This window comes from Hirundo rustica, chromosome 10, assembly GCF_015227805.2.
Source record: "Hirundo rustica isolate bHirRus1 chromosome 10, bHirRus1.pri.v3, whole genome shotgun sequence".
In the NCBI taxonomy this organism is placed as follows: Eukaryota; Metazoa; Chordata; class Aves; order Passeriformes; family Hirundinidae; genus Hirundo; species Hirundo rustica.
The window spans coordinates 25,071,249-25,213,629 of NC_053459.1; the positions used below are offsets into that span (position 1 = coordinate 25,071,249).

General features: G+C 48.0%; 3 protein-coding genes across 3 annotated transcripts; 2 read left to right on the top strand and 1 right to left on the bottom strand.

Moving 5' to 3' along the window:
- The first annotated feature begins 26,130 nt into the window (after window positions 1-26,130).
- On the top strand, window positions 26,131-34,420 carry GPR149 (G protein-coupled receptor 149). The gene is made up of 4 exons (XM_040074500.1): window positions 26,131-27,072; window positions 27,895-28,087; window positions 28,695-29,098; window positions 33,860-34,420. Exons 1-4 carry the CDS (start codon window positions 26,131-26,133, stop codon window positions 34,418-34,420), a joined length of 2,100 nt encoding a protein of 699 aa, XP_039930434.1.
- A 1,414-nt stretch (window positions 34,421-35,834) lies between these two features.
- On the top strand, window positions 35,835-51,906 carry DHX36 (DEAH-box helicase 36). The gene is made up of 25 exons (XM_040074315.2): window positions 35,835-36,038; window positions 36,245-36,366; window positions 37,268-37,469; window positions 38,138-38,176; window positions 39,301-39,471; window positions 40,001-40,080; window positions 40,971-41,045; window positions 41,176-41,342; window positions 41,892-41,973; window positions 42,409-42,549; window positions 43,216-43,318; window positions 43,611-43,698; window positions 44,547-44,602; window positions 44,717-44,781; window positions 45,280-45,423; window positions 45,917-46,034; window positions 46,672-46,770; window positions 47,347-47,520; window positions 47,812-47,898; window positions 48,558-48,641; window positions 48,742-48,841; window positions 48,930-49,020; window positions 49,404-49,524; window positions 50,104-50,256; window positions 50,858-51,906. The coding sequence occupies exons 1-25, from the start codon at window positions 35,835-35,837 to the stop codon at window positions 51,041-51,043; spliced, it is 2,952 nt and encodes a 983-aa protein (XP_039930249.1). The 3' UTR covers window positions 51,044-51,906.
- Window positions 51,907-55,069: 3,163 nt separating this feature from the next.
- Window positions 55,070-82,087, bottom strand: ARHGEF26 (Rho guanine nucleotide exchange factor 26). Its single transcript, XM_040074434.2, has 14 exons — window positions 80,918-82,087; window positions 79,511-79,547; window positions 77,490-77,635; window positions 74,064-74,120; window positions 71,970-72,130; window positions 66,347-66,499; window positions 65,810-65,939; window positions 64,600-64,674; window positions 63,955-64,044; window positions 60,939-61,093; window positions 58,927-59,136; window positions 57,636-57,703; window positions 57,344-57,448; window positions 55,070-56,529 (listed from the first exon to the last, which is right to left on the bottom strand). Exons 1-14 carry the CDS (start codon window positions 82,085-82,087, stop codon window positions 56,387-56,389), a joined length of 2,700 nt encoding a protein of 899 aa, XP_039930368.1. The 3' UTR covers window positions 55,070-56,386.
- Between the last annotated feature and the right edge of the window lie 60,294 nt (window positions 82,088-142,381).

Sequence of the window (142,381 nt, forward strand, 5' to 3'; positions counted from 1 at the left end):
CTGTAAAGTGAAGGTAGGATCAGCCTGCAGGTTCTGTGGGAAGGATGTGTGAACTCAGCTCCTGGGGAGAACCAAGAAAACTCTGAAGAGATGAAAAAAACCAGAAGAGAAATAGCTGAGTCACCCAGTTTTCCAAGATGCAGCTGGAACTGTACCCTCTGCTGTGTGTGTGTCCCGAGTCAAGCTCCGGTTAGTTCTCTGCAGTCAGACAGCGTCAGGGCAAGGTGGACATGCTTTCATTGAAGGTGACAGACTCACATTCTTTCCCACACAGCTGACTTTAGTCCAGCCACTCAAGTGGCTGTAGAATGGTTTATGAAGTTGGTAGCAGAGTCATAAATCCTGATTAAGAGCCCTGGGCTTGCTCATACAAATTTGGTTCGCGGCTCTGCCAGTGCCTTTGTAAGAGAATCCTTTTCGGGCTAATCTAACGCAGCTGCATTCCTTGTTGGAATTACTTCTGATTTCACGTCTGTGGGAGCAGAGTGATTGAGTGGAGCAGCTCTTGCCAGCTCTCAGTTGTATCTGTTTACGTGCTGTGGCGTCTTGCTGTGAGTCCCCCCGTGGCTGTGGCACACCGGGCAGGTACCACACATCCCTGTGCCACCGTGCCCCGGCCAGTGGCTGCTGCCCAGGGGCACCAGGGCTGTTGAAAGAGCTGCTCTTGCATCAGCTTTTCCCCCTGGCTCTGTGTGTTCCACGTTTGGCGTCGGTGCCGTGGCACAGCTTGTGTGGGATTTCCAGAGCTGAAGGACAGGGTGACCCGCAGCACAACTGCCATCCCACAGTTCTGCAGGAGAGAGGAGCTCAGGGTCCAGCCTCCCCCAGGAGCTCAGTCTCCATTGCCAATGGAGACAATGTTTTGGTGTGTAAGACCTTGAGAAGGCGCTGCAGAGTCTTTGGATGCAGATCTGGCATCGTAAGTGAGCTGGTAATTCCAGCTGGCTGCTCTGCGGGCACACAGCGCAGCTCTGCCCTCTGAGAAGTCTCCTGGTAGCTTCTCAGCCAGTAAGATAACTTCAGCCTAAACACAGCAAGTCAGATTAAGTTGTTTTTCTTAAAATGCACATATATATTATGTTATCTGTAATAATAATAATAAAATAGACCACTTCTATTAGAACCAAGGGGAAAATCTCACTATACAGATAAAAGGAAGTAAGTCAGAACTGACATTAGAAATACAAAAGAAAAAGCAGAACTGAATAAAGGGTCTGATTATCCCCCGGACATTCTGCAGTACATTTGCTAATGCACTTGCCCAACACTGAGCTCAAGAGGCTCCTGCTGTTATCACTTACTCACCCTTGGTGTCCAGGGTGTGAAGACACCAAAACGCGGTGTCGGGGCAGAGTTTCCAGGCAGCTTGCACTGGATGCCTCGTCGGGGTCGGTGTCTGACAGCAGAAACACAAGTCACAAACTATGATTCTTTTGCACTTGTGTCTGAATAAATGCAGGTGTTTGGCAGCAGGAGCACCACAAACCCCAACCGCAGCGTCCCAACAGAGCAGCTTTTGTTGAGCAATAAGGAAACCTTATTGCGTCCCTGTGCAGCACGGAGCAGCTGCAGCTGGTGCCGCAGCGCTGCTGCCCGGGGACGGCAGGGACACGGGGCCAAAGGCTCTGCCCTGCCCGCGGTGCCCAGGCCGTGCCCGGGCACTCTGCTCTGTGCCCACGCACAGCCGGAGCTCTCCGAGCCCTCAGTGCCCCCTGGGCCGGGGGAAGAGCTGGGCCCATCCAGCACTGCAGCTCTCCTTGGCTGCTCTCCTCAGGAGCTGGCATGGTGCTTCAGCACCCAGAGAATCCCTGCCGGAAGGTCTCCTGAGCACTTCTTCCCACTGCCAGCATTTTCATCGAATTGAACCAACAATCGGCTCACTGTGGTGTTTTTGTGCTTTTGTCTTTGTCAGTCCTCCTCCCTGTGAGGGGAGTGAGCTCCAAGGGAGCTGGGTTGGTTTCATCACCTGACAGTGAACACACGGGAGTGTCGCTGGTGGCCATCTGTGGACCACACAGCTGTTCTGTCCTGGGCTGAGCTGGGAGAGACTGGGAAACGTTTCCAGCTGGAAGGAAATCTGTGACTGGATGTCTTGTTCTGAGCTGTGGTGGCCAGCAAAGCCCCAGTGGGGCAGAACCTCTGAACACCTGTCCTGATGGGCCTGGGGTCGGTGCTGGTAGCAGAATTTCATCTTGGATGGAGGTGTTCACAACTCTGACATGCAAGTGTTCATTTCCTTGAACTGTCACCAAACACACACTTTACATCTTTCAAACAAAACATTGATAACTTTTTACTGTGTCCAGCTGACAGAAATATACTTCAATTAAATATTATAGCACAACTTATGGCTTTGAGTGTGTTAAATAACCCCTAGAATCTTGCTGCTAATCCAATTTTCCAATTTCACTCTGCTCTAATTTATGTTTACCAGTGTTCGATTTGAATCTCATCACTGTTTGTCAGGAGTTAATTCTGATGATCTTGGAATTCATCTGTTCTTAGTGGTTTTGTCTCAGTAAACACCATCATAGCAGGAAGAGGGTTTGATCCCTGCAGTTTCCTTACACAAGGACACACATCCGAGCCACAAGCCTCTCAGCAAATACATGATGTGGGTCACATTCTGTCATGCCACTGCCTGAACTGGTAAAACAGGTGTGTTCTTACACCTGATTATACATGGACTTGAAAAGAAAGTGGTCAGGTGGATGAGGTATAAAATAGAATCAGCACCAGTTATCCAGATGCAACATTTCTACAGAAGTGTGTGTTTTGATAAATCCTTCATAACTAAAGCGAGCAGTGGACTGAGAGGTTCCGTGCAGGAATCTTCCAGGGTTTATAGTCCTGGGTGTTCATAAGCTGCCAAGGCCAGTGATAAAACCCCTTTGGAGTCAGAAGAGGTGGGACAATGAACCGTGATCCAATGCTTCAAAAATCCTGTGGGTTGCAGGATTCTGTCTGTGTTAGTCCCCCACTCCTTCCATTTTGGAAGTTTTATTACTCCTTTTTGAAACAGCAATTGTTGGTCTGGTAGAACCAATATGCCCACAAAATACAGCCCTGAGGCACAACCGTGTGAAGTTACAGGGACTGACCCCTGAGGAAAGAGACTTTCCCAGATTCTCATTTTGAAATATCTTGTGTACTTCCATTAGAAAGTGTACTTCGTTCATTTTAAGAACCAACCTACTAACAGGCATTTTGGATTTAATTCAGCCCAGGAGTGAGATTTTCTCACTCAGTGTTTCATGCTCGGTTTGGTCTGGAAAGCAGAAGCCTGTCTGGATCATGAACTTTGCCTGGTGACTTGCTGATTAATGTGTTTGTCAACAAAAGAGACTCTGCCGTGGTCTTTTTCCTTTTTTTCTGCTGAAAAGAGAGTTATATTAATACAATGGATATGAACTGTTAGTTTGGGGTTTTTTAAATAGGCAATCCAGCTAGAATGGGACAATCATATTTATTCAGTTTGGGCCTTTTAGTTAATCGTGGGGGTTTATTTTTCAAAGGACAAATAGGGTTTAATATATTGGAGTGAATTTCCATAAAGTCAGAAGCCCAAGGCAGCACAGAAATATGCTGCATTTTCATGTGCTCACCACATTTCCATGCACAAATCAATTTAATTGTGTGCATGTTTTTTGCTTGGGGCCTCGTGCCTCTGTTTCAAAAGGAGGGAGTCTTTTTTTTATTTTATCTTAAAGCAGCCTTTCTTAGGAATTGGCTCTGCAGCTCGTGGTTGCTGTGGGGCAGTAGCGTAGACAGTGGGAAAAGTCAGGAATGAGACTGTATTTATGCTCTGGGACAGCAGCAAAGCCCAAAGGTGCAATAGAGACTTGGTCCCACAAATCCACAGTGCCTCAACAGCCAGGCTGAGCTCAGGCTGCCAGGAATCTCACCAGGTCAGCTTGCAGCCCTTGTAAGAGCAATCGGGAGAGAAGACGGGAGGTGTCGAGGCAGGGATGGAGCTCCTGGTGCCAGCTTCCCCGGGAAGGTGAGCAGGCATTCCCAAGGCACTGAGGCTCCCAGGGATCCCCACGCCGCTGCTGGAGGGCAGTCGGTCTCAGAACCAGCAGAGGTGTTTGTGGTTTCTTGGCTTGTCTTGAAACACCCAGAGTGGGTCCCAGCTGGCGTCTGGAGCACAGCCTGGGAAGCTGCTCCCAGCCCCCCGAGCACACGGAGCGAGGGGCTGTGAGCACGGACAGCCCGGTCTGCAGGGACTTGAGCACTGCGGGGAGCAGGGAAGGGAAGCACAGACCCGGGGGTGCGGAACTGCACTTGGAGTGGGGACACCTCAGCCAGCTGAGGGGGGTCCAGAAGAGCTCCCTGAGAAAGAGGGAACCTGACCTGCAGACATGAGTGCCCTACCTGGGGGAAAAGGCAGAGACACGGATCATCCTGGCCGGGCTCACGTTAACCCTGGGGGTCCTGCGCAGTAGTTCTGGGATCAAAGTCAGGCCGCTGCTCTGTGCTCTCAGCTCCGGTATTGCTGTTGCTGTTGCAGTTCCTGCCCCGGTGCTCGGTGCCACGCTCAGCAGCCTCACACTCCTTTCTGCTCACCCTGCAGCTGAGTCAAAGCTCAGACCCCAGGTCTCCACGCTTTGGCCTTTCCTGCTGCCCTTGACCAGCTTGGAAATGACTCTGGCGGGGCTTGGCTGTGGAATAGCAGGAGTCTGGAGAAGGAAGGGGTTAGTGCAGACCTGCATAGCCCGTTATTCCTGATGGCACACGCACAGAGAGGTGGGCTGTGGCCATACTCAGTCTCTGATGTCCCCAGCTGTTCCCAGTGTCTGTGGGTGCTGGCAGACCAGGGTGGCTCCTGTGTGGGCTGTGGATTCCCGATTGCTGCCAACGCTCCCTGCCGTGCCCTGGCTGAGCTCTGCCTCAGGGAAAGCAGGGCCACCCCCCGGGGCTGCTCCAGCCCCATCCCAAAAGCAGAACTTGGCAGGCACTTTTATGAACTGACAGAGGAAGGTAGAGGCCCATAAAGTGGTGCTGATGAGTGGAGTGTGTTTCAGCAGGAGGGAGACATTCTGTTCCCAAGCCTTTGAGACACTGTGGAGAAGGAAAACACACAACCTCCTTCTCATCTTCCAGGCACCAGTTATGGCAGTGCTGGGATACAAATGCCAGATCTGAAACAATCCTGGAATTGTACCTGCACAGGCTGATACAATCACTGTATTTGATCTGACAGGGAAGAACTTCATGCAGATGCTAAAACAAAACTGACTCTTTCAAAGCTCCAAGAAGCTGTCGCTTGGAAGAGTGAGAGCAGCTGGAGAGCCCAGCGTCCCAAGGCCTCCCAGGGTGGCTGTGGAATAGCTCCAGTCTCACTGCTGGGTCACAAAGAAGTGTTGCTGTTAGGAATGGGGTCCAGCTGAGAGCAGAGCTGCTCCCTCCCAGCCCTGGGGGCTGTGCTCTGGGGACAGGGGTAGGATAAAGCGCCTTGGCAGTGCACACCTAATGTCCATGTTAGCTGGAGGAAGGAAAACTCTTCCCAGTTTTCTTCAGCAGTTCATCATTTAGTTGCCATCTGGTTGCTGGTATCAGGAGAGAACATGTTTTCCATCAGGAATAACGGGGTTTTTTTTCCCCGTAATGAACCACAGTATCTTTGTTATATGGTTCTGATTAATTGCGTGAGAAGTAAGACCTTTATGATTCTTGATTCTTTTTCTTTCTTCTGGTACTCAGTATTTGTATAAGAATGGCCATTTGCCAGCTTAGTTGGTTGGATGAGAGTGAGGAACAGTTTGCATGCCGTGTGTGCACACGTTACGTTTGGGGTTGGTATTAATCCTGAATTTGCTGTTCATGGAAAGCTCATTGGTGTGGCTGCTAAAATCTGCAATGAACTGAGCAGTCACTTACACCCAGTACCCACCCTGGGCTGGCAGCATGCCTGCTTGGATCGAGTCAGAAATGGAGGAATTCCATCAGGATTCAGGGAGAGAAATATTTAAATCGTGGAGGAATTGATTTGGGAAGACTGCAAGGTAATTTCTAAATTTGTTCTCAGATTGCAAAATCTAAATTCTTCCCAGAGTCCCACAGGCGATGCCAGGTTATGCTGCTCTGTCTTCCCACTGCCAGTGGGATCTCCAGTGGCTCCAGGGGGGATTTTCATAACCAGGAGCTGCTGATCTCACCACGTATGGCTGAGGTGAATGTTCCCCTTCCCTCCCTCTCTCCGTCCCCCCCGTGCTGACTCCAAAGACTTTGTTAATTCTCCTGGGCTCCCCCATGTTCTCCTTCAGCCTCCTCCAGTGCTGCTTTTCCTCGTGCTTTGCTCTCCCTTTCTCTCCATTTCCATGCCCTGAGCAAGCTCCCGTCCCTGCTGCTGTTCCTGTTTACACAAGCTGCTTCACGTGAAGGAAATTAAGATGTTGTTTAGCCAAACTGTCTCACTGCACGTTTTAATTCTCTAGATTTATGATAGAGCAGCTGTGGCTGAATCCCATTTGAAAAGCTTTTGGGACTTTTTCCTAGAAGTGTGAAATGATATAAAACCTTGGAAGGGGTGAAAGATTTTATCTAAAGCAATAACAGTAAAATCAGTTTATGTTTGGGCTGTTTGTAATACACGACTGATGCATTCTTTCACCAGGGAACTTGCACCTATACATAATTTTAAGCCCAGTTGTCATATGGATTGGGATCTCCCTAAAAAATCCCCACAGTGCTTGTTCACCAGAAATGACACCTGAATGTTCTAGAATTGAGGGGAAAACGAGGCACCACATGCAGCTTAGCCAACACGCCAAGCAGGTCTGAGTGGGAGTGAACACAGATTGCTCACATGTACAAAAGCAATCACAGTCTGATCAAATCACTCAGCGCCAAATTCTGCCCTCAAAGGAAAAGAAAAGGAAGGAAATTCACCGTGGAAGGATTCCAGGAATGACCGTGCAGGGGGATTTGCTGTAGAGGAGAGTTTGGGTTTGTGTGCTCCTCCCTTGCCTAGGGAAGCATCCCGGTGGCACCCAAAGGAACTCGGGTTACTAACTCAGAGACCTGAGAGGCATTACTTTATTAACCTGCCTGTACCAGCTGCAAATTCCGTGTGATGTTGTCCTCTTAGGTGACAACAGACAGTTTCTCACTGAGGAGGATCTCAGTTTGAGCTTTTCTTCTAGGCTGTTCTCTGCTTGTCTCTGTGGGGACAGAAACCACGGGGATTGAAATGGTGTCACTGATCCTTATCCTCACCGTGCAGGGGCACTCTCTTCAAGCTGAGTACAAAAATGTACTTTTCCCTTTCTCTTTCTTTGCACCCTACAGTGGAATTAGGGAAAGAAAAGGAAAAGGACTGTGTACAAATTAAGCGTAAAGATAATGTGAAAATGAAACAAATTTCCATGGCTTCTTTGATGTGATTTTACAGAAAATGCAGGAATATTCTCCCAGTGGATTTGCATCTGATGTATTTCTTCTTTCTACATAATGAAATGTTAAAAAAAACCAGAAGCTTTAAATAATGCAAGAGGAAGGCTTTCCTACTGGGGCTGAGCAGAGCAGTCCCAATTTAACTAATGTAACAGTACGTTCACTCTGGACCTTTGTCAACACACATTAAAAATACCTCATCAGCTTAACCCATTTCCTTCTCTGGGAGAATCCTGGGAGATGACTGCTGCTGAGTGAATGAGGAGCCACAGCCAGGCTGGGAAAGGAAGCTCTGACTGTTTCATTTCCCTGTTGCATGATGCTCTGTGTGACTCGGGCTGTCTCAGCACACCTCTGACCAGCCACTGGCACCCTGGCAGTGAAATGGGCTCCTCTGCTATTGCCAAGAGCAAGATTAATCCTGATTTGCATCATACCTCCAACTTCCGCCATATACAGTTGTGGCTGATGAAGCTGATGCATTTGATGTACCCTTGAAAAAAGAAAAAAATAAAATTAGGTATAATTTTTTATCCTGCAGTAAGAGACTGTATTTACACTAGTTTCTATCAGTGCAATGGGATATTTTAGGAGAATAACTTGGTTTAATGGGTCTTAGTTATCTCATATATTCATGCTATGAGGAATGGATTTTGATGAAAGGTTGCCCCCTCAAAACAGGACTCCACAATGAAATAGTATTTTCCTTTTTATAAATCAGGAATTGTAGCAGTGGTCATGTAAAACTTTGCTGTCCCACCTGCTTTTCAATAATCAAATTTCTTAATTTAGACTTCTTTGCACTGGGTTAAAATGAAGTTCGATTCCTTCAGTGCCTTTATTTTACACGTGGCGGGGTCCAGGAATGTGAACGGATTTGTTTGATTCATGATTAATTTCGAATGCCAGATGTAAACAGGGGAAGGAAGAGATGCCAGGAGGGGTGAGGCTGGAGCAGCAGGAGAGGGGTGGGTTTGTGGGAGCCCCTAGAACACCAGGAGAGGGGTGGGTTTGTGGGATCTCCTAGAACACCAGGAGAGGGGTGAGTTTGTGGGAGCCCCCAGGGCACCAGGAGAGGGGTGGGTTTGTGGGAGCCCCCAGAACACCAGGAGAGGGGTGGGTTTGTGGGAGCCCCCAGAACACCAGGAGAGGGGTGAGTTTGTGGGAGCCCCCAGGGCACCAGGAGAGGGGTGGGTTTGTGGGAGCCCCCAGAACACCAGGAGAGGGGTGGGTTTGTGGGAGCCCCCAGAACACCAGGAGAGGGGTGAGTTTGTGGGAGCCCCCAGGGCAGCAGGAGAGGGGTGGGTTTGTGGGATCTCCTAGAACAGTAGGAGAGGGGTGGGTTTGTGGGATCTCCTAGAACACCAGGAGAGGGGTGGGTTTGTGGGATCTCCTAGAACACCAGGAGAGGGGTGGGTTTGTGGGATCTCCTAGAACACCAGGAGAGGGGTGGGTTTGTGGGATCTCCTAGAACACCAGGAGAGGGGTGGGTTTGTGGGATCTCCTAGAACACCAGGAGAGGGGTGGGTTTGTGGGATCTCCTAGAACACCAGGAGAGGGGTGGGTTTGTGGGATCTCCTAGAACACCAGGAGAGGGGTGGGTTTGTGGGAGCCCCCAGGGCACCAGGAGAGGGGTGGGTTTGTGGGAGCCCCCAGGCAGCAGCTGATGGAAAGGCTGTGATTAAACCGAGGCACTGCTATTGTGCCGTGAGTGACAGCCCCAGCCTGCACAAGGTACGTAGGAAGGATTTATTCACAGACTGTGCCCGAGATGCAGGAGAAGCCTCATCCTTGTGTCAGGGACTTCTGTGGGGCTCAGTGTGTCCCAGCAGGGCCGAGCTGCCAGGGGTGCCAGGGATGGAAACCCCAGGCCTCCACCTGGCAGAAGGAAAGACCTGGGCACGGCAGAGGGAATCACTCCTGGAATAGTTCTGTGTGGGGAGGTTCTGGTGCTCCCAGCTGCTCTGGAGCTCTTCCCAGGACTCAGCTCAGGTCTTCTCCCAGGATGTGTAAGCTGCCCCTCACTAAACTCATGGATCCTTGGGCTGGAGGCTCTTGATGAGGAGTGCTAAGGGAGAAGGTTTTTTTGTTTTCCTTGTCCTTTGACTCCATATTTGACCCAGGTACCTGTGCTGGACTTCAGGACTCGTGGGTGTCCCTGAGCTGCAGAGGTGCTGGTGACAGCAGGATTGGGCAGCAGCGGTGCACTCTGCACTCCTTGCCCGTTTTCTGGAGGGAGCTTGGGACGGAACCACTAAACCAACCCTGTACACAGCAGTGCACTTCCAAATCAGTGGTGTGTTCCCAGCACTGGGCAGGTGAAGCGTGTTCCTCTGAGCGCTCACCAGAGAGTTTCACTGCTGGAAGTGACACTGGTGGCTGCTCCTCACTGCCATTCCAGCCCGGCCAGGCCTGGTGGGCTCAGCAGGCAGCACAGGGGCTCAGGGTGCCAGAGGTGCCCTGCCAGCAGCCCAGCACTGGGATACCACTGCCTGCACCCTCCTGCAGCACAGACTTTGCTCCAGTCTCACGCTGGAAGGGTTCCCTGAGCCACTGGTGGGTTCTGTGCAGGCTCTTGCACTGTTTTCAGCTGCAACATTTGCTTAGGGAGGTGCTGAAACTTTTGATGATTATTTTCTCACGGAAAATAATTATCAAAATCTGGGGAGAGTTTTAATTTCAGGCCAGTTCTTTTAAAAAGAATTAGAAGCAGTGTGATTTCTGTGAATTTTAGGGAAAGTTAGGGTACATTTTGGGATTGACTCCTGAATTTGATGGACTGTCACACAAGGATCAAATCAAGCTGAAAGAAATCGAAGTTGTAGCTGTCATGTGGAGTATGACAGCTGTAACTGCAGGGAGGGATGATCCAAATGGCTTGCCTTCAAACCCCTTCATTTTCCTGCTCACTTGAATCTGTTTGGACAACCTCAGGTCATCTGCTCTGTTACCTGCCACAATTACCTGTCATAGAGAATCTAGAGTCAATTTTACAGGGGGAGCAGCATTCCCAAAATATCTCAGTGTTGTTCCAGTGTATGTGGAAGAATCCCCAGGGAAAAAAAATCTTTTGTTCTCTAGGCAGTTCTTTATGAAAAGTTTGAGCTTGCTCACTTAAAGGGTTTAAATGATGTCTGTTTATGCAGCATTTGTATCAGAAAGGATTTACACACAGAATGTCCCCAGGTGGGATGGACACAAAGGCCTTTTTGTGCTGGAGTTTATTGTTTGGTCCCTTTCCTTTGAATGCTTTATCCCAGCATCCCTAAAAATCCATGTCTGTAGGCCAGGTGCAGGCAGGCACCCGGGAACATGGGAAATGTCTCTGACATCCCTGGGGATCAGGATTGCAGGGGTGCAGCCCCTGTCACCGAGCACATGCTTGAAACAGTTCAGGACCTTGAGTACTGAGGGATCTTGGAACAATCTTGGAACAATCTTGGGACACTTTTGCTTTTTCCAGTATCATTCTGCTCTCATGAAGGGGGTGGCTGAAGGGGGCAGGAGGATGAAAGAGCAAGGAGAATTTGCAGGAACAATGTTCATACATTCAGTGGCAGACGAGATTGTCACAGGATGTTCAAAGGCACATTTCTGTCTGATTTTCCTGTTATTAGTGAAGCTAAAATAATTTCTAGTTTCATTTCTAATAACGGTTATAAGGAACGGACCAGATTCCTGTTGTTGGGGTATTTTTATATCTCCCCAAACAGAGCTCTAAGTGGGTGCAAATTACCTCTGTAATTCACAGCTGTAAGTATCTGCATTCCATTATCAGAAATATTTAAAAGAAGAGTTGGTGGGGAAGCACTTGCCTAAGCAGGGCTCACTGCAAATCAATTCTTCCCAAACTTCTACTTTTTTTTTTTTTTTTTTAACTCCTCCTCTCTCCTTCTAGAAAACATTGGAGAGAAGCTGATGCTAAAGAAAGGTTGATTTCCCAGCCCTGGAGACTCGAACTGTGCTTACACCTGAACAGCTTTGGTGAGTGTTTCCCTCGCAGTTCTGTCCCCATGCCTCAGCTGGAACTGTGAGTCTGGGTGGAATCTCTGCTTAGAGCCCTTAAATCCTTATTTGGCTTGTACTCAACACCTCCTCAAAGAGGTGAAGACCAAGATGGGCTGCAATTGCCTTGTTTAACGTGTGAGTGAAACCTGGAGCAGCCTGTGCTGTGACACAGGGGTTTGTGAGCACCCAGGGGTGCTGTGCCCGTGCCAGGTCTGCACTGGCAGCGTCGGTGGCAGCCCTGCCCAGGGACAGCTGTTCCTGGCACGCTGTCACCAGCCAGAGCTCAGGGTAAAGTCAGGTCATCCTGGCCTCACAGCTTGCACATTCTCCTGCTCCAGCTCCCACGTGTGCACACATTCTCGAGGGGATCCCTGTCTGAAGGGGACAGCGTGGGGCAGCTCCAACCTTGTCCACGGGAACAAGAGGGTTTCCTTTGCACAGGAGGGGAGCCAGAAGGGCACGGTGCAGGTTTGTGTGTATTTCTAGGTGGGGTGGGCTCGCTGTACTGGGCTGCATTCCCACCAGAAAGAGCTCAGATCTGTCTGTGGCGTGGGGTGGGGCTGGCTGAGGGCACTGAGCCTCGTGTCTGCCCCACTTGAAGCTGGTCAGAGTCTGAGAGAACAGAAAACAACACAAGATTGCCATCAGCAATCTTCCAGCCTTTGTCAATGGACAGCTCAAAATGAGGAAGGCTGAGTAGCACTGCTCTCCTTCCCAGTGGAGAATAAACTCAGGTAGCCAAGATGGTCACGGGGAGGGAAGAAAAGAGATCCCTCCCAATTCTTGTCTTCCCTATTACATGTACAGAAATGCACATCCAGCTGCTCCAAATGGCAATATTCCCACTTAGAAGTGTTAGCTGGCAACAGCAGTGGGGCAGTGCTAAAGAAATGATGGATCATTAAATTAAAATAAAAGGATTACATTCTTCCTGACAGCCAGGAATGAATTAAAGCCTGTAAGTTCTGGTAGCCAGGGATGATAAAGATACAGAACCACAGATCTTCAATAATGTTGCTGTACACAGAGGTTGCTATTTGAACCTGTAATACCCCAGCTGGCGTGTCTGTACAGTTACAGAGAAGGGGCAAACAGAATAAATTTGTTCTGGGAAAGATGATCAGAACCTGAGGACAGTTTTCCAGATGAGCTGTGTTACAGACAGGCTTGAAAGACAGAGTTCTAGAAATGAGGAAGGTGAGAAAACCTACTCCAAAGAGTCAGTCCAGTGAGCTTCCACTGAAAACTGATTTTTTTTTTTTTTTTTTTCATCCTGGAAATTAACTCTGGGATGCTACTTCTGCATCTGAAGTGTCCAGTGAACCAGGCCTGAGGTTTTGATTCAACCCTTGTTCATGTCTGATTCAGTCAGACTCCCATGGAATTCTGTGGGAAAAATGAGTGATAATCTGTCATCAAAACTCCTGCGGTGTGCATGCACCACAGAGAGAGATCTGTTCTGTGTGAGCCGAGTGCACGAGTCCCTGTAACTTCTGAGCCACTCCGGAACAGTGCAAAGGGATTTCAGGGAATATTCACCATGTGGCTTACATTACTTTTATTCTTCACACACCAGGGCTTGAAACTCAGATGGAAGACAGGTAGAATCTGGCTTTGGAGGGGTCAGAAAGAGAACTCTCTTACCCTCTGGCCAGTGCAGCAAATGTCTGTGGAAGAGAGGGATTACTTTTATGTCACCTGGCCTTTAGGGCCTCCTGCAGGTACCCAGAAGGGCTGTGGGAATGAATGCAGGGAACTGGATGACACTGTCCAGCCAGAGCATTTATGTCTGAATTGATTTCCACGTGGAAATTCGCCTGAATTGCTTTTTTGCAAGATTGTCCTTGTGGGAAAACTCACTCCAGTGTCTGATCATGCTGACCTAACCTTCTGCAGCCTCCATCCTGCAGCCCCTCCTGTTGTGACAGCAGTGGGAAAGGGCTTTGAGACATTGTTTTCTCCTTAAGTGGCACTTTCCTGCTCTTTATCATTTCCCCTTCCTGGGGGCAGTGTAATATTGAGTTGCCCTGGACCATGCCCTTAGCGAGAAGGAGTTAAGTAAGCTGATTCCTGCCTGGAATGAGGGGTGTGCAGCTCCTCTCCCCCACACTCTGCCTGTGCTCTTTATTTCTGCCTGCAGGATTTATGTTCAGCAGCTTTTCTGAGTCTCCTGTGCTGGTTTCAGCTCCAGCTGCTCCCATCTGCACAGGGGGATACAATCCTGTGCTGTGCTACTTCTCCTGAAACAGCAAATTTTAGTGTAAATAAATTCCCACGTGAGAAACACACGAGAGAGAAGGACTTGGAGCAGGCAAGTAGGGAGGTCTTCAGTGTTCCCAAAAATTCCTGAAAGCTCTCAGGGATTGCCTTTTTACAGCAAACACTGCTGAAAACTGGGAAAAACTTGACAAGAACAACTCCACAGACCTCCTGGAAGTGCCCATGAACCACTGATGCTCTACAAAGAATTCAGAGAACTTCACTGGGTGCTGGTTACTGCAAATGAGGAGGGATTATCTATTGCCTTAGAGTCTGGGTGAACTTCAATGACTTAGCACAGAATGCACAGTTTAAAAGAGAAGTTCTAGGAGATACTTTCAATCAATACATTGACCTTGATCCAATTAGAGCATTTCATATATTTGACATTTAAGTTAGACTTAATTTAATAACACAGCTTAGAATATCATTTGAGATCAAATATGCAGAGTCTTTGAATCTTTTATCATCCTTTTAAATCTCTCCAAGCCCTTGTCCGTGCTTTAGCATTCTTTCAGGACGAGGTTGAAGCACATACAGAAATTTCCAATGTTTTATTAGAAATGATTGCTTGTTTCCGTAATGAAATGTAGAAAAAGGTATCACGGTGGCCTAAAAGTAGGGGAGAGACTGTAATATTCCCTATTAAAAATAATAAACACACTGACTCATGAAGGGCTATGTGAGCTCATCATGTGGAGATTAGACAAGAAAAATGCTGACTGAATTCCAGTGGCAGGTACTCCAGCTCTGCAGAGGGCAGAGGTATTTTAAAAAGAGGGCCTTTGTCTGTGTTACTGCTTCTGCTGAGTCTTTTCCATGCAGTACAAAACTATGATGTGCTGTGGAACAAACAAAGAGTGCACAGGAAATGTGGATTTTAAAGAAGTCTCTTCTACACTCCAGGCTTATTTCAGTTCTTGATCATAGTTGATTTTGCCACAAAGCACCCTCTGTTCTGGGTTCCCAAGAGGAGGGAAGAGCTTCTGGCAGCTGTGCTTAGGAAGACACCAGAGAGCTCAGAGGCATCTCTGGCACCCCTGGACCGGGTGCACATCCATCCCTGGGCACTCGGGCCTGCCAGGAGAAGCTGCTTCCCCTGGTCAGAGCCCTTGGCCATGGGAGGGAAGAGAGATCCTTCAGGACATTGTTCTCCTGAAACAAAGGGGAGTGCATTTCAAACAAACACTCTTTTATATGGCCGAACTCCCCCAACTGCCTCCAGACCTTGCACAATACAGGCATCTCTGACTTGGCTGAGAGGATTTTTTAGGAATCGACTTCACAAATTGGTTTTGTTTTGTTCTTGCTGTGGGGGATCGGTGGGAGTGCCACAGCGGAACAAAAGGAAACACTCCTCCAGCCAAACTTCGCTCTCCCAGCCCTGCAAACCCACTCAGGCCAATTCACAAGCAGCAGCAGAACTGAGATAGAATGTTTTAACTCCAGAGATCCCTGAAGTATTGATCTGTGGGCAGGGCTAGGGAGACAGAAAGTGGTTCACTGAGATAGAATGCTTTAACTCCAGAGATCCCTGAAGTATTGATCTGTGGGCAGGGCTAGGGAGACAGAAAGTGGTTCACTGAGATAGAATGTTTTAACTCCAGAGATCCCTGAAGTGTTGATCTGTGGGCAGGGCTAGGGAGACAGAAAGTGGTTCACTGAGATAGAATGCTTTAACTCCAGAGATCCCTGAAGTATTGATCTGTGGGCAGGGCTAGGGAGACAGAAAGTGGTTCACTGAGATAGAATGCTTTAACTCCAGAGATCCCTGAAGTGTTGATCTGTGGGCAGGGCTAGGGAGACAGAAAGTGGTTCACTGATGAAAGCACAGGCCCGTGCTCCACCTCAGGAGCTGCAGTTCAGAGCACACCCGAGCGAGCAGGTTCCCAGCAGTGTCCCCCAGCCCACAGCCAGCCTGGCTCTGCTGCAGGAACAAGGCAAGGGAACACATCATGAGACCCTGCATTACTGAAACCTGCAATGCAAGTGAATGCATCACAATAGGTGTGCCATAGGGTCAGCCCAAATACACAGCGCAGAGAAAGTAACTCAACCCTTCCTCGATTCCCTGGGGTGAGCTGGAACCTCAGTAAATGATCTCCTTATCTGTGGATGCAGAAAGCAGGTTGAGTGTCCCATTTGTACTGAAAAAGTACCTGAAAGGGAAGTTATAGGCACTGTATCTTCCAGTTACTCATCCTTCCTATAAGAACATGAAAAAAAAGATTTGATTAGGCTCTTCAGCATCTCTGTGTAGTCTTTAATCTTCTGATTCCGTTCCTAGGGATTTTCCCTTTACATAACTTTGTATAATGAGGCTCTGAGGAATTAGATAATTTGTTCACCCTATACCAATCTTGTATAAGTTTGATCTTTGTTACTTTGAATATTCAGCTACAGAAGACTTGGGGTAAAGTTCGGGTACTGCCTGAATGTCATCAAGGTATCAGGGAAGACACCGAGTGTGCAGGACTGTGCAAACCCCACGTGGTGGTGGCAAAACACCTCGGGGTGACCCCGAGGAGAGCAGCTGCAGCCGGGTTCAGAAAGAGGCGCACAAGTTCTTTCCTTTGCCACTCAATCGCGTTTGGAGATCACAGAGGTATCTCACGGGGCAAAGGAAGTGCACCCTTGAAAGCAGTTTCGGTGCAGCAGCAGCAGTGCTGGATTAACTCCAGCTCTGTGTGTTGTGCTGCTGCCCGTGTGTGTGAGTGACCCTCTCCTGCCTGGTGTCACTGTCCCTGCCCGGCGGGGCCCAGCTGCGCCAGGCGGCTGCGAGAGGGAGGGCAGAAATCTGTCCCCAGAAGGTTCTGAGCTACAGAAAGCGAGCAGAATTAGGGAGGTGTCACTGTAGATGTTTGGCAGTGAGCGAGCGGCTGATGGATTTACGTTCCGCCGGAGTGGTGTCCGCTGGCACCGCCACCCCGAGGATACCCCCGGCTCACTGCCGGCCTGACCTGACCGGGAACCACACGAGGGAGGTAAAACCGCCGGCTTTCACCAGCCTAGAGCCTCTTCGGGCTCACGGACACAAGGCTGTCCTCGGCCCGACTCCGCGGGCCCCGGCAGCTGCCGGCCGTGCCGGGATGTGCCGGTGTCCCCGCCCGCTTGCCGGGGCTCGCAGGGTGTGACTGCGGCTCCGAACGCGGGGCTGCAGCTCCCTCTGCTGCGGGAAGCGCTCCCCGGCCGCAGCATCAGCGCCGGCACCGGGGGCTGCCGCGGGCACAGCGCCGGGCTCCGTGCGGGCAGCGCCCGGGGCAGCGCCCGCAGCTCCCCGCGCTGCTCCCGGCACGGCCCGCGGAGCTGCTCACCCGCGGAAACCACCTCCAAACACAGCAGGACAAAATGCTCTAACGCATTTTGTACCCTTTTCTGGCTGCTGTTGTGGACACTAATGGCATATCTGGAAATAACGGGTGCCTAAACCCCACAGGAGCTGGTCCGTCCTTAATGCAGTTTCTTTAGTTCAAAGCAGGTTTTTCACACTGTGTGTGTTTATTAGCAGTCCTTTAAAGCACCATTAGTCTCTGCTGTGATTGCTGCTCCCCTTCTGTGGCATTCCAACTGCTGATTCACTGCTAAAGAGCAGGAAAATGTGCAGGAAAATGATGATCAAACACCCGCTCCAGAAAATCCACAGAGGAAATACCTGAACTGAGCAGACACTGAGAGAGAAGGTACTCCACTTCACACTGTGTCAAAATGTCATTTTTACTTCATGATACAAAGTTGGACATGACAAGTGTGTGGTAAAATGACTGAAACCACTTGCCATTAGCCCTGCTGATAACGGCACTAATTCCAGAGGAAGCACTTAAGTAATTCCATGGCGTTTAATAGGCCGGTAATCAACAGTGATTGCAGCTCAGTCTGGAAAGGAGCGTCCCTGATTTGCTACTGTAATGAGATCTGTAGAGCAGCAAGGGGAAACGCGCCCGTGCCCTGTCAGGCTGGGCAGTGTGTGTAGTGAATTAGTTACTGACTGAGCTGGAGAGTGCAGCCTGGGGCTCTGCTGCCGCCGCTGCCACCCATCTCCATCGCCATCCTCTCCATCTCATCCCCATCACCTCCATCTCCATCCATCCGCTGCGCTGTTTCTCACTGCTGAGAGAGGAGGTTCTGTGCTTCCCCATCGACAGCTTCCACAGTGACAGCCACTGTCAGCCCCGTCCCAGGATTTGTGTGCGTGGGAAGAGCACTGGGGCAGCCAGCTGATCAGAGCAGCTCTCTTAGCTCAATTCCCACTTGTCATTTCTCAGTCACTCCTGCCCTGCAGGCCTTTGGAGTGAAGCTTCTTCATGGAACGTCCATATTTCACCACTTCATCATGGAAATGGATGTGAACTCCATCGTATCCAGTGGTGGTGTGTCCCAACCTTAGCTGTCATTTCTTCACCCTTTTGAAGGGGTTACTGAGGGCAGAACTTGGCTCTTTTAGTGCAGACAAGAGCTGTGAGTTTTGTGACTCACATATATTTATTTTTCTTTGCACATGCAGTTATCTTGCATATTTCTGGTGCCAGGCTTTCTGCTCAAAGCAGCTGAGCAAGAACAGAGACATAGAGAGTGGATAAGTTGTATCGCCAGTATAAATTTACAGGTAATTAAGGGAGATAAAAAAAAAACAAACCAGAAATGCAAGTTGGGAAATGGGTCCCCATTCTGTGCCAGGAGTCCTGGCAACGCTAAAGACAAGGACAGATGTTGCAATAACCTGATGCTCATCAGCCAGCAAACTGGGACAGGAATGCAAACAAAGGGGAATATGGTTTGTGGTGGTTCTTGTCACACCTGATCCACTTTCCTGAATGTCCATTCACCTGTGTCCCTTCTCCCTCTGCTGAAGAGAGAGCTCCACAGTGCCAGAGCCTGGAACACATCATGCACGAAGGGCAACTCCACAGGAGTGCAAGGCTGCAATTTCATAAGGGAAAATCCTTCTCTATTCCCAATTACAACTTGCTTTGTCCTTAAGTTTGGGGGTTTATTTATTATTTCCTAAATAAATTCAGTTAAGTAGTTAGGATTTCCCTAGTTTGGAAAATCTCACAGCCTCTTCGAAATTCTGTTATAATTAGTTCAAGACTATCTCCAACTGTTTTCCTGAGAGGAAATCTTTCCTTGGCTGCAGGAATGTTGGCTCCACTTCCCTGGAATCTTTTAGCAGTGTGATATCTCCTGACAGGATGCAGATTTCGGAGTGACTGCTCCAGGCTTTAGCAGAACAAGATACAGGTCTGGGATTTCTGGCATTGCTGCATGTCCTGGGAGCTTTGTCAGAGATTGGGCTCCTTGATTCCAGGGGCTGAACTTTGGCTCCAGAAGTTGTTTTGATGTTCTCACTCTGCTTTTAGGGACACTATCCTATGTTTGAGGAGGTAAAAATAGAACAAAAGCTGTTCAGGATTGTCAAAAAGGACTAAACTCAATACATCAGGACTGAACAAGGCAAAAGTGCAGCACAGTCCTGTCTCCCCAGCCCTCACCGAGCCCAGCTTTTGGCAGACGTCACTGTATGTGATGGAGATTAATGTTTCTCTAATTGTTCTGTTCTAACCTTTACTGCGAAATGCAGGGCTGTCCTGCACATGTGACCTCAGCCTTGCTTTCTGAACTCAAGGAAGTTTTACACGGGTGAAAACGAGGAGCCATGAACTGGGCATTCCTCAACAGTCAGAAAAGCAACAGATGAGGTGCATATGAGCAGAATGAAAGTTCAGGTTCTTCAGTGCTGTCATGTGAGACCCTGTAAAGCTTTGATTTTCTTCCTTTGATCATACCAGAACCTCCTCTCACACACTGCAAATTTTTCTGTAATTTTGTCTGAACAATCCCACTTGAAATCCCAACAAGCACAGATGTTCAGGCAGATTTCAGAGAGAGAATGAATAATGAAAGTTCATTATGTTCTACAATGTCCCATTTAGAGCAGTCAGCTTGCTCTGAGCACTAGTTTGAGCTGCAGTGGGCCCCAAGGCTTTCTGAAGGGGTTTTGGTATAGAAGACAACCACGGGTACTTCTTTCTTCTGCTGCTGGTGACTGGCACGGAAAGGTTTCCTGCTTGGGAAGGTGCTCGGAGGTCTCTGCACTCAGCAGGGAGGGTGTGACTGCCGGAGGTGACAGAAGGTCCTTTAAAACTTCTCCTCCTTCTGCCTGCGGTGGAAATGCCGATTTCTGATGGCAGTCTCCTGTTGCAGGGGATTCCATAGAGAAGCTGTGGCCTCAGGCAGCCCCTGTCGCTGCCGTCAGTGTCCGTCCCCTCGTGGCACTGCCCTCGTGTGCCCACGGCAGCTCTGCCACTGGCTGGCCTCACCCTGAGTGGATCTCATCTGGAAACAGATCAGAAAAAACGATCCATTATGGTAAAATGAGTGTGGAGGAGGCAAAAAGAAGTGAAAATCTCCCCCTCTGTTGTCCCTACCCTAATCCCAGCCCTCCTTGGGCTGTTGTGGTGATGTAGGGAGAGACTCCCTTGCCTGCTGCCATGCAGCATGTGAGCAGCGAGGAAAGAAGGAAATATCCATGGCTTCACTATTTCCTATCCAGGATGTAAGGACAGTCATTTTTTCTTGAGCTTGGAGAATGCAGTTTATAAAGGCACGGTGGGTTTTCTCCCGGGAACACAGTAAATGAGTGAAGGATCTTTCAGTTTTTCTTAGCTCATTGTGGAAAATTGAATTTTCCTGACGTGGGTTTTGCTGGGCAGGGAGGCGGCGGGGAGCAGACGGAGGGTGGTGGGGAGGAGGGCTGTGCTGCTGCAGCTCCCTCAGCGAGCGCAGATCCTTGGAGCGCAGCTCTCGGGGGAACGGCGAGTTTCCCCCCGCCGCCAGCCCACGCGCGTCACGCTGACGCATCTGCTGGCCATCACCCACACGGAGGGAGCACTGCTCTTCCAGCAGGCAAGGACTGCTCCCTTCGCCCTGAGCCTCCACACAAGGCTTTCTTCATTTGCACCGCAGATGTTCCTTCTGTTGTTTCACCTGCGACTCGTTTTGCAACTCGCACTTGTGTCGGGACAACTTGTGCCATTTTCTGTGCCTTTGGGAAGACACTGACTCCAGCTTTTCTGGACTGTGATATAATTTCCACTGGAATTTGGCTTAGTCATTTTGTTTCCTTTTTACTGCTTCAATGTCTTTTCTCTTAAATGCCTTCCTAACATTTACAGAGACCAATATTTATTGTCTGCTCGTGGTTGCAGCGCTGCGCTCGCATTAAGTGCCCAAGGTACCCCACGGGGAGCTGCTGCTCTGATCGTGATGTGCTGTTTGATTGAATTTTTTTCAATGGAACATAAGCAGGCATTTAGGATTCCTACTACATCTGTGAGTGGCCTTGGCAATGCTCAGTGCTAAATCCATCCTGTGCTTAAGCAGTTCACAGTTACCATTGTCATGGTGACCTTTGCTGTCGTCCTCCTTCAAATCTGGCAGGAGATAAAGGGTGGAACAGTTCTGAGAGGCAGAGGAGAATAAAAAAGCTCATTAATATTTCACTGAAGAGTGGTGAATGGAATCACAGTTACTCCCATGAATTCTCTTATCAGCAGGCAAAATGGAGTGGAGAGATCGTGGCACTGGCAGATGTTTTCTTTTAACACCTACTGTTTGATCAGATTTGGGGGTTTAGGAGACGTGTTCTCATTGAACAAGGAGCTGTGCCAAACTTGACCAGCTCCCAGTTTTCCCAGTGGCTGTAGCTGAAGGTTAGAGATACCCAGTGAGTGATACCAGAACATTGCCTTAAGATCTCTCTTCTGTTTTAATTGAAATTGAGGACTGAAGGGAGGCTGGGCATTGTCAAAGAAACATGAACTTTACTGTCTCAGAATAGGATAGCAGATAGGACACTGTCAGGGGCTCAAAGACCAGTGATATCTTCACTGTGAAAAGGCTTCTGGCAGGTCTTTCAGAGGCTGTGATATATGAGACATTAAAATAATAACAGAATCTGATTCAGGAGCCAGCTCAATTTCAGAACACTGTGCTGCTGGATGTTGTCAGGCCCTGGTGGAATGCTGGCACAGGAGTGAATAATACAAAATCTGTAATAAAAGCACTGGTAAAATGGCCAGGAAAACAAAATTACCACACCTTTTCCTATGAAATAAATCTCTTTTCTGTCCCCTAAGGCTTGTTTTCTGCCATTTGTGAGAAAGAAAGGCACATTTTGCCATCTAATGCAGCTTACTCCAAATGAGAACTAATTTTCTCTAGACTATGAAATATTTTGCAGATCCTAACAACTTCAGGAATTCCAGTAGTAAAGGCTTTTAATGGGATACTGAAAATGGAGTTACCTCCCTTAGGCTCAGTGTCTAACAATAGCCTGCTTTTCCAATGCATCTGGCAGCATCTGGGCATGTAATCCTGGGCAAAAACTGTTCCAGGTGATCAGAAATTATGCCAGCACCCCACCCCAAAAATAAAGCCATGATTTTGGGCTTGGACTTAACAGTTTATCTCTCAGGTTAATAACTGTAAGCTAAAGAAAGCTGCATATTTGCATTGATTTTTGCACACATAGCAGTGAAGTTAAATTTAGTTCGTAAAAAAAGGCCACAAAAAATTCTGTGTAAGCATACAAATCAGGCTGTTTTGTGAAGCTCAGTAAACATAAAGGAAGCAGCATTTTAATCAAAATGAGGAATTGCATCCTAATCACCTCTCAGCACATGCATATTTCATAAGTACATGTTCTGCAAAGCAAAGGCTGTGTAAGGAGCTGCTGATCTGTTCCCACTGCTCAGCTCTCCCAGCACAAACCCGGCTGTCTCTGCAGAAACCCAGGAGCCAGAGCTGTTAGTGCGGGAAATGCTGGGTAAAATAAAACACAGCAGCAGCCACGCTGTGGTGAGGAACACGGCGCGCTCTGCTCCCTGGAATCTGCAGGGCACAAGCACCCGGGTCCCTCTGGGCCCCCAGATAATGCTGCCATGAGGGGCCTGGGCTCCCTTGGGTGTGCCCAGGGCCGGGGCACTGGGGGTCCCCAGCGATGGCAGTTTTACCAACAGAGACACTGATGGAGCCTCCACCTCCCTGTGAACGGAGTCCAGCTTGTCATCAGGCCCAGGGAATAAGATAAACACGTGAATTGAAAATGAAATCAGTGTTTGAAAATACTCGGGCTTCTTCTCAAGCATCAGTTCTTTTATCTTTCTCTGAAACCTTCATCTCTGAGGCAGTGAGCCATGGTTTCCATCCAGGCTGAAGAAAGATGTTTCTGGCAAGGCTTTCCCTAGTCCCTGGTATCCTGCTGACACACTCTGTCCAGCTTGTGCTGGCACTAAGCCTGGCTTCTGCAGTCTCTGTCACAATCTGGGTCTCAGAAACCGCAGATCAGAGAGGCTGGAACTGTCCCTGCAGTTGAAAGGCTGTTTGCTAAGTGTGATTTTATCGTGTTTGGGAGGTTTCCCCTCACTATCTCATTAAAATATTCATGAGTTCTTTCTCTTGACTGGAATCATGAATAAGTGCTTGATGTCAGTGGCGTAGCTCTGCCCTTCCTTTCTGGATGGATCTTTCAATATTCCACGTTCCCAGTCTGAAACCCCCTAACCAGGGAGCAGCCCCAGGGCAGAGCTTTGTGCTGTCAGGCGTTCATCCCTGAGCATCCCCTCCTCGGACACACGTGGGGCTCTCCCCTGCGGAGGGGAGACACTGACCCTGCCGGGGCCCTTCCCAAGGGAGATTCCCAGGAATTACAGCTGCTGGCAGCCCTGGAGCCCCGGCCGGAGGGTTCCCCATCAAATGCAGGGTGCGGGTACGAGCAGGGCTAACCAGCACTGTTCTTACACAAGTTCCTGGTCCTCTAGAGGCAGAATTTGGTCCCAGAGCTTTCAGCCTGTCATTAAAGCTCGATTTGATCACAGCTCCTGGGGCTGAATTTCCCGATCTGCTCCCTCTGCCGTCCTTGGAGCTGAGTGGGAGAGGTGATGGGGAAGCAAGGATGGAGCAATGAAGGGCTGAGAAACCCACGGCAGAGCTCTTGGGAATACACAGCAGGCAGGGAAATGTGCAGTTTTACACATGCCTCTTGCAGCCATTCATTTTATTACTATTGGAGAAAGTTCCATATACACAGCTGATTTTCTGCTGCTTCCACATGGGGTCACAGCTGGGTCACTCCAAGCATCTGACATCTTCTTTTTTTTATTCCCTCCCTTCAGAAAGGGATAACAGTTTCTTCAGCAGTTTGGATTCTTCATTTAACCCTCCCTGTGCAGTCTCCCTCACTGACACACTGGGTTACAAGTGTCCTACAGCTGCTACAGCAACACAGCAAACCCAAAATCGCTCACCTGGTGCTGTTCCGTGAGTTCCATCCCCAGCCTCCTGGCTCTGTGTGAAGCAAGGCCAGAGGGGAGCTCCCATCTCAATGGATCTTCTCTTTGGGACCATTCCTGAGCGAGAATTCACAGCAGGATAAGGAACAAATCCATGGACAGGGAAGGACAGTTCTGGTGCTGGGACCTCCCAGCATGCAGGGGGCTGCTGGCACAGAAGGAGGGACAGGCACTAAGGAATGCCCAGCTTCCTGCCTGCCTGGCACAGTCCTGCCAAGGACACAACCACGGTGCCTCCTCCTGCCCCAGGCTTCTGCACCATCATCACCTGGCCTTTGGCACAGCTCTGTTACTCCATTCTAGCCCTGCTTCTTTAGAAAATTCGGGACACGGGGTCAGTGATACCTGCAGGAAATCTTCACCACACTGTAATTATGATAAAAGCTGCCACGGAGAGTGGCAAGGTGCAGCTCAGATCATGGATACACTGCGCGAGGAGACAAACCGAGTCACTGCCTTGAACGGGCAGGCAATAAGTGCGCCTTTCTTCCCCAAAACACTGATGGACATCTCCTTCCAAACACAACCAGGAGGCACAGGATGGGCTGGCTGCTCTGCCCGCAGTGTCAGAAAGCTACAGAGGAAGAAAGGGAGCAGGGGCAGGGGAACGTGTGAGGAGGAAGATCCTGAGGGAACTTGCAGGAAGTTCATGTTGCTCTTGCCGTCGGGGCAGGTGTGATGGCTTCAGGGCACAGCAAAGCAGTTTTGCAGCTCCTGATGAGGCTGGGCTTGGGGAGGTGCGAGGAATGAAAGCTTTCAGAGCCCAGGCTGAGCTGAGCGAGCGGAGGGCAGATGCCAGCGGGCTGCCTGCCACAGGTCCCTGCTGTGCCCGGGGTGGCCCTGAGCGTGTCCGGGCCATCCGGGTGCCCGCGGGGCGGCAGCGCTGCAGGGCAGACAGCCCGTCCTGCATCCCCGTCAGCCTGCAGGGAATGCGAGAGCTGCAGCCCGTGTGCCCCCCGGAGCGGCTCGGGACCCCGGGGAGTGACATCCTCGGACCCAGGGGAGTGACATCCTGGGGACCCCGGGGAGTGACATCCTCGGGACCCCGGGGAGTGACATCCTCGGGACCCCGGGGAGTGACATCCTCGGACCCAGGGGAGTGACATCCTGGGGACTCAGGGGAGTGACATCCTCGGGACCCCGGGGAGTGACATCCTCGGGACCCAGGGGAGTGACATCCTGGGGACCCCGGGGAGTGACATCCTCGGACTCAGGGGAGTGACATCCTCGGGACCCCGGGGAGTGACATCCTGGGGACCCCGGGGAGTGACATCCTCGGACTCAGGGGAGTGACATCCTCGGGGCTCAGAGGAGTGACATCTGGGGGTCTCAAGGGAGTGACATCCTCGGGACCCCGGGGAGTGACATCCTCGGGACCCAGGGGAGTGACATCCTCGGGACCCAGGGGAGTGACATCCTGGGGACCCCGGGGAGTGACATCCTCGGACTCAGGGGAGTGACATCCTCGGGACCCCGGGGAGTGACATCCTGGGGACCCCGGGGAGTGACATCCTCGGACTCAGGGGAGTGACATCCTCGGCTGACATCAGCTCGCCCTGTCTGCATTGGATTCCGGCTCGGAGGTGTGGCTTGGCGGGGACGCTGCTCCGGGCTCCGATCCAGGCGGGAGGGAGCCGGGGCTGGCAGCATCCTGTCTCCCGGTCTGCCATCCTGCCGGCACCGGCTCCTCCCTCTGCAGCTCCGGCGGCTCGGGGGAGCCCAGCAGCCTCTCCTGCGATGTGTGTGCCCGAGCCACGGCAGCCGGAGCGCAGCCCGTGCCCTGCCCGCGTCCAGCCGCGCTCCTGAGCGGGGCAGTGCCTGCCATCCTCGGCGGGTGGCACGGGGACACCTCAGCAGCCCCAGGTCACCATCTGCCAGCACGGGAACCGTTCGGAAGAATTCCATTTTTTTTTTTTTTTCAGCATCTTTGTTATTTCATTGTTGCCTGGCTTTTTGAGAGCGCGGGTTCTGGTCGTTAGGGGTGCTGCCACCTGAATGTTTCTTCATCAGATGCCACAAAAGAGAGTCTAGGAGAACAAAGAAACTTGTGATGTGGAGCTGACAGTTCTGGTTTCAGCTGGTGAAAACTTGCAGAATCAGTGAGAAGGCAAAGAAAAAAATGCCCAGGACAATGTCGGTAACTCCTGGTAATTTGTCACTCAATGGGACAGGCTTCTTCACTGAGAATCACAGCCTTATGGACAAACCCAGTGAGCAGAGAACTTGGAATGTCTTTCTGTTCTGCTTGACTTTTGCCACTGCACTCCCAGCCCTTCTGGGCAGCATTTATTCGCTAGTTTCCCTGCTGAAACTGCAGAACAAAACCACGGTTTCGATGATTGTGACCTCTTTGGCAGCAGATGATCTGATCAGCATCGTGCCAGTGATTATTTTCATGCTCACGCAGTGGTCAAGCGAAGTCCTCCCCCAGCCTCTGTGCACCACCTCAGCGTTTTTGTATTTATTCCAGGGCATTTCTAGCAACCTGAAAGGGTCTCTTATAGTTTCTTACAACTTCTACACGCTCAACAGGACCGGGACACTGAGCTGCAGCTCCTCCAAGCGCCGTGTGAGCGTGGCATGGGCCATCCTCACCATCTGGACCGTCAGTTTGCTGCTGTGCGTTCTGCCTCTCTGCGGCTGGGGCAGGTACATGCCCACGTCCTGGGGCTGCTTCGCCGACTGTGGCAGTTCCTACATCGTGTTTGTGCTGGTTGTGTACTCGCTGTGCCTCTCCCTCCTGGCAGTGCTGGCTGTTCCCCTCTCGCTGCGGCTGCTGTGCTCAGGTGAGCCACAGCTGCTGCACACCGAGCACCTGCAGGGCTCTGCAGCCTTCATCTCCCCCGGCACACCGTGGGGCTGCGGGGCTGCTGCCCCTCCGCTGGCACTGCTGGACCCTGGGGATAAAGCCCTGGAGCCTCTCCCAAACTCGGAGGCGGTTTTTGGGAAGGGCGTGGCTGAGAGCAGCACACAGAGCAGGAGCTTCACGGTGGGCTTTGCCCAGAAACGATTCTCGCTGATCCTGGCACTGACCAAAGTCCTCCTCTGGCTCCCAATGATGGTAAATTCTCAGATGGCTTCACTCTCCAACGCTCACTTACATTTCAGTGGGATGTCACCTGTGGGCCATGGATCGAAACAGACGAACAGAGTTCATGGCAGTTGTTCCTCGTAGTGTAGTTGTGCCAGCAGAGATCCTCTCCAGCAGGTCTGTGTCACTGCGTGAGTTTACTTGGTGCCCAGCGGCTTTGGCAGAGCCTGGTTCATCGCTCTGACACTCTCATCACATCATCCCTGTCCCGTGAATACCAGGGGCAGTAGGGTCCCCCTTTGGCACTGCCAGCTGTGGGACCGGGTTTGCTCAGCATTCGGGGGCTGGGAATTGACCTAAGGGCCCCTCTGTCCTGTTAAAAAATAGGAGTTTGGTAGGAAAATGCACTTTGGTTGTACCTTTGTAAACACTGTAGTGCTGGGGCGGGAGGGAGAGCTGTTGTGTGCATGTGTGTGTGTTTGGGAACAGGAACCTGGGAAAGGATCTGCTGGGAACAGGGAACACAGCTCTGGGGCCCTCACCCCTGCCCCTGGGTGTGTGAGGCTGGGGCTCCTCGGTACCACATGGGACTGGCACTGGGAGCTGTTCAATGGTGCTCAGCATCTATATTTAGCTTCAGTGAGGGCTTTTCTGAGAAATGTAGCGTGAGAGGAGAGCAGTCAGTGTGTTTCCTCTGCTGTCTGCTAGAGCCAGAACTGTTGTCCTCAGCAAACACTAGTGACAATCTGTGTCTTACTGTGCTGTCATATTCATAGTGAGACGTTCTCTTTGTTCCTGGAAGCATCTCATGTGCCCAAAGTGATTTAAATTTCAAAATGCTTTGCCTTTCAGATTCAGATGGCTGTCCAGTACATCACTGGGCTGCAGAGCCTTTCGTTTGAGACTCTGAGCTTCGTGCTAACCGTGCTGGCTGCCACAGTCACCCCGGTGTTTGTCCTGTCACAGCACTGGCTCCACCTGCCCTGCGGCTGCATCATCAATTGCAGGAGGAACTCCTACGCAGTGTCTTCACAAGATGCCAAGGGTAAGGGTGGAAGGGTTGCCTTGGTGCAACGGAGGCTGGAGACCCTCCCTGGAAACATTCTTGGCATCTTCTAGAGCCCTGTGTTTCCTTGGGCTTTATGTAAAAATAGCTGGAGTGGGTCAGGTGGAAGGGACTCACAGGGATCCTCTGTTTTCAACTGCAAATGTTAAAGGCTAAATATTTCTGAGGATGTGGGAGCTGTTTCCCAACTCTGGAGTGAAAACCCTCTACCACCAGTGGACGAATTCCTGCCAATCCCTGCTTGTTCAGGGAGAAAGAACTACTGAATCTCAGAGAAAAGCCATCCTCAGTGCCTGGCTTTCACTTGCTTTAAACACATTATCCAGGTGCAGAATGGCTCGTGCTGCCCCTGCTGCCCTTTTAGCCACTTTCCCAGAGAGAGTGGCTGCAGTTCATCTAGAAGGCACTTCCTTCTCAGAAGTCTTTCTTCTCAACAATCCATTTTTTTATGGAGGGAAAATTGCCTATTTCCAGCAGGAGCTGGACAATTTATTCCATGTTTTAGCACATCATTTGCATTGTGTTTGTAATCTCATCTTTCTTTTTGGTCTCAACTCCTAACACATTTTCTTTCCTTCCTGCTTAGCCAAGCGCAGCGGTTTTGAGTTCAGCCTGTCCTTCCAGCAAGGCTATGGAATGTACAGGATATCCCAGGAGAACCCTCCCCAGCCCAGCAGCGACGGTAAATCCACATCCTACCGCAGCCTGGTGAGCTCTGAGTGCGAGGAGCCCGGCAGGGGCGGTGGCAGCGGGGTGCCACCCGCGGCACCGGGACGCGGCTCCCGGGGCACCCCTGGGGGCACAGGGACAGGGCCCCCACACGCCCCTCCTGCTGGGCCAGGGGCCTGCCAGGGCCAGGAGGGCACACACTGTCACCCACGGGTGCTCCCTGAAGGACCAGAGTGGAGGCTGTCCCACGAGGAGAGCCACACGCCGGAGCTCTCGGACTGGGAGTGGTGCCGGAGCAAATCCGAGAGGAACCCTCGGCAGGTAAAGTAGGAATTTATTCTTTTCTGGTAAGAAGAGTTTTCTTATGAAACATGAATGATTTTCGCTGACATTGAGGCTTCTGTTAGTCCTAGTTTTTAGTAAAACTCACGCACAGCATTGTATAATGTTTAGTAACCACAGACCTGTTTGCAGGGGCTGATCCTGCAAGAATTTCTCACTTGTCTTCTTAATCATGAGGTTTTCCTGGTTTGTGTGCACCTGCATGATTGGTATATGGTAAGAAGTAAGTATCAGTCATGTTACTTTATCTTAATGAATAGGAAGTCTCTCTCCAAAAGATGATATTTTCCAGAGAATTCCACTGTGGAATTCAGTGGCCCTTGGGCATTACAGTAGGTGGGAGTGGGGTAAGAGCCCACATGAAGTCTGTGAAACAGGAAGGCTTCAGGCTGGAAGGGATCTCTGGATGTCACCTAATCCAACCCCCTGCTCCAAGCAGGGTGACTTTGGAGCCAGATCGGCTCGTGCTCAGCCGTTGCACACACACAGGAGATGGATAAGACGTATTTTGTATTAAAATATGGGAATCTCTCTCCAGCTGATAAACACAAGTTTATCATCTGAGTCACAGCAGGAATTTGGAATTTGGCTGGTATTTCAAATGTGACTGATCATCCCTTTCACAAAAGACCAATGCTCACTCTGTTGCAGTGTGCAGAGATGAATTCCTGCCTTTGGGGGCAAGAGGAAGTGATGACTCAGCCTGGTTTTAATCTACCAGTTCTTGCCAGGGCCTCACGTGCCATGCACAGCTTGGTTAATAAAATCACTGTATCAGGTTCATAACTGTGGCTCTCCTTGCAGGAGTTTCCACATGATGTTTAAAAAAAAATTAAAAAATTCCTTTCCCCATGTCCTCCTCTGGTGCCAGTTCAGCTGCAGCCCTGGGACTGCAGCAGGTATGAGCAGCTCTTTGTGAGCAGCTGGCAGTGACTGCCTGGGGCTGTTTTAGGTGCCCTGGGGCCTGGTATGGCACTTTTGGACATACTCTTCCCTTCTTGCATTACAAAGAATCACAACTCATCCACTTCTGACACCTCCCCAGGTATAACCCAGTGCCAGGCACTAAAGCTCCTACGGGGTAAATGTTCCAGGCTTTGGAGTCGCAGCTCTGCCTGGTTCTGACATTCAGCAGGAGCTGCCAGGGCTTCACAGCTGACATTTGCTTTGCAGCTGGGAAAGGGCAGAGTGTGAAACCCCTGCAAGCTTTGTAAAATTAACTTTAATGCATTGCTCAGGTTGATGTTGGATGAAAGATCAATTTGGGCCACACGTTTATAAGCTGAAAACCATCTCCTTTATTCATCCTGTCTGGAAGACCCAAAGTCTAAGAAAAGTCACTCTGTTCTCGTCACTCTGCATTTCCCACGTGTGTTAAAGAAGGAGGCTTCCCCTGGCCACATCCTTCTGCAGGAAATACAGGGTTCTTCCGAGAGTCCATAAATACTGGGGTTCTTATTGGGGTGCTGCTGATTTTCTCTTCAGGAGGAGAAGCTGTAAGTGACAGCAGGAGGGGGAGCAGCCATCCCCATGGATGTGGGATCAGCGAGTTTGACTGAGCTGTTTGAAGGGCAGGGTGCCAGACAGGACTCAGGATGCCTTTGGTTTCCTCTGGAAGCTGTGGGCTTGGAGAGTGGCAGTCCCTTGGAAATCAGGAAATGACTGTGGAGCTGGTTGTCTCTTCATTGTCTGTTCTGTGAGTAGAGTCATTCCATCAAAGTGTTTTCTCTGGAATGAAAGTGGCATGAGAGAATGAGGCAGCAGGGTCTATTGAATACATGATAGGATGGCTGTAATGGAGAGGGAGAGAGAAAATTGTACTTGTCATTGCTAACTCCTGCTCGGCCACGTTTTTGAAAAATACCTTTAACATCTCATAAAATACCCGTGTATCTCCCTTCCTAAAGAGATTGAGTGTAAATATGTCATGTCTTATTTTGTCTATGCTTCAGTGCTCTCAGGCAACAGAAATCTCCCAGGCTGGCAGTTTGTCCCAGGCTTGCTGATTATTTTTCTGTGCCTCATCTACGGGTTGCCTCAAGGAAGCTCTTTGAAGGGACTCTGCACAGGACCTATTTATGTGCCCTGCAAGGAAAGAGAGGGGGAGGCTGTGCTAGTGACTTCACTGAGGCAGGAGTATTTTAACATGAGGAACACACAGCATCTCACTCGCTGCAGGAAAGTTGTGAATGTTCCCTTAAACACCAGGCACAGCACAGAAGCTGAGTTAGGAATGGCCTTGAAGGTTCTCATTGCTTCCCACTGGCTGTGGGAATCTGTATCACCTGCACCCTGCTGATGTGCTGAGCTCTTCCCATCGGGGCTCTTCCTGCTCAGGAGGTTGGAACTCGTTCCTGATTTCCAAAGAGGTTTCTGTGGCTGGAAAATCAATGTGACATTTCACCTTCAACTGCTCCCTTCGCTGCCACGGGCGTGTGCACTCTGTGTGACGCTTGCTGGCTCCCTGCTGCAGTTCTGCTGCCCTTGGCTCTCTGCAACTGCGGAGGAATAGCGGCAGTAGGGACATTTGCCCAGGGGGCGAGGCTGACAGAGCTCCTACAGGAGGTGTCCTCACCTTGGATGCTCCGTTCCACCTCCTGGTGCTGACAGACACCAATGCAGGTCTGTCTGCACCGGGCAGGCCAACGGCAAGTGCTGGGCTCAGGCCATCTCAGGTGAGCTCATCTCTTCCTGTCATACCCCCTTGGCTCTGCATTTACTGCAGTCAGCCTCAGAAAAGGCAAATCATTGCAGGAATTAATTTCACTGCAGTTAATCTGCATATTTAGGGAAGTAGAAGACTAAGCCTCCAATTTAAAACAAACAGAAAACTCACTCTCTCTGGAAAGAAAAAGCTGGGATCCTTACTGGAAACATTCTAAAAATAGCCCTTTCCATCTCAAGCTGTGTTTGACCAAAGTAATTAGGAATGCAAACCCCTCAGAGCCGTTTTAGATTGCTGCTTTTCTGTTTGAAGAGGCAGCATGGCCCAGTGGGAGCAACAGGGACATGGCACAACCTGTGTGTGCTGCCCCTGTGCAGAGACTGTCCCAGGGAGGAGGAGGAGGAGGAGGAGGAGCAGACTCCTGTCCATCTGTGCTTCCCTGGCACACTGCTGGCACACTGCCAGCCTGTTCCAGGGCCTGTGGAACCAGCAGTTGTGAGGGACAGTCTACAGAGTGCCCTGTGCTTGAATCTGTCACCAGACACTGTGGAAGCAGCTGGGATGGAGTCCCAGTGTCCCACTCAGCCCCAGCCACTGCTCTGACCATTTCCAGATGGAAATCTGTCTGTCAGAGCCTGTTCCAGCTGCTGTGGGACTCAGATACATCCAAGCTTTCCCCAAGGACAATATCCTCCCTGGTGAATCCAGCACAGACCTGCTCAGGCAGCAGGAGCAGGACAGGGAGCCCTGTCCTGACCCACAGGGATGGTGGGGAAGGCTTTGCCTCATGGCAACCACAGCTGCTTCCTGTCTTCTGTGAACTCTGGAAGGTGGATGCATAATTAAATAATGAGAGGATTTGCTTGATCAATTCTGCAGAGATTTCTCTGCTCAGAATGCAGCAGCATTCCGTACGGAACAAGGACATTTGTGATTTATTTCACTGGGATTTTTTTCTCTTTGCTGGTACGTGGAGCTCTCTGGTGAGATCCCTGTCCCAGATTCCAAGAGCCAGAACATTCTGTAGGCATTGCGGGCAGGGGCTGCATGGGGGGATGCCCTGAGGTGGGAAATGCTCTCCACAAACAGTGGAACTTGGTGAGGGAAGGGCCGGGAGCTGAAGGCAAAAAACTGAACTGCAGGGAACAGTGGGAGTGGGAGGCAAAATACTTCACAGGATGTACCAGTAGAGTCTGGTTTGCTAGTGGATTCCTATTTATTGTCGTGGATGTGTCATGAGAAGCAAAAATGGGTATTTAATAATGGTATCAAGGACAAGATAAAGGTCACTTTCTGTTCTCATTAATAACAGTTTATACTGAAAGTAATTCCAGTAATAATCAGTGTGACCTGGCTGTTCCTAAACCCAGGATAAATGCATTTACCCCTCCCTTGGGCGCAATAACCATGGATTTAGTCCCAGCATTTGTATGCACAGTGCTCCCCAGAGCACAGCATTGTGGTTTGCAGGGACAAATGGATTCTGTACTTTAGAAACAGGTAAAAGTGTCTGGAACTGAACATTTCCACTGGAGCTGCTCCAGCGGGAAATGACAGCATTCAGTCTCCCTGCTTAGTGACTGGGCAGTGGCATAGGAGACTTGATGGATCTTTTTCACTTTAACAGTAAATACTGATTTCTCAAGAGAAAACTTGAGGAGATTTTCAGAAAGAGGCACTAAGTGGTTGGGAAATGTCTCATTCTCCAGAGCCGGAGTGTTCATTCCAGCAAGTGGAGATTGCTCATTCTCCCTCCAGGTGCCTCATGTTCAGTCTGACAAATCAAAGAGTTTGATTAAACCGGACATAACCTCGCTCTGAAGGAATCAGCTTTTATTTGAACTCTGTTTTTCATATTCTGTAGGTTTCATAGTGAGTCACAGTCACTTGGGACTTCATACACTAAGGTGTATAACACAAAAAACTTCTCGCTACTCTTCCAAGTCACACCTAGCAGGTGTGTAAAATTCTGCAAGGACGGGCAGTGAGAGGGGTTGCCCGGAGCGTGCTGGGCGGGCTGGCGATGGATTTTCGGGCAGTGCCCAGCACTAACACTGTGTGCTCGCTCCCCGCAGCGCGCGGCCCTGGCCGTGCCCCTGTGCGCCTTCCAGGGCACCGTGTCTCTGCAGGCGCCCACCGGCAAAACGCTCTCCTTGTCCACCTACGAGGTGAGCTCCGAGGGGCACAAAATAACCCCCACGGCCAAGAAAATCGAGGTGTACCGCTCCAAAAGCGTCGGGCACAGCCCGGGGGAGCCTCGGGACGCGTTTGCTGACACGAGCGTCAAGATTCACTTGGAGGTGCTGGAGATCTGTGACAACGAAGAGGCCCTGGACACCGTGTCCATCATCAGCAACATCAGCCAGTCCTCCACGCAGGCACGGTCGCCCTCCCTGCGCTACTCCCGCAAGGAGAACAGGTTTGTGTGCTGTGAGCTGGGGGAAAGCGCCTCCTACTCCCTGCTCATCCCCTCGCACAGCCCCGGCAGCGACTTCAGCATCTCCATCCCAGACACCGTGGAGGCTCATCGGCAGAACAGCCAGAAGCAGCACTCGGCCAGGGCTGGGTACCAGGAGGAGATCCAGCTGCTGAACAAAGCCTACAGAGAGCGGGAGGAGCTGGGGAGCAGCAGCTGAGTGTTCAATCTACACACCTCAACTGCTCTGACAGGCAGTGCTCCCCAGCAAATACAGTATCAGCCGGTTTTTTTCCTATCATACGAATTTTATTTGGGTGCACTGTTGAATCCATTCAAACTGTTAATGCCGTATCAAGGGGATAACAAATACTCAAGTGCTTTACAGCTTTCCATAGTGGATTTTAAGTTATTTATTTATATACCTATTTATTTGAGAAATGCGTGTGTCTAAAGGGAATCAAATAAAGTCTTAAACCCCAGCTTTGGTGTTTGTTGGCACTCTGTGGTGTGCCTGCAGGAACCTGTGGAAATAAGGGAGCAGCTCCATGGGTTGGAAGTTACAGAAGTTTTGATTCAATTTTGATTTTGCAGTCCTTGTCAACATCTCAATCGACATAATATGAGAAATACTTTTCTAACACCTGGACACCACTTCAAGCTCATTGGCTGCTCTTTGTTTCACGGATTAAATCTCTCTTCTTGGTGATTAGGTCTGAAAGTATACACAGATCGAACATTAAGAAAACGATACAATTTCCCCATTCTGCAACACACCGGCGGGTTGGGGACTCGAACCCGGACCCTCGGGCCGGGTCAGTGTGAGGGCTCGAACCCCCGGGCCGGGTCAGTGTGAGGGCTCGAACCCCCGGGTGTAGTTCAGTGTGAGGGCTCGAACCCCCGGGTGTAGTTCAGTGTGAGGGCTCGAACCCCCGGGTCCGGGTCAGTGTGAGGGCTCGAACCCCCGGGCCGGGTCAGTGTGAGGGCTCGAACCCCCGGGTGTAGTTCAGTGTGAGGGCTCGCACCCCCGGGCCGGGTCAGTGTGAGGGCTCGAACCCCCGGGTCCGGGTCAGTGTGAGGGCTCGAACCCCCGGGCCGGGTCAGTGTGAGGGCTCGAACCCCCGGGTGTAGTTCAGTGTGAGGGCTCGAACCCCCGGGCCGGGTCAGTGTGAGGGCTCGAACCCCCGGGCCGGGTCAGTGTGAGGGCTCGAACCAGGATCCTCTGGGCCGGGTCAGTGTGAGGGCTCGAACCCCCGGGCCGGGTCAGTGTGAGGGCTCGAACCCCCGGGTGTAGTTCAGTGTGAGGACTCGAACCCCCGGGCCGGGTCAGTGTGAGGGCTCGAGCCCCCGGGCCGGGTCAGTGTGAGGACTCGATCCCGGATCCTCTGGGCCGGGTCAGTGTGAGGACTCGAACCCGTGGTCTCCGGGCCGGGTCAGTGTCAGGGCTCGAACCGGGCCCCCCAGCAGGGTTTAGTGGAGCCGGGACTCGAACCCGGGCGCGCTCGCTGCGGGCGGGCGGAAGTGCGGCGGCGGATGAGGCGGGCGCTGCCGGCGGATGAGGCGGGGCCGTGCCGGGCCGATTGAGCCGCGCCGGGCCGGGCTCTGCCGGCGGCTTCCAGCCGGCACCCGCGGCCATGAGCTACGAGCAGCGCCGCGACTGGGGCCGCGGCCGCGGCCGTGGCCGGGGCGGCGATGGCGGCTCCGCCTCCGCCGCCTCCTCCTCGGCCGGCGGGCCCGGCGGGCGGGGACGGCACCCCAGCCACCTGAAGGGCCGCGAGATCGGGATGTGGTACGCCCGCAAGCAGGGCCAGAAGAACCGCGACGCCGACCGGCAGCAGGTGAGGGACGCGGGGACGTGCTCGGGGGACAGGGGTCTGTGCCTCGGCACCCTGGAACCGCGCAAGTGGGTTTTTGGTGGGCAAACCCGCAGATTTCTGCTGATGCCCAAGAGCCTGGGTAGGCGGAGAAGGCCGGGGGCTGTTGCTATCGTAGCCGTGTGTGGGTACGGGGTCCGCGCTGATGGGGACTGTGCTTTCTGCCCTAGAGAGCTGTTGTGCGCATGGACGAGCGCAGGGAAGAGCAAATCGTGCAGCTGCTGAATTCTGTCCAGACTAAAAACGACAAAGAGCAAGAAGCCATGTCCTGGTGGTCCGGGGATGAAGAAGGGTAAAGAGATAATTACAAGTTATTTTATTTGTTTAGGATTGCACAAACTTTCCGTAAGCTGGTAGGAAGATGTGTCAGAGGTTATTTACCTTAATTGAGTGTATTGGCTCAACAAGTATCCTCCAGTTTCCCCACATTATTGTCACACTGAAATGGTTGTAGCCATTGCTGTAAAACTCTTTAATTATTGCTCAGTTTGGAGTGTTAAATTTCAGCTTAAACTCATAACACTGATAACTCATCTCAAGGCCTACTACAGTAGACATACGGGATTTTTCAACTCCCTTGGCCTCTGCAATTACTCTTCCAGCGGTGGCTTTTGGCTTCTGTTTTCAATTATTGTGCAGTCATGGAACATTTGCACAATAGCCAAAGCAGGGTCTGTTCTGGACTCGTTAAGGATTTTTAGGAATAGCTGGAATAGACCAGTGTGCTGAAATGAGGGGACTGGGGCTCTGTTTTGCTGAGGGATCCAGTTATGGGGCAGCAGATCAAGCAGTCATTCTCTGACAGTGTTTTGCTGCTTTGTAGCTTTGTTTGGTACAAAAGAACATGTTATTTTTTAGATCCTGCTGTCAGGATTTTGGTGGTTGGTAGTTAGAGGCTCTATGTGGTTAATGACTTTCACTGCAGTGACAGACCCAGAGCAGCTGTGGCTGCCCCTGGATCCCTGGCAGTGCCCAGGCTGGACACTGGGGCTTGGAGCAGCCTGGGACAGTGGGAGGTGTCCCTGCCGTGGCAGGGGTGGCACTGGAGGGGATTTAATGTCCTTCCAACCCAAACCATTCCATGCTTCTCTGTTCCCATGGACTGTTGGTTCATTAACTGCTGGATGTAATTACCTGCACTCTGCATGTAGCCAGGCACAGGAGAATCAGAAGTTCTTGTTCTGTGATTCCAGCCCTGCTCCAGAACAGCCTGCCAAAGTGAAACCAGATGCTGAAAAAGCTCCTGTAAGACAGAGACCAACCTGGGAAAAAACATCCCTGGATTTGGATGTGGAGTATCTCTGTGAAAAAACCGAGCAGGATGCTAATTTAGATGAGCAACTTAAAGAAGAATTAATGAAGAAGAGATCTGATCCCAGATACATTGAAATGCAGGTACTTTTCCTGTGTTAAGTTGAAAACTTTTCATTGGATTTTTTTTTTAATTAAGCTAACCTGAAAATGTAATAATAGTAAATGTAATTTACTAGAAAATTGTCATGATGTTACTTTTGCTAAAAATTATCTTTAGAATTCATAAAATTCATACCTGTTGACAGAATAGTGATTGAAAATGGAAATTAAAATTTTCAAAAACAGAATCTGAAATTTGAAGCTGACGTGTTGTTTCATTGGGTGGGTTACCCTTTCTTTTTTATGGATTGTGTCCCTGCAGTAATGTCTGAAACTGAAAGCACAACTGAAGCACATTCCTTCTGGGCTCTGAAGGGATGGCCTCTTGTAAACAGAGGGTTTGTTTTGAACAGCCACACAGAGAAAAATTGTCTTACCCTGAGCATGAGTTCTCTCTTCCATACCAGGCCCTGCTCTTGGTACCTTACCATGTACTCAGTTGTTGGGCTGACATCATTTTTCTAAATTGAATGAAACTGAAACCACACATGGAACTAAAGTTATTTCACAAGGGCCTGTGTTTGTAAAAGTGTTGCTGAGCTGTTTGTCATTATTTTGCACTCTAGCCCTGATTAGAGGTGAAATCTGTTCTATTACTTCAGTGCTGAAAAGGTGTTTAAAGAGAAACATTTTTTTCTTTTTTTCCCCAGAGATTCCGAGAGAAGCTGCCCTCATACGGGATGAGAGAGGTGAGTGTGTATTTAAAGGGAGAGACTGGGGTGCTGTGCTCCAAAACAGGGGAAAGCAGTTGTGCCCTCAGGAAGGGGAGAAGCCCCCCAGGTTTGACCCTGGGTGTGATTTCTTTCCAGACATTGCCAGGGGCTCACTGATTGCGATACAGGGCTCAGTACAGTGTTCTCATGGGACTATCACTGGGAATATCATGGCAGCACATGGCTGCTGCATACATCTAATAATAGGGCTTCTTTTTCTGCCAGTTAAACTTCTAGAAGGTTCCTGGTTACTCAGATTGTTATGCTTCCTTCTGTGTATAAAACTGTGCCCTTTGTTTAACAATTAGCCAGTTTAGAATTGAATATAATGCCAATTAAGCCTTTTTAGCTTTAACCACAGACTTAATGGCTGCACTGCTGGTGCTCAGTGCCATTGGTTTCCCAGTCACAGGATAAGGTCAGTGACAGTAGGGGCTGTTACTAATTGGTGTTAATTCTTAGGCTGATATCCCCTGTATGCAGTAGAAATGGAGTATTCTGATTTGTTTGCTTTTGCAGGCTCAGTGGCTGATTAGTGAGCTCCATCCTACAGTTCCTCTACTTGCCATCATCTCCTTTCTGTTAGCATTTGTTTTTAAAATAGCCATACTCCCCTTAACAGTCCTTGGGATGGGGAGGAGGAGGCTGGGAAACCGTTCCTGTTGGTACAAGGAAAGTTAAAATATTGTGCTGAAAACCTTTCGTTTGTGCAGGCTTGTAGTCCAACAGGGCAAACTTTTGCGTTCAGTCTCCAAAGATCTACAGCAGCCAAGCAGGAAGCAGAAAGGTTAAAAATGTATTTCAGGCTTTCATTTTAGTTCTTTTATGTTGTTTTCATACAGGATCTAAAATATTTAAAGCTAGTGTTGAAGTTGGGTATGCTTTAAACCCTACACATGGGAAGTGCCAGTGTGCAGAAATGACTTCCGAGAGGTTTAGACTAAACTTCTTTTGTAGCATTACAAGAAGCAGCGGAGCATTTCTTCAGCTGCTGATACTCTGCTCAGAGCTCATCCCGCAGGAGCACAGAATTCTCCAAATCCTCTACAATGTGCTTGCATCAGTAGCACAGTGAATTGTTTTGTGTTTGTGTGGGCCAGGAGCTCGTGAAGCTGATCAACACCAACCGCGTGACGGTGATCAGCGGCGAGACGGGCTGCGGGAAAACCACGCAGGTGACGCAGTTCATCCTGGACGATCACATCGAGCGCGGCCTGGGCTCCACGTGCCGCATCGTGTGCACCCAGCCCCGCAGGATCAGCGCCATCTCCGTGAGTGCCCCTCCCTCCCCTCCCTCCCCTCCCTCCCCACACCGCGGCTTTGCCCTGGGTCTGCCAACAACACTTCTGTTAATGTGCACTGATCACATACTCAAGGGTTTGGCCGTCCGTGGAGTACTGGCACTGCAGCCTCCTTCTTCCCTGACTTTAGTCGTGGGTTATAGCTGTGATTTTAATGGATTTGGGCAGTGCAAATGCCAATTAAGAGAAAAACTAATGTTGTGTCGGGCCCTCTAGAGGTGTGTTAATGAGCAGGAAAGAATCTGCTGCTCAGTAGTTACTCTCCTTGATAGTTCACAGTCAGATGGGCAAAGCTCACCCTGCTGAAAGGGGAACGTGCTGCTATTTCCCCAGTGCGTGTGCTCCTCTGAAGTCTTGTCCCTGGGTTGCTTCTCTCCGGGGAGCAGAAAAGGTGCTTTTCAGGGCATTTCTTTGTTATTTCCAAACCAGCTCAGTTCCACGTGTTCCTACTGGTGAGCAGCTCGGTCACAGATCAGCCCTATTTTCTTTCTCCCCTCAGGTGGCTGAGAGAGTGGCTGCTGAGAGGGCAGAGGGCTGTGGCAACGGCAGGAGCACGGGCTACCAGATCCGCCTGCAGAGGTGAGCGGCGCTGTGGAAGGGCCTGTTGTTAGCCCAAGGACACAATGTGAAAAGTAGTTCTGAAAAGAAATAACTGCTTTCCTGCTGATACTTTCCCCTGAAGGAATTCCTGCGAGGAAGGAATGAGGTTTTTGAATTTTAGGAAGAGGTTTGAGTACAGTTACTGTGTTTCATGCCCTGTGTGACAGTGACTAGCCTGAGTTAGGCTTTGTCTAATAAGTCCTGTCTTCAGCTCTTGTAAAAGGTGGGCAGAAATAAAACTGATGTCCCTAATCAATGAATTTCAAAGAAAAGTGAAAATACTAAAGGGGAGAATGCTCCAAACTGTATTTCTGTGGAAAGCTGTGAATTTGCTACACGTATTTACGGACTAATTCCCTGGGACCATGTAATAGATGCAGTGACAAGAGCTTGCAGAGCAAAAGCTTTTACATCTGTAGTCAGATATAATTTAAAAATCTGAAGTGGTACCAGCACATAATGGAACCCTATTGTTGAAGCAAAACTGGTGAGAGAGAAGAGCTCAGTCCTCCCAGCATTTTAATTGGAGTTCACAGAATGTCTCTGCGGTTTCTCTTTGCTCGCAGCACTGTGCATGCTTCGTGCTGAGCCTGCAGAGCCGCAGGACGTGGGGATCGGCACCTCCGTGTGCAGGAGGTGGCAAAGGGTGCCTGGGAAGTCAGGGCCTCTCCCTGCTCCATTCCCCACACACAAAAGTGCTGCAAGGGTGGCCTGATTCCTCGTTCCTGCCCTTGTGCTGTGAGCGAGGGAGGCAGAGTGAGGAACAGCTGCATCACGTCTGCAATGGCACCTGCAGTTGGGTTCAAGGTTTTAAAGTACTTTGTTAAATACAGAAGAGAACTGAGGAGTTCTTATTGTGTCTCTTTCAGTCGGTTGCCAAGGAAACAAGGTTCAATTTTGTACTGTACCACGGGAATTGTCCTGCAGTGGCTCCAGTCAGATAAGTACGAGCTCCTGTTCAGTGAGACACTGAATGCAATTATGAAATGAGTCCTGAGCTGTTCCAAACAGTCATGGCTCTGCTTTTTATTTTTACTAAAAACAAAAGTTTAACTTCTTCCCCTTCTGTTTTAGGCACTTGTCCAGCATCAGTCATGTAGTTCTTGATGAAATCCATGAAAGAAATCTTCAATCGGATGTTTTAATGAGCATTATTAAAGATCTTCTGAATGTTCGACTGGATCTGAAAGTCATACTGATGAGTGCTACTTTAAATGCAGAGAAGTTTTCTGAGTACTTTGGTAGGTGAAATGCTTCTTAGAAATGTTCCTCTCGAGTAATTTAGGCTTCAACAGTATAGTGCAATTCTGAAATGATAGAATTGATTTGTATCAGAAGAAGAAATTACTTCAGTTTTACAGATATCTGCCAGCTGCTGGAGATGGAGTTTCTCTCAGTTTTACCTCATTAAAACCCAGTATTGCTTCTGGTTTTGCTTTTCAGATATGTTACAGAAACAGAATCCACAGGGTGTTTTCCTAGTAAATATTTACCATGTTTTAGCATTCTTGTTGTGAGCTGGCAAGCAGATTGAACTTTGAGTTGTTCAGTCTCCCAGCTTCTTCCAGGAGCTGGAACCAGTTGAACATCCTGGTGTGCAAAATACTGTCTGTGCTTTTTTGATTCAGCAGCCTTTGGGGGTGAATTTGACATCTTTTCTGACAATTGGAAATGTCTTGTAGACATGGCAGCTATATTGCCAAAATAGTGAGGAATGTTTATTGCTTCTATTCTTTCAGTGCAGTATTTCATCAGTAGTTTTAAAACTTGAGTTCTGTCTCCTTCCACAGACCATTGCCCAATGATTCACATCCCTGGGTTCACGTTCCCAGTGGTAGAATATCTGCTGGAAGATGTCATTGAGAAGTTGAGGCAAGTGTTTTTCCTGAACATCATTTCAGAGAGTATTTGGGGGTGGGGTTAGCTTAGCGTATGTATACTCAAAGATTAACTTGGCATAAAAAAGGATTGCCTGTATTTTTCAACAGAAAACCTTCTAAGGGCACCTTGTACAGTAATTACAGATGGCACACAGCTACCTGGGAATGTTAGCTTGAGGGGGAGAACAATTTCTCTGATGCTATGGTGAATTTTCAGGTCTCTAAATCAATCTAGTCTTTCTTGCTGTTCACTTTTATCCCCCTATATGTTTACATGCTTTTGTAAGATTTCTGTCCGAAGAGAAACTGAAGATTCTTGCACGTGGTCTTGCTAAAGCATAGCATATTGTCCATGGTTTGGAAAACTGCAGCTGCTCTAATTTCCCTCAGTTTCAGACGGAATTGTGTTTGCTCCTCCTGTGTAAAGGTACAGCCCGGAGAAGACGGACCGTCGGCTGCACTGGAGGAAGGGCTTCATGCAGGGCCACGTGAGCCGGCCAGAGAAGGAGGAGAAGGAGGAGATCTACAGGCAGCAGTGGCCAGGCTACCTAAGGCAGCTGCAGGGCAGGTTGGGCCCAAGTTTCTCTTTTGCTTTCAGTTTTCAGGCAGCTCTGAAGTGAGAACCATAACTTCGAGCTGGATCGTGTTGCTGGGCTTTAGTAACAGCAGGGTAGTGGCTGCTGTGGAAAATGATGATGGACTTGCCTGTACAGTTGGCTGGCAACCAGTAAAGTGCTTTAGAGACAGCAGGATTGGCTCCCTTTGCCTCTGAATTGTTCAAGTTAAATTTCAGTTCATTACCTAAATTCAAACTGTCAGTCCCTGGCTCATCAATGAGAAGGAGAGAGGCCGTGTAAGTGCTTCAAAGACAGTTCAGGCATGACATGGTAATTCTTCAATCGTTCTGAACTGACAATAATCACACTGAACTAAATGCAGGGAGTACTTTGGAGGTGCAGGAATTGCTCAAAAAACTGAGCTGACTGGAGGTGGGTTCATGGCTGGGTGGCTCACACAGAGCCAAGCAGCAGGAGCAGCAGCCCTGGCTTTGCATGTCCAAGGGAGCAGTGTCTGTGCTTTCCTCACTCAGCCAAGGCAGCAGGAGCAGCAGCCCTGGCTTTGCATGTCCAAGGGAGCAGTGTCTGTGCTTTCCTCACTCAGAGCCAGGCAGCAGGAGCAGCAGCCCTGGCTTTGCATGCTCAGGGCAGCAGTGTCTGTGCTTTCCCTGCTGCAGGTACTCAGCAAGTACAATCGATGCCCTGGAAATGATGGATGATGACAAGGTGGACCTGGACCTTGTAGCAGCACTGATCAGACACATCGTGCTGGAGGAGGAGGTACAGTGGGACTGGGCTGGGGGCAGGGCCAGAGCTGGCAGTGATTTTGGCTGGTCACACAGAAAGAAGAGAAATTTTTGTTTGCTCTTCTAAGTAATTGAACAGCTTTGAATTACTTTTACATTCAGATAAATACGTGCTGGTAGCTCTTCTATAGAAAACAAACCCCTTGATAGACTGTTCCAGACTGGGTCAGTGAGGTTTCAGATCTCACACAGCCACCATGTATGAGTGTGCAAGGAGCTGGCTCTCTGTGCAGTGTGTGATGTGTTCTCACCTCTCTTCCCTGTAGGATGGTGCAATTCTGGTGTTTCTGCCAGGCTGGGATAACATCAGCACTTTGCATGAGATCTTGACGTCTCAAGTCATGTTTAAGTCAGGTAAAACCCAAACTCTCCGTGGGAGTTCTGGCAGTGGCACTGGGGGCAGGCTCCTTTTGCATGGCCTTGCTGCGATAGTGCTGGATTCATTTTTACCCTTGTCTCCTCCCCAAAGTGTTCAGCAGTTCTTGTGTGTCTGTGGTATCTTTCCTCTGCTAACAACTCATTTTTCTCGGTGTGGGAGTGACAATCAGAAAACAACCTGACCTGCATCTTTTTCCTCTGTCCTTTCCTGTAGCTGGGAGAGCTCCCAACCGGAGCTGAACTCTGCTCTGTGTGCACTTCCTCTGCGCTTCATCCTTGAGCAGCTTCCCCTGCTTTGCTGCTAGCTCCCTTAAATCCTGTTCATTTGAGAAGCTTTCTTACTGACTCTCAAGTACCCTGTGCCTGTCTGGCACACTTTAACTTGTCCTTTTACATCTCTCATATTTCCACCTCCTCTGTCTTAGCTGGGCTCTGGACTGTTCACATGGTGACTTGCAGTGTGGTTGTGTACATTCCATAGGTGCAGAATTCCAGCTTACTGAAAGACTGAGTGTCAGTTTGTGTATTAAACTTGACCAATTATTAAACAACTTCAGAATTTAAAAAGCAACTCTAAATTACTATACATAACTTCATATGTTTTCTTGAACTCATCATGTTATAGCATCATAAAAAAGGCCTTTATACCTTTGTACTTTAGAATTTGGTGTAATGATACAAATACCTGTAATCTCCGAGCAAGAAGCAGTAGCCTGACTTGCAGCCTATTTTCTCTGTTCTGCATAGTTGATTTAATAGATTTTCCTGTAAAATTGGAAGTTTCTGTGCTTACACCACATTTTTTACTGATTTTTAACTTTCAGATAGGTTTCTTATCATACCTTTGCATTCACTGATGCCTACTGTTAACCAGACTCAGGTACGCTTCTCTTTTATTGCAATATTTCACAACTACCAAAAAAAAAAAAAAAAAAAAGAATGAAGCACATGTTTGGTTTTGGCAAAGACATAAATGGGTCCTGGGTAATTACAGGTGTTCAAGAAGACCCCACCAGGAGTGAGGAAAATTGTGATTGCAACCAATATTGCAGAGACCAGGTAAGTGCCTGGCTGCCCAAGGCCAGGAGAGCTGTGAGTTCAACAAAAGAAATGGAAGTGGTAATTTAACGTATAAACCTGTTTGATGTTCCCGAAAATACGTTCCTGTGTTTGTGCCATTCACTTATAACGCTTTGCCTTTAGAAATATTTATAGACTAAATAGAGTTTTCCTATAATTGTTTTAAACAATTCAAACAACTACATTGTTTTGAACAGTTAAACTACAGGAATACTAAACAATTGCTAGAATGACTTGTACAGGATCATCTGAGCTGCCTGTCCTCTCTTCAGAGCCCAAGTGGGGACTTCTGCCAGACCAGGGAGAATAAATCAGCTCGCTCTTGAGCTGTTCAGTAACATAGTTCATAAAGAAATTCCAAAGACAGTTTTTTTAATTGCTGACTCTTGGGAGGGAATAAGGAGAGGCCAAACCAAATCCTAGGTTACACTTGCAAAGATGAAAATTTGCTTTTTTTCCCCTTTTTTTTCCCCACAGCATCACAATCGATGACGTCGTGTTTGTTATAGATGGGGGGAAGATAAAGGAGACTCACTTTGACACGCAGAACAACATCAGCACCATGGCAGCAGAGTGGGTCAGCAAAGCCAATGCCAAGCAGAGGAAGGGTCGAGCTGGGAGGTAGGAACAGTGGGGTGCTTAGGGAAGTCTGGGGATGTTGAGTTTCCAACTGTGCTGTAGGTTCTTTATTGTTTGCATGTGCTACGCTGCTGGCTCCTGTTCCTGGGCAAGGAATGATTTCCTTGTCTTCTGGAAGCTGAATTGACTTGTGCTGTGTTTAACTCGAGTTTCCCTCCTATAGAAGAATGCCCTGCATTTTATTTTAATTTTGTTTTTGTCACTGCCCTCACACCTAATTTATGAGACTGATACAATAAAGTGGAAGTGACAAAAAAATTAATTTCTGTTTTCTATGCCTCTTTCCTGATGATGGGCCTGTGTTTTTGGAAGACTGAAGTGGCTTTTACAGTTGAATACACTTCAGTTCTAATTCCTTGAGGAGTTTTGGGAAGCTCTTTGTAAGCAAACAGAACCATTATGTCACAGTTTCATAGGGGAAAAACGCACAACAAATGAACAAAGCCAAAAGAATTGTTTCTTTAAATCATTGCAGGGTTCAGCCAGGCCACTGTTACCATCTGTACAACGGACTGCGTGCCAGCCTTCTGGATGATTATCAGTTACCAGAGATCCTGAGGACACCCTTGGAGGAACTCTGCTTACAAATCAAGGTAAACGGAGGAATCTTCAAATACATTTATTACCTACTTTTCCATTGGGATAAGTGGTTGAGAGAATAAATTAATGCAACTGAGCCTAGGGTTGTTAAACCAAGATTCTGTTACATCAGAAATGCAGTGTGTTTAATCAATAATTGCAGCAACTTTTGTAAATGCTCACTTGTATCTGGGTGCATCAAACCCAGGGGAAACAGAATTGTCTGGCATCAATAAAAGGTGAAGTTCACTAACAAAAATTTGGGCTGTGCTGTCCCCCAGATATCACATATCATTTAATCAGAGATGCTTCATTGAGAATGCCAGTGAGTCAATTTATATGATTCTTAAAAGAATTTTACTACAAAGTAGTTTTAGAACTGGTGTGAATTTCTGGTTTTGGCAGTTGGCATTGAATTCCTTATGCAAGCAGAAGGAATGCCATGTGTATGTGAACTGAATGAAGAATAGATCCTTCTGCTCCAAATTTCTTCGCTAATACATTTTTTTGTCCTTAGTTCTTAACTAAAGAAGTTCTAACTCGAGCTGTGAATTACTCACACTATTTCAGAGTGTGATTACACTGCTAGCCAATTTAAGGCGACCGACTTTCTCCAGTTGCTGTAGGCTTTTGTTGTGACTTTCCTTTCAGATCCTGAAGCTTGGTGGAATTGCCTATTTTCTGAGCAAACTGATGGACCCCCCGTCTCGTGACGCTGTGATGCTGGCCATAAATCACCTCATGGAGCTGGTAAAGTGTTGCTCCACGTGCAGGATCGATGTGCTCAGAGCTGTGGCACCGTGTGTGCTTCCAGGCGGGTCTGACTGCACGGCTCTGGGCATTGCTGCACCTTTCCCTTTGTGCACAGCCTCGAGGGACCCTCGCTGCACAGGGGCGCCTCACATAACGCACGATGCTTGTGGGCTCTGCAGAGGGACTCAGGGACTTACATGACTCCAAACACGCACGGGAGCTGCATTTAAGTTCCCTGCAGGTGTTGATTTAGCTCCCTCCTCTGAACCCCCTGCTGCCTCCCGGCCTTGCTGTTCCTGGTGGGTCACTGAGGAGTCTGAGACAAATGAGGCGTGTGGGAGCAGCACCTCGTGTGTCATTGCTCCCTTGGGTGCAGGGAAGGAGAGATTCGTGGCTCCTCTGTTCTGCTGGCTCCTTGCTCTGGTGATATTTGTACAAATGAGTTGTAGCCGTAAACAGAAACTTCTCGTTTGGGTATTAATGGGAGATACCTGTGTACCGGTGGCTTTCTAAGGAAATCACCCCATTTCACGTGACGTGTTTGTTCTTTCCTTTCTGCCCCTGTCCTGGCAGAACGCTCTGGACAGGCAGGAGGAGCTGACTCCCCTGGGTGTCCACCTGGCACGGCTGCCCGTGGAGCCGCACATCGGGAAGATGATCCTGTTTGGAGCCTTGTTCTGCTGCCTGGACCCCGTGCTGACCATTGCAGCCAGCCTCAGCTTCAAGGACCCTTTTGTCATCCCTCTGGTAAAGCCTCACAGATGACAGTTCCATGTGGGAGTTTAAGAATCTCAGGAGGATGCTGGGACTTAGTGAGGTGCTATAGTTTAAAAGCACTTCCATTAATGTCATGGTGATTACATTTTTATTAGTGAGATTGCCTTTACATGCTATGAATGACCATTTTTTCCTGTGGGATATTGGAAAAAACTATAATTTTCATGTGTTATATACAAAGTACTGGTGTACAGATGTACTTGAATGTGGAAAAGAGAACTGTCATGTCAGTCTGGGTATTATATAGGTTCTGATTTTTAGGGCAAAGAGAAAATCGCAGATGCGAGAAGAAAGGAGCTCTCGAAGAACTCAAAAAGCGACCATCTGACTGTGGTGAATGCTTTCACTGTAAGCATGTTTTCATGTGGCCTTTTTCTTCTAGAATTTTAATTTCAGTAATACAGATGATCCTAAGGAAAAAGCTGATCACTTTATGCTCTGTAGGCTTTCTTGTTTGGCTCCTACAGAAACATAAAAACATAAAACCAAACTGATTTTCACCCTTCTAGTGTTGCATAATCTTGTCTCCAGGCTCAGTAACCTGATTTCTGGTGGACAAGTCTGAAAAAGACAAAGGAGATACCGTATTACAATTACCTTGCTGAAGTTGTTCATTCTTGTCCTCCTGGCCTCTACAAGAGGCTGAAGCCAGCTCCAGAAGTGTTGGACATTGTGCTGTATTGCGTTGGGGTGAGGAGAGGAGGGAATAAATGGCCTGGAGAACACAGTTACTGCCCAGAACTGTAACTTACAACACAGGGTGCTCTGGCAAACACAGCCAGGTATCTCTGCCTGCCAGGGAAAAAGGAAGGTTGTGACTCAGCATATTGTGAAGTTGTGTTTTTCTGCACTGTCATGTGTGCACATATACAGGGAGGTGAAAATACTTACTTTCTCCCTGGCAGGGAACATTGACTGTTGTTTGTTGACCTCTAGGTTTTGCTGTCCTGAGGTTGGTAGTGTGTGTTCACTTCCAGACGCCTTGGAACTCTGGTTTTCATTTCTAGGGCTGGGAAGAGGCTCGGAGCTGCGGTTTCAGGAATGAGAAGGACTATTGCTGGGAATATTTCCTGTCCTCAAATACCATGCAGGTAACAGCATCCTGCCAGGTTCCAGCAGGATCCTGTGTGTGAGGAAGAGGAGGAGCCTTTGGCACAGCATCATTCTGGGGCCATTTTCATTGTTTCCTAGATGCTGCATAACATGAAAGGGCAGTTTGCTGAGCATCTCCTTGCAGCTGGATTTGTGAACAGCAGAAACCCCAAGGATCCCAAATCTAACACCAACTCAGGTAATAACCGTGGAGGGAAAGGGAGAATTTATCCTAGCTGAAATCTCAGCTTGCAGAACTGCCTCACTCACTTTGCTGTCTCCTGCAGGTAATGAGAAGCTGCTCAAAGCAGTCATCTGTGCTGGCCTCTATCCCAAAGTGGCAAAGATCCGGCCCAGCTTCAGCAAAAAGAGAAAAATGTGAGGGTTTGATTTAATGGGGGTTTGTATTCAGGGTGTTTTCTTCATGGCATGATTTGGCAAGGTGAAGCAATGGCTTGAGTGCATGAATGAATCTCACTTTAGAGTTCGAGTCATGGTTGTGCGTTACTTCCTCTGAGAAGGGTGGGATTGTTGATTTTTTAACATCTGGATTCCTGCTAATATCTGAAATAATTTGTGTGACCTCATCATGCCATGGATAATGTTACAACATCTCAGTAGCTCTGCTCTAAAGGGGTTCTTTCTACAGCAGCAATTCAAACACTGTCACTTCTGGTTATTTGGGAAGGGAGACCCCAGGGAGCCTGGTCTGTCACTTCTTGTATTTTCAGACTCTTTTTGTTGTTGTTATTTCTTTGAAGGGTGAAAGTTTGCACCAAGACAGATGGATCAGTTAATATCCATCCCAAATCGGTGAACGTGGAGGAAACAGAGTTCCATTATAACTGGCTCGTGTACCATTTGAAGATGAGGACCAGCAGCGTGAGTCGGGGCTGTGCTTGAGGGGTTTATTTGTTTTATTATCCCTTTTGGAATGAGGCTGGATCAGGGTTCAGAGGGGACGTGAACAGCCTTTGTTCTGGGCCTTCCTGTCCTGGGCCATTCCTTGTACACACCATCAGATTATGTCCTTTGTGATACTGGGGATATTGTACCACAGATAATGAACTTATGTGGTTTAGTTCTTGGGGGTTTTTGGAGGATTTGGGATATTTTAAGGTCTGGCAATACAGGTGTAAATTCTTTCATTTTAGTTTGGGTTTTTTTCCATTTTGATCCAGTCTTAACACTTCTCAATATGCTGACATGTTTTTTGCTTTCGTTGTTGTGGAGCATCTGGTTTGGTTTCACCACTGTGTGAAAGACTGAAAGACTTGGGACCATTTTTGCCCTTGTTCAATCTGATTTCACGTAACTTTTTTTGAACTGAGTTGCTTCATGCATCTTCAGAATTTGTGAGTAACTGAGTAAGGATCTTCTGGAATTCTGTAGCAGTCTCATTAAGGATTACTGATGGCACCCGAGATATTTTGAGGGTGATCAGACAATTTTGTTGTGCAGATTTACCTGTACGATTGCACGGAGGTGTCTCCATACTGCCTCTTGTTCTTCGGAGGGGATATATCCATTCAGAAGGACAAGGACCAGGACACCATTGCTGTGGATGAGTGGATTGTTTTCCAGTCTCCAGAAAAAATAGCAAACTTGGTCAAGGTGACTGTTTCAAAATAATGTTTCTGGAGGGCTCAGTGTAACCCTGGTTCTGCTTAGGGATTTCTGGTTTTAATATTCCTGTGTGCCTACTGATTGATCACTCAGGGAGATGTTGTCTGAAATGCACTCCCAGGCAGCAGTTCAAGCACACAAAGTAAACAAAAGAGATGTCATTTTGCACAGAAGCTGTAGGTGACTTGGTGAGTCCAGGTAATATCCACCTGGATATGGAAACATGAGAATGGGGCTCCTCAGTGAACAGGAGTGGGTTCCATAGAACTGTTTAATATTAGATCCCAGAAATCATACCTGACTCTTCTTAAATTTTATTTCTATTTTAAACCAGTCTTTTTAATTCTGAAATAGTCAGCTAAGTGCTGGGTGGGCTGTTAGAGGCATCACATCCAGAGATGTCATCTCTCGTCAGAGACTGGGTTTTGAGAGACAGTGTTTGATCCTGCAAATAGCAACGTGGAAATGAACTGATGGGAGAAGAGCAGGTGTAAAGGTCAGGGGGCCAGAGGCACTGGAACCTCTCTGCTGATGCTATGTGTAGCTCTAACTGCTCATCTCTTTTTTCCTTTATTACAACCCTTTCCAGAAACTGAGACAAGAACTTGATGATCTTCTACAAGAAAAAATAGAAAACCCCCATCCCGTGGACTGGCACGATATTAAATGCAGGGACACAGCAGTGCTGACAGCAATTATAGACTTAATCACCACGCAGGAGAACGAGGCCGTCAGGAACTTCGCGCCGCGCTTCCAGGGCGAGCGCTACAGCTGACACACTTCACCCCAGCTGCCAGTCACCTTTTCTACAGCATTTCTTTAGCTAGAGGAACAACTTGTGTAGGGCAAGCGGGTGCCTGGCTCCTCCCGAGGAGCAGTTGCTCGGAGCTAGTTGGCAGTGTGTGTACGTGCATGTGTTCTGTGCTCGGTGTAGCTTTGTGAGGGACAGAAAGGCAGTTGTTGGATGGCGTGAGGTTCTTGTCCTGCTGTAGCTGTTTTCTTTGGGTTTTTTACCCATCAGGTAACAGATTATTTAAGAGACCTGCTAAAATACTGCTTAGTAAAACCTAAACTGTTTGGGGTTTTTTTAATGGGGTGTGGTGAGTAATTATACTTGCTGTGTTATTCCAGCTGTGCAGCAGTCTGCTCACCAGCACTTCCACAGAAGCTAATTACAGCTTAATTAAACTCAACTTGAAAACACATGTTGAATTTGTATGGTGAGAGGAAACAATCTTCAGAAATTCTTCTCCTTTTTTGCATTTTATCCCATTCAATTAATCTTCCTTTGCTTTCTGTCCCCATCCATCATCACTACTGACTGAAATTGAAGATTACAGAAAGCATGGTTAGATAAAAGTTATGCTGGGTTATGTGTTAAAGTTTCATCGCATTTGACTTTTTTTTGGATTTTTTTGGTTTTTTGGTTTTTTTTTTTTAAGAAGTTCATGTATGGGTTATATTATTCCATTAAGAGTCTTTTTTTTGAAAGTCTTACTTCAACTGTTCTCAATGTTTTGAATGTTCCATTTTGAATGATCTACAGCTATGGAAGGGTATTTGAATAACAAAGTTTGTTAAGGATTTTGAGGTTTATCCTTGAGAAAAAAAGCCTGGAAATATAACTTTTCTCCCTTCTTTGGTGTTTTGTTGGGTTTTTTCTTTGAAAAAATGACCTTAATCATCAAGTTCGGGAGGATTTATGTGCTTTATCCTGAAGAAAGCAGAGCAGCTCAGGTGAAACCTGTAAGTGGAAGTTCCTGTCTCGACGGTGCTTTTTGGGTTGAGAAGGGATGGAGGGTGCCAAGCTCGTCATCGCCACCGCCGCTGAGCCTCCCTCCCCGCCGCCACTTGACTGTTTCACCCTCAGGTGTTTTAAATGAGGAGGCGGAGGAGGACAATCACCCTGCCCCGGGGGTTGGGGATACCGCAGGGAGCCTGAGGAAGGGGAAAAGACACCCCGGCGGCTGCGGGGAGGGAAGAGCCAGGCGCGGAGCGTTCTCGGGGGCCAGCCGGGCCGTGGGGCTGCGCTCCGAGGCGGCAGCAGCCACAGCGTCGCTGGAGGTAAGCCCCGGGCTCAAAGGGGAGAGAAAAGGGTACTAAATTACTGATAACTGTGGAAATGGGAGCGAAATAATTAGCAGTGGGGAATTTCTGTGCTGGAAACGAAGGGCGTCGCAGGCGAAGGAGGGAACAACATGGCGCCCGGCCCTGAGGGGCGGCGCTGGGGCCGGGCGGGCCGCGCTGCTCCGCCTCACAAATCGGCACTTTTATTGAGGAAAAGTTGTCCGTAGTGCTGTTATTGTCGTAGGTGCGTTAAATGTAATGAACAAACACAGGCTGGCACATGGTACTTGCATAATTTTTCTTTTTCATGATTTTTGCAGTACTTAGAAAGAATGATGGCTAATTTTTTAATTAATAACACAAAAGGATGGCAGAAGGAAATGGTTATGATAGAGCCTGGGTAAGATGGCAGTTTTGGTTGAAAATGAGTTCCCTCAAACCCCACATTGTGGAGGCTCAGGGTCAGCAGTGGCACAAGGGCCACCCCCAGAAGAAACGCTCGGAGGGGTCACAGGTGTTAGGAAGTGACTGAAGTGCAAATAGTGATATTGCTGTACCTTTTTTACAGTACTTAAAGCACACAGCCTAACATACTCTTTTATGTCGAAAGGTACCGGAAACCTCTGTGTTCTTCAGAGTTTATAAATGAGCATAAATATTAGGGGTGCTGGTTTAGGGTTCATTTTCCGTGCTAGCAAGAGTGATGCTGTGTTTGGATTTGTGATGTAAATGGAGTTATTTCAAGTATGGCTGTGGTGGCCCTGGCCTCGGCAGCAGGGGCTGGGGCCGCAGCCCGGACAGCTGACCCCCACTGCCCCAGGCCACCGCGCTCAGGGTAAAGCAGGGAAGGGGAGGATGTTTGGAGCGAGGCCATTTGTTCTCTCAGGTCCCTTCTGTGCACGGAGCCCGTGTGTGCTGGGGCTGTCTGAACATCCACCTGCCTTCAGGAGGTGGGGAATTAATTCCTTGGCTTGCTTTGCTTGCACATGCAGCTCTTGTTTTACACTGTCTTTCTCCCAACCCCTGCCTTCTCTCACTTTGCCCCTTAGATCCTCTCCCATCCCACCGTGGGGATGAGCTGCAAACCAGGCTTAAACCACCACATCAGGTTATTAAGATGTTGAAGAGGTAATGCTGATGTAAGGTTTGTTACTTGGTTTTTAAAGGGCCAGCCAGAGACCAAGAGGGGTCAACATCATGTACTTAATGAAGTCTGCTTGTGTCTCGCTTTCTAGCACCTTCTAGAACTCTGGGTTATAGAGTGTAACAATTCAGTGATGTAGTAAATACTGCCTGACCTTCATGTTTTCTCCAGTCTGCCTAAATGATGAAGTTTTGATACAGCTGTTGAAAATCATTTACAGATCACAGCAGAAAAAACCTTGGAGTTCCTCAACCTTGGTGCCAAGATTTACTGTTTATTTCCAACCCTTGAGTTCTATCCACTTGTTTTGCCCCATGTGTGTTACTTTAGAAACAAAATATACCTGGGAAACACAAGAACTTTTGTGAGTATATTTTGTTGATCCAGGATCTAAGGTGTGTGCATGTGAGGGTGATGCTGAGCAGACTGCGCTTTCTGAGCAGGTGTAGGGTGAGTAAAGCTGTGCTTTTTTAGCTTTTTATTTTCAGCAAATTAGCTTTGCACAGTACAAATGTACTCTTTGCCGTGGAAGCCAAGAACAAGGCTGCGTTACAACATTTGTTGAAGTTTAGCAGGGCTGGTATACGGCAGAAAGGACAGTACCAAAAACTGCTCTTAGGTGTGCCACGAGTGCGGAGATGCTGGGCCAGGTTCAAGTCAGGTGAGCACTGGATTTCTGAGCAGGAGCCCTGTGGAGCCACCTCGCCTCACCTGGAGATCTCATTTGGGCAACTGAGAGCCTTCTGCAGGCACCTTCCCTCCTGACTAGGGAAGTTACGGAAGGAAGGGGACACACATTCCGTGCTCTGCAAAAACGAGAGCTGATTTTACAGTAACAACCCCCAGCTAACTTCTGTCACTGCTGGGCTTCTAGTTACAAAGGAGGTAGTGCTGTAAAGCCTCCAGTTAAAAAGGAGAATGTGTCTGTGTGTCCAAAGTGCACAGGGGCTGATGAAGGGGTTGAGGTTTTAGATGATGTCCTTTGCAATAGCAGTGCTAAGAGAGAAGGCCGTGTTCAAAATGACTTTATTTTTGCTAACGAAAATAGCGTGGAGTGGCTGAGCTCCTTTCCCTGGGCTCCAGGGACAGGAGGCCGGGGAATACCAGTTGAAGCTGAGCTGGGGACTGGGCACAAGGAAGCAGAGTGTCCTGGGGAAGGGACGGAGCTGGAACAGGCCCTGCAGAGGTGCTGATGCTCTGAGGGTGTTTGAGAGCACTCAGGAACAGCGTTTAGCACTGGGTCAGCCCTGGGGGGGCTGGACTCCCCTTCCAGCCAAACTGGGCCAAACTACAAGAACAGTGGGAACTGAAGACTTTTCCCATCTCCCCCTTGCTGGTGTCCCAGCAATGAGATGCTGTCCTCAGCCATTGCTCCAAGTCCAACAGGTAAATGGGATCTCTCACACAGGAGGTAGGACACAGGATGCTGCTATTCATCTTTACAGAACAGGAAAATTGAAAATGCCAATGGTTACTGAAGAGATTTAATTTCTCTGACAAAAATGACATGATCAACTGGCAGCTTTATGGTATTTAAAAAAAAATCAAAACTATTTTTAGTACAGATTTAAAAGCATTTTATTGATTGTTGTCCTATAAAATCATAGAAGTCTTTTCATTCCTGAAGAACTGTGTCCCACAATAGGAAAAATGAAAAATAACCTTTACAAAACATTACAGCATTTTTGGAAAAACTAGGTATGAAAAATATATACAGTGTATTAAAAAAATCTGAATAAAATTAATGTCTGGACTTATACATTCAGTAATGTGTTAAAACATCTGCAGGTACACAATAAAATTGTTAAAACAATTGCAGTATTTTTACTATGTTAAATAAGTCTTTGTTCAATTTACAGTTTCTCTTATTACTATTATTATAAATTAATTTGCAAGGCTGTATAACCACCGTCACACTGTCCAGGTAAGTATTTTTGTACAAAATTACTATCTTTCTAATCTAGTTTAAATTATTAGAGCGACACATCTTTACAAACACGCAATTCATTCACCACTCACATCAGCATCTTGCAGGATAAAAACCAGCATTCGTCCCCTTTGCAGAGGCTGGGGAAGGCAACAGGAAGAAAGCCTTGGACCTACAAGTTGTCCCCTCGTTTCTAGAGACGATTTCCACACTGCTGAGTCAGCAGCTGCTCCTCAGGAGGGAGGTTTTGTCACGCAGCCTCTCACGGCTCCCTGCTCACCCTGGAGTGCTCTGAAGCACTAAGTGCAGTGCAAGGCCGCAGCAGACACCCGAGGAAACCACCCCAGCAGCCCCTGCCCCCCTTGCAGCAGTTCCTCTGCAGTAGCACCCCCGTGCTGGGATGGGGCAGCAGCACCTGCTCTCGCTGTGGAACCGGTCTCTGGCTTTCAGAAATCCTTTGCCCACCGACCTTGGGGCCCTTGTGAGCAGCCTCAGGGAGGCACCGCTGCAGCTTCCTCGGGAGGTGGTGCCAGCTCTGCCTGTGCCAGGCCAGGGACAGCCTGCATTTGCTCTGGAGAGGTAGGACAGCCTTTACAAAGTGCAGAGCTGGGCACGGGAGTTCAGGTGCCACACAGGTGCTGACACGAGGGGAAGGGTCCCAAAGCCGTGTCTGGGGCTGCAGCACTGCAGCTCCTCAGAGCAGGACACCCCAGCACTGCTGCTCCCCACCAGCTCTGGGCTGGGGCTCCAGTGCCCTACAGAGTCCTGCTGCTGAAAATGAGTTCAGATGCTCAAACCCAGGCAGAGCGAGAGCGTAAGGAGGCAGGAGCTGCAGAGGAGTGCCGGACACTGCTGCAAGGTGCTGCTGCTGTGGCCGGGGCTCAGCTGGGAGCTGTGGGAGCCAGCGCAGAAGGGAGGGCGAGTCGCAGTGTGCTGGCCTGTGGCTCTGCTGGCGCTCAGGGGCTGGGGCGAGGACCAGGCTACACGTTGGTTTCCAGCCCCAGCAGGCGCCCCATGCGCTCCATGTTCTTGTCCAGGGTGGCCCTGCAGGTGATCTCCTTGGCACACTCCGAGGGGAACCAGCCCCTCTGGCCGTCGCGGAGCCGCTCCCCCTCGCACCAGCCTGCAGCAAGGGACAAGAGTGACACCTCTGCAGCTGCCCCCAGCCCTGCCTGCGGGCACTGAGGGCACCCGGCCCATGGCCATCACATACATTCTGCATTTGCCTCGACTGGCACTCACGTACCAGTTTAGGGTAGCTTTGGCCGATGTTTTTAACGCAGCCAGACTAGGAAAAAATGGTATGTGCGAAGTATTGCACAATTTCGCCAGCTTTTTTGCCATTCAACTATCGTTCGAAATAATGCTATAGTACCATTGTAATCTGAAGAGAGCAATGCAGCACAAGGGACAGGATCTCTGATTTCACAACTAATTGAGCAACAGCAAGTTAGAATTTAGTCCCTCAAGTACTGACAGTGTCCTGCATCCCTGAGCCAGCACTTGGTGCTATCAGTGCAGTTGTGGGCAGGTCTGGGCAAGAATCACTTTGATCTTGGGATATTTGATCCTGTGGAAAACCTCAGCAACGACTCTGTGCCAGAGCTGTAGCAGGAAAGCCCAGGCTCTGGCTCAACAGACTGGGGATGTTTCTCTTGGACAACCCTGGCACTCACTGGAATGTCTGAGCTCCGTGGTTTTGGACAAATTCAATTTCCTATTTGTGGACACCTCCCATGCCAAATCTGGCCAGCAGCCACGTTCTACAGCTGGTTGTATCTGCTGCTTCCTTTAGAAACCTGAACCCCAATGCTAACATTTTCCTTGGAAGCTGAACTTTTACTCACTGCAGCCCTGTGCTAACAGGAAACAAGTTTGTATAGTTGGATCCCCCTGCAGAGGTGACAAATGGTACTGACAGCAAAATCCTCACTCACCATCATTCACTTTTTGATAAACCAAAACGACATCAGCGACTTGGAGAGCGAGCTCATCGGCCTGCTTGGCTGTGTACGTCCTGATGATCTCCACCTGCGCCAGTGCTGGGGAAGGAGTGAACCAGGCTCAGTTAAACCAGTCCCAGGGCAGGGGCTTTTATTACACCACCGTTTATTTTAAAACTTTCCACTTTCCCCATCGCTTAGGGCAGCTGCAGCCCACCCCAGCCCCCGGCCCCGCTGGGAGCTGTTCCCCTCGGAGCACTCCCGCGTCCCAGCAGCTGTGACTTACTGGTCCTGTCCGTGTGGTGCCCGTCGCTGTCCTGGCGCAGCGCCGTGATCCAGCGGGCTCTGTCGCTCCTGCAAAGCAGAACCAAGCGTCCTGATAATGCCCTGGAGAGTGGTGGGCACTGAGACTGCCTGCCCTTCTTCCAGTGCCAGTATCTCTCTCCAGCACTGTGAGTAACCCCTGTGTACCACCACCTCTGTATTCTCTACCTTCTTCACAGGGCGATACCAAGTTCTCACCTAACACTGCTACTTTTGTCCTTGGGACCACACACCACAGGAGATGGCAAAACAGGATCAAACTGTGCTGGGAATATTTGTGTCAGAGAAAAGAGTTCAGTTCTACCTGCGCAAAACTATTCCAAAGGCATGCTCAACTCTCTGAGACTGTTTGGCCTTGGAAATTCCCTTCCCATCCTTCTCAAAGGATAAGACTATAAAAATAGGTAACTTAAAATACAGGAATTCTTTTCAGACTCTTGCTCTGAGTGACGATCGGCTGGACCGCTATTTATACTGCAAACAGCACAGAACAAATCAATAATAAGTCTACAGAACAAGATGTCTTTTCATAGAAAGCCCAGACAACTAAATATGTCCTGCATTTTCTCCCCAATAAAACTGCATTTCCAAACAAGTCTGAATCATCTCCTGCCTTCATAATGAGATCTTTAATAGAAAGCACTGATGATCTTCAGTTCCTTTCATGGTTATTCTAAACTTTGAAAGCCAACCTAAAACTATCGATTTTTCCAGGCAGGGACATGTCTGGAGTTCTCCCTTTCATGCGTCTGTCCCGCCTCCAGCTACCCCCAGAACAAACGAACTCTTTCAGTGCTGGGAGGTCGTGTGGCAGTTGATGGCACACGTACAGCCAGAGCGGCACTGGCCGCCGCTGGTTTTGGAGGCAGGACACTCCTCAGGGTGCCCGGGAGAGCGAGGAGCAGGGCTCCTCCTGCATTAACGCTGCACCGTGCAGCCATCACCACCATCAGAGCAGCCTGGGTGTGCCTGGGGACACCGCTGTGCCACGGCCTGGTGCACAGCCCCACGGTGACACCCACCCGGCAGCGCTGACCCTCGCGGCGAGGGGCCCGAGCACAGGGCTGGCCCCGCACAGGAACCTGCCCAATCTCTGCAGCCAGGCTACTCGAGGCCTTACCCACCAGCTTAAATTAATAAACCAGAGTAAGTACTAAAAATAAATAAATAAGTATTTACTACTTTGGGCAGGGCAGGAGGAGCAGCCCGTGGAGACAATCAGGTGAAGAAATCCCTGAAGTGACCGTACTCACTGAGTCTCTGCTCCCAGGAGCAGCTCCACCCTGTCCCCGGCGTGGTTGCTGAGGAGCACGAGCCTGAAGAGGTGGGATGCGGAATTCCGTCCGGAGTGGAGCATCCCGGCCGCGTTCTTCCCGGGAGAGGAGCAGGGCTCCTCCCCGTCACAGGGCAGCACCAGCAGCTGCTCCCGCAGCGAGTACTCGGTGACGTTGTAGCTCTCCTCACTGCAGGGCACGGCCAGAAGGAAGAAAACACCGGTTAAGGTTTAATCTCCCGTTCAGTTTGTCTGGAAGCAGCTGCGGTCACAGACACAGATCTAACACCACGCCAGACCCAGTTCTTCCTGCACCTTCAGCTCCACACAGGGGTAAACAACTTCTGCCAGTGGGTTTGGTGAAACACAGAGCTCTAGCTCAGCTCTCGGGGTACATTTTCAGCCATGTTCTGTGAAATAAACACTGAGATGGCTTTGGGTTCTTTCTGCAGAGCAGCTTTGTGCACCCCCAAACGATGGACACCAAACACGCTTCCAATGGAACCAATCCTGCTCAGATGCTCTGATGGGTTTTGGTTTCTTTGGGCAAGTTTGGGGATTTTGGGGGTGGGTTTTTTTTTTTGTTTTGTTTTGTTGTTGTTGTTGTTGTTGTTTGTGTTTTTTTAAAGAAGCCAGTTCAGTATTTTAGTCTGAGTAACTCCTTAGCCAAGGGAAGAACTGGAAATCCCAGCTGGGAGTGCTGCCACCACTACCTGGGAATCTTGTGTCTGAAAAAGAAATGTGTCTATGCATTTCTGCAATGAATAATAAATACATTTCTTATTAATTCATCAGCTAGTCTGCACATGTGCACAGCTAATCATAACAGCATTTCTTACTAATTAATCAACAGATAAACCTTTACAAATCCTTCCTACTCACTTCCATCCCACAAACCCGCTGGATCAGACTCCTGCTGAAGGGAATCCAAACGCATGCAAAAGCAGTGAGTGCATTTCCCACGAGTCCCCTGGAGTCAATACTGCTGTGATTTCCCCCACCCTTCACCCCGTGCCCCAGCCCAGCCCACAGCCAGGTGTGTGTGAGCAGGACGGGGCTGGCCCTTCCCAAGCAGCAGCCACATCTCGCTTGGCCTCTCCCCAGGATCCAGCATCCCCACACCTGCTGGCACTGACTGCTCCTCTCAAGACACTGCATCCGTGCTTGGCAACTTTTAATGATGGAAAAAAAAATCAGATTGTGTCTACACACAGCAGGGGCTACCAAGGACAACTGGCAGAAGAAACGTTCCCAATAAACGAAAAGCTGGGCAGTGGGGAAAAGCAGACTGTTATCCCTCTTCAAAGCCTTGCACACATCCCAGGTCCTGGGGAGCAGCCCCGTGAATGGAGAGCCCTTTGCTCCTCCTCTGCAGTAGGTCAGAGCCACAGGCACCCAGCATTTCCAGCACAGGAGCTGGGGCAGAGCCGGGCAGTGGCTGCTGGGCCAGGGCTGGGGATGAACTCTGGGTAAAGCCCCAAGGGCAGCCCCAGAAATGCCCATTTTTAGCACAAAGTGAGGAGAGATGTCTTAGTGTGATGTTAAGGATCTTCTGAGATTCAACTGCTCAAGGGAAACGGCAAACATTCAACCCCAAGCAGCAACAAACATTTCTGTCCACTGCTGTGGTGCCATGGAAACACCCTGGGTGGGAGCAGGGCTCACCCCGAGCTCCTGCCCAAGAGTGGCACTTGGGCAGAGGGAGCTTCGTGCTCCTGCAATTGTGGGAAGTATGGAGGGGACTTTATCCTTCCCAAACTTCTGTCTTTGCTAGGGCATTAAGAATCATCTCTTTAATTCATTTGACAATTTGGAATCTTAATTGTGCTTGCCAAAAGTAAATCCTGTTTAACTAGCAGTTACTTGTTATTTGTAACCCATGACAGAGGCTCAAATAACTCCTGAACTCATTCCACAGCCAGGATCATGTTAAAAGTCACTGTGATTCAAGGACTGAACACAAAAGCAGTTTTATACTGGTGAAGCTCTTACCTCTTCTTCTTGGTGATGATGAGGACATCGTTGAAGAGGAAGAAGTACACCTGCTGCTTAGAGGTTCTTTTGGAAAAAAGTCCAGTGTCTTCTACATACGCTGTTAATTCACCCCTTTTCACCAGCCACCGTGAAGAGGAAACCAATGGAAATGGCTGCAAGGCAAGAAAATCACATTGCAATCCTTCCAAATTAGAGAAGTCTTAAAAAACAGACAACAGAGTACGATCCATTTGGGGAAAATGCTTGAATAAACTCAAAGCTCAGAGATTACAAACACAAAGAGGTTACCCAAGTTTAAGGGACTCCATCATTGCTGCAACACACAGGTAGCAGCTGCACATACCTGGGAATCACTCAGGCACCTGTCATCGCTGCTCATGGAAAATGGAAATGAACAGACCTGACTGATCACACCGGGGATGGAACAGACTGAGGCCTCCTGAGGGCACAGAGCAAAGCCTGACTTCAGGAATGTGTCTGCAGGGTGAGACTGGCTCCTGAAGCACGTGGGGACACGGGAGTGTCCTTGGTACCTCACAGAGGTGACATTCCCTGAGCCCGTGTCACCTGGGAAAGGCGGGCAGGGCTGTACAAACCTTCCTCGCCTCCTTCCTCCCACACCTCTGCCCATGGCCCTGCTGTCCTCACTGGGGCTCCTCAAGTGTCTCCCTTACCTGTCAGGCTTTACTGCAAATGCCTAACTGGGGATCCTCCAGCGCACGGGGATGGAGCAGGAGCTCCCTTTCTCCCCAGGTCAGGGCCAACACCTGCAGCAGCTGCACCAAAGCCCCAGAGGATCCGAGCTGCCTGATGTGAAGACTTGCCTTTCTTAATCCAAACTACTCCCAGCTGCAGGAGACACAGAGCCCACAGGGGGCCTTTTGCTCCTCTGGGCCAGGAAGATGGAGGGAGATGTGGGACTGTCCTGCTCACGCAATCCCTCTGAGGCTGCCCTGAGACAGACACTCCAGGCAGACCAAGGTCCACACTAATGAACGCAACTCTCTGTTTCCCCCCCATTTAAGCACTCTTCACGTGCTTTTAAAAAACATTTCTTCATGCAGTTTGTCAGCTGCCTTCCCCATTCTGCATGAGTTGGCTTTTTGTACCCGTTAATCCCTTGGCCGAGCCAACTGCAGCCTGCCTGTACCTGCTGAGCCAAACCCAAACCCAGCGCTGGGACGGACCTCACTGCTGGAACAGCAAACACTGACTCCCTAAAACAAACCCCCCCTGCTTCTCTCCTGCAAAAGATGCAAAATTTAGGAACAAAAGCTGCTGAAACTTAATTAAAAATTTAATTCTGCAGTTAAACCATGTACACAAGTACATGAGATTTGAGTCACTTCCCTTGGGCTCCCATGAAGTTCTCCACAGTTACATCTAACAACATAATAAACAAATCTCCAAAACTCTGTGAGGCTGGGCAAGAAAAGAAATACTTTAACTAATTTATAATGGCTATAAAACAGAATTCCAGTCCCATGATGATTGGTTTACAAGCAAAAAATACTTTTTAAAAGTTCTATTTGAGGATGAACAAAAAGTTCCTCTAATCTGTACTCCAAATGAGTTCATCCCATTTTTCTAATTGACTCTCTTCCAGAGGCAGCTTGGTTTTAGTTTAATTTTTCCTTAATTGCCAAAGGAGCAAATCACGTGCACCATGTCCCTGCTGCAGAAGAGACGCTCTCAGAAGTGAAAAATGCATTTAACCAGAGCAGGGCTTCCCCACCCTGGGGCCTGAGGGGCTGCAGGGCTGGGGCTTGGATGCACCAAGGGAAATCTCACACAAAAGCACAGAAAGACAAAGCCCCCAGGCTGCTGCTGCTGCTGCCACAGCACTGGAGGGATGGACAGGGAGGGATGGGGACAGGGAGGGATGGGGACAGGGACAGGGAGGGATGGGGACAGGGACAGGGAGGGATGGGGACAGGGACAGGGAGGGATGGGGACGGGGACACGGAGGGATGGGGACAGGGACACGGAGGGATGGGGACAGGGACAGGGAGGGATGGGGACGGGGACACGGAGGGATGGGGACGGGGACACGGAGGGATGGGGACAGGGACACGGAGGGACAGCCAGCACATCCTGTCGGGGAAGGTGAGGGACTCCAGACCCCGAGGGACTGCTGGGGTCTGAGTGGAGCCACAGAGCAGCTCAGCCCTGACACTGGGCTGGACTTGCTGCAGACTCCAGTCTGTTACCACCCGGCAGGAAATGCTCTGGTGTCACTTGCCCAGAAGTGTTGTATTTGTTGCTGCTGTTGCTATAAGCAAATATTATTACTTTCAAGTTTGAGACAAAGTTTGAGAATGAAAATACTTTAGGCAAATTGAAAATGGCTTTTTGGAGGCAGCACTTGCCCCAAGCCTGACCCAGAGCTTTTAAAACCAAGAACCAACTTCCACTCACATCCCTGATAATGAAACAATCTTCTCCCAAAAGAATCCTCATTGCGCAATGGTATCACACATCGATTACAGAAACCGCATTGTAGCAAACATTGAATAGAAACAACAAATGTTCTTGAAGAAAGTCCAATAAACCTCCCCTACCTATGACTGGGTCTGCTGTTATTTCCCATGAAAGACTGATGGTATAGGAAGTTTTTAATAGAAACTGGTGATATCCCACCCTTAAGGGGAAGGACAGACACTCCCTCAGATCCTTCCCTGGCCTGGAAGTGTTTTCCCAGGCACACCTTTCCCATCAGGTACATAAGCAAATCTCAGCACTGAGCAGCAGCCTCTGCCCTCTCTCCTAATGCCAAAATCCTCGCAGCAGCTTTATCTTTACATCAAAGAATACTCTTCACTCAGTATTATTCAAAATCCCTTGTGCTGTAGAATCACCTTCTACTAAAATTAAAATACCTGACCACAAGTTTTAATTTCCGTTGTGCCACAAGAGATCACTTCTTTGCAAGAATCACTGCGGGACGCGACCGTGCTGGGAAAGCCGCACGGATCAGCGTCCCGAGAGGTCAGGAGAACGATCCTCATCCTACCTTGATTTTGAATTCCAGCTGGGAGTTAATCGTGTACATCATCTCTGTCCTCTCCATCTTGCGGGCGCCCTCATTGCACAGACGCACGAGCTGCAAAGGAGAGAGGGGCTGAGCGGGGCCGTGGCCTGGAGCCTCCAGCACGAACTGCTGCTGCCCTGGCAGGGCTCTGCCGCGGGCACAAAGGGCCAGCAGGGCCACGGCCACCTCACCCTGGCGTCTGCAGGGCCACAGTGACGGCGGCAGCGAGCGGCGCTGGCACCGCTCCACATCCCTCACCCCAGGGATCCCTCAGCACCCCGCAGCTTGTGAGTCTCCAGAGGGAACAAAGGGGCAGCCCAAGTTCTGGCTGAGCAGGGCCTCTGCTCTGATCCAAGCTGATGATCAGCTCCAAACACACCCTCCTCCCAGCTGGATTAACTTCCCACTGCTCCCACACACAAACCCAGAACCACCACGCTATCATCCAGTCTGGGATCTTTTCCCAAGTGGGAAGAGCAATTCTGTACAAACCAAATCCCCAGCACCCTTCCATAAATACCACAATGCAGACCTTTTACGCTTCAGTGCTCTGCCTGCCTGCATTATTTCTGCATGGAAATCATCCATTTTCCCCTGGAAGTACACAGGAATAACTTGAGAACGTACCTTGCTGACTTCTTTCAGAGCCTGCTTGCAGTTCTCGTATTTTGCTGAATCCTTGGGGGTTTTCTGGCAAATAGTCTGAAACAAAACATCAGATGCTTCAGAGGACCAAGCAGCAGCGATTGCAACCCACAGAGATTTCACATCGTAACTGAAATCCAGGAGCTGAATCACAGCTGTGGACTGAAATAAAGAGGGAGCACGGGTCACTTGGTCACACTAAGGAATGCCTCCCTGGAAAGGTCTGGGAACAAAGCGATGCTTTGCACCTCTCCAGACCAGGTTTACATAACCATCTCCAAACAAAAACCAAAACTGAAAGAGTGGGAAATAAAATGCTTGATATGATTGTTTAGATTGTTTCAGCCAAAGAAGGGAAGGAAGTGTAGGAAAGAAAAACCCAAGAAGGGGCAGGCACTCCCAATGACACACTGCAGGAATACTGGATTATTATTCCATTTTTTACCTAGCATTGTACTGCAGGGAAGAGAGAATCCAATGCCTGTGAATGAACTAACTGTCCAGGTGATCAAATTCATCAGTGCTCAATTTAAAAATATACACAACAAAATGATCAGTTCTGTTTCTAGCTCTCACCAGTGCTGGAACCTGAGCCTGATCACAATCTGCACTCCTGCTTTCAGTCCTGGCCCCCTGACTGAAATAGCCCAGCTCGTGGTGTGAATTCTGCCTGACAAACACTCCCTGGCACTCCCAGCACTCTCTGAGTCCCTGTCAGTGCACAGGGAGGGACAGCTCAGTGCCACTCACACACAGTGAGTGTTCCACACTCACACAGTGCCACAGCTCCCTCGGGAACGGAGTCCATCCCCCAGGTTCCCAAGGGCATTCCCTGCCAAAGGGCTCTCACCAACCTACACGACAGCAGGTCTTGTTTTCCAGCTGCAGGGTTCATTTCAATCCTAGCACCACATACAATTCCTCTGCTGGTTCCTTCTGAGTTTCAGAACCATTCTGACCCTTTACTGTACAATTTTCCTATTAGAACATCCAAGTATTTAACTTGTGAATGGGGGAGCAGGAGGGCCCAGTCCCAGTCACAAACAAATGCAGCAGGAATCCAGAATGCACAGCCCAGGACTGGTGTAAGGGAGAAGGCACGGGGAGACTGGAGAGGACCAGAACCGAATATGAGAAGATGTTATCAGTGCAAGAAGAAGCAGCAAGGAAAGAGGGGAGTAGGTGTTCTCACATCCATCAGCAAGGGGAGGCGAGTGACTCTCTGCATGGGGAGGATGAGGAAGGAGAACATGGGCAAATTCCGGCAATCCTTGTGGGACTCGATCCGGGACAACACCTCCTTAAACGCTGGGTTTGTGGCTCTGGGGAGAGAGAGGATGAAAGAATTCAATGGTGTGTTTTACCACACGATTATGCAAGTTGGTAATTTTAAATAAACCATTATTTTATAAAAAAGGAAGTGCGATTTGCAGGAGTCAGACCACCCCAGCCTGCAGCTTTATTCCCTCGGATCCAGCAGCCCCAGCACTGACATTAAACCCCAGGAGCTGCCACCCCTGACCGTGAGGGCAGACCCAGGTGTGCCACAGGGCCACTGCCACGCTGTGACACTGAAGTGAGGCATGTGAGCCAGGACCTCTGGCAGGACGGGGCTGTGCAGCTCCCGGAGAGGGAGGTGCCCACGAGGGACAGCCCAGCCTGGCTGGGAGGCACAGCTTCAGCCCGAGGGGCAGGCCCAGGCCTGGCAGGGAGGCTCTGCCGTGCTCACAGCAGTCTCTGCAGGGTGCGCTGCTGATACACCTCGTTGGTGCAGTACTTCACGTAGGGGTCGAAGGTGGAGCCCGCGTGCCTCGCCACGATGTCACTGATGTCATCGATGAAAATGTTGTTCTGGTGCCTTGCCTCGAGTTCTTCAAAGAACCTGCGGGTTAAAACAACTGCTCACTTTTACATGCAAATAGCATCTTTCTCTCCCAAGGCTGACCTGACACAAGGCACAGCACTGGGCCGGTCTGTGCCAGGGTGAGGCCATCCCTCCCTTGGGTGGGAGCGAGAGCAGGACACAGCCCAGGGCGCTGCTGGCCCCTGGCAGCTCGGCAGCAGCGCTGGCACGGGCACTTCCCACTCTCCCAGAGCCACAACCAAACCACATCACTGAGCTGGTCAGACCAGAATTTCCAGAACTGGCGTTGGAAAAGAAATTAAACGACTTCAAACACACATTAACACATTTCCTCTTGCAATTAAAGGCAGCGTAGCACCAGAAGTGCTCGATGGAGTACGGGCATGTGCGGCTGCTGAGCCGAGGACAAAAGCCATGTGGAGCAGGGCACGGTGCTCCATGTCCTGCAATCCTCCGCTGGAACCAAACACGGACTGGAAACGCCGAAAATGGACACAGAACCCAAAATCCTGAGCTGGCTCTTCCCCTAACCGTGCTCGTTCCAACAGCGTCCCTGCTGTCTGTGCTCTGTCCCATGGGTGAGTCTCTCTGGCCACTGGAAGCCTCCCACTGCTTTCTGCATTCCCCAAGTTCCCAAAGCACCTTGATTTCCGTGCTCCTCGCTGGCAATCCCCCGCTGTCTGGGGTGGAACAGCTCACAGATCAGCTCTGCAGGTCACCCCTCACACACGAAAAGCTGTCCTGGCTGCAGCCCTTGTACGCCAGCATTCACAGCCCTGAGTCAACAAGCTCATTAAAAAATTCTCATAGAGCACACAAAACATTAAGGAAATACTTCAAACACATGAGCTCACATTAAGCTCCAGTATTTTGAAATCTGCTTCATTTAATTTCAGCCCTTTATTCAATTTTCTCATCACTAACAGCGGCTCTTCAAATCTGCCACCATTTTTCAAGTGATGCTCTCCAGAGTTTGCTTTGCAAACACACCTCAAACATGTGAGAGGAGCAGAACAGGATGAACAGCAACAGGGCTTAACTAAATTCTCTCACTCTCCGGGAGTGCTTAGAAGCAGCTGCTGCACTGAGTGGCTGCCAGGCTCTCTCCGGGTCAGCCAGAGCCACGACAATCAGGTGGATTTTGGTCTGGTTTGGGTTTTGTTGTTGTGAAGTTCTGGCACAGTAAGTGCAGAGGGACTGGCTGGTACACAGGGCTCTGCCTGTCAGAATTTGTTATGGCCCTGCCACTGCTGAAGGCAGAGGCCTCAGCACCCTCCTGTCCCACACACAGCCTCTTCCAAGGCACTGTGAGCTGTCACTGACCCGTCCTGTGCTGTGGGCTTGGGGTTAGTGTCAGGAGCAGCCCCAGGGGGCACAAAAATAATGAAATGACATAAAGAAGAGCTGTAAGTGTGGAGTCTGCAGTGTCTCAGGAGCCACAGCAGAGCCCCATCCCACACTGGGATTTGTTTCTCTCTGCTCAGACATGTTTATGGCTGGGAGAACTTCCCGATGCTGCCAATTCACTTTGCTGAGGAAATGAGGAAATCCAACATTTCCTGCTGTGTTATGGCACACTGACAAGGTGTTGGACCCTGCTGGGCCACAACTTCCACCTTTAGAATTCATCTGGTGCTTCATCAGTGACATCATCAGGGACAGTCACTGTAAGAGCAGTAAAGATCTGGGAGGGCAGAAGACAAAGAAAAGAAAAAAGGGAAAAGAGGGACAAAGAGGAGCAGCATCTCACAGTCCCATAAGGAAATCAAAGTTTGAATCAAACGTTGTAGTTTTCCACATCTCATCTGCTAATTATTAGATACAATCAATGAACCAGACACATAATAGATCCTTTCACTTACAGTTTTAGGATAGATTGTGCCATAAAGCTCAGGACTGAGGGATGGAATGATTCCATTCAATTTAACCAACAAGGAATTTGCTGTGATGTGTGCAGCTTTTTTTGCTGAATGTCAGAAGGATTTACTTCAAATATCTCTTTGTTAAATCCAGGATCTTTCTGGTTAAAGTTAGATCCTGTTAACAGAAAGTCCAACAGCATCATAGGACAGAATTTGATTTCCCTGATCTTGCCCTTGCTTTGTTTAGAAGAACCATCCACTCTGCAACACTCCAGAGGGCCAAGGGCCAAATTCAGAAATGCAGGTTTAGCTCCAGGGACAGAAACCACTGGAGTGGCAGCAAGCAGAATTCAGCTTCTTCCCTCTGGAGACAGGAGCACCAGAGTAACAACTGCCAACTTGGGATAACTTCAGCTAGAAGTAAGAGATATTTCTGATTAACCTCTCCAAGCTGACCCTTCTCATCAGGAAGAGAATCTGAACATTGGCAACATTATTGTTATTTAGCGGAGGGGAGGGGGATTTAAAACAGTAAAAATGGGAAAATAGTCCTATTTCCACAGAATCTTTACACTGAAACAAAATTGGGTTTTACCACAAAAAATGTCTGGAGAGAGGGTGATTAAAGTGCAGAACTGAAATCAGTTTGTTTGGTGAGTTCCCACACTCTCAATAATGGAAACCAACACATAGCTACACACACAAATATAACACCTAACCCTGCAAACTCACAGCCCATAAAACACCTTTTCCTGGGCAATGTCCAGGAACAGCTGCAGAGCCCAGCAGGAGCAGCTGAGCCTGCAGCCTGTTTGTTCCCTCTGTGAGCAGCTCAGGGCCAGCCCTCGCCCCAGGGCTGTCCCACTGCCTTTCCAGCTCTTTCCAGTGCTCTGGCAGAAATCCAGGGCCAAGGAAAGGCCACAGCAGCCCTGCCCAGATCTCCTGGTCCAGAGAGATTCCCCAGACAGCAGGAAGGTGCCCACAGCACCTGGCCAGAGGTTGGACTGCAGGACAATAAACGTTCATTCAGGCAGAAACTGCACCCAGGGACACTGGGACAAGGAATGGGAACGTCCTGGATAAATCATGAACCTATCACAAGCACAGTGTTCACATTCTGTGATTAAGAGAGAGCAGGCACTTCCCTCATTTCCCTGTGACTCCTCCTGGGGAGCTGTGCCCCCACTTGCCTGTCTGACCCTGGCACTGATGTCTCAGACCATTCCTGACTCATTCCTGGCCCAGCTCCTGCCCAGGGCTGGAACAGGGGGAGTTTGGGCTCCGAGCTGCACATCACACCAGGGCCATGAACTCCAGCTCTGAAGCCACCTTGCAGGAGGTTTCCATAAACACACACAGCACGAGCTGCACAGATCACTCATCTCCACTCCCCTCTGTCAGAGACATTCCAGAGAGCTCCCAAAAGCAGAGACAGTCTCTGCTCTCTGCATTCTGCTTCCAACAAAGGCAGCTTTGTTCCCCCAGGAATGGCCCTGTCAGGCACCACTGGCCTATCCTGTGTTACTGGAGAGTTTCCATTAAACATCTTCCAAGTCGAAGTTCCTAGACAGAGGCTTTGAGCAGTTCTGACTAAAGGTTTTTCTAAGGTATTTTTATCAGCTCAGGTCCTTCAGCTCACCAAACTTTTATCCAAGCAACCAAAACCACTGGTGACTTCACTCAAACTCAGGTTTTGTAGTAAGCAAAGGCTGCTAAAAATACAGCAGAATGGGACAGATGCTCCATTTTATAACAAAAGGGATTTGCTACTTCGAAACACCTTGAAAATGGAAAGCAACAGTTTGGAGATATCGAGCTGGGATCTGGTTTAAAATTGCTTCCATTATTTAAACAAATTACTTTGCTCAAAGGCAGCACCAAGTTTTGTTTTAGTTTAACAGTATTGCAAAACTTGGGAAAGAAATTATGTTTTCATTCAAGTTTAAAAAGGAGTTATGACTTCTGATTTTACCCCAAGTCATAAAAAAACAAGTTCTTAAGCCATGAGACTCCACAGACAAGAAATAAGATTATAATTCTAGGCTAGTGTGGTATTTTTCCACTCTTTTTTTCTCCTCTCCCTCCCACTTCCTTTGAAGACTATTAATCACAAGGGATGTAAGGGTTCCCCTGAGAGTACTGCTCTCCCCACCCCCATTGTGCTTTCACACCTCACACTTCCTAAGGAATACCTGTAAAAGGAACTTTGCCTTGAAAATAAAGACTTGGGAAGCTGCCCTCCCCAACACCAGCGCTGTCACCCGGGGGTGGCTCTGGGGCCACACAACCCCCAGCCCCTGGCAGAAGACCTCAACTGCAAGAGACAAAGCCGGGGGGAGAAAGGAAGGGTTCCCAAATCTTCTCCTGCTCCATAGCTCCTAAACTGGGTTTGCACTGGGCACAGCACATCAGCCTCCAGAAAACAAGATCTAACGGTTGCTGCATGAACTTCAGAAGACAAAAGTCAAACTGCTGCACAACAGATGTCAAATTCCACAGACTTTGTGGTGTCTCAGAGAAAAAAGCCAAGAAATGACTTTACCATGACTGGGAACACAGAACTTCACAAGTTCCACCAAGGTAAATGAGGGTTTAATGCTAAAGAATTCACAACTTCGCAATTTCTACAACTGGGACAAAAGAAGGGGAACAAAATAGAAAACCATTTGGAATCCTTGCTCAGCCTCCAGCCCCCCTTGTGCAAGGAGGCCAATATTTCTGTCCCACAGGTAAAGAGATCCATGTGAAGCTGTGCAGAGCCACAGCTGAGACCACTCAGCACCTTCAGGGGCCACCAGCATCCTTCAGCCACTGTGCTCACTTCAGACTGGAAATCAGGGATAAGAAAAGCAACACAGACATTTCGGTGCTGTAGTTATGTGCATAATCCACCTGCTGCTGTGAATGCAGAACCAATTGCAAGGAAGCAAAGCCCATTCAGCAACTTTTTGAAAGAGTGTGAAGTACTCTGAGAGCACATACATATGCATGGATCAAATACCAGTGCAGTAATTACCAGCCATGAACAAGACTTCTCTGCATTTCTATCATGTCAGATCTGCCATTTCCTCCTCTCCAGGCACTGTCTGTGGTGTCTGTTTCCCTCGAAGCAGCTGCAGACTGAAGGAAGGTGCCCCAGAGCAGCAGCAGGGCACAGCAGCTCATGTGGCAGCAGAGGCAGGCCCTGGTGCTCGCTGTGACAGCCCCAGAGCACAGAGCCCCCAGGAGAGCCCCTCTGCACCACCGCACAGCCAGCCAGCCCCCCGGGGCAAGAATGAAACTCCAGCCCACATTTAGCAGCTCAGCACGGCACACCAAGCTTGAGCTGAGGCACTGCAAGGACCGGGTCTGAACGCCTGCTCAGCACTTAGCTCAGACCTGTTCCGATTTGAAGGATGCTGATTTCCACTCTGTGCTTTCCTTCCCTCCCTGTTTCCACAGACACAAATTCCAGGCCAGCCCTGCTCACACTCCTGTGCACACCTGCCACCTGTGCTTCCAATCTCCAAACCAGCAGGAGTTTTGGAAGAAATGGTCACCAATAAAATTAATCAGCTTCCAAAAAGAAACCTGCTGTCACGTTTAAGGATGTACAGTTCTGTTAAACACAGAAATGCCAGGCTTACTTTTTGCTTGCTTCATAAACATCCGTGATGTTGGAGAAGAGGTGGTGGCTCTCTGTTTTGGTCATTGTGAGGCTCAGTTCCCTGGAATTTTTAAACATCCGGATCAGAATCTCCAGGCTCAGCAAATAGGAGTGCTCAGAAGATATCACCTCAAATATTGCCTACAAAGTGAGGGGGAAAAGAAGAGACTTAATAGTGACAGTTTAAATCAGTGCGTGACACATTTTTTTAGCCAAAATATGCACAGAGATCCATCTCACTAACATACTCTGAAAGATGGGATGTGTATGAAGACAGGACTTGGACATTAATCAAGGCAGAAGACAAACAAATATATTTTTCTGCAGTGACAATGTGTATATTATAACTATAAAATAATCTAATAGGCTGTAAAAAGCAATTTAAAGAACAGATAAAGAATAAAGGATGAAAGGCAGTTTAAAAGAAATACAGCAAAACCATGAATTGGTAATGTAACTACAGCTTAAAAATATTTATTTAGGCTCCTACTGAAAGAATTGGCCTCTAAAATTCAAATAAAAACCCTCAGGCATGAAAACAGTTTTGGTAACATTAAAGACTTTACATTTAAAAGGCATCGAAAGAACTTGTTCTTTTTGAAAGGATGCAAGCGTGGCTCCAGGAAACACAGACTAAAGGCCCCTAAAGGACATGACTGAAATATATTATACGCCTTGTGTCAAAAGCCTCCCAGCAGGAGGAGGCTGAGCTATGTCCTGAAGGGCACGAAGATGCTGGGGCAGGTAATGCTGCAGGCTTCCCTGGGGAGGGACACACCTGGAGGAGCCGCAGGGACACAGCCCAGGCCAGGCTACAGCTCTCATTCCCCTGCACAAAGCCCCTGCAGTGAGGAAGGAGGGCACAGCACATGAAGAGGGCACAAGGAGCAAAGGGGGAAGGAGAGCAGATGAGGAGGGCACAAGGAGCAAAGGGAGAAGGGACAGTGGATGAGGGGAGCACAAGGAGCAAAGGGGGAAGGAGAGTGGATGAGGAGGGCACAAGGAGCAAAGGGAGAAGGGACAGTGGATGAGGGGAGCACAAGGAGCAAAGGGGGAAGGAGAGTGGATGAGGGGAGCACAAGGAGCAAAGGGGGAAGGAGAGTGGATGAGGGGAGCACAAGGAGCAAAGGGGGAAGGAGAGTGGATGAGAACACAAGGAGCAAAGGGGGAAGGAGAGTGGATGAGAACACAAGGAGCAAAGGGGGAAGGAGAGTGGATGAGGGGAGCACAAGGAGCAAAGGGGGAAGGAGAGTGGATGAGAACACAAGGAGCAGAGGGGGAAAGGAGAGTGGATGAATAGGGCACGAGGAGCAAAGGGGGAAGGAGAGTGGATGAGGGGAGCACAAGGAGCAAAGGGGTAAGGAGAGTGGATGAGGAGAGCACAAGGAGCAAAGGGGGAAGGAGAGTGGATGAGGGGAGCACAAGGAGCAAAGGGGGAAGGAGAGCAGATGAAGAGGGCACAAGGAGCAAAGGGGGAAGGGACAGTGGATGAAGAGGGCACAAGGAGCAGAGGGGGAAGGAGAGTGGATGAGGAGAGCACAAGGAGCAGAGGGGGAAGGGACAGTGGATGAAGAGGGCACAAGGAGCAGAGGGGGAAGGGACAGTGGATGAAGAGGGCACAAGGAGCAGAGGGGACGGAGAGAGGACAGACAAGCAGGCGGTGCTGCTGCCAGCAGGGAGGCACTGCCCTGCTGCAGGGACCAGCTGCCTTCCAGCAGGCACGCGGTGCCCAGCGCTGCTCACAGGGCAGGTACAGCCCAGGGGCTCTGTAAAAGCTGCTCTTTGCTCCTCACTGCTATCAGAACTCACACGCCACCTCCCCTCTCTGTGAGCTGCAGGTTAATGTCACCACCTCCCCAGGGCTGCCAGGCTGCAGCTGGGGCAGGGAGTACCCCAGGAGCCCCCGGCATGGACACAGGCACCTCAGCACACACTGGGCTCATTTTTTCTCCCTGAGGAGAGAGGACACCTCACTGGAGGGCAGCAAGCCAAGCAGTGAGCTCTTCTCAACAAGCAGAGCGCTGAGCCAGGTGTGCAGGGAGCCCTGAGCAGCCAGCCCCAAAGCACAGAGTACCTCCTGTCTCTTCCTTTCTTCCTGGCTGATCACCTCTGACAGTCCATTCTTCTTCACCTAAAAAACAAATCAATCGATAATTTTATTAGCTTTTGTGGGAAAATGTTATTAAAAAGAGATACAGGACTATCAAAACCTAGAAAGCAAAGCACCAAGGAGGGCCTGGCTGTGGGAGCTCTGAACACAGGACCCAGATCAGGAGGGACACCAGGGCAAGGGGGGAAGGGCCGCAGCAGCACTCATGGAAGGCTCTGTTCTCCCTGTGGAGCACAGGCACATCACAGACACGAGACCTCACACCCATTTGTGTCAGTCTTCTCCAAAAGCTCCTAACATGCTATCACCAACAGCTTTCTCTTCTTGTTCCACCTGCTCCCTGGAATCTTAAAGGATATATTGTTCCTCATTTTATTCCTGCACACCAGGCCCTGCAATGCAGAAATAAGGAGGTGCCACGCCAAAGTGCAGACTCGCAGGTAAATGCCTGTGAAAGTAACATCAACATTCCAGTGTGGGAGCCACTGTCCTCTGGAACACAAGTCCCAGACTCCCACAGCACCATAAGCAGACACTTGTGGATGCCGAGCAAGAACTAATTAGAAGTCTGTCTATCAAACAATTAAAGTACATTTTAATCAGCAGCCTGAAAGCTTCAGAGAATTCCCAAGGAAGTGCACGGGCACTGAAAGGTGCAATGTCAATTTTCTGGATGCAGTGGCAGAGTTTTCAAAAACACACCAACACAGGAAATACCTACGGACACATCCCCCAGATTTCAGTGCTCCTGTGAACACAGACACTGCCAGTGCCCAGGGAGCCCATGGCAATGCTGAGTTCATGCTCCAAAGTGCAGCTGGGCTTCGTGGTCACTGCTGTCACACGTGGGTGTGTCCCACAGAGTACACACCAATTCATGGTACATGAACTCACGCCAAGGGCCCAGCCTTACACAACAACAACGCTCCCAAAAGACAGAGGCTGCTTTGGCCATTTCTGCCAAAGAAAATTCAATACCTAATGACATGTCCAAAACATTTAAACTGAAATAACCTAAAAAATGCCACAGTTGTGATACTAAGCAAACAAAAACTTCATTTAAGCTAGGAACATGAGCAGAAGGAAGAGGTCCAACATCACTGCTGTCATCACACTGGACTGGCTTTTCCCCAGCAATGACTGATTCAGCCACGGAGGTGAGAAGCGAAGGATGAAAGGACAGGGGAGCTCTGGTTAGGGACAAAACTTCCTTCAAAACAAGGAGGTGCTGAAGGGGGGGAACTCACCAGAAATCTACTGCATGGCTGCACTGCACCCAAAGTGACAATAAACCATTTACCTTGGGGAGATAAAGGGGAGCCAGTGCAGACATCAGCCCTGACAGCCCCAGACAGTCACTCAGGGGTCTGGGCTGGTGCCACGGGGGGACGCAGCCCTGGAAAGTGACCCTGGGAGTGACCCTGGGAGGAGACAGCCCTGGAGAGTGACCCTGGACAGTGACCCTGGGAGGACACAGCCCTGGAGAGTGACCCTGGACAGTGACCCTGGGAGGACACAGCCCTGGGAGTGACCCTGGGAGTGGCTCCGGACAGTGACCCTGGACAGTGACCCCGGGAGTGGCTCTGGACAGTGGCTCCATAAAGCCATTGACAGCAGCTCATTTTTACATGAATGGGGAGCCAGTCACAACCCAGATCAACACATGTGAATACACTCCAGGAAGACAGAGCAGCCTTTTTTACTACTGTTATCATAAAGAATTTGACAGCTCCATACCTGAAGGGCACTACCCCTCAGCCACAGGTGGCTGGAGCTGCAGCAGCCCAGGGAAACCTCCTGCAGAGAGAGGGGATCCCTCTGCATCTGCCCTGGCTTTCCCAGCACAGGCACTGCTAATAAACACCAAAAATTATCCTCCTCCTTTCCTAGCATATGCTGAAACCCAGGACTGACATCTTCCAGCTGACTTCCTGTGACAACTCCAGACTCGCTTTTTAACTTTTTAATACACATCGACAGCATGTAATTTTCCAGAGTTATAAACACAGTCACTACGAGTCTCAGATTCCCAGATTTTGTTTTCTCCACACTCCACCTTTTCCCATATACTCCCCACTCCCCATCCTATAAATCAAATACAGACAGTGCACAAGTTTCTGTGTGAGCAGCAGTAAAGAACAAGTTGGTTTCTGTAAGTGAAGCACACACAGAACAGTTCTCCTCCTGAGATGGTCTTCATGCTATTTTTGTCCCAAAAAAATTAGTGTTTTGAAATTATCATTATTATTCCTAAATAGCATTCCTTCCAAAATACCTCAGCTGTTGAAAATTTAACTGCTAGTTTGCCCAGAGGCAGAAAAAACAAATTGACTTCATTATAAACACTTTTTTTTTTTTTTTTTCCAACATGAAGCAGATGAACTATATTTTAAGTATTTGATTGTTGGAAAAAGAAAATTAAAACACATCTTTTCAAAACCCCATTGTCTTGCCTTCTTTATAATTACTGAATCAGAGAGATTCATCTTTCAATACTTGGAATTGCAAAAGGTCATTAGCATCGGTAAGACAGCTCTGCTAATCAGATCATCTAATCAGCCTTTGGGGATCTCCCTGAGGCTTAATCCCTCATTTATTGGGATATACAGAGCTGATGGTCAAATACTGCAGGTGATCTTGTCATGGCATAATCTCTCTAATGCCAGAGATGAGCATCTACAACAATCTACAAGTTACAAACAACCCCAAACCCTGCATTTTAGGGATATCCCTCCAGAAACCACAGAAATGATCAATGAATGACCACACAAACACAGAATTTTTATGGTTCCTTCATTCCCAAATCACACATAGGAGAAAGAGCCGTGGCAGTATCAGCTGGTGTCAGTAATTGGTCAGGTTATTAGCAGGGAAGGCAGTGAGACTGCAGCCCCGATGAGAACAGCTGAATTTACTTTGTTTAACGCTGCTGCTGTGCCAAAGCCCTGCAGACACTTCCCAGCCTGTGCAAGGGACAGCGCAGCACCACCAGCTCCGCTTCTCAAAATGCTTTCCATTAAACATCTGCACTCGAGTCAGCTCAAGAGCTGGGGTGCAGTGATTTAGAACAATTCAGCAGCAACTTGTCTGTAACTAACTGAAGCCTTTCTTTAGTATAATTCACCCTTTTAGTGAACTCACACAACCCATTTTTTTAATGACTCAGTAAAGTTGTGCCTTTGCCAAACACAGGACTCTAAAATGAACTTGGTTTCATTGTTTTTTATGTGAAACAAAGACCAGTAACTGACTGGGACTTCCATGTCGTTCTTATGAGATGAAAAAGAGGGTCACAAATTTCAGCCAAGAACTCCAGCAGCAAGTAAGAGAAGACTTTGCTTCAGCCCACCCTGAGAACCTGTCCCTGGCCACACAAGGATCACAACTCACCACAGAGAGCTGACTCCACGTCGACCTCAGGGGCTTATAGTGAAAAACAACCTTGTCATCCAACTTCTGCTCTTGGGGCTCAGACTCCTCATCAGAATCTATGTCCAGAGCTTTTTCCTTATAGTTCTGATATAATACAGCATTTTCTGTCAAATAACAACAGCATGTCAGTCATTGCTACAAAGTTAGTTTAGCTGCTCTCATAAAAATTTAAAGTAACATTTAAACAACAAAAGAAACCGAAGTGTCACTGTGCTGTTCACACTCCATGAGACAAAGATAGCAACTGATTTGGGCTGGACAATGGTGCAGTACAGTGACAATGGATCACTGTACCCAAAGATCCTCCCAGACCGAATTAAAGAACAGATGTGGCCTTTGTCAAGAAAAAAAAAAAAAAGCAAACAATTTTTTCTTCCTTGGTTTGCTGTACCCAGTTCTGTAATTAACCAGCAATTAGAAAATGGGACTGTGTGTCAGTGGAGCAGTCAGTGCTCTGCAGGTCTCACTATTACCATGTCCAGGAAAAGCACCAACCCTTCTGTCAGCTCTAAATACTGTCTTCACATTTCACTGTTTCACAATTTCAGAGATCTGAGATTAGAACTATTCCAAATAGAAAGTTCAAAGCCTGTGTGAGTAAGCCTGAGACCTATGAACCTTAAGAGCAGATAGACCCATCGTGTATTTGAGCTGTGCCATCATTAATTCAGCACTATCAGTGGCAAAGGAACACAGGCGTGGAGCACTCCCGCTGCTTCCCAACCTCCCTGGCCACACATCCCTGGCAACAGCAACAGCAGCGGCCAAGGACACAAATTCAACAGCACACAAACCCACAGACAAATGAAGCCATTAGGCAGGCGGGCTCTGAAAGGTACTTTTAGATGGGCCAGCTTTGGATAACATCCAGTCTTCCCCGACAAGGGAAAGGGGAACTGAAGTGGAAGTTTGGCTGCTGCAGGCAGGGCCCCAAGCCCTGCAGTCCCACACCTCCTGGGGGGCTCTGTCCCACCTGCTCACACCTACAGCCCTGCCCAGTGCTAGGCCAGGTGTGGCCTCTGGGGCAGTTCTTCAGAAGGGTCTCTAGAGTTTATCCACCTTGAACAGAGGAAACTGTTACAGCAACTGAATTGAGGGAAGCATTACAGAGCAAGTTATTAGCTGGGATCATCCAAGACAGAAAGGAGCCATTGGAAGAGAATCTAAAAACACCATTGGGAGATAGTGTGAGAAGAGATAAAAATAAAGAGTAGGAAAGGGGATGATGTTAGAGAACACAGTGGGAAGCTTTGAAAACAAACAAGAGGAAGGTAACACAGCAGCTGAGATGACCTCAAAGAGGCACTGAGCAGAGAAAAGCCAAGAGAGTAGCAGTTATTGTAACAGAACGTCTGTGGACTCATCATAGATGTTTTCATGTTGGAATACTGGGAAAAGCAGCAAACTTGGCAAAACCCAGAATTAATGAGCAACACAAAAATACAGCTCCACAGACTGTTTTTCTTACACTTATGTTTGAAGCCTAGGGAGCAAGAAAAGAAACTGTTTACAGAGTCCAAGGGTTCAGCCCAGCACCCTGAGCTGATGAGAAGGCAGAAGCAGCTGTGTGAACCCCCAGCCCAGAGTAAGGACTCAGGTGTGTGCTGCAGGGATGGCCCCAAAGCCAGGAGGGATCAGATGCCCTGCCCTGGGCAGAGCCCCACATGGAGGAGCCACTATGGAACTGCATGGAGCAGTCAGGGCTGAGGCAAACAGCCAACAGCTCACTTTCTGGGAGGGACAGGAGCTGAAGGGGAAAAGAAGCCCCTGACACACCTTTTTAATTTGCCACTTCAGAGTCTTTAAAATATCCCTAAGGTAAGTCTAGTGCCAAAATGATAGTGCCACATCTCAGTCACATTACTGAAGAACAAGGTACTGACTGAGTCTTTGACTCCATACAAAGGAAGTCTGCAAAACGACCCTGAGGTTCATTTCCCTGGGGAGTTATCAGCAAGTCTGGACAGAACAGGGCTCACCTTCCCCATCGAACGTCCCTTGTCCTTTCAGCATCTTCTGCAGACAATTTTAACAGAAAAGGGAGAGATGTTAGAAGGAGGAGATGCAAAATAATCACAGTAACAAGAATGTCTGTTTTAGTCAAGGCTTGGGCACCAAATCAACAGGCTCTAATCTGGAAACTTTGGATGTTGGACAAGAGTTCAGTAAAAACAACTGTGTCACCAGAGAAAGTGAAAAGCTGCTCCAGTTTCATTTCTCTCATGCCTTGTTTAGATGTATTTCCCCTGTGTTTCAAAAGCACACTACACTGGCTTGAGAGGGTTCAGTGAACTTGCAGCTCATCCCTGTGTCCCAGGGCTTTCGGCAGAGGCGCAGCACTGAGGCTGCCCGTCCACTCTGTGCAAACAAAAGCACTCGGAGCACTTCGTAAAGGAGCCTGCGGCGAGCACAACAAACCTCTGAAATGAAACAGCTGCTGTGGTGCAAAAACCCCAGGGCCCAAGAGCCTATTTAATAAAACACTACCAGCAGAGAACTCGGTGAGGACAGTGTCATGTCCTCCTATCTTAAACATAACTCACTGTTTAAGTCTACTACCAAACCAAACCACCCCACACTCTGCAGCTGTTCACAATTTCACCAATTTCTATTTCACCGCTTGCACTGTTCTCACAGAAGCATCCACTAGCACAACTTCAAATTGGCTGAAAACTGCCATAAAGCTGATAATTATTTTAAAATTGGCCTGGTGTACTTTTTTACACAGAAATGTATTAACACATTTCATATAGTAACAAGTTACATTTAAAATAAGGAAATACAATGTTACACTATGATAAGTAGAAGAATTCTATCAGTATGTCTTTATAATTTAATACAGTATCATTCAATGCAAGTCTTCTACGGGATTACAACCAAGATTTAAAAACAGGCACGCTGCTTTTACTTTCAGGCATTAAAATTAAAATACCCAAAGTGATTTCTATCAGTTTAAAAACTACTCAGTGATTTTTAAAAATACTTTAAAAGTAATGTCTCAGATAGAAAAGTGAGGGAGGAAGTTCATTTTTCTGTCTCTATTCTAGCCTGCAGACTTTATTAAGACAATGTCCCTTTTTTTTCCTGTTTACTCCTTTCTGGGACACAGGTTTTAAGCCCGTGCTTCAGTTGTCAAAGCTGGAGAATCCGGCAGGAAAGGCGAACGGGAGGCAGCCAGAAAAGGCTCTGAACCTCCTGGATTTCAACAGAGCCTGCCATCTCCAACACCTCACTTTGAAAACAGCACTTTTAAAACTCACAGTAGCTACGAAAAGTTTTGTGTTAGCAAAAAACCAAACTGAGAACTCCCAGCATCTACAGAAACCGCAGAATCAGCAGGCCACGCTCCCGGGGAGCCAACACCTCCACCCACCAGCACACCTTACCTTTATCCTCCCCAGGCTCGAGAACTTCTCTTTATCTTCAGCCACCGCTTTCAGGATGGGCTGGGACATTCTGTTTTTCTTGTTGCAGCTGTTGGAGCCGTCCAGGTCCACGCCGCTGACCACGGCCCGGCGGTAGGACGTGGAGCGCAGTCCGCGCCGCAGCGCGCCCGGGCCGCCCTCGGGCTCGTCCTCGGGGTCGCTGCCCAGGGACAGCCGGGGGGTTTCCACCAGGCTGCGCACCCTGAGGCCCCGCTCGTGGCCCGCGGGCCGGCTCTCGGCCAGGCTGCGGGGGATCAGCTGCTGCGAGCCCACCCTGCGCGCCGCGGGGCTGTGCGTGCTCAGCAGTGCGGGGGGCTCCGCGCACCGTCCCGCCGGGGGCTCGGCAGCCCTGCCGCTCCTTGGGGATCCCCCCGGCACCTCCGGGGGCTCGGCAGCCCTGCCGCTCCTTGGGGATCCCCCCGGCACCTCCGGGGGCTCGGCAGCCCTGCCGCTCCTTGGGGATCCTCCGGGCACCTCCGGGGGCTCGGCAGCCCTGCCGCTCCTTGGGGATCCTCCCGGCACCTCCGGGGGCTCGGCAGCCCTGCCGCTCCTTGGGGATCCCCCCAGCACCTCCGGGGCCCCGGCAGCCCTGCCGCTCCTTGGGGATCCTCCCGGCACCTCCGGGGGCTCGGCAGCCCTGCCGCTCCTTGGGGATCCTCCCGGCACCTCCGGGGCCCCGGCAGCCCTGGGGCACGATGCGGGCTGAGCACTGGCTCCGAACACGATCCGCTCCTGCTGCGGGGTCAGCGCGAGCAGCCCCACGGTTCCGGGCGGCCGCGGCCGGCGGCCCTGCCCGCTGCCCGGCGAGGAGACGGTGCCGTTGGCGGTCGAACCGACGGGGCTGTCCGGAGCCAGGGCGAGCAGCCGGGAGCGCCGCTCCGGGTCCGGCGCGGGGGAGCCCGGCGGCCGCACGGTGCCGTTGGACACCGATCCCATGGCCGGGCCGCCGGTGCCGGGCCGAGGCACGGAGAAGGCGCACCTGTCCTCCACGGGGAAGTCGGTGACGAGCACTCCGCTGGGGCTCTGGTACGACTGCGGCCGCGGCTTGCTCCAGGCGAGGGGCTGCGGGCGAGGGGTCGCTCGCCGCCTCCAGCGCGGCGCGGCGGGGCCCTCCGGGGGCTGCCCGGCCATGGCCGCCCGCCCGGCGCCGCTCGCCAGGGAGGCGGGCGCGGAGCGCGGCTCGGCCGCCGCCACAGCCCCGCCGGGCGCGGGGCCAGCACGGGCTGGGCCGGGGGAGGGCCGGGCACCACCGCCCCGGGCACCACCGCCCCGCTCCCGGGGCCGCTCCCGCCCCACCTGCGGCTCGGCTGGGGGCGGGCGGAGCGGCGCTTCCGCCGCCGGCACGGCCCCTGGGCCCGGCTGGCCCCGTCCCTCCCTGCCCTGCTCAGGTAGCGGGGGCCGTGGGCTGTGGCTGAGCTCTCGGCAGAGCCGGGCTGTGGGTGAGCTCTCGGCAGAGCCGGGCTGTGTCCGGGCTGTGGGTGAGCTCTCGGCAGAGCCGGGCTGTGTCCGGGCTGTGGGTGAGCTCTCGGCCGGGCTGTGTCCGGGGCTGTGGGTGAGCTGTCAGCCGGGCTGTGTCCGGGGCTGTGGGTGAGCTCTCGGCAGGAGCCGGGCTGTGTGTCCGGGGCTGTGGCTGAGCTCTCGGCAGAGCCGGGCTGTGTCCGGGCTGTGGGTGAGCTCTCGGCCGGGCTGTGTCCGGGGCTGTGGGTGAGTGGGTGAGGAGAGCCGCGGGCAGGACGGGCAGTGGTTCCCCGCCCCGCGGTTCCCAGCAGGGACCCGCAGGTGTCCTGCCGCGGAAGGAGTTTGTTTCATTGCCCGCTTGGCACACGGCCGAGCCGGCAGTGCCATCCCCCCGTGCCCCCACACCTGCCCGTCCGTCGGAGGCACCCGGCCGGCTGCGCTGCCTCACTGCCTGCCTACGAGCCGGGAGAAAGCTGCGAAAGGAACAGCTTTGTGCTAAAAACATGGGACGTAGACAATGTATCTGCTGGGAATTCTGGCAAACTACATCACCCTGAAAAACCTGTGTCTGTAAAGATGGTGAAAGTTGGTTGTGACTTTGGGACAATGTACAGCTTAAACACGCATCAAAGGAGAACACAGTAGGTTTTAAGAAGCAAAATAAAATAAAATAAAATATATGCTCGTTTCTGTGCCAGGGCATGAGCTCTGCCTGCTCCAGCAGCCCAGCCGAGGGTCCCTGCACTCCCAGGAGGGGAGAGGTCCAGCACAGAGTCCTGAAATAAAGAGACACGGGTGTTTTCTGCTCTGTTACATTCAGCAGTAATTACAACATGCTCTTACTTTGCTCTCTGCTCCTCTACAGTTAAAATCTGCCTCTGCTTCCACTGGATAAAAGTAAGTATCCCTGTGTTTTAAAAGCCATCCTGTCACAGCACAGGGAGCATTTACATGAGAAATTAGCTCCATTATTAAATGCCACATTGGCTAGGAATGTAAAATACAATCTAGAATGCTTCCCTGGTACTGAACCGCGAAGCTGAAGGGTTTGTCTGGTTTCCCTCAAACGCACGAAAGGCAGAATCTAGGTGTGTAATTGGTGCCTCCCGTGGGGATTGGCAGAGCAGAAATAGCTGGAATGTTTGGAGATGCTGGAGGCCAGGGCTCTGCTGTGCACAGGGTGCTCAACAAAACCACTTGCTTATTTACAGATGGGCACCCACGTAGGCTCCTGCCTGAACTTGAAGGGAGAGGGGACAGAAAAAAGATTGTTAGATTTGTAATTGTCCTCTCCATACTTGCAAGACTTGAATTTGCCTGATTTCTTGTATCACTGAACCAGAAAAACCATACAGAGTGGATTGAAAGTGCTTTCTTATCTTTTTTAATATATGAAAAGTTTAATTTATATTGAGTCTATTTAGCAATCAGAAAAAAAAATATAGAGGAAAATGTAAGGACCAGACAACCCCGTGTACATGCACTTAAACTTCAGATGTGTTATTAATTCTTCTGCCAGGAGAACCCAGTAAAGCAAAAATTCCTGCTAAGAATCAAATTAAGCAATGCACAAGAAATTAAAATGAACAAATGTGTATGTCCACAAATGAGACAAGACTGCAAATTGGCACTCCAGCTTCAAATAGAGCTGAAGGGAGAAGCCACAAGCAGAACCTAAGATGCTGGTTTAGTTGTCACTTGGGATTTCCCAATGGATTATTTCTAAAATTATCTCTCAACTTTCCAAATGAAATTGCCAAGGAATTGGATATAGTGGAAGCATATTACTTAACTCATAAATCCTAATTATTAATGACCGAGGTAATTAGCTTTTAAAGATTATTCTCTTGCACATACTTATTCACTGAGCTACAATTACAGGAGTAATTTTGATTCCTGAACAACTACCTCACTGTTCCATTTCATGCACAGTAATAGAGAAATAAAACCTTACGATAAAATTGCCATCATAAGAAAAGTAAACTCAGCTCTGTAATTGAAGAGAAGAAAGAAGTGTAAACGTGGTTATTAAGCCTTGCTACGGAGGCAGTCACAGTGAAACCGCTGAGGCTGTTGTGTAGCAGTGCCCAAACCTGAGCTGCTCCGCGGCCAGGCAGGGCAGCGTGTCCTTCCCTGGGGCCACATCCCTGCCCAGCACTGAGTCTGGAGTGTTGCACCCTTGGGATGGGGGCAGGAACCCGCAGGGAAGCTTTCCACCCATCTCCACAGCACTCCAGTTAGCCCAGATACGGACCTGGAGTATTTATGAGGGAGAGTTTTAGGTGAACCTCCCATTTGCCAGCCACAAGACCAAAAGCTGGTGTCAGGAACTGGCTCCAGACCAGAAGCATTTTGGTACCTGCCTGCAGCTGAACACTGTGATACCAGAGCCCACGTTTATCACAACCAGCATGAGGCAGGTGGAGGTTTGAGGGTGTGCACAGATATGTTCAGTGGGGAACACGATTGTTGCCTGAAAATCTACCAAGGAAATGGAGGATTATTCATCTTCTCCCTACATCCACATCAAAAGCACACTTTGCCTCTGTGCAATGAAAGAGCAGAACCAGCAGTGAGACCTGTGCCTTTATTTAGGACCCAAATGCTTCATGTCTCAAGCACAGTGCTCAGTGCTTGTGTCCTGTAGGATGGTCCTGGCCATGCCCTGCAGCTTCAGAGCTGTGCAGGTGACCCTGGCTGCTGGTTCCTGCTGCCTCTGGCCTCCCCAGGGATATTCCCAGCACATGTGTCCCCTCTGTGCCTCCCAGAGGGGAGGGCTGGAGTGGCTCCTGAAGTGCCCAGCTGCTGGTTAATGCCCAAAGGAATGGACTGCATGTCCCATCTGTATTAGCTGCCAGCTCGGGAGGAGCAGTATAAATAACATTCTTCTGAAACTCTTCTGTTTCCCTGGCCCGTTCGCAGGCAGCTGAGGAAGAGCCAGCCTTGCTCTGCTCAGAGCAAGTCTCTGTCCCACAATTAGCATGCAGGGGGGACAAGGCTCCCTCTGTCCCACAAAAACCCTTCCCAAGCACAGGAGTGACAGGGGTCACCACAAGCAAAGAAAAGACGAGGTGTCAGTGTGACAGAGCCAGGCACTGGTGAGATCCTTGTGTCACTGCTTCTACTGCTTTTCCAGGGCCGTGAACCAAGGGAGGGGAGCCTCTTTCCAATGCAGGCAGCAGGATTTTCCCAAGGAGAACACGGTTACTCCAGCAACACAGGCAGTCCCACAGCACTGCCAGCCACAGCACTCGGGAAGGGTCGAGCCTTCCCACCCTCTGCCCTCTCTTTCTTTTCTCTACAACTGTATGTAGGCTGTGAGAGACTTTACTCTGAACACTGCTCAGCCAAATTTTAACTGTAAGTCAATCCAAGATGGCAGAAGACATTTAATTATTCCTATTTTCCTCTCAATTGTTTCTTGCTGTTGCTAAAATACTCAGCAATAATAGAAAGCTTTGCAGCATTAATTAAAAGCTTTTAGGGGAAAACCACATCTCATTGTACTGCAGGAATAGAGGACCTGGTAATGCCCATGGAGCATCAAAGTTGAAACAAGATGCTGTTTAGTGCTGAACTGGGATGAAAACAAAAAGAGTAAGAAAAAATGTATACCCAAGAAACACAACGGCGGACTGAGGTACTGCTGCCTCTGTCACTCTTGCCGTGGAGGTTACAATTCTTGTCTGTGATTGTGAAATCAACTTTGATTTGCTAATATTTAGACTGATACTACTTGTTTCCCAGCACTATTTCCTGGTCTTGTCTCTTCCTTTACTGCCTCAGAGGTGGGTGCAGAGATTTTCTCCTCTGTGAGAGAAGGAGGGTACCTGGCAGCTCCATCATTGATAGAGTAGATTGGGAATTTTCCAACAAGAAGTATTTGAGATTTCAATATGTTAACCATATTTTGTGTGTGTGTATTTCATATTTTGATGTGAAAAACGTTTCCTGCCTTGCTTGAACTATATGTCCTTCTTTGGTTTTGCTTTTAGTTTTCCAACACAGTTTATATCTCCTGATACTTTCACCAGCAAAACTCCCACAGGCTTCAAGGTAGATAATCAGGCCCAGTAGGATTAGGTGAGTCTAACATTAAAGTAGGTAATTTCTGTCAAAGGTTATCAAACTTACAAAAGTTACACCTATTTCTAATTTTTGTTCAGCGAATACAAAATGAATCTGAATATTAAAAGAGGATTGTGAAACTGGGAAGTGTGTCCCTTTACCTCCAGTTTAATTATATACATTTTTTCCAGTTTTACAATTCCATTTTAAAATTCTGACAGTGAATTTCCTCTCAGTACTTCAAAGACCATTCCTTCCGTAGGAGAACATTTAAGGGAAAGTCCTAGAAAATGTAGATAAAAGCTCTTTAATCTGATGACTGTAGTTCATAATACGTTGCTATTTAAAGAGTTTGCAGGATTTCAAACATCTCCTAACAAAAGGATGGAGGCACTGCTTGCCAGAGCTGAAGAGTTTTTGTGGTTGCCATTAGAAACTCAAGCAGGCTGGGAGCCTGCACGGACACTCTGCAGCTCAAGGCTGGCTCTGCTTTGTTCTCCCTTTGTCAGCTGTGCTCAGAAATGCCCGAGCAAGTGACAGGGGGACAGGGGCAGGTCTCCAAAGAGCTGCTGCTTATTCCCGAAGTTTGGTTGCTGCTGGCTTTTTTGGTGTGGTTTTAATTTTTTTTTTAAGGAATGAACATTCTGCCCATACAGAAATAACTAAAAAAAAAAAAAAAAAAAAAAAAAAAAAAGGAGAACCCCAGTGTTTTTGATTTATTCCTTGTTGATGGATAGTAATTTCTGGGTGTGATCCATCACTGCCACTCTGCAGTCCCCTGTTGTGAGCTGCTCTCAGGCTGTGACTCCCAGCCCTGGGCTTGGCCAGCTCTGCCCTTCCCAGGAGGTTCCAGGTTCCACTGCTGGCTGGGGACCCCCCAGGCCCCTCTGACTCTGCACATGGTCGTGCACAGCTGCTGTGAATGAGGCTGACACTTTTCCAAGCCGACTCTCAGGTGAGATACGTGAGCCTCAGGGAATGGCTTGATTGCACGGCTCACCTCAGTTCCAGCTGACGAGGCAGAGCTTGGTCAGAGGTTGGACTCTGTGATCTTAGAGGTCCTTTCCAACCTAACTGGTCTTGTGATTCTGTAATTGGGGTGATTCTGGAAATGCTGAACCTGATTTAGTTTGAAACAACTGATTAACCTGCAGTTATGTGCCAGATTTCCCCTTTGCTGCATTGAAATGCTGGAATTTTGTGAATGCCATAGCAACAGAATGAGAAAGTGAAGAAATCTGGAGTGCGAGAGAGGGAAGCTTGTGTCTGTTTTTCTCTAATGAGCTGAAGCTCTGAAGCGTGCCTTTCCCTCTTACATTCCAGTTTCCCATTTTGCTCCCCACAGCCAGGCTCCACGCCTGGCTTGGCTGCAGTCCTTCAGTGGAAACTATGCTCGGATGGATGCGTGCAGAGCCCGGGCCTGCCAAGGGCCAGGGACCTGCATTACTCACTTCAGCAAGCCCGGGCTTTGGGCTGCGCTGGGCCTAATTGGACCTTAATAACCACCAGTTTGACCAAACTCCCTGATCTGCTTAGCGAGAGGCCTCGCTCACATTTCCCCATCCCCCTGCGCCTTTCCTAAACGTTTTGAAAAATTGGCACTTCTCTTAATATCTTTCCAAGCTATTAAAAGTGTTCCTAATTCAACTCTGATCCTACTAATTAGCTCAAATACATTTTAATTAGTGGGATTTATTCTGCTGTTGGACGTGCCAAAATTCAACTCTGGTTTCTCTAAGCTCAGTTTCTTGAGTTGTCTACTTTCCAGTCAGATCCAAGCTCTAATTTTCTAGCAGTCACTTCAGTGTTCTTTTCATTTGGAAATAATTTCTATCATACCATCTAAGTTCTTTTTTCATCCTTCACCTTACTGTGACTTATTTCCTGACCTAGCGCACAGAACAGAGTTGAAATTCTAGATAGCTGCCGTCCTGAGGAGGACAAAAGGAGAGGGGGTGTGTAAACGAGGGTATTGCAGGAGAGAAAAGCCCTTCAGCTGGAACAGCAGCAGGTCAGGAGCAGTGAGAGTCTGAGAATTCATACAACACTTCTAACGAGACTGAAAAGAGAGAGATGAGGGGGTAGAGCCAAAACCAGATTCCCAAAAGAAAGGAACTCTGGTTTCAAAAGGAAGGGATAAAAGGAGTGCATAGAACAAGTCCTGCTTTGCCAAGGCCTCTGATGCAGCAGCATGGCCAGTGCACTCTGCCTGTGCAGCAAATCCAGCTGAGACCGTTCATCTTATCAGTGAGATGAGTCCCTGCAGACAAAACAATTTCATTGCTTTTTAGTTGGTTTCAAAATCAGTCAAGGGCTGATTTCATTCCTTAAATCAAACTGAAGGTGATCAAGACCTTGCAAAAGGCTTTCTTCCAGAGAGGCAGGGGTGGGCCCAAAATAAGCAGAAGCCTTGCCCAGCATCACTGCCATGGAGAATAAACCGGTTTATAAATGTTAATAAAGAGTTGAAATGCTTTTCAAGTTACTCTGACAAAACTTGGCACGAGAGCCACGCGAAATGATCCCTTCCAGCAGGTCAGCGTGGGCCCGCCACGGAGCAGAGGCTGGGCAGGGTCCTTCCACATACTTTACCTAGTTGGGAAGAGCTGGAGCAGGCAAGAGCGTGGCTCGGAGCGTGAGGACGGCACTGCTCCGAGCTCCCCCGGCTTTGCCAAGACCTTACAAGTACCTGGAACGCGAAGGGAAGGCGGCGTCCCCGCGGTGGCCGTGCAAAGCAAGGAGGAGCTGGGGACGGCAGCATCCCCCAGGCTGAGCGCACCCGCGGCACGGCTGGCGGTGTCCTCTGGGGACCTGGGACAGTCACCTGCAAGGACTGAGCTCCCACTGTGCCACTGCTCTGTGCCCTCTAAGCGACGAGAAGGAGCCTGTGCATCGTGACTCCTGGTTCAGCACTGCTCGCATTTGTACGTGGTCTAACTGTGCTTCGCGTTTCATTTTTACAGGCTGCCGTTGTATATTTTGTGAGGAGGGGTTTTTACTGTTGAATTATGCTCCTCTGGGGTATAGAAGACAAAAGGTAGGGGTGGATTAAGGTACCAGGCATACAGCAAGAACATTTCTTTCTTAGAAAATGTTGCCTGCCTTTTTCCTAGCAAGTTCTGTGCTGTTAAATACCTCTGGATTCATCTGTGGTGTCAAAGTGCGTTTGTTTCATTTACAGTTTTACTCAGTTTCTCAGGAGATTAAAGGGAAATAAAGTGACTGAAAATGTTTTCAAATGCAGTCTGAAAGCAAGAGAAACCTTTTGTTTCATTGCTTGGAAACACCAAAAGAGAACTGCAAGGAGCAGTTTGCCGTGAGACTCAGTGCTTCCTGTTCTTGTTTCTGCGTGTTTTCTTTCTTAAGAATTTAGACAAACAAGAAGAGGGACACTCAGCTGCTTGGCATGCTCTGCCCTGGGGTGCTGAATTCAGCTGGCACTGCCCAGCCCTGTTCAGCACCTCCCCATGCAGGGTCAGTGCAGCCAAGGAGAACATTCCCTGGGAATGCTGTGATGCACTTTATGATCCCATGATTTTCAGTGATAAAAGCCAGACACTAGAAGGAAATAGAGAATGTGTTTTTCCCTCTAGGACAGAAGAGAAGAACATGTGTAACCAGCCACTTTGCCCTGCTCAATACCTACTTGCTCTGTATCAATCAATTCTTCAAGTAGCAAGATAACCAAAGTACATGATTTAGTCATCTCACTGTCAGTTACATAGGCTCTTTGAACAGACCGATTTTTAAGCTCAAAGATGTTAAAAATCAGATAGAAGTGCTTTCATGAGGTGAACTATCATGTACTGAGGAGAGAGAATGTTCATTTTGATCAAACAAGATTTTTCCATCTATATTTGTATGGATTTCCCTGGGTGAAGTTTTGTGTGTACCTCGTGGACTCTGTGACGTGGCAACAACTGCACATTAAAGCTCCCAGGAAAGGAATTTGTTCTGACAGTGCAGTGTGAGCCCAGCACAACCCACACCTCTCCAGTTGTGTAATGAAGGATTCTTAATGTCCCAGCTCCTTTGGAAATGCTCCTAAAGGAGTTTGCTGATTGAGAATTAGTTTTTAAGCTGATGCCAAATACAAGTTTAAATCAGTATACAATAAAAATCAAGTTCCTTGTGTCCGGCTGGGATGTGAGGAGAGTCCTTCAGCAGCTTCAGCACTGACCTTGGGTCATCGAGAGAAACAGCAAAGTGCAAACTGTCACCCACTAGAGAAAGTGAAACAGCTTTTATGTTTTTATAGCTTCATTGTCTTAGTGGGATAAAAATAAATAATTTCTTAGAGGAACTAACAATCTGAAGAACAACACACTAATTAAATGGGGAGTTTTCAGACCATGAAACCATGCATATGCCTTAGTGAAACAGGCATACAACTGTTCAACTTGTACCCTGATCCTCTTTACTTTGCTGTTGATGTTTAACTTGATTTCTATCCACAGTAACATTCACTGCAGCACCTCAGGGCAGGAGCAAACTGAATTTGGAGCAGCCATTTTTTTGCACTGCTGAAAGCCCTCAGCCCCAAAATTTCACAAGAACTGGAAATGCTCAGGGAAGACAAGGCAGAAAAACTGACCAGTGACAACACCACCACCAGTCCCTGCTGTGCATTTTAACCACTGTCCAGTGTCCCCAGTGCTGCAGGGCCCAGCACAGCACCCAGCTGCTCCAAGGGCAGAATCCAGCCTTTGCAAGGGCAGAATCCAGCCTCTGCAAGGGCAGAATCCAGCCTCTGCAAGGGCAGAATCCAGCCTCTGCAAGGGCAGAATCCAGCCTTTGCAAGGGCAGAATCCAGCCTCTGCAAGGGCAGAATCCAGCCTCTGCAAGGGCAGAATCCAGCCTCTGCAAGGGCAGAATCCAAGAATCCAGCCTGTCCAAGGGCAGAATCCAGCTGCTCTGAAGAAGGCTTCTCAGTCATTTTAACAGGTTTTGCCTGGAGCACAGCATACAAGAGCCTGCTGGGTGTCCAGCTACAGGCAGCCAGGGATTGAGAGTTTAAAAAACCATTCCCAAAGCTCCTGAGAATTCCAAGGGAAATATTTAAGGCAGAAGCAAGATACATTCGAAAGGACAGCCAGCTGCAGATGCTCTTATCCTTGTGAGTGAAAAGCTAGGAATACTTGAAATACTCCAGATAGTTATAACTGGGCAGCAAACACCACAGCAAAGATCTCTTTGTTTTAAGTAAACCATTAACAGAGCAGCCCAATCACAATGATAAAAACCACACTGATATTCTTGGACTAAACTCCCTCACCATAACTGTCCATCCAAAACTAAAGCTGCAAAAACTGAGACGTTTCCAATAGGGAAAAAAACACATAAAGAACAAGCTCCTGGCACAAAAAGTTTGGAAAGCTGATCTTTGAAATGCAGGAGGCTTACTAGAAGTATGTTGTATTACAGCAAAGGAGGTCTTGCTCTAAAATTTCAGTCCAAAATAGTCCTACTCACAGAGTCCTACTCTGAATGAATACCTAATGTTATTATAATATAATAATAATAATTAGAAACCCTTCTTTGTCCTTTATACAATTAAATTCCAATTCTTAATTACCAAATTGATTTAATCCATGGTCATGTTTTCAGAAAGAAAAGTGTGTTTTAACAACAGTCCATACCTGGTTTCATAAATTCCTTGTATTATTGCACCTGGAGGGATTTAGGTGCCAATATATTTGGCTTTATTTACACTGCTTCTATTTTGAACCAAACAGGTTTGTGGAGGAAAAGCAAACTAATAAAAATAACTGTTTCTCACTTCTCCTGTCTTTTATATCACCACATATGCAGGTCAAACACAGCAAGGAAATAAATCTTCAGTTTCAATATCTGCAGTTTTTATGTGGAGTTCTATACCCACAGGAAACTGATATGGAAAGGGAGAAGGTAATGATAAGGAAACCCATTTTTCCAGTCTCACGCATCTCAGTCCTGCAGGACCTTATCTTTATAAACCCCCCACAAAAATTTTCTTCCCACCGTCTTTCAATTAATTGCCGAATTTTGAATAAATTAGATCATCAGCTGGCAGCCCCTCTGCTCCTGCACAGGTTGTGTCTCTTTAACAAGATCAGCTTGGACTGTCCCAAATCAGCTCATTCACCTTGTTTTCATAAAGCACAATTGGAGTTCTTTCCTTCCTTGGCAGAAAGCTCAATAGAAGTGTGGCCTTAATCCATTAAAAACATGAAATCACATTTGTAGATGGGGAGCCCTTGGCTGCATCCCTGCCGTGGGAATCTCTCTGATGTGCTAACACAGCCCTTGGTGGCTGCCCTCGTCCTGCTCAGGACAGGCCAATGTCCCCATCCTGACTCTGTCACAGAGCCAAGCACAGGAAAATTCCCCATCCTCACTGTGTCAGTGTGTGAGGGAAGTGTGGCCACAGTTCACACCAAGGGTGCTGCACCCTGGCATTCAGAAACTGGGAGGAGGGATGCATTGTTTGGGGATGAATAGGGGAACACTGCTTTTATTGCACATGCTTCAATTAAAGAATTACTTGGGCATTTTAGGCACATTATTAGGTAGCTCTGTTTGTATGTACAAATGGACATTTCGTTTTCCCTAGAGAAAAGGGAGCAAGAGAGAGGCACACAGAGGGGCCCAGGGACAAGGACAGTGCCACTGCTCTGGGAGATGCCCCCAAAGCTGGAAGGGCAGAACCAGGCTCATCCCATTGAGCAGGAACAGGGCTGCTGGAGAAGCTGTGAAGGATCTGTATGGAAGGATCCAAGAAATCCTTCAGGGCTGTAAGAGCACCAGAAAATCCCCTGAGGAATGAGGGAGTCCCAAAGGGAGGCAGGGCTGGAAGGGGAGCTCTGTGCCCACTCAGCTCCCCATTCCTTTACCTGGCACACAGCAGTGCCAGGCCTGGTGCTGAGCAAGGGAAACTTAATGCAGGTTCTTTTCTTCTTTTAGCACACGTATTTCATTAGTCTTATAGCAGTGTGTGCTCACACACTCATAAACCTTCATTAAGAAAGGAATCCCTCGTGTCAGGCTCCTTTTGCCAGCCCTGCCCTCTGCCCAGCTGAGCTCTCTGCCAGGGTTTCCCAGAGCAGCAGCTCATGGACAGCCCCTGGCTCTTGGAGAAACACCAGTATTCACAACCAGACAAAGTGTCACAACCTGACAAAGTCACTGACAAAGAGGCGGGGTCCCTTTACCTGGGGGACTGCTCTCCATGGTCCCGCTCCCTCCCAAAGGGGACAGATATTTCCCTCATTTATGCAAAGGGAGGACAGGCAAATAATGAATCCCAAAACGGGCTGTTCCTTCAGAAGCTCGCAGTAAGTAGAGGTGATGCCAGGCTGGTGTTCCCAAAATGCACCGAGCTTTGCACAGGGCTGAAGCACAGGACAGCAAATGGAAAGCAGCCACTGCTCACACATAAAAGCTCCTGTCAGGGCAAAAGAAAAGCTCAGCATGGTTTTAGTTCTGTATTTAAAAACACAGTAGGGAAAGCTCTTCACAAAGCTAAACAGAGGCAGCTCAGCTGGCAGCTACAGCAGCCCAACATTAACGAGCTCGGAACAGGCCCATTCCCAATCCATTAGGGGAAAGATTGCAAGATACTATTTTGAAAAGATCCATTTCTCTACCCGGCCATGCACCATCATTTCACTCACACATACTTCACATTTTGTCCATTCCCATTTTCTGTGGAGAAGTGAAAACACTTCTGAGAAACCAAAATGGAACAGAATAGATTTAAATGTGACTCTGTGATAAACACTGTTAAGGACTGTTCACTTAATAAAAATTAAATTATAAAAAGAGTCCTTTTTAAAAATAATGACATGTAAAACAGGGATAATTACTATGATTCTAAAACAACTTAGGAATTATTTCATACATTTCAATACCTATTAAGGGTAAGAGAGAGCGCAGAAGTGTCCTGCCTTGGAGATTCATTTATTTCACAAGGCACTGCTAAACAGACACTGTGTCTTACAGAGAAATGGATGAGATGGAACAAAACATAACTGGAGAGAGAATGTCCAAGACATGGAAAAACAAGTGGAGAACAGGCAGTTCCAACTTCTGTATTCACAGGCCAAGCCTCAGTCAGTGAAAATGAACAGATGACTTAATCTCTTTAGTAAATAAGGGCTCTGTTTGGATGTCCCCAGTTTGAGAGAAGTTCCTGTCAGGCTCCTTGCTTCACCCTCTGCCCTGGGTGCTGCAGTGCAGGGCTCCGCAGGGCAGTAGGACGAGCTCCAGCAGCAGCTGCAGGGCACCAGCACTGTCCATCCCCTCCCAGCACTGTCCATCCTTCCCCAGCACTGTCCATCCCCTCCCAGCACTGTCCATCCTTCCCCAGCACTGTCCATCCTTCCCCAGCACTGTCCATCCCCTCCCAGCACTGTCCATCCCCTCCCAGCACTGTCCATCCCCTCCCAGCACTGTCCATCCCCTCCCAGCACTGTCCATCCCCTCCCAGCACTGTCCATCCTTCCCAGCACTGTCCATCCCCTCCCAGCACTGTCCATCCTTCCCCAGCACTGTCCATCCCCTCCCAGCACTGTCCATCCCCTCCCAGCACTGTCCATCCCCTCCCAGCACTGTCCATCCTTCCCCAGTACTGTCCATCCTTCCCCAGCACTGTCCATCCTTCCCCAGCACTGTCCATCCCCTCCCAGCACTGTCCATCCCCTCCCAGCACTGTCCATCCTTCCCCAGCACTGTCCATCCCCTCCCAGCACTGTCCATCCTTCCCCAGCACTGTCCATCCCCTCCCAGCACTGTCCATCCTTCCCCAGCACTGTCCATCCTTCCCCAGCACTGTCCATCCTTCCCCAGCACTGTCCATCCTTCCCCAGTACTGTCCATCCTTCCCCAGCACTGTCCATCCCCTCCCAGCACTGTCCATCCTTCCCCAGCACTGTCCATCCTTCCCCAGCACTGTCCATCCTTCCCCAGCACTGTCCATCCTTCCCAGCACTGTCCATCCCCTCCCAGCACTGTCCATCCTTCCCCAGCACTGTCCATCCTTCCCAAGCACTGTCCATCCTTCCCCAGCACTGTCCATCCCCTCCCAGCACTGTCCATCCTTCCCCAGCACTGTCCATCCCCTCCCAGCACTGTCCATCCTTCCCCAGCACTGTCCATCCTTCCCAAGCACTGTCCATCCTTCCCCAGCACTGTCCATCCCCTCCCAGCACTGTCCATCCCCTCCAGCACTGTCCATCCCCTCCCAGCACTGTCCATCCCCTCCCAGCACTGTCCATCCTTCCCCAGCACTGTCCATCCTTCCCAAGCACTGTCCATCCTTCCCCAGCACTGTCCATCCCCTCCCAGCACTGTCCATCCCCTCCAGCACTGTCCATCCCCTCCCAGCACTGTCCATCCCCTCCAGCACTGTCCATCCCCTCCCAGCACTGTCCATCCCCTCCCAGCACTGTCCATCCCCTCCCAGCACTGTCCATCCTTCCCCAGCACTGTCCATCCCCTCCCAGCACTGTCCATCCCCTCCCAGCACTGTCCATCCTTCCCCAGCACTGTCCATCCTTCCCCAGCACTGTCCATCCTTCCCCAGCACTGTCCATCCCCTCCCAGCACTGTCCATCCTTCCCCAGCACTGTCCATCCCCTCCCAGCACTGTCCATCCCCTCCCAGCACTGTCCATCCTTCCCCAGCACTGTCCATCCCCTCCCAGCACTGTCCATCCTTCCCCAGCACTGTCCATCCCCTCCCAGCACTGTCCATCCTTCCCCAGCACTGTCCATCCTTCCCCAGCACTGTCCATCCTTCCCCAGCACTGTCCATCCTTCCCCAGCACTGTCCATCCCCTCCCAGCACTGTCCATCCTTCCCCAGCACTGTCCATCCCCTCCCAGCACTGTCCATCCTTCCCAGCACTGTCCATCCTTCCCCAGCACTGTCCATCCCCTCCTGAGCACTGTGGCATCTGGGATACCAGAATCCAAGGCCTGTTAATCGTTCTTTTCCTCTGCAGTCAAATTCTGTGGAAGATAAAGAGCTGAAGCTGTTCATGACTTACATTCCTAGGCTGATAAACTTGTTTCCAATCAACCTTCACAAGTCTCCAGATGAAGCTGTAGTGTGACTAAAACTTCGAACGTGGAAAAAGTGTGAAAGTGTTTGACCTTAGTCATTGCTTCCCCAGCTAGGGAAAGGGGAATCTTTTTTTCACCTTATTTTACAATATATTTCAAAAACAAGCCTTGCAGCAGGAGAAATGTGAAAAGCAAATGGAGAAAATGTAGATTGCCTTGTCCTTGAGGAGATAAAATTCAGCAAAGCCAAAGTGACCCTGAGTAAACCACTGGATAATAAATGGATAAGCCTTTCTCTCCAGCCTCCCTGGACACTTAAAACTCACTCCTAACAGCATTTTTCATCTGCTTTCAAAAACTACCCAAGCTGAATTCACTGAGGTTTTTCTGCATCTGACTGATCTCACCTGGAGACAGATCATAAATAAAAGTTTGTCAAAGAGTCCAAACCCCACATTCCTAAGCAGGCTAAATTACTGCTGACCCAATCCCATTTCAGTTCTGCCCACACGAAGTAGAGCTGCAGCAAAGACACCCCGTGCGATAATTGCTGTTGGACATTAATTATTAGCTGTTTTCATTTTGCAGTGTTTTGCACGGACGAGCATTCACCCAACAGGCAATTAAATCACTTGCACACCCCCAGTTGTAAGAGATAAACCGGTTTAAACAGATTCCCCACACAACACGTGTATGATTTGCAAAGACATCGACTGACCCCGAGCTGCAGACGCTGTTTGTCCCCAATTGCTTTTGATTCCTGAGACGCCTCGTGCTCACTGTCCTTATCTGCTCCAGCCTCCCACCCTGCATTCCTGCGCCCTGGTCCCGAGGCTGGTGTCTGCCACTGCACAGACAGGGAGGCACAGGGCTTTCCTGATTTCCCCTCTGCCTCCCCAGCAATCAGCCACCAAAGACAGGTCTGGTGCCCCCTTCCCCTCTGGAAAGCCATCCACAGGGCATTTCTGGAAAGCCATCCACAGGATGCTTCTGGAAAGCCATCCACAGGACACTTCTGGAAAGTTCCATCCACAGGGCATTTCTGGAAAGCCATCCACAGGACGCTTCTGGAAAGCCATCCACAGGACACTTCTGGAAAGTTCCATCCACAGGGCATTTCTGGAAAGCCATCCAGAGGACACTTCTGGAAAGCCATCCACAGGCACTTCTGGAAAGTTCCATCCACAGGACACTTCTGGAAAGTTCCATCCACAGGCACTTCTGGAAAGCCATCCACAGGACACTTCTGGAAAGTTCCATCCACAGGCACTTCTGGAAAGTTCCATCCACAGGCACTTCTGGAAAGCCATCCACAGGACACTTCTGGAAAGCCATCCACAGGGCATTTCTGGAAAGCCATCCACAGGGCATTTCTGGAAAGCCATCCAGAGGACACTTCTGGAAAGCCATCCACAGGACACTTCTGGAAAGCCATCCACAGGCAAACCCCTGCAGGATCTGCCTGTACCCTAGATTCCTGCCTCCAGCAAAACCCCGTGTCTGCTCTGGGACCTTCCTGCCCCCTCCCTTCTCCAAGTCTGCCGCGGGAGCCTTTGCAGAGGGCTTTCAGCACAAGTGCTGTTCAGTGATAGCTCAGTGACAGTTCTTACAGACCAGGCTGTCTTTGTAAAAGAACTTAAGGAGCAAACTGGTGAAAGGCAGTTTGGATGAATCACTGGAGAGCAGTACCGTGAGATTTACATTTCAGACTCCACTTAAGGCATAATTTCTCAGGTATTCACTGCAGTATTTCAGCTGTGATGAGCGCATGTGGCATTAATAAGAAACACAACAGACTGTAACGAGAGTCCCACTGCTGTCAATGCAGCTCAGGAGAGTAAACAGAAAACAGTTATTTGTAGAAACACTAAATCATAAGGAGAGTATTCAAGTGCCTGTGACAGAGAAAGCTGCACAGTTTATTACTGAACCCTCAGGCAAAGAGAAATCAGCCTCCTGGCTGGGAGCTGGGGTGTGGCTCCTCCTGCACGATCCCAGTGGATCCCAGTGTCCGGGAGGTTGGGAGAGCTGCTGGGGAAGCCCTGGGCTGATGCTGGGGCCAGCACAGACCTGAGCTCCTGGTCAGGCTCCTGCTCGTGAAGGACACCACACACAGATAACACATCACACATTCTTTGTTCTATCAAAAAGCACCAAAGCAGCTCTTTGATAGGAACTGCACCCACAAGAGCAGCAGCAGAATTTCAGAGCAGGTGTGAGACTGAAGGAAAGCTCAGAGATGTGTTTGTGAGGAGAACAGAGGAGCTGCCTTCCATGAGGAGGCATGGATGTACACATTGGAGCTGACATACTTGTTCCAAATTTGCAGTACTGATCAAAGGGTTGGCATGGAAAAACATCCCAGAATTTCCTCTCCCCTGTCAATTAGCAAGCTTCCCTCATTCAGTTGTACTTGATTGATTGTGGGAAATGCCCTTTATAGCAAATAGGAAGAACACTGAATAAAATTATCAGAATAACGCTGTCTGTCAACTCTTGCCTTTCCCAAGGCTGTCAAAAATAAAAGTGATTAGCATATATAGATCACTGGAGCATATTAAAATTGTGAATTTTAGCTTATCTACAGACTATCCCTTTAAAGAGGCAGCTGAGAGCCACTGCACTTTGAACAAAGCCTCCAGGAGCGTATTGAAACAAATCTCTACTCTACCCTTCGGAATTCAGTCTGTTCCAAGTCAGGTCGCAAAAGAACCTTCTTATTTTCCTTGTGCCTAGAGAGAGTTCAGCACAGGGCCAAAGGAGAAATGGTTAGAAATATTAAAAAGGGAGAGGAGATAAATTAAAAAAAAAATAAAGGGAAAAAATCTCAGGAGAGCAGATCCTAGAAATACTGAAGTTTAAAGGCTGAGAACTGGCAGACATCCAAGTAACATAGTGGAGAGACAGTGGGGATTGCAAGGATTTGGCAGGCAGACAGCAGGGGAGATGCCAAGTGAGAGCTCACAAAGAGTGAAATGAGTCAGAACCCAGAGAAGGAGATGTGAGAAAGAAAATTCAGCACAAGGGAGAAGGAGGGAAAGGAGACACGATCCAGGACTCGCAGCTTCAAAATGTTGGACAGAAATAACTGGAAAAGCCCAGTACTCCAGATTCAGTCTGGGTTGTGGCAGAGAAAGGCAGCAGCCTGGGGTGATGGGGCACATAGAGAAAAGCAGTTGCAGGGAACCGGGATAAAGCAGGAGTCCAGAGGAGGCAATGGAATCGAAGCTCGGAATCCTTCCTGGGCAGGGGAGGTTTCTGTGACCACTTGTCTCCTTATCTCCAGGCTTTGCTAAGCAAAGCGAGGCAGGGCTGCAGCAATGCTGCTAGAGGGAGGGAGGAGCAGATTTAACAGGAATGCATTCCTTCGGAAATTCTCTTGGCTTCATTGGAGATTTCAGAAAAATCTCAAGTTCAGACTCCATATGAAAGTTGTGCTGGACATGACTCTCAGCCAGTCACGGCTTTATTTCTGTCCCTACCTGTTTGCCATGGTTAAGGAACAGAACCTTGCCTGCTAAGAAAAGGCAGAGTCCTTGTTTCAAGAGAGATTTCAGTATAAAAGAATGTGCCACTTGCTTTGCAATCTCTGCAGCACCTGCTCTTCAGCTGTGTCCTGGGCACAGCGGTAGCACACGGGTGCTCTGTGCCGCGGCTCACATCTTGAGCAAGTTCCAGTGCGCTCACCTTCCCTCTTCAGGCTCTGACCTCGGTGCCCCGTAACCTGAAGTCACTAGACAAGGACACACGCCGAATCCTTACCCTGCAATAATTAGTGCAATGTCTCCATTATTCGTGCTCACTGATTTTGATCAGACGGGTAACACAGGCGGCTGTAGTCAGACCCAGCAGCGCTGCCCACGGAGGCACGCGCACACATCCAACACAAACCACTCATTTCCAATCCCAGCAGCTTCACTGCCTTCTCTCTTCACAGCCATTTTCCCTTCTGATGCGGAGGTGTTGTTTTTCCATCAACATCTCACACACTTGAATCACTCTCTAAGCAGCCACTGGGGGAGGTAAGAGCGAGCGTGTGGGTGGGTGTGGAGGAGGCAGGTGGGCTGCTCTGGGCTGCCCAAGCTCGGTGTGACGGAAGAAAAGCCAGAGCCAGTGGGTGCGTGACAGACTGCTCAGACCTTCAGAGAGAAGGCTTTAACACCCAGGAGCTGCTGAGGATGAGGAGCATCCGAGAAGTGAGCACAGGGAACACACGTGGGTTTCACTGGCAGATTCACCTGAACCTCGGGGCACTCAGTGCTGGCATCCCAAACCTCGGGGTGTCAGGACATCTGCACACACAGCAAGCGCTTGCTGCCCCCTTTCTCTCTGTGCCAGCCTGAGCACACCCAGGGGCGCACACTCAGAGCATCCATGGAGACTGGAAACCCAAAGCTGACACAGAACAGCCACCAGCTGCTATGTGTGGTGCTGTTCTCATTTCGTACATAACACAAGGAATTTGCTGTACCAAAAACATGAGAATAAAGGAATTTTTTTGAATAACATATTTTATGATTAATTCTGATATTTCACGGAAAAAAACCTCCCATCCTTTTTTAGACAATGATTTGTTTTTAGACAATTTGAAGTGATTTAGAATTTTTACAATGTTCTAGAACACTTCAGGCTGTAGCAAGCTGTCCACAGGGTTGTTGTAAGGAGTAACCAATATCATACATCTTACATTCACTGCACAAAACAAGCAGCCCAAAGGTAACTCACCACCTGGCCACATCCTGGGAGCTAAAACACAGAGAGGGGCATACTGATGTCCTCTTCGTAACTGGGGCTTTTCAACCCTCCACATCCAGGTCCTGAACCAGGACCTGTCCAGGCTGGTCAAGTGAGGGAGCCCAGCCCAGGTGCTGGCAGGCTCCAGAAGCATTTCCCCAGTTGCATGGGCTTGTTAAGAACTACACAGGGCAGTATCACAGAACTTGCCCAACCCCCAAACCAGAGTGACCATGCCATACAACAGGCTGGCGAGCTGAGATGGATTTGGGACATCAGCACCAAACTCCTCAGGGGCAGGGAAAAACAGGGCCCTCCAAATCACAGTCACAGCTTAGGAAAGGCAAAGCCTCTGGGATTTTTATTGCTTTTTGGTGAAAACTAAATAGAGACAGTAAAGCTCTTAAAGGAACAGAAAGCTCATGGCAGAGTGTGGCCTCACATGTTTATCCCATGTCTCCAGAAGTACTCGAAGCAGTTGCCATGTGGAAAAGCAAGCCGATCAGCTATTTTTAGACTCACTTGATTCAACACATGGACTGAATTCTGTTAGAAATAACGACCTTCTCATGTAGTTATTGCCAGTGCCACTAGACAGAGCTGTTCATCTGATTTCTAACCTCAGAAATATTCATGAGTGCAGCGATGTGCTAGAAATCCAAGAGGAGTTTGGATTACAGACTCCTTCAGAAAAGTGGCACACGCCTGTAACAACTGCCTGGCGTGTGCAGCCAGGGTGTAGCTTTGGCACACGCTATAAATAATCTCATTGGAGCTGAGAGCTGCATCTGCCCCTAATGAATTCTCTGCTCACTCACCAAGAGTGAGTGATAAAGAGATGACAGATCAAAAAAACCTTGTTTTTTCTTGGTTAAACTAGAGTGTAAGTGTTGAACTTGAATATGAAGAATACACCTGGAGATCTGAAAGTGCTGTGACAAGTCCCTGACTGTGGAGTAACTATCAAAGACATTTTACCAGAATTTAGGAAAGGCTCAAGAATAGTACCCTTGGAAAACAGAGAAGTTCTCATTCCAGGCAGGGAACGTGCATTCAGACAGTCCTTAAGGGAGTGCCAGTGGACTGGACTCAGTGATTAGAACATTGCAGGTTGCTGAAACCCAGTATTGCAGTTAAACACTACCTAATGCCTGACTGTGGCTGGTGCAGGATTACACAGTCCCTCCCACCAGGTAATGCAGCAATCACCCAGAAACTTAAATGCTTGGAGCTGTGCCGGTCGATAGAATCTAATTATCTGCTCTTTTCTGATAAATTTGGGGCAAACCGCTCCTTCTTTAAAGAAAAGCAAGCCGTCGTTTCAGGAGGAAGCAGAGGCAGATCAGCATTAGCACTGGTTCTCCCGGGTTCGCACCCTGATTTGCATCACAGGCATCCCGAAGCAGGAATTTCTGGAATTTCTACAACAGTAGCTGCAGCCTTCATTTCCCCTTGTGCTTGGAGTTAAAGAGCCGTGCAGCCCTGGCCAGCTCCAGGCCATCGGCACAGGGCAGGGCCGGCGGAGCCTTTCCGAGGTGTCAGTTCGTGTCCCTGCTGCTCCCGGCTGTGTGCCAGGCAGGGATCGCCGGGCACGTCAGGGCCCCTGCCGGGCACCGACCCCTAAGGATGCGCAAAGGCCACAGCAGGGCCGGGACTGCCCACAAATCACACCTCAGGCCCTCAGTTAATGTCTTGGTTGCTCAAGAACATGCCTGTGGCTCTTTTTTCTCACTTACTCAGCTAACTCGGACTTTGGCAGTCACCTTCTGCCAGCCCTTGCCCCGGTCCCACACTGGTGTTTCCCGCAGTGAGCTGCTCTCCCCCAGCCGCCCTCCTGTCACACTACATCATGCTCAGCAGTAACCAGAGGTGAGGCAGAAGCCCCAGGCTGTCTCGGGGTTCCGTAGCCTCCTGCACAATCATGCAGGCGATGGGTGCAGGGTTTGGTTTTGCTCTGTCAGCACCAGCCCTGCCCAAAGCCCGGCCGGGGCCAGCGCGGAGCTGCTGCACAGGCACGGCCGGTTCAGAGGGGGAGAGGGGCTGGAGCAGGGGCAGCTCCTGATCTCTGATCACTGGGACAGCACTGGCACAGCACTGAGCTCCTGATTTCTGATCACTGGGACAGCACTGAGCTCCTGATCTCTGATCACTGGCACAGCACTGAGCTCCTGATTTCTGATCACTGGGACAGCACTGAGCTCCTGATCTCTGATCACTGGCACAGCACTGAGCTCCTGATCTCTGATCACTGGGACAGCACTGAGCTCCTGATCTCTGATCACTGGGACAGCACTGAGCTCCTGATCTCTGATCACTGGGACAGCACTGAGCTCCTGATCTCTGATCACTGGCACAGCACTGAGCTCCTGATCTCTGATCACTGGGACAGCACTGAGCTCCTGATCTCTGATCACTGGCACAGCACTGAGCTCCTGATCTCTGATCACTGGGACAGCACTGAGCTCCTGATCTCTGATCACTGGGACAGCACTGAGCTCCTGATCTCTGATCACCGGCACAGCACTGAGCTCCTGATCTCTGATCACCGGCACAGCACTGAGCTCCTGCCCTGAGCAAAGTGCAGCCCAGTCACTAGCACATAAATCAGGGTAATTTAGTAGTTGCAATATCCAGTAGTAATTATTGCTGTAAAGCTTCTGAACTCAATGACATTTCTTGCACCTATGGCCTCCTCACTTCTCACTGAATTTTGAAGGAATTGAGGGGTTGGTCATATCCACGTGGAGACTAGAAAAGGGAAACTATCATCCCTTTGTCAGTTCCTGTGGTGATATCTGGACATTTGCAAAGGTCAGGTTTTGAAGATGTGGAAGGCAGAAAGAAGCATCAGCAGGTGTGTAGGAAACACTGCAAGGAAGAGTCAGACACGGATACACAGCCCAGAGGTTGAGTACCCCTGTTCCCCTTTGGAGGCTGGAGAGGTTGGAGCGTGGCACCGTGGCGAGGTCACTCCTGCTCTGGGGACACCCACGCGTTTTGGCCAAAGGGCCTGGGGGTCACTCACCCTCGGGTCACATCGTGACCCTTCTCTCTGCAGAGCCGACCCGAACTGAGCCGAGTTAAACCACAGCTCGGTGTCGCAGCTCCTCGTTTCCACAACCGTTCTTGGTGAAGATAAATTTCCCGTGGATCCGTTTCTCAATCCCACCACAAAGTGGCACTGCAGCAATTGCCATCCATTCCCGAGGAAGAGATGGTGACACTTCCTTGCACTTCCTGAGCCATTTCGACGGAAGTTTTCCCGCCTCATTTCCATGGCAGAAACCTTTTGCATTTTTTCTGCTTAGTGCTTCTACCAACTTCTTCCTAAACTGAACTAACAAAAAGCAAAATGATCTATTTGCTTTAGCAGAAACAGAAAGTATCAGACATGCCAGCTGAAGGGAAACAGCTCAGGGAGAAAACCATGAATGGGAATATAGAGAGTTGGAATATAGAGAGCCCTTCAAAATCCCGAGCACCTTCTTCCTCTGAAGACTGAACGGCTTGGGCCCACTGAAACTCTTGAAAAGATCTCCATTAATGTTAGTGTCAGATAAAGCTGTATATGATGATACATATTTTATATCTATCATGATACCTTTGTCCTCATTCCTCTCCAGTTTCAAGGCTGGCCAGCAGCGCCGGGTTTCTGGCAGTTTGGGGGCAGTGGGACATCCCTGGGGGATTTACCCCTTGCAGCTATCCTGACAGGGGCCAACTCCCCCGCCTGCACGCAGACACGCCGCGTTGCCACAGCAAGGATTATCTTTTTGGCTTGGCTCACACACTCCTCTGCTGCTTTCCTCACTATGCAGATAGAGCTGGCTGTGGCAGTGCTGCCCGGGCAGCTGGCAAACCTCCTTCCCTACCAGCCTGCAGTTATCATCTCCCTCTCCTGGCAGCACTGCTCTGGGATGATTCGTTGCCCCCGAAGTGCTGCTGCTCTCAGCAGCTGGCAGCCCTGTCTGGCGCCTGGAGCCAGCTCTCCTCTCGGGGTGGTGCTGTCAGGGCTTGGCTTGGGGACCTCAGCCAGGCCAAGTCGTGCTCCAGGACCTCATCCTGCTTGCAGAGCAAGATGGATTTCCAAACCTTTGAAGACAAAAATTAATAGTGCTATGGATGCTTAAACTCAATTTACTGTCCAGGCAGTTAATGAACATGCAGATCCACTCCTAAAGTTCAGGACCAGCTGTGTCTCCCTAATTTGGAGAGACAGGATAGGACTTACATCCCTAGAGGAGTGGGAAAGGGTTTTTGTCATCAGCAATTGAAGATAGTTGGGAGTTGCTTGAACTTTCTAACGACAAGAAGGTCTTTTCTCATGTCAAAACATGGCTGAGACTTTGCTGCTGCCAAAGCCAATGGGTTCCACATGAAGGGGCCTTCAGAGCTGGAGTGGTGAGGGCTGTCCTGTGCAGCAGGGAGCCAAGGGTAGGGCTGGCATCTGGGCTGAGCTGGGAGGGGCCAGCAAACTCATATTGGAATATCTGTCTGCATTCCTGCAGAACCACAAAACAAGGACAGCTGTGATGCAGGGACTCGGGCTGTGGACCACACATCACCTCTCTGGTTTAGCTTTTGCACTGGAACTCTTTTGGTACGGGGCGGTGCCAAACAGACTGGCTTAGTCCTCAGGCACCACTGAAACTCCAGGGACAGTGGAATATCCCATCCCCAGCTAAGTTCCCAGTCCAGCCTGCACAAAGGAGTGCTTGGGCATCCAGAAGGAGCAGGCAGCTCTGGCCCAGCATGTAGGATAAACTGGAGTCATTGGTTATGCCTTTGTGTGTTGTGCCAATGGTGAGTGATTTCTGTTCCAAGCACTATCCAGAGATGCTGCCTGAGATAGGGAGTTGGGATTAATCCTTAGCAGCCTCTCACCAGCTTTGGCCAGGGAGTTCTCTTCCCAAAAGCTTTCCTCCCCTAATGAAGCCATTGCTAACCCCGAGCAAATCGAACAGAGCAGGCAGGAGCGCCCAAGAGGCTGAGCAGGAGCTGCTGCCCAGTTTTAATTCAGGAGGGGATTACTGCCACACCAGGGCTGCCTAAATGGCTTAACAGGCCTGAGGCCACACAACCCTCCTGCTCCTTGGCACGCTCTGAGTCCTACACAGATGCACACTGTGGGACTGTCGGGGTCAGAGAGGGAGTAAAGGAAACAGCACGTGCTCTACAGTTGGCATATTTAAATGCTCTTTGTCTTCTTCTGAGACACACACAGGTGAACCTCAGCTGATGACACCTCTCTCATGCAAATACTGCTTCAGAAAACATGGAGCCATTATATTTACCCTGCCATGAGCCTAAATAAGAGAACGGTCTTAAAATCCCATGTGTGTATGCTTGTGATTGGGACTTAAACATGTTAACTTTAAATACAGAAACAAGGCACAGTTTGAACCTGCTGCCATAGGCTAATGACAGCCTTCCCAAAGAAGCCTCCCAGAGCCCTGAGGGGTGACACCTCAGAGAGCAGCTGGCCCAGGTCAGGCTGTCTGTAACCTGCTACTCATGAAGATACTCAGAAACGAGCTGGCTGCAAAGCCGAGTGCCACATACACGTTATTGCAACCACATAGCAGGCAATTAGAATAGCACAGACACACAAAGTTCACGTCCTCATGAGTAGCTGGAGGCTCCCCACAGGTTGGAGAAGAAACAAAATGGACCTTAGAGCCATTCAGCCCCATTTTTGGTGGAGCTGTGGTCTGGGTATGGTGGTTCCTGTGCACAGGGGAACAACTAGTGCTTTGAGAAACTGCTTTGTGTTCCTCGGGCTCACAGACTAATGTACCTAAATTTTAAATGGGCCTTTCTGATTGGGAAAGGGAAACAAAAAAATGTATTTGTCATCCAATTAATAATAATCTCCAAATCCAAATTGCCAGCAAAATATTTTGGAATGACTCTTCAGTGGCGATTGAATGTCCCAGGGGAATGAGGTATTCAGTTTGCTGAGTGACACGAGGCTTTATCATAACAATATCTGGAATAACAATTGCTGTCATGTTGTCATAAAGATACACTAAACACAGGAGGAAAAGCACAGAGAATTTCTAAACGACTTGACCATCTGACTTTTCATTTCTCCACCTATAACATCATGTCCCCAGGAAACCTGGATTTTGCAAGTAGCTCATTTTACCAGAGAAACAGCCTGCCACCATGAAATGCACTGTTTATTAAACGTCTTCACCAGTGCTCAGTGAAATCAAAGACAGAATTCCCACTGACTTCAGTGGACAGGATCATGCTCCACAGCCTGATCCAAAGACAACAAAAGCCAAGAGAAGGTACTTACTGATTTCAGCAGACTTCAGGTCAGGTCAGGATCTCAACCATTCATCACTGTACATAAGGGAGCTCTGCTATTAAAATGGAAATTAAATATCTTCCCCCATATTATCAGGGGAAAGTCATGGCATAATTGATGAAAAGACAAGTCAGAAAAATTATGTTGTCTTTCAGTGAGGAGGAATGTTGGAAACCAAAACTCCAACGTGAAACATCCATGAGCAAAGCATTGAAAAGAAACTCGATACTAATCATATGCTAAAGAGAAACGGCAATAAAGACCAACCCCCTCCTTGCTGACTCAGATAGGAAGCTGTGACGAGGATGCCACAGTATTATTTATTTCATGCTTAACTGCCACATAGAACTGTCACCTAAATAAGCATCTTCTAAGCAACTGACTATCTCTGCACTCAAGTGCTTTGTTGGAGGAATGGCTGAATAAGTAATTCCAGAACCAGAGGCACTACAGTGTGAAAGGAACTACAACAGGAAGAATGTAATGAGCAGGAATACGAGGCTACATCTCAGCACTTCACTTTTTCTTATATTGTATCTTCTATCATATTTTATAAAATATAATACAAATTTTAACTTATCCTATGGCTTTTCTTAAAGGACCAGTATAATGTAATACAGACTAGCTTGTCTGACAGCCACAAAGAGAAGAAACTCTCAAATCTGCTACATTTGCCTCTCAATAATACTGTTGTGTTTGCAGCTCCATCTCCACCACTCCCCAGTTACTTATGTCTAGGGGACTGGGGCAGCAAATCATGGAGGTTTTGAAAGGAACCAGCACAGAAAGCAAGATTCTTACCAAAATGATTTGGTACTGTGAACTTGTGTTCTCTAATTGCTGTGAAGGTAAACCCTTTGTCACTGTCAGATCCGGGGTGGGACTCTGAGAGGCAAACCCTGCGCTGCCATCACTGTGCCAGGCTCAGCCTGTCTCACTTTGGGGTGTTTGCATTCTAACTCAGCCCAAACGCTCCTGCAGATCCATCACACCAAAAGCCATGTTCTCATCCATGGCCAGGGGACACAGCTCTCCACAAAAATGTGCACCCCGTGCCCTCTGCACATGGGGACACAGTGACAGAGACACGAGAGAGAGGCAGCAAAGCTGCTGCTGAAGCTGCTCTGCCTGACCAGCACAGACCACAGACAAGAGCTCGCAGCTAATAGAAAAGTTCATTAGCAACAGGAACTGGGTTAGATTAATTTCTTCATAACACTGATTGACTTGGACAGCACATTTCACTAACACTTATGCTGCAGGGAAACATAATTATGATTTCCCTGAGTGACAGGATTAGATGACACAAAACATGTAATCAAATTTTGAAAGGGCAAATTAATCCCGTAATTTTTTGATAATTCTTTGCCAGTGTTATTTGAGCTGTTTGATATATCCAATGAAACGAAGATCTGAAGTTGCATCTATAAACACCATTCACATGACATTCCTGCATTTCATCTATCACTGTTTGCACTGCTTGCAAATGATAACCTGGAGCTGTAGAGGCTGGCTCTGAGCGTCCCCGCCATGAACTTGGCCTGGGTTTGCTGCCATGGAAATAGTCACCTGCCAGACACCGTCTCAGATGCCCCAGGGCAGCCTTCTGCTGTGCTCTGCACCACCAAAGCTTTTACTCCACCACAGCCTCTGTGTGTTTGGCTCTGACATTGATTAAAGGCATGACGGCAGCTGAAGGGACTCCTGATTCTTAGAGCTGAAGGTGTTTTCCACCAAGTGGCTCAAAGGAGGATGTGACTGAGTGGCAGAGGTTCAGACACGTGTCTCCTCACTGCTTTGATTTGTAACAAAAGCATTTGTGACATAGGAGAGGGATGAAGAGAAACCTAAGTTTAACGAGCTTTGAGGATTTAACGAGCTTTGAGGGCACAAAGCAGCACGTGGTTCTTACTGTGCACTGGGGAAGGATGGCTGCAGAGAGAGCTTTCTGCCACAGCCCTTGTCCTATCAAACTCAGTCCATATCATCACCAAAGAGATGAGAGACACCGGCCACGGCAAATTCCATGGACTGTTTGTATGGTACGGCCTAAGCTGCACACAACAGTGGTTCTCATTTGGCTGTAGGTCAGTATTAATGCAAAATGAGAATTTGTTAAAGACAACTACAGAATAATTGGTCAGGTTAATGCCTCCAAGGGCAATTCATGCCTGATGGCAGATGTCGGGTCAGACCGGCCGCAGCTGAGGCAGAACAAAGCCGGCAGAGATGCCCGGAGGAGGCAGCCGTGGCTGAGGACTCCCTTTGTGCCGACTCTGCCCACCTGCCCCCGATGCAGGGACACGGGCGGGGCCCCGGGGGGCCGGGAGAGCCGGGCAGGGCCGGGCAGGAGCAGCTCCTGCCCCACCTCCCAGCCGCAGAGCTGAGGCTCAGCCGCCCCGGCCGGGCTGCTGCCTGCGGGCGCGGCTCTGGGACCCCGTGCGGGGCAGCCCGGGATCTCTGCAGCCCTGCACACGGGCACCTGCAGGGCACTGCCCAGCTCCCGGCTCACTGCTTACCTGCTGCTGCCGCAGACCGGCACCCTGCGTTTTGTCACTTTGACATTTACTGATGCCTGCGGACTCTGCACCGAGCGCCCAGACTCAGAGCAGGTCTGTGTCGTGGTGACCGGAAAACTGTCCAGATCTCAAGGGTTTGGGTATTTCGGACCTGGTAACATGAAATTTTTGCTTGCATTAATTTTGAAGAGGTCTTTCTAGATAAAACTGTAATTCCATGTGAACATGACGAGTTACACGCTTCCAAGTACAGATCTATCTGGATGCTTGAGGCCGACCTTATGGTTATCACAGATTGCAGGTGATTAACACACAAACGTCCTAATTCTGCTTTGAAAAGCCATCACAGGAATAATGCGGTATAGAATATATAAGGATTTATTTAGTCCCTTAAGTTCTTCACATATGTGAGCCAATGGAAGATGGAACTGAAGATTCCATAGTATGAATGGACTAAATAAAATGCAAATTGACTTTACTAGATAAAAATTAAAATGTGTTGTGATTCTCAGATGAATGTGTGATTCTCATTAAAGATACAATAATAATAAATTAAATCCAGGTAGAGCTAGACAATGGCTGGAGAGGGGGATGTGGAGATGAGGCTGAGGCAGAGCTGGCAGCCCTTCCTCCTCCCAGGAAGGCACCTCTGGGCTGAGTGAATTTAAAATTGGAACAGGCAGATAATGCAGGTGCACCAAATGATTTCTGCCCTCTGAACAGAGACCATGTTTTTTCCAAGCCACAGATTCTCTTCCACCAAAGACTTTTCTTCTCTGGCAGATGTTGAGCAGATGCTTTTTATTATAAACAGATGGGAAAGATTTTTCAATTACCAATTATTCAAAGTAATAAAGAGGCCTGTTGCCTAATTTAGAGATTATACTGAAATAATATTTATGTACATTAAAAATAACAATAAAATAATATTATCAGTCTGGATTAGAATTATTGCTCTACTTGTCTAATTTGAAATATTATCTTATTCCAGTCCAATCCAAGAGACTGGACCTGTCATCTGGACCTATCTGGAGGAGACTGGAGGTGCAGATTCTAAAGGCATCCCACCACTCTGATCTACAATTTCAGCTTCTGCAGGAGGATCTGTGAGGTAGCACAGCCAATAAACTGCATTTTCAGAACCACTAACTACAGTAATCAATATTAATTACATAAAATTTTTGAGTTTATTTTAATAAGCACTGACTTGAGTGTGAAGACAGAGAGAGGGAGAGTAGAAAAGGTCACAAAACAATTGGAAAATGTCAGTCAAGAAGGAACCTTGTTGAGATTACCCAAGACACTCGCAAGGTCACAGAGAAGGAAGCCAGAATTATCCAGTTAGAAAAATTCAAATTTCAAGAAAAATTCAAGTTTTCTTCATGTTGCCTCCTCCAAACATGTCATCTCAGGATCTCAGGATCACACTGGTCCCACACTAAATGAAACCTTGTTTGTTCATTGACCTTGATGATGGAGTGTAGGAAGACAGTGGCTTTTCTAGCAGCAGTGCTACCTCTGTTTTTCCTGCACAATCCCCAAATAGCTCAGTGATTCTATAGAGCATACCCTACAGCACTGCCCTTTTCAAGCTTCTCCACAGAAAATCTTCCATCTTACAAAATAACCCTCCGACCTGGATAACACTCAGAAGGATGAAGAACTAAAACTTGTTCAGAAGCTAAATCAATAACAGGTGATTAATTTTACTTTCTGCTTTACCACTCTTGCATCTCTTACTGTTTGAAATATTTTGAAGAGGGGGGAAAAAAAGAGGCGATAGATTTCCCTGTAACCTCTTCACTAACACTCCTGTTACCACCATGCAGTTATTTCAGTACTGTAAGGTTTTTACAGGCGTTGAAAATTCCGTGTGCTCTCCCTCCCCCTAGTCACTAGTGGGAGCAAAAGCTTTGTGTGACCAAAGCAAAATCATGGAAAGGGAACAATTGTTCAGTGCCTGACCATTCCCACCAGTGCCTCCGGCAACTGTACTTGTTTGATTTTCAGCAGATTTCTTTTTCAAGGAGTGAAACAAGAACAGATTTTCCTCTTAATTCCTATTTGATTGCAGAGGGAATTCATGTCAAAGGATATTCCTGGAGATTCAAATGAGCTGTTAGATCTGATGTCCTCTAAAGTGTTTAGAAAAAATACAAACAATGTGCATTCTTTGGGATTCTTTGTCAGGGCATATGCAACAATAGACCTCAGGAAAGATGAGCAGATGTTATTCTGAACATTCTTCAATTCAGAGGCTTTAGAAATTCATGAGGTCTTTTGTAGGTTTTATGACTCTTCTAATAACAGTGCAGCTGTTCCATTCAGAACTTAAACTTGTCTTCAGATGTTTACTTCCATCTGCAGATGTTGAAGAAATGGCCACATTTGACAAGTTTGCAAGATATTCTCTCCAAATGCAACCAGGCAGTGCCTGCAAATTCTGTGTCTTCCCCTCCTCCCATGCCCTGGATTCTGCTCTTCCATGGCTGGAATACTTTGGTACTTCAGTGTTGTATTGCCTCCATCCCTTTGACATAGAGACCTCAAAGACAATTCAACTTTCTCTAAATATTTCCATTTTCTACGTGGGCAGCATTATGATTATTTTCCAATTTTATGAAAACAACCGTTTAAGCTGTCAACATCTGCACAGAAACTCATGTACTGCCACACACGAGTGTGTTCTCATGACATTCTGGTCAGGCAGGACAATCACATTGCAGATGGATTCACGGGAAGATGTGGATTTGATCAGCAAATGCACTGTGCTGAGGCTGACTGGATTGCCCAGAGCCAAGCTGTTTTACACCAAGCCTCCTCTGACAGAGCCACCATCCCTTCTGGGTTCTGAGTGTCCAGATGGAATATTTAGATCTCTGCTCATTCTGCATTTTTGTTGTCTCATCTTACATTCACTTTCAATTCACTGATGTGTTTATTTAGCTCTTTATTTTCCTGCTAACCTTGAAAAGTGTTCCTTACTCTTATTCACGTAGTAACTGCTGTAGCAATTGGATGGTCCCCAGAAAAAAAGCCCAACATTTTCAGTACTGTGCTTAGTTCCTCTCCAAAGGTAGGACAGTACCTCACAAGCTTCTGTCTTTACTCTGTGGCTTGAAAACACCCTTCAGTTGCCTCTAGTGTTCCCTGAATGAGGCCAGTCCTCCCTCTAGATGCAAAGCATCAGGGCAGTCATTCATCCAGCACAGAAACCACACAACTGAATTCCTTTGGTACGTGGTAGTATCAGTTTACTTTAACAACTGGAACATTTATTGAACCAAAAATATTCACGGTCTGCATCCAGTGTATTTATTCCCCAAATGAGGACTTATCTGCCTTTAGTGTTAAGTACTGGCAGTACTAGTGTACAGGTAAGTACTCACTAATAAGTGTGAACTGAATTTGACATTCCTGAGCACAGAAGAGAGATGGAAGAAAACACACAAGTCACTTAACAGGAAGAGTTGCTTTCAGAAAACTTGTGAGGTGAAACAGGCTTGGTTTTGCCATGAAAGATGAAATGACAGAGCTTCACTTGAAATAAGAGCGGAACAAATGCTGTAATTACCGGCCTGTGGCAGCACCGAAGTCTGTGGAGAGTATCAAACTTGGGATGGGGCTAAGGTGATCTCAGTTCAAAGGAGGGACAGACACTAAGGATAGAATGTGCTGCAGAACAATTAAAACAGTGGTTGGGCAGGTCCTGACAGAATTTGAACGTACAGACAAACTCACTGAGTGTCAGTGAATGAGAAATCTCACCCTGGATTTCCCCAGCAACCCAACATTTTCTGGAATTAAAAACCAAGGCAGCAAATGCACAGAGGAAGCTCTGGTTCCTCCCAGAGAAGGAAGCTTGGTCAGCCTGATGATTAAAAATAGAAGAAAGAAGTAGAACAACAGAAAAAGAGTATGAGGTGGGACTTCAGCTGGGGCTGATCAAAGAGCTGAACTGAGTCTGGGGGCTGTCAGAGGGCAGATCCTCACTCTTCCTTCCTTCCTGCCTCCCAGGGGTCAGAGATGATTCCCACCCCATGACACTCTCCCACGGTGCCATCCCATGAGGCGTTGTTTTTGCTGCAGTTATCCATTAAAAATCAGGAAAAGCCAAGCTGCTCTGCAGGGAGGTGACACTGCAGGTCACAGCTGCCCCGTGCAGCCTCGGCTCTGCTTTCAGCCTGTCACAAAGATCCCTGTGCAGAGCCCACTGAGGACACCGTGTCCCAACAAGCACCACAGCTACGGAGATCCAGAGGAAAAGTGCTAAAGCAATGAGAGGAAATCTGACAGCTAATACTTCCTATTTTCCTAGATCTTCTACCCAGAGGAGCAAGCTGCCAGGTGGTGTGTTGGCCTGTATTCCCAGCTGGGAATAGACTGACATGCTGCTATTTTGTGTTTCCCTGAATCCCGATGGATACTAGCTGAAATGGTAAATATTCTGATTAACATTCACATCATGATTACAGAATAAAGGAAAACAGCTTTTCTTTCTCCTCTAAAGACAGTGCCTGCTCGTTAGAGTTTGGGATGTCCATATGTTTTCCAAACTCAGACGGCAGCCCTGCATATGGAATTGCTGGTAATAGCTTCTACAACTAATTATTTGAAGATACTTAGGCTAATAAAATTATTTTGAAGAGATATCCTGAGTCTGCCAGAGATATCTGACTGTGTCACTGAGGTGGGAGATGAACAGCTGAGCTGCCTCCTGGCAGGTCCCATGTAGAGACCAGGAATTTGAGGAATGACACAAGTAATGGTTTCCAGCAATCAGAAATTCGTAACAGCTTTTGTGCACTTCTGGGTGCCTTTCCTTTACATGCAACCGTCACCAAACACTTTGCAGCGCTTGGAGAGGACAAAATGAATTCATGAGTTTCTGTTAAGTCCTGTCTGTGAGGGAATCTTTCCAGAGCTCAGGATGAGCTGGAATGGGAGCAGAGCTGGTGCTCTCCTGCAGATCTACGCTTGCTCCCTCCCTCCTCGGTCCTGATGTGGCTGACACGCTCCTGTCTGTAACTGCTTCTTCCAGACACTCCAGGAAGTTCAGTGCTTGGAAAGAGAATGGTACTAGAGAAGCTGAGATTCTCTTTCTTCAAATACACTGGAAAATGTCTCACAGGCTTTCCTCTCTGGATGCAGAACAGAACCCAGCCTGGATTATTCTGTTATGTGTGTGCAACTCTTGAATTTGCAACTTAATTTAAAGGAAATTCTGAAGGTATCTCCTGGCAATAAAAGGATGCTAGTCCATAAAATGGGCTGGCAGTGTTTCAGTGATAATAGAAGGGAATTAGCCTCTGACTCAAGTGAAAGTGCTGGTATTAAAAGAGAACACCACAAGCAGAAAGCTGTCAGCCAATCTACCACCAAAACAAGCAGGAACCATGTCAGGCTACTTTTAAAATATCAGGGCCTCTTTAAAACAATCTCCCAAATCTGAAGCCAAGCAAAAAGAAGCACGCAGCTGGGGCAGCTCAGTTCCTGCAGCTGTGGCAGGCGAGGCCCGGCCAAAGCCCTGGCACTGACTGCCCTGGGGTCCCCTCTACCAGAGACACATCCTACCCCTGCCAGCCTGGGGGAAGCAGGATGAGAGAAAAGGGAAACTAAGACTCTCAAAAATGCCTTTTAATTATATAAAAAAAACCCAAACAAAACCAACCAGGAAACTTTACCTTTATGCTTCCAGTGCTTATTTTTTCTTTCTAAGAATTAAACCCTCGATATACTTATAAAAGGCCTGAAAAGGTTTGTAGCTTCAAAGGGCTTTGTCCTGACTTTATTTTGGTGTAATAAGCACTGGCAAAGCTAGTCTATAATTTTGATTAAAAATAAATAAATCTATAAATAAACAAGTGTGGTTGATGAAGCAAAACTGCATTTCCAGCAGAGGCACACACCCAACCACAGAATAATAAAGAAACAAAAGACATGATCCAGAACTTTCCAAAACATGTTGTCATTGTGCCTAGGGGCTTCAGCTGCTGGCTCCAGTCCTCTTCCCTTTGCAGCCAGCTCCAGAGGAACTCCCCTCTCCGGTGCAATCAAACCCAGATTGACTGGTTTTTGGAAGAGATTTATTTTTATCGCTCCCTTTCATTCCAGGCACTTCCCCAATCCCAGACTTGCCGTCTCTCCCAGCCGGCCCCAGAGGAAGGCCCTGTCCTGCCTGGGCTGGGCACAGTCTGCCCGGGATGGGAGCCACAGCTGCTGTTCCACGCACTATTTTTAGATGCAACATTTTCTTGAGAAAATGCCTGAAGGATTCATTGAGGCAGCTTTTCCTCTCTGATCCATGCTGCCACATCGGATACGGTGGAGCGGGGATCCTCAGAGGGCAGGGCTCCATCCAGCGTCTGCCGGCTGAGTTACTGAGAGCTCCTCTTACATTTATAAATTAAACCTCCGGGACTGCCCCCACTCCGAAGGAAAGCCTACTCTTCAGTGCCTGAAGCAGCAGTAACAGCTGGAACAGAGTTCTCAGCACAATTCTGGGCTGGTTTGCCTGACAGGCAAACACTGGGGTGCTTCCAGACCTGTTTGCATTCAGACAAGGCTGGAGAGAGAATGGGACGCTGTTATGAGCAATAGGTGATCAGGCGTTTTCAAAAATAGACCACAGTAACATTCTTGGATTTGAGTTCTTGGAGTTTTTGGCAAAAGATGCCTTCTGAGCTTATCAGACCCAGGATTTGGTCCTAATGCTTTAAACAAGTGAGGCTAGGCATAAGGATGTGCACAGCATTGTTAAGCACAGCCTCCAGGTTCCTACCTTCCCATGAAAAATACTCTTCAGCATTTTGATATCTAAAAGCTTCTTTCTGGAGTGAATATTGGGATGTTCTAAACCACACTCCAGTACAATCAGGTACGTCCCAGTCTGAAAACACTGCTGTCAACAGAATAAAACTGGATAAGCGTATTTATCTACATGAAAAATTGTCCTTTAATCTTAGTTCCACCCTGTAAAATGTAGGTTGCATCCTAAGCTGTTCTGTGCTGTCGGAATAGGTGAAAGGAAGCTCTTTGTACTCCTCATCTCTCATGCACAGAGCATTAGCACGTGCAATTAGGCGTGACATTTGGGTAAATATTGCTTGTGTGAACAGCCACAGCACCCAGGAGACAGCGAGCAGCGAGCAGGGAAAGGAAGGGGAACAAAGCCCTGCCGAGGCAGACTTTTGTGCTGGCAAAAGTAACACACAAGTGTGTTTTATCATTTTCACCCCCACCTAGACTAAACTCCTGATATACTGTCAGTTGTACTTACTTTCTATGAGTATTTCTCTTCATAGTCAGCTTTAATCTGAATTCTCAGGGATCTTATAAAACCCCAACTACTTCCTGATTTTAATATCCTGAATTGCCTGCTTTGTATGTACAAAATACTCATATTCACCAATTTTATTTAACACTGAACAGTTCAGTACAAAAGAGGGTCTGAGAATGGGGATGCTCCTGGTAAAATTTACACAGGGACAAAGCAAAAATACAAAACTAGTACCTGTATGCACAGACTTGCTGCTAGGCACCATATTGGTTTAAGGGGTGTGCTCTCTGACACGATCATTCCATCGCCAAGGGCTGGACGGTAATCCTTTCATGCTTGCTGGGAATTCACACCCTGGGGATTTTCTGCCATTAATTACACTGGGGTTACTCAGCACCGAGGCTCTGGGCAGTGGCTGTGCTCACATCTCGGGTACTGGGGCTCAGCCCTAAGGTCTTTTCCAAGAACAAAAGTTACAGTTGCAGTCAATCCTGAACTGCAAACTGCTTTAGTTTATCTTTAAAAGTGATGCAAAGAAAGGATATTTTATCTGCACACTTTAAAAAAATGTCCAAACCTTCCCCAAAGGTATCCAGATTACTCTGTATATGAATGATCTGCAGATTTGGTTGCTCAGGGTTTATATTGTGAAACCACACGAGATTTGAGGCTTAACAGTTTAAATGCCTATGTTCAGTGCTTCCAGAGCAGAGACTGCTGAGCTGCAGAGCCCAGCCATCGTGGCTGGGTCGCCTGCTGAGGGTGGCCCAGGAAGACAGACACTCCTTTCCAATGGCAAATTTGCAAAGTTGTTCTCATCTTTACAAAGGACTGAGCTTTTTTTTTTTTTTTCCTTTTGTGGCCTCCAGATGTTTTGGAGTAAGTTTTGAACATTACATATTGCATCCATATTTAGGTTTTAAATAAAAACACACAAAAGATTTTAAAACAAAACTTCTTGCTGGCTGCTGGGTATGATTAACAGTGTGTACACACTGCAAATTGACAGACACTGGGCTTTCATTTTTCATTCTGGTCAGTGTTGCATAAACTTTGCTTTCAGTTTTCTTTTAATCAGTTATGATTTTGATCTTTTTTCTATTAATAAAAGTGAGTTCCAGGACCACCACTACCAATTTTAGCTCCAGTTGCTGAGATTTCACACCCTCACAGAGAAGGCCTGGTGTCAGAACATGTAATATTCAATATCTATTATCACATTCATAAAGGTGTTTAAAAGTCATAAGCTCTTTTCCTATTAAACCTGGCCTTTTGGATGTGGGGAGCAATGGGCACTGCAAGCTGGTCACACCGTCATTGCATGCCAGAGCTGAACCTCCCTGGGAAGTGCACACGCATTTTCTAAATGCTATTCTTGGGATCCTTCACCAAAGATTCTTTAAAAACCTGACCTGTCATGCAAGAACATGAAATGTAAAAAATTTGTAACTCTTGCTTTTCACTTCAGAGAAAACTGTATCGGAGGGTGGAAGCAAACACAGAGCTATTTCCCTTCAGAGAAGTTGTTCCTAGCAGCTTTCACTCTGCAGAATCCTTAATGGCCATTTGATGGACTTGCAGCAGTGACTGAGTTTAGGATTGAGGCCTCATTTCATTTTATACCAAACTCCTGGTAATTGTGGGGTTTCACAAGTGTCTGGAAGTTTTTCCAAACTCTCAGAGTGGGAGTAAAACACCTGAGGAGGTTCTTGCAGTTCCACCAAGCAGCCACAGGTAATATGAACTCCCCTTTTCAGCCAGTTTGTCCGTGTTTAGAAACTCTCATGCGCAAACCTTGTCCATGGCACAGCTCCAGCACCATCTGCTCCCATGTCTCCAGAGCACAGGCAGCGAGGAGCTCTGACAACTGAGGCTGGAACACACGGCCTGTTTATAGCACACAGCCACTGCACACGAGTGGGCCTTGAAGGAGGCTGAGATGCTTTGCATTGTCCTTTCACATCCATTTTAGTATTTGCTGCTGCTTTGGTTGAGTACTTTGGCTGTTGAGTTTAAAATTCAGAAAAAAAAGAAAATAATTCCTTGATGTTTCTCTAAAAAAGCTACACACATATTCAGGGAAGCTGTGTACTCAAGCTTCCACTTTGTGTGGAAAAAGACAAACAGGGTAACAGAACTCCTATTTTTGATGCCCAAATATGTACATCCAAGTTATTTTGGCACAGGAAATCATTTGAAGAGTTACAGAACATTTGGAGCAGAATGGAACCCTCCTGCCCTTGCTGTGGCTCTGCACTTAGCAGAGGGCAGGGGTGGGCTGCCTCTACGTGGACACCTTGCTGTGCAGGCTCTGGAATCCCATCGCTGCTGTGCACAGGAGGGAGCTCTGGAGTCACCTTGGGCAAGGCCAGGCCAGCTGAGCTGCTCATTCTGCCATGGAAGCTGCCAGAGACATAAACAACAAATAAAGCACTCCCTGTCCCTTATCATGTGCCCAGCTCGCGGGCCCAGCCCTGCCCTCCCAGATGAGAGCCACGGAAAGTGTGGATGATGCACGACACACTACACTCCTGCTTTGCTTGGCGCCCTACTGAAGGCCACTTTTGTTCTTGAACAACCACTCAAATACCACGTTTGATATCATGAGAGCGTGAGAAGGCTCTTAATGTGAGAGAGATCCATTCTATTCACTCTTTCAGAGCTTCTTCCACAGCATTTTTTGACTGTGACAAAAACATTGCTTGGATTCTCCCAGAAAACATATGACCTCCAACAGTAAAAGGGCTGTTTAAAGAAAGAGGTTATTTCTACAGTGGCCATCAGTTGTTAAGGATGGTGATTTCCCAGCACCTGGAAGGAACAAGGGAAGCAGCCAGCAGCTCTGCAGGCAGTGTGGCCAGCCCAGGGCAGATGTGGCACCTCTGTGAGTACCTGAGGGCTCAGAGGGAGCGCTCATTTTCTCCACAGAACTTCGGTACCTGGCACACAGAGCTACGCTCCAAACAATGTGTGGCATCTGTTCTAGCATGGAATTAGATACAAAAACAGGGAGAAAGTTGGGTACATGAACTACCTGTGTGTTTGCTCACTACTGTTGAGTTTGGCCAAACCTATTTGGAACTGGGAGCAGTGAAAAACCTGTCAGTATTTACAAGCTTCTGGAACAGCTCCATTCTTTAATCATTTCTAAGCTCCAAGAAAGCAAGAAAGGACAAATGAACAGCTCTGACAACATACTGACTGACAACGTGTTAACATTTTTAAAGCACTCCAAGGGCGCTTTCCAAATAGGTTTTGGAAGGTGAAAGAAATGAACAGAATGTAGTGTGTGCAGCCAGAAGTACCGTGTGATGGCAGCTTCAGTGATTCTTCTGCAGTACTGAACATTCTTTGACTTGCAGAAACTCAAACAATCTGTCTCTGAAGAAATAGCTCCAGGATGTTGCGACAGGAAGGAAATGTACTGTGTAAATGCTGGAGCATCTCATGGAACTGAGAGGTGCTGTGCCTAAGGAAAACTGATTGGGAAACATTTGAGTAATACACGTGTCCAAAGAACAGGATCGATATGCTCTGAAACACAGAAAGCTGATAAAGTTAAAATTACAATGAGACATACATCTGCCTCCCTGTATCCATTGCAAAGTCACCTGACGTGACTCCATGTGCAGTGTGAGCTGTGATGTAGCAATGTACAACCACAGACAGGCCCTTCACTGTGCCCTAATGATAATTTTCACGTTTAATCCCCCTGCATTGAACTCTGGGAATAACGGGGGCTGCCCAGGTTAATTCCTAAAGCGGAGTAGGAAGGAGCAAAGAGCAAGTGCTCCATGAGCAGTTACAGGGCTTACCAAGGCCAGTCCTCTCTACACTCCAAGCAAGGAAAAAAATTAAATGCACTTGGAAACTCAATTTGACAGCTGTGAGCACTGGTCTGTGAATGCTTGAATGGGGACCATTTTGTCCCTATGAAAAATCCTGAGTTTCTTGTAGGTGTTGAACTGTAAATATTGAAGCTGCATTGAGCAATGGTGTCCAATGAAAAGGGAATTTATGCACTCTAGGCACTAGCCAAAGCCTGTAAATTTTCCTCAGAAAATTCCCTGTTGATAACACTCACAAGAGCTTTCCCACGTCGATATTTTTGACAATGCTGCTTCCATTATCAGAATAAAAAACACACCCAGTTTTGCTATTGTGAGTGTTGCAACTACAGATTTATTCTCTCTATTAAACCATCAGTAACTTTTCACTGAAAATGTTCTCATCTTCTGGAATCTAGCTGCCTTCATCTGAGCTGAGAAATAAGGGAAAACGATCCATCCAAACTCCCAGAAATCACTAGTTTAGTAAAAAGCTTTCATACTGTACATCCAGTGATACATCTTCAAAATGCTCAGTTTACCCACCACCCAAGGCATGTGTAGAAGGTGGACTTTCTATTTATGTTCTAGCACTATCCACGCATTTAGAGATGACATCTGACTCAAACTCACACAAACATGTAAGCAACAAGTTACTAACACATACACTGTGCTAACAAACCAGCAAAAGCAGGGGGTGTTGGACTCTCCGAAAAAGGAGGAATCGATACTCTGAGCAGGGCCTGAATTCTACACACTCCTGGTCCTGGGCTTTGGCTTGACGTTTGCAGCCCCCAGTAGCATCCTGGTAACATTTTCTTATTCATTATACCTAAAGGGCATCTTACTGAAGCAGAAAAGTTCTGGAATCATTTGGAAAACAAAGTCTGTTGGGTTAAGCAGGAGTTCTAAGAGCCGAGTAAAGCGGATCTGAAAGTGCCAATACCTGAGAGTGCCACCTTGTGTTAATTCCAAGGGATTGGGGAGTGTGCTACCTGAGAGTTACGTCCTGGGCCAGCTTCAGGAAGGCTCCGCCAGAAGGGCCATAGGGAAATTCAGGTTCTGTTTCATTGATTGATTGCAATCCAGGTACCGTTTGAAGTGAACAGTGAGTCACATCCATGACAGTTAACAGTCTATACACATGGCAGCCTACTACACTGGTGGGAAACGGTGCCAAAGTAACTAAGAGGCAATTCCAAAACAAGCCAAGGCAGACCCAGATCCATATTTAGCTTTAAATTACAGAGTAGCAGGAGAAAATGCCAGGTTTTCAGCTTTTTCTGCTTTACTCCATGGAACGCTGACAGCAAGCAGGGCTGCATGGCTGGAAACCAAAGCTGGGGCAGTGGGCAGGGCAGGGTTTGAGAAGAGCCAGAAAGCCCAGGTTTGAAGTTAGTGCAGGGTGGAAGTTTGGGAAGTGGCCGAGCCCTCGGCAGGCAGTGTCTCTGAGGGGAAGGCACCATCCCGGGCAGCTGGGGAGGCTCTGCAGCCAGGCCAAGCCCACGGCTGTGGCTCTGCTGTGTTCCAGGAAGGACGGGACAGGAGCACGTTCCGCAGCCAGCAGGAGGACGGCTGAAATCACCGGCAGCCACAACAGCCAAAGGAAAATCTCTTTAGACAAGCAGAACTAACGAAAGGACTGAGGGCCGGCAGACGATCGCCGCCCGTGCCAAGGTCTCTGAGGAGAACCACACAGCTCCCACTCTGCCCGACTGAGCTGACAGCTTGTGACTTTCAAATTCATGCATTAGCGGAGATTTTAATCATCACTTAGTGCTGTATGGTCTGGGAGAAGAAGAGGGAGGAACTGTGTCTTCAGACGGGTCCCACAGAAGCCTTTGGTACTTTCGGTTCTGTGGAGAATTGAAACGCCCAGCCAGGGCATTAACTTCAGATCATTCAAGTTGGTCGCAGATATTTACAGTTTTCCATACAGCATATTCCAAGCATACAATTAGCATGAGTCATTAATCCTCCCATACCCTGACACTGCAGTCAGATCTCTGGTTTTCACATGAGGGAGTTGCAGTAGTCATACACTTTGACTGATAAGAAGGAAATAAAGTAGTAAAAAAGAGAAGAGGGGTTTTTTTGTTGTTTTGCCCCTTAGCTACTGATAAATATACAATCCATGTCTGGGGTTGAAATCATCATTCCCACGGGTGAGGGTACAGATTACAGGCACTCCACAGTAACACTTTATTCAGGATGAAGGGTTCTGCACCTCAGATGGACTCTGCAGTGCTAACGTGGTGTGCACCTGCAGAATCCAGCCCAAAGCCACATGGCAGCAGAGGTGCCACCCCACAACAACCCACAGAGCCACACTGGGGGTTCCCAGTGGGCGATCCTGACTGCTCTGGAAAGCCCCTGCTCTGTTCTACTGGAACTAAAAACAAAGAGAAGTGGCCAATGTGCACTAATTAGGAAAACAGCTGCAAGTAGATGAACACTGATCAAGACTGCCATAGACTGATTTTATTGATCAGCTGAAGTACAATTTAAATGACAAGTCTTTATTAAAATACCCTTCTGATGATCTTGATTCTTAAGCTTATACAGGGAACAGCCCACAGAGATCTTGATCCCATCTGAAGCCTCTGGAATTACTGGGATACAAAAGTAATAAGACACTGCAAGGCCAATACAGCACTGAAGGCTTAGCCCTTCACAAAATCAAGACCATCTGATATTTTTAAAGAAATATTTTGCTTACTTTGCAACAGTTAGTTTACTGACATTTTGCTTCCCAAGAGAAGTGGAATTGTTTTTTACTATCTGTTTATAACAACAATAATAAATCAGTGTATGCCCATGCTTTCATATGTTGATCTTAGAAAATATTTTTCAAAATCAGTCCCTTACATATCATCAGACAAGGGAATGCAAATAGTGGAGACTTGTTTATGTGCCCATTTTCCACATATCATGTATCTTCTAATTTAGGGGTCATAAGCTGTAGCAAATACAGAGTTTAAAATCAATTCATTAGCTCTGTGAGCCAGCAGCAGCCCTTACGATCATTTTAGGTACTGTAGGAAGAATGTAAGTGATTTGGGAAAGAAAATGTCTCGGATTTTAAAATCTATTTGCCACTTTTACATTAAGGAGCAGCTGTTGTCAGAGTTTTAATGCTAGCATGAATCACAGAAGAAAATGTTAACCTAGTGCTTTAAAAAAATCCAGTGGAATTGGAGCCCAGCTGTACTATGGAATACAACATGTTTTCCTGTTCCTTCGCCAGATCAGCTGCTGAAACTTTTGGAATAACATCCCTATCAGAAGGGGCTGAGGCAATGGAACCTTTTCCCCACTACTCCACACAGATGTGAGAGCTGTTTCTTTCTCTTTCAGATAAAAAGCCAAAACCAAGCAAAAGAATCAGCCGAGTGTCAGGCCACAGGCAGTGGTGCTCTCTGTCCCCAGCAGAGCCGGGAAGGAGCCCCAGGGTCACGTGCTGAGCCCTCCTCCTGGGCTGCTGTGCAAGCCATGCACTAAACCCAGGCAATGGGCCAGAAACACACAAAAATATCACACAGAATTGCACAGAGAGCAGTGCGTATGTAGGTGGGGGAGTAGATCCTTTTTGCGAGTCATCCTGAGCATTTTGCAGCTCAGGAATCTCGCCCCCTTCTTCCCATCCACTGGAGCCACAGGGGACACCGTGACGTGAATATAGGATATTGTGCCCTTCTGCCATTCTGCAGGCTCTGCTGCTGGATCCTGTCAGCCCTAGTGTTAACAGATGCTGAGTACTCTTCCACAGACCTTGTTAGGCCCCACTTGTACCCACGGTTCAGCCCTCACACACATTATACTGGGAAATCTTTGACCATGTGGAAAAATACCACAGACAAGAAAGTGTTAAAAACCAGAAAGCCTTGGGAAAACTGGGAAAGTGGAAACATTTCTACTGTCTTTTTGACTATTTGAAATTGTTGTAGCTCGGTACATGCCACAAAGCACACCATAGAACTATTAACTCTTAACACAACATCTTGACATTTTGATTTCCAGACTCAGTGAGGTATGGTTGTTTTCCTTGAAAAATTCACCCCATTTATCTCTGAGTTGACCTCACTTTTCACTTGTAGCTTCCCCCATTCTCTTGCAATAATCCATCTCCATTAATCTCCTTCTCCTTCCATATCTCTACTATTTGACAAATTGATTCCGTTTCCTTTCCTGGTACAATTGCTGATTTTTAATGCCTCTCCCTCTGCTCTGTGACAAGTCTTCCCTCTCTCCTGTGGCGGTCACACTGCCAGGCTCCATGTGCACGTGGAACACTGGCCAGCAGGACCTGGAGGCCTTCAGATGTCCATGCCTGAGCTAGGTGGGCACCACATTGTGGGGGGAATCTGAAAACAAAGATCTCATTCAAGTGAATGCTTTGTCTCCTGCCAAACATCTTGGAGCCTGCTAGAGAGTGAGAAGTAGTCATTCTCTTTGGGAGGTTTTTGATTATTTTCTCACTTTCAGCATGCATAAAAATAACTGCCTACTTTTGAAAACTCCTCTTGGGATTCCTTTCTCTATTTTTATTTTAAAAATGATAAACAAGCACACTCACAACAGAGAACTAACACATTAGGATGTCCTGCCTTGGTAACCCAACGAGGATGCCTCATGCCCAGCCCCACAGGGCCTCCAGGCCATGGCCAGAATCCCCCAGCCCCCAGAGAGCTGCTCTGAGACACCAGCACGGCTGGTACATCACTCAGCCACATCAACACCAGTGGCACAGGAACCATTTGCATGTCAAATTCACAAATTAAACATGTGAACAGATGACAAGTGAACATCTTGATTCACACTGTGTTTCTCCTGCTTGTCAGCTCTGGCAGTTAAGAACAGTCACTCCAAAAAGTGCTAAAAATAACACAGTCAGGCCCTGCCTTCAAATTCTCTTTTTTCCTCCAATTTTGCTTTGATGTTCTGCTCAACACTGCTAGTAATGAAGTTAACATGGTCCAGAAACCATTGCTATAATTTTGAAGTAACATCAGAAATAAATGTGACCTATGAGCAGATGGAAGGGCAGATGAGATGCAAACATCCAGCTAAGCCATGCTATCGGTCTGGACGGTTTTCTCAGGTGACATCAAGACAGCATAAAGAAGTATGAAAGTACAAAGACTCAAAGACTAATTTGGGATCTGACCCTTGTCAGGGAGAAGTGCAGATCCACTTCCTCACTTCTAGGAATAAGGAGAATTTCCCAAAGGCTTGTCCCTGTTTCTCTTGTGCCACACGACATGCCGCACGAGGTGTTCTACACTGTGATCTCTCATGTTTTCTCTACAGCCTTTTAAAATTTCTCCAAGCTACGATGCTTTCCCATCACTTCCCCTCCTTGGATAACAGACTCTCTCTTTTGCCACACAGAAGGGACTCCTGTGAAGTGCTGTGATCCGCTCTGCAGCAGTCTCCTTTTGTCTGCGCACGGCACAGGCCCCGTGCTCAGAGCAGGGAGCCATGGGGTTGGCCCCTTGTCCCCTTCTCTTTCCAGGGATTTCACACAAGCAGCCCCAGCTTCCTGCCCCGGCTCTGGCTCATGCAAAGCTCCCCGGTGTCTCCTGAGCACATTTCACGGCCGGCACAGCCGCGGGGCACAGCCGACATCCTGTGGGAGGAAAACCATTCCTCACAGCCAGCGTCACGCTCCGGGACAGCCACACCGAGCGGCTCTGGAATTACCGGCTGTGAAATAAAATTTCCACTGAATCAAGACCAATTGATGCTCAGAATTTTTGATGTAGCTCTAGAGTCTTGACAATTCTGCCACAAAACTCGTGGAACACAGACGCATTGGGAAAAATTCAATCAGATAAAACACTGTGTGTTCAAAAACTACAATTGCTGAAGCCCAAGTCCTCATGAAAAAGTGAAAAATTAATAAAAGGAAACATCCGTTCCCAAAAGTGACAAATCATTATTACACTCTGCCTGAGGGAATCCTGAACTGATCGTATTGTTCAAGTGAGTAAGCACGAAGCAGATTACCAATGTCTCCTAAACAACGTGAGCTTTGAAGGCTGATTGTAATTCCAGCCAGGGAACGGGGTTATCCCAATGCCTTGTGCACTGTCAGCTTCTGAGCAGAATTACCATGTGATTAGTGTTTCTGTGTGTAAAATTCTTGTCAACATAGGCTTCTAGTATTTGAAAGAAAATAAGAGGCAAATACAAAATCATCAAGGGTTTAAATGAAATATCTCCTTGGAGTGAAAAATTGTCTGAAATGCCACACTTCATAGAATGTATTAAGACACACCCTGCTCTACACATGGCACCTGGTATACTGATTTTATTTAACATTGCATGTAGCTCACATATTCTAACAGCAAAGGGAAACTGGTCTGTAATTCTGAAGCTACTGAGCATTTCAATTCCTGCCCAAAAGCAGCAGAATGTTTACAGATTTCCAAGTGCTGTTGAGGATTTCTGAAATAATATAACAGAAATAAACAGCATTGACTAAGTAAGCTGTAGGAGAATATAACGTTGTTTCTATTTATGATGAACTGTCCGTCAATACAGTAACAAGTAACACAGCAATACAATAACAGCTGTAAATATTAATTTTATAGCTTCAAAATATAAATAAACTAAAAAGCAAGAGATTAATTCACTATAAACAGCACAACCACCAACGACTTTTACAGCAAACTTTAAAAGCTACCATGGAAGTTGACTCTATAGCAACTATCACCTTTATTTCATGCATATTGTTTCTGTGGCATCATCAAGGGAATACAAAATTCACACAGCGCCTTTTTTGTTTCATTATGATAATGATAATTTATACCAATGCCATACAGATGAAAGCGAAAGGTATCAAGAGACTTTACTCCGCATTTAGTTTTTTACTGATCCTGTTACTCCTGCCTCTTTATGCCACAGGTTTATGTTGTATTGGTTAAAAACGTAGGCAAGATACCACAGATTTAGTGAGAACTGGTGATTGCTGAATGCTAGATTAAGAGATGCATTTTGCAGAAGAAAATTTCCCAATACTTGTAGCAATAATAATAAACAAACCTCATCATTGAAATCACCGTGACTAAAACACAGGATGATCTATCTTGCCCAGACTGTATTTGGAAATTTTGATTTTTAGATGACAATTTTTTTTCATGCTGAAGGAGGAGATTAAAATAAAGCAGTTTCTTCTGCTCTCTAGAGAACCTGGGTCCATGAGGTGTTTGCACCAATAGCTCCAATACCTCCCCTGGCACCTCACTGCACACCCCCAAACCAACCAGGCTGAGATACACGTGGGTCAAAAGGTTAATGGGGATAGGGACCCCTGCTAAGCATGACATGGAAAAAGATTAATGTAGCTTTTGCTTATCAACATAAAATTTAAAACTGCAGAGGATAAAGCCTTTACACTGATCTTTGCTGAATGACTACACAAAAACTAAATATCCCAACTGACTTGCTCATCTTTGATGTTTTGAAACTGATGAATAGTTTAGAAACATCTTCTAGGAGAAGGAGATTACACAAAATATTTCTGGCACCTTGGACAACGCAACCAACCAAAAAGCGATGAACATCACCTGTGTGCTGGGTGACATGGTCACCTGTGTGCCGGGTGACATGGTTCTCAAGGCACACTGAGCCAGCACAGCCGTGCCTGGGGGGACAGGGCACAGACCTTGTCACACACAGCACTTCCAGCCTCACCGCTTGGAATGGCCTCTGGTTTTCTTCATGACATGATTTTTCAAAAGGAAATATGTTTCCTTTTCACCAGAGATATGTTTCTTACGAAGGAAACCACAGTGTCACACTTTTCCTGAGCAGACAGGAACACAGCAGCACATGTCCAACCAGAACTTCACCAGGGTGTTCCTGAGGCCGGTCACAGCCCTGCTCAGGGGATGCTGAACTCCCACTGGGGCCATGGAAAGGGGCACTGCATCTTCAAAGGAAACAGATTTGCTTCAGAAAGGGGCAAGAAGTTGAAGAAACATCTGTAAAGACTGATAATAGATTCACTTCCTGAAATTCTTCTACTACTGCTGTGAAAAGCAGGAAGTATGGGCAAGAGAAGGAAAGAAATTTGCAAATAAGGGAAGAAACCTTTCTCGCCCCCCAAATTGCTTGGATTGCCAAATGGTGCTGAAGATGAGACTGGAGGTATCCTTAGTGGGATCTCTCTATCCAGGTCATACAAAGAGGCAGCAGTGCGGTTGCTGCCATCTGCCAGCTTTCCACCTGGCTGCAGGGTGGCAGGAGGAGCGGCGGTGGCACAGTGCCCGGCCCCAGGCACAGCCCCGTCCCACACAGCCAAGCTGGGCTGCAGCAGGCATGAACAAACCTTCACCGAGGCACGCTCCTGGCAGGTGACCGCAACCCAAACTGGCACTCTAAACATAAACTCTTAGTGATAAGGAATGCAGCTTTCCCAGGCTATACCGGACCTAAGAGGATGAGGGTCTGTTGAATACGGTGTTTCATCCCTAAATATTTCAGAATATCAAGTGACAAGAGTGTATACAGATGCAGATACAGTTTTCTCCTCTCTGTACATGTACTTGAATAAATATTATAAAAACTTAGCAGATCCCCTCTATAATTTGGTCTTTAAAATAAAAATCCAATGCATTCCTCTCAAGATTAATTGGAAATCTTTGCAATTTGCTTTGGAAGACAAACTTGGCCAAAAATTACCCTCTTTTTTCTCCTTTCTCTACGGAAATGCAATTCTTCTATTAATAACTGCTGTAGCACAAACCAGACTGTATCCCATGCTGACAGACAAATCTGAGTTAAAAAGGGATCTCAGTTACACTTCCCAATAAATCCTCCAAGCAGGCCATTTGATTTTCCTCTCTCCTGTGTTTTACAAAACTTCTCCAACTCCTAAATCTGCACAGCTTCTCTGAATCCTTTCACTGTGCATGCTCTGAACAATCCCACGTGTTTCCCAGTGCAGGCAGTCCCTTTGCCATGGGGCCATGGTGCAGGTGAAGCACAGCTTGTTCCACCTTCCCTGCTCCCTGCTGCTGCTCCAGGCAGGCACACTGAGATCCTCAACTCCACTGAAATGAAGCAATTCGTTTTTAACAGTGAAGTTATTAAGGTGCAACAAAACATCCGTGAAATAAAGCAATCATCCTTTCTGCTCTAGCATAAAACATATCTGGTTTACTCTTCTTCCTTTTCTTTATAAGAAGAATCAATAGTTCTCTATTGAATAAATCCCTACCCAGCAAACCAGATTGTGTTTCCTGCAGATGGTTGATAGCTCAGTCTGACTTAATGGTCTTGAGCCATATTGACTTCTACATTTTAACATAGGAATGCTGCAATAAATACCAAGCACAGTAAAAACAGTTGAGATCTTTCTCTGTATCTCTAAGGGAAGGAAATAGGTAAAATATACTCGAGCAAAGCAGAGATTTATTTATTTATCTATCTATTTATTTATTTATTTGTTTGCGGCCAATTTAAACTGTGTTTCCCCTGATCTCTCTCTCGGCTTTAGCAATACTATTTGGAAAAAACAAAACATTCAACCAAAGATGTTGACTGCAACCAAGATACATCTTCCTTCCCCCAAAGAAATATGAAGGTTTTCTCCAAACCTCATAATGTTTTGTGAGAATAAATGACCTCCTAGTTCTCCCCCACAGAAGGAAATACGTTCCTAGCGAGGGGCCACACGCTGGCCCCTGCCAGCGCCACTGCTCTGCCCCTGGCTGGAACCTGGACCTGGAACTGCACACTAGGTAAGTTAAACTATTAAGATCTTCTACAGCAGCTCAATATTCTTGTACCAAACTGCACCCAGAAAGGAAACAGAAGCCAATATTGCCTATTAAGCAGAGACAGGCTAATTGCAAGGAAAACAATTAGTAACTATTATGCAAATTCTGAATTGGCTTTTCTATTCAGCCATTTTTTGGCATCCATGAAAACCGCTTTTGTTCACACTAATATTTGGGAAAGAGGTTTTATTTATGCAAATAGATGCATTTCTTAAAAAAAACAAAACAAAACAAAACCCCAAAAAACCAAATTGCATGTAAATTAGTATATTTGTGCATCAATTAGAGAATTTGAGTCTTCTTTGCTGCAAATACACATCCATTTCAAACGGTTGCAAATGACTAGTGAGAGGGACAGGAAAACATAAATGAGTCCATTTTCCTGAGCACTTGACAGACACCAAAATGCCCATTGTGGAAGAGATGGGGAGCTCTACAGATGGATAAAGACAGCAGCACAAAGCAGCGTAGTCTACAGAACTGTAATTCTTAGTCAACTTTTAAGTCTTCTGAAACACAAGAGAACAAATGGTATTCCAAAAAGTCCAAGTTTATTCTGCCCGTGTTCTGCTGGCATGCTAAAAATACTCACTGCAAAGGGCATCAGAGATGTAACTAGACAGATACTTAAAAAGCGACAGTCAGTGGAGAACAGATTGCTGCTGAGACCAATCCCAGCTGATAGGATTCCTCTTCTATCAGTCAGAAGATATAAAAGGCCAATAAATCAAGGTGTAGCAAGGAGCACAAGAATAAATTCCACTCACTTCAGTTTTAGCTTCCTCCTGAAGAGAGGCAGATGCCCCCCATATGGTTCCACCAAGCACAGAGGTCTGCATCTACCTCCAAGGGCTGACAAGGGGAAGCTGCTCCTGGCCTTTGCTACTCCTGCTTTTGGAGGTCAAGAGAGAGTTCAGAGGTGCCTCACAACCCTGTGCTGCTATCGCAGACTGGACCAGCTGCTGTGGTGCCCAGGGCCCTCCCAGCTGCCTCCCTTCACAAACACACACTGTCACGGGGCCACCGGCCAGGCCAGGGCTGCGACTGGCCCTGGGACAGCCCAAAAGCCCCAGGCACCGGCGCCTGTCAAAGGTCAGATGCAACATGGAACTCCCTCCTGGGTGCTAGCACTCAGAAGAAACTCCTTAGAGAAAGATAGTCACTTCACACATTGCTTCCCATGTCAATTGCCTCCCAGAAGACTTTGCACACTTCCATGGAAGTGCAGAAGTAAGGGTGCACTGATTCTCACAGTGAGTGGCCCCATGGTTAAACAGGTGGCAATCCCAGCTGGGGGTGTGCAGTGCTTAGTCCATGAACACCAAATAATGTGTGGAATACACAAATCTATGGGTTTTTATTTCATTTACATTACTGCTGCATATAGAATAGTCTTAAAAAAGACTAACAACATATGTCTTGAAAGTCAAACAGGGCACAATCTCTGTTCCATTCTGGTAGTACATCCCTTAATTCGGGGTTATGAAATTCAGATTCCTTCTTTCACCTGAATGATTTCAGAGAGATGTCTGTCTTTGTGAGTGTACTGAAATTTCTCTCCCAAACTCAGTCACCAAACCCCAGTTCTAATCTTGTTCACACAGGGTTTTCAGCAGGTTAGCAGGTGTATAGCACACACCTGATACTGGATAAAGCACACCCATTCCTATGCCTCAGGCAGCGGCATCACTATCACTCTGATTTGGGGTCACTGTAGCTTTAGAAGGAAGGATCGAAACACCCTTTATGAATTTCCTACCTACAAAGACTGGGGATTAGACATGTGGAAGTATTTATTTACTTAAACAAAATACTCCTGATTTTGCAGTCTCTTGCTTTTATACACTTCAATTAGAGCAAAGTAGCTGATTTGCTTCAGCAAATATTCAGGTGTTCCTTCAGTATCCCATCCACTGTCTGGGGATGTTTTTATCCCCTCAAAATTCCCCACATTTCTTTAAACAGTAATATAAAACACACAGTGGGTATTAGAAAAAATTTTGAAACTGTTCAGGCAATAATATTCTCATCTGATCTTAATAGTGCTGTTTATGCAGCATATATAATTAAAAGCATTTTCAGTATCAGCTTAATTAATCTCAGAAGTTCAGTATTCAAAGAGCAGAGGAAATAAGCTTTTGCTGCTCGTTATATATCATGCAATTATACGATGAAGACATCCAATCATAATTACGTGCCACAATAACAATTCTGTGTCAGAGAAGTTCCATGATCTAGGGGAAATAAAAAGGCACGCCTTGAACCGTCTGCCTCAGGGCCTGAAGGGCCGATTTCAGAGAGACCCGGCGTGCTCCTGCCAGGAGAGGAGAAAGCAGGCTGCGCCCGGAGGACCTTGCCTCCAGCAGAACACGACACCCTTCCCATGGCCGTGCCTCCAGGAAGCCATCCAGAACTTCACTGGTTATTTCCCAGCTTGTAGTTCACAACTGTTCCAAACCAGAACCCCCTTCGTATTCAAGGACCCTGTCCTCAGAGCCTGACCAGCTAAACTAGAATACCTGAAAGCACTAAGAGTTACACATAGAAAATGAATGTTAACTAGTTTTGACAACCGCACCTTAACTAGTTGTTCCAACAGCCACAGTGCACTGCTGTATTGCAGCATGTTTACTGAATTAAAAGAGTTAAGTGACTAAAACTTGCTACAGCTTTCCATATCCTATCTGTATGCCGAAAGGAGAGAAGGGGCTGCTGCCAGCTGGTTAGCCAGGCAACACACAGTACAGAGAGCAAAGAACTTGTGTGTTTTGCTGTAATTGTGCACATAGGAAAATCCGGAGCACAGGTTACTAATAAAACATGAACTCCTGCAATTATCACCACACAATTATATAGTTATTTCATCTGTTTCTCTCCTGCTAACCACTGTGTGGCACCCAGCAGTTTGTACTGCAGAGAGAATCCACCTGATCTGGTTGAGCCCCCAATGAGAACTGAACAGAAGCCACTTGCCAGGCTAAGTAATTAAAACTGTCAAATTTTAAGTGTATGCATTTAAGCCATATGCCCTCCAAGGCCCCTCAGAAATTCTGAGGCAAAATTGTGGCGGTAAATTAAATCTTTGAAGCCTACCTGTCTTCAACAGCCAGGGAATCCATCCAGGACTCAGCGTGAATTGACTCTTCCACCAAGGAGCTTGGTGTTGCTATAGGAAGTAAGACTATGATTATAAAACCAGGAAAAATGCAAGAATAATAAGGATTGAAAATAAGACAAGAAATCTTACCATTCCAATATATACATCAATAACTCACCATACAAAATACCAGGTGAAATAATTGCTTCAGTTTAAATCCCAGTTCAGAATACAGAGTACACTTAAAGCCACAGAAAAAAACTGCAGCTAAAACAGCAGTGATAGCTCTTGGAAAAGGGAAGCAAGTGGCTCCTGGACAGCAGTGAAGAGCACATGCTAAAAGCTGAGGACTGGAGAGACATCCCCAAATGAGGTACAGTCAGCCTGGGCAATTTCTCACTGTACAGACCACCGAGCTAAAGAACTTTTCAAATGTAAAAATCAAGATGGGTTACATAGTTAAATCACAACGAGAATTATAATGTCTTACACAAACTAGAAGCTGAGCCAGTCATCAAAAAACACACAGCAGAGGCTGGAACTCTCAGGTGCACAAACTTCTGCATTAACCATCAACAACTTGATCCTTCTTTTCTGGTGAGGCATCTGTCTCCGCTCTAAGCCACTGTCTCTCAATCCACTCCAAATACTGGTGATAAAGGACTACACACACACTGGAACAGCAGCATCCTTATTCCCTAATATTATTACCCCAAATATGCCATCCCTTTTTCTTCATTGTTCCAGTTACAGCTAACCCTTACAATTTCGGTATTATTTCCTCAGCAAAGGAACAGAACGTGCCAGAACATTCCTAAGAAACTGGCAGGAAAACCAGCAGAATTCATCTTTCCTTGAAAAGCCACAGTGACTTTTGCTAAAAAGAAACCACTAAAAAAGCCATATTGATCAGATTTTATGAATTCACACAGAGGTAAAAATCTTTTCAGTTTCTATCCCTTTGTGGGTTTTATACCACTAAAACCCAGGTGCTGTGGCCTGAATGGGAGGGAGCAGGTCATTAATGTTCAGCTCCCTGGTGCTAAACTGCTTCTTACTGTACCCCTACATTTCATACACTGTTGCCATGAGCACAGAGTGCATATGGTACATTAGGTAAATAAAATTAATTAACCTTGGACTTGAGATTCTTAACTGCCTATGCATAGCATTTGGGAAAACAGTTCCTCAGAAGCTCTCTAGCCCATTTTTACATCCTCTCGGACCCTGTGGCTATGCTAACCTACAGGTTCCTTTAGCCCCAGGTTGTTACACCACCTCAATATAAAAATAGCCTTCTGCCGAAACAAATAATATTATTTTTCACTGCAAAGAAAGCACAGAAAGCATCAGTGTCCCCAGGCAGTCTCCAGGGTGCTAAACATGCTATTTCAGTTTGGTACTGCATGTACTGTGAACACACTCAGTACTCCCACACGGAGTGCTGTCTGATACATTCTCGTTGGAGAGTTCTCCAGGCACCAGGAGCTCTTTCCTTTCCTACCAGGAAATTCCAGGAGTCAGCTAACCAGTACTGGTTATACAAAGGTTTTGCCCTTGTTGTGCACATAAATGAATACTCCCATACTTATCCACAAAAATGTATGCCTATCTACACAGATTACCTGGGAGCTGTAAATCCCACCTGCTTGTAAGGAATTTTCACCCCTGCAGTGCAACTGACCTCAAATGCCTTTGAGGGGGTCCCAGCATCTTTCCTTCTGCAGAATTTATTGACTCCTGGGGAACTCCTACACCTACCTCTAAGCTATGCTGTCCTGCCAGGGCACTGGAGGTGACTGAGGAAAAGCAGGAGAGCAGAACTTTCCAGCTGATCACATCCACTCTGGAGAGCAAGCACCTTCCAGCTGCTACTGCACCACAGTCATTGCTTGCTGTGCCCTCCCCACAGCACTCGCCCTGCCCCAGCCCTTCACTCCAGTCCCAGTCATGCTGATAGTTCCGTTCTGGAACTGTTAATTCAGAGTGTCAGAGAGCTCAGCCAGGTGCTCTTTTTTAGACTATTCCGTTTCTAGGCCTCATTCATCAGGATTTCATTCTAATGTCTTTCTAAAGAAAAAAAATCTGAATTCAGGCACTTTGTGTAGAAAACGTGGATAAGCTTGGAATGAATGACCTTTATGGAAAGCGTGCCTTTTGAAGAGCTGTAATACAGGAAGAACTTCCTGAGCAGGCCAGTGCAGTTCAAGTGTGATGTCAGGGTCATTATTCCAAGTTTTTACCAAAACATCCTGGATCAATGCAGACACAGAAAATGAAAAACCTTTATCAGGAAAGCCTGATGGAGGTCACAGACTCTTGGCTTTTGCAGTATCTACCACTGTTGTCTTCTGTTCCACACAAACCACCGTAACAGTTTTAATTAAGTTTCAGATGCAAATGTTCTGTATTTTAAAACAGAAAATTTGCATAACTAGATGTAAGACCGAGTATTCTCTAAAATCCTTTAACTGATCTTAAGAGAGGTGCAATTTCACCTTTCTTTTGATAGCTGTCCAGTACTGATGTTAGATTTATACTTGTGACCTGCAGAGTCAAGGAGAGGCAGGACTGCCCCAAATTCCCAATGTCCCAGGAGGGGACAAGACCAGAGAAATATTTTCTTTCTTCAGCTACCAACCTCCCATAAAATCTATCCTTTACTAAAAATGCACCATAGGAAATCTCAGGAGAATAAAGAACAATACTGAGAAGAGATCTAATAATCAGTTACTTATTTGTCGCACGGAAGAGTTCAAAGGGCTGCCAGCACAAGTGTGTTGGTATGCAGGAGCTGAGAATTAAAAATAGTAATATAAAAACTGAATGCTTTTTCTTCCCCTTTCTTTATGCTTTATTTCTCTTCACTAAATGTACTTTGCACATTGTTAGGTAGATATAATATGTGTAGGAGGGATTGTCGAGGTTGCCATGGTTTCTCATTTTTAATGAGCTTTGAGACTTCATAATCCAACCAAATACATTAATAATTACTACATCTATTTTTTTCTCCCTTCCCCCCTCCCTCCAAAGCACTCCAAAAATTACTGGTGCTAAAAGTAAACCCAGTGATTTGAGAGACAATAAAACATCAAAGCAGAAGCCCACCCTCAAGGAGTCGGCAAACAAAGGCTTGGGGAGGTAACAGGAGAAAATAACCACGGTGAGTCAGGGATCTGTTCCATGGCCTCGTGTCTCTCTTAACAGCTAAAGTCAGCACAGTATTTGGTTCGGTTGGGTGCAAAACTCCCCAAACACACAGCAAACCAAGTCACATCTGTCAGAATCAGAAGCTGGTGAACCACTGAAGGCTGGCTGCACCAGCTCTGGTACTGTTTGCTGGCTCTGCTCAATGTGCAAGGACAGACTGAAGTGCTCAGAAGTTTGTGGGCAGCCACCTCCCCCAAACACGCAATTCCAGTGCTTATAGCCTGGATTTGGCAAAGGAAGGGAGCAATTGTCTGACTTCAAACCCAAGAATCTGAATGGGACAACTCAGGCACTTAACAGGCAAAGCCTTTTTTGACTAATTCACTGACTCAAAGTAAACAAGACCGAAGAAGAAAAAAACCACTACTCATTTCAAAAACAAACAAACAAATTCTATTTCCTCCATAAAGTGCTTTGTTTTTGCACTACTGGATCAAGTAAATAGAGGTAAATAAAATTAAATAAAACACAAGTGTATAGCTAAGGAGAAAAGTGCTTAATGCTTCAGAAACCATTGAAAATTGTTTTGCATGAGAGCTTGTTGGCTGAAGCCATTTACTGTCACATCATTTTTGATGGTCTCCTGATACTAATGAAATAGGTCAAGGTGTAGAAGGAATTTAGGCTCTGGGTCTGTGAACAACTCCTTGACCCAAGCATGTTAGCAAAGGTGGATTTGTTACTTGCTGCCAGTGTTCAGGTTACCTCAGACAGTGGGGAGGAACAGAAATCCTTCCCTTTGATTTGAGGGCAGATCAGACATGAGTACTCTATTTTTATATAGGAGAAGAGAATTCTTGCCCACAGGAAACCATCCAGTTGGTACCACAGTGCTTACACAGCTCACAGGCAGCCAAGCAGCTGGAGCCGAGAGCTCTCAAAAGCATCAGGCACTGCACGGACAGAGGATGAAACTCCAAGGGTTGCTGGTGGAAATTCCAACTCATGCTGTCCTAAAACCTTGCAAGGCACTTGTGTGGATAACCATCTCACTTCTGAGAGAGCTGGAATCATAAAGACAGTAAAGCACAGACACAGTAAGAGACTTGCTGAAGGCTACACAGAAAATCTGTGTCAGGGTAGGACACCAAATCAGCTCCCAAATCCTGGAGACTTCTCAGTCGTGGTACTCTATCCACAGAGCACTCCTCTCTGTAAGGACAGAAAAGGACACCAGCACAACCTCTGGGCAGGGCAGACAATTGAAACCCTGCTGTGATGTTAGAGATGAGAGGAGCTCTAGCACAGAAGTGCAATTTGGCAGAAATCTGGAGGAAAAAATTTAACTACTTCTGCAGCATGAATCATCGCAAACTTAAACATTGTGAAATAAACTTTTGGTGCCAACTTCCTGCATGAAGTGTCTGAGGACTCTGACAGACCAGCAGTGCTTTTTTACCCAGTAAACTCTTACAGAATGAAAGAAAATTGCAGTCTAAAACTTTCCATCCCACGTTGCAGCATGAATCAGAAATTGCTGATTTCTCTTGGAAAGGTCGCTAGTGCTTCACTCGGGAGTGTCGGAGGAGCGGCTCCTCTGAGCAGAGCTTGGCTGGCACACGCTGGCACCTCCCCACGCGGCCACCTGCCCGCTGCGATCGCCGGCAGTGCCTGTGGGAGGAGGCTCTCCCTGCTTTCTGTGCAGGAGGCTGCTGGATCCACACCGCAGCCTCTGCCCAGCATGGCCAGGAAAACCAGTGCCACGTACTGAGCAGCTTATGGAAAGGGTCTCTGTCGCTCCCATTCTGCATTGGCTTATACCCTTAACAAGCCATAACCACCCTGTAACACACTCCCTGCTACGTGGCTTTTCAAGCCATTATGTTACGTGTATCTGGTCTCTTTTTTCTCCCCTCCCAATAATACCTCCAGATACATAGACTCAAACTTTAAGGAAATTTACTTTTTTTAAGGAAAAATCAATCGGGTCTGAGGTGATTCTTAGACACATAATAAATGTGAAAAAGGAAAAACTGCAATGAGCAACAAAAAACTTCAAGAGTCATTATACTGTCTATGTTTCACAATGTGATTTTTGATGCTGTCTGTGGTTTGTTTTAAAAAGTATATCTTATCCTTTGATTTATGAGAAGTGCTTTTAAATCCATGACACAAAACATCAAGAGAAGTCATTCCAACTGGGATTGTCCTTGAAGACAAGCTACTTCTTCACAGCCCCTGTAGGAAAGAGATCCTGGCATCTTTCTGCAGCCAGTGGCAGCACAAAGTGAAATTATTCCTTCACTAGCTCTTACACAGATTCCTGTGCCAAGGAACGTGTGTGACACCACACGACTATTTGTTCTCATCCCTTCTCTGTTACACACAAGAAGGAACCCACATGGGAGCCCATCCTGAACAGCAGCAGGCCCAGGACCCACTTCAATAATTCAACTTTTAGCTATTCTTCAAGCTGCATAGCTTTAATAGCTTTTTCATTTGATATTGCTTCATTAAAGGTCATTTTTGTGTGATATTTGCAGAACTAGCTCTCTAATTATACTGCTCAGCATATGAGATGCTTTTTCAGGAACAGTTCATTCTCCTTTGCAAAGAGACAAAATTTAATTACAGAGTGGAAGATTTAAATAATGGTTACATAAAAATACTTCTGTAAATCCCTTTTAGTTTAGGCTTTGAATTCTGAAAGGTCAGACTCTTATAAGGTCTGTAGTTTAAAAAGAGATCATGACTTAATTATAGACCATCATTACATACTTCAAATTATTTTAGTGGACATTGTTCGTTCTCCTTTGTCACAATTTGTGAATTCTGCAAACAACTAGAGACTGCCAGTCAGAATAACATAACCACCGTCCCTCAGGGCTGGGCGCTGCACCTGGACATTTTCAGCAGAGTCAGATTAAAACTGAAACAAGGACTGGCAGCTAACCCTCCAGAAAAAAGCTCATTGCTGAGAGCTTGGCAGTGGCTGCCATCACCTGCAATGCCACACTGTTCTTTGTGAGGAGGAATGAGTTTGGGTTTACCCGTTGTGAGATACAGAGCTCTATTTCTAAATATACTTCCTGAAAGCTGGTATGAGTGTTCAACTTCCCTGAGTGCTGGATGCCTCAGAAATCCCAGCCATGGAGGAGACAAGGTTCACCTTAGCTGGCCAGGACACCTGCTAATGGGATCCTCACACCTCCAGCACACAGGCTGCAACTCTGCAACTGGGAAAGTCAATGTTGTCCTTGTTGTTCCCCTCATTCACATTTTTCATTCAAAAATGCATCAGAAAACTTTCTAATCTCATCCATCACTTTCCTAGAGCCCAGACTAAACTGCAACTGACCCTTTCCCCAGCCAAATTCAACTCAACTTTAAGGATTTCCTCTTAATTTCTGCAGGATGCTTAGGCTTTTCCAAAATATGATGTTAGCAAAGGAAATGTTCTATATTTTGCCTTAGTGGTCATCCATGTGCTGCTTTAAGTAAGACAACTTTTCATCTCTCCAAGGCTCCTATGTATTCTTAACTTTTTTCTACCACATGACTATCATATTGCTTTAGTTTCTCTAATTCAGTACACAGTCAGTATTGGAAGGTGGGGTTTTTTTACCCTTCCTTCACATAGAATATTAAATATGTGAAGCTCAAAAATTCAATTAGCAAGGAAGAACATAAAGTCTTTTTCCGCTGAATCACAGGATGCTTGGAATACAGAGCTCAGAAATGAGGTTAAGCAACTGTTAACACAGAGTTACTCAGCAGGAAACTCACCATGTGTTCATTACATGAAACTCCACGTAAGCTTGATTTCTCCCACACAGGGTCAGAAATTGCGCCCTTACCTCCAGCCCAGAGGAGAACTGGATACAATGGGTCTTCTGAGTGGCAGGTGGAGCTGCAAAACACAATCAATGCATTTGTAAGCAGACAAATGAGGTCCGTGCAAGGCCAGACTGAGGACACTCAGCAGGCAGGTGGGCTGTAGCTGACGGGGTCACTGCATTCCCAAAGGTAATGGTAAAGCACTTTGTGCTATTTTGTGTTCCTTTCAGGATCTGTGAGCCTTGGGGCCAAGCAGCCTTCAGGAAATCTGCCAGAGAGACATGTCAGGAATCCCTTACAACTGGGAAAGCAGCCTTGGCCCACAACCTTTCTGCTTTTCCTGTTTCACAGTGATTTCAGTTCCTCCTTATTTTAGCCCCCAGTTTTGTACTGAATGAATCCCTATACTGTTTGGAGCAATGACTTTAGAATAGATAGACTGCAGAGGAGGGCACATGCTACAGTTCCTCAGTCAATCTGAGAAAATGCAAAAGGAAAGCTGAGCCGCTTTTTCTCTTTGAAAATGAGTATCATAACATTGTGCCTTATGAGGTTAAATAGATTTTACTAGAAAACAAGCAGAGCGGTTCATAAACAGTTTATACCAAATCCAAGCAACACTTTCAAATGCACATTTCCCAATTCTGAGCAGTCAGTAGCAGCACATCTGCGATGAGTTGGGATTACATTCACATTTGCTCTTTGTACAGTGAAATTTATGTTATTCTTTTTTATATCAAATTCATTTTTGATTGCAAGCTACAATCTGCCCAGCGTACTGATCTCTGCTGCAGCACACGCTGTCCTCTCACACATTTCCCACCCAGTGGCTCAATACAAACCCAGTGCTATTGTCCAGCAGCTGAGTGCACGCAGCCCACAGACATTCCCCACGGCCATGCTTGCCAGGAAAACTCATCCTGGCTGGGCTGGTGACACCACCTGTGCCAGGGCCACCCGCCAGGCTCAGCGTGGGGCTGGAAAAGTCTCTGGGATGGCAGCAGTGCCAGCTGTCCCACAGCACACCTCCCACCGGGGCTGGGGGCACTGCCAGGGACTGCAACAGGTTTGCTGAGGGGCAACGGAAGCAAAAGTCCCCTGGCTTTTGGTCACGGTGACAAAGCTGGCCAGGGAAGGGAACGCTCACGCTGCAGCTCCCACTGCCCTGGCTGCAGCCAGGAGGCCGGACAGAGACAAGTCACCTCCACGGACACGGACAGTCACCTGCAGGACCTCAGGGGACACCTGCAACTGCAGCTCCGTGTCACCACTTCTAACGGCAGGGACAGCCTGGGGCTCAGCTGCAGTCA

Coding starts and splice junctions, on each gene's coding strand:
- GPR149 (XM_040074500.1), top strand. CDS start 26,131: ATGCCCAGGACAATGTCGGTAACTCCTGGTAATTTGTCACTCAATGGG. Junction 27,073..27,894: donor TCCTCTGGCTCCCAATGATG/GTAAATTCTCAG, acceptor TTTGCCTTTCAG/ATTCAGATGGCTGTCCAGTA. Junction 29,099..33,859: donor CCGAGAGGAACCCTCGGCAG/GTAAAGTAGGAA, acceptor CGCTCCCCGCAG/CGCGCGGCCCTGGCCGTGCC.
- DHX36 (XM_040074315.2), top strand. CDS start 35,835: ATGAGCTACGAGCAGCGCCGCGACTGGGGCCGCGGCCGCGGCCGTGGC. Junction 39,472..40,000: donor GCAGGATCAGCGCCATCTCC/GTGAGTGCCCCT, acceptor TTCTCCCCTCAG/GTGGCTGAGAGAGTGGCTGC. Junction 41,974..42,408: donor GATGTCATTGAGAAGTTGAG/GCAAGTGTTTTT, acceptor TCCTGTGTAAAG/GTACAGCCCGGAGAAGACGG.
- ARHGEF26 (XM_040074434.2), bottom strand. CDS start 82,087: ATGGCCGGGCAGCCCCCGGAGGGCCCCGCCGCGCCGCGCTGGAGGCGG. Junction 77,636..79,510: donor AGGGACGTTCGATGGGGAAG/GTGAGCCCTGTT, acceptor GTTATTTGACAG/AAAATGCTGTATTATATCAG. Junction 57,704..58,926: donor CTCCTGGGAGCAGAGACTCA/GTGAGTACGGTC, acceptor TCTGCTTTGCAG/GAGCGACAGAGCCCGCTGGA.